This window comes from Phalangium opilio, unplaced genomic scaffold (genome assembly GCF_054372755.1).
Source record: "Phalangium opilio isolate 3A_F unplaced genomic scaffold, DU_Popi_V2 ptg000229l_1, whole genome shotgun sequence".
In the NCBI taxonomy this organism is placed as follows: Eukaryota; Metazoa; Arthropoda; class Arachnida; order Opiliones; family Phalangiidae; genus Phalangium; species Phalangium opilio.
In genome coordinates, this window is record NW_028324220.1 from 941,399 (window position 1) to 1,085,577 (window position 144,179).

Genomic DNA, 144,179 nt, shown 5'->3' on the forward strand with positions numbered 1-144,179 from the left:
AATTGCCACACAAAATCCAGTATTAAACTATTTAGGACTAATTTGCGTGAGAGGTCGTTTGGAAGAATCTTCTCTTTCTTACGCTGGAAAACACCCTATATTAATTCCCAAAGGGCAAAGGTTAGCCAAATGCTAATAGTTAGAAGCCACGCACAAGTTTATCACGGGGGGATAAATGACACAGTTACTCAATTAAGGGAAAGATACTGGGTTCCTAGCGCAAGGCAAATCGCTCGTAGTGTAGTAAAGGAATGTGTCACCTGCAAAAGAGTTAAGGTTTCACCTGGCAAAATTGCCACAGCGCCCCTGCCAAGGGACAGAATTGAGGAAGCGCCCCCGTTTTCCGTCGTTGGAATAGATTTTGCTGGTCCGCTATTGGTGAAAGCCAACACAAAAACCCAAAAAGCCTATATCTGCCTCGCCACCTGCGCCGTGACCCGAGCTATTCACATGGAATTGGTCCCTACGCTAAGTACGGATGAATTCTTAATGGCTTTTAGACGAATAATCGCCAGACGAGGGGTACCCAGCATAGTGTACTCAGACAATGCTAAGACTTTTAAAAGGGCAAGCACGGATCTCAAAACAATTTGGCAAAGCGTTAAGGCAGAGTCTTTCAAAGAATTTTTTGGGGTGCGCGGTATCCAGTGGAAATTCATAGTGGAACGCTCGGCATGGTATGGAGGATGGTGGGAGCGTCTGGTGAGATCAACTAAAACCACACTAAAAAAGATGATTGGCCACGCCTCCTTATCCTATACTGAATTAGAAACTCTTCTTATCGAAACTGAGGGGATAATAAACTCTAGACCCATCACATACACTTACAATGATGCAAACGAACCGGTCCCTTTGACCCCATCTGCATTGTTGCTTGGTCGTAGAGTCACTTCCTTACCCCCTCTAATGTTCAAGCGTGAGAAGATACCAAAGTTGAGAGTCGAACTTCTTAAGAGAAATCAGTATCGGGAAAGAATAATTCAAAATTTGTGGAAACGATGGCGGCACCATTACCTTATGGAATTAAGGTCCGCTCATTATTCCACAAATCTAACTTGCAAAGGCAATTTCAAAAATGAGGACGTAGTTGTCATCAAAGAGGACAATTTACCACGCCACATGTGGAGGTTAGGATTAATTGTAGAGGTAATTAAAGGTCGCGACAATCAAATTAGGTCATGCGTCCTTAGGACGACTAATGGCAACAAAATACGGCGTGACATTCAACACCTTTGCAATTTAGAAATATCCGAATAGTTTAACACGTTCTGCACCATCGGTGACTTAGTGTCACCTGGGGGGGAGTGTAAAAAAGGCGAACGTGTTACACTACGATTTATTTACTTCTAATCAATTTTATAAGCATGCACATTACTACTTTATGTTTATCAATTTCTGTTAAAATTTATGGCCATTCGAAGTAAAAGCAAACATAAAACCATTAAGCCTTCTCCTTGGCGTTCGAACCCCCAAATTGTTCACGGCCCTCTCCCACTCTGACCTTGGAAGCAAAAAGAAAAAGCAAACACAAACTGCCAACAAAAGACACGTTGAAACGTAAAAATTCATACATCGACGAAGGTGTAGCACTTTGGCCAATAGGGGGAGAACGCTCAAGGGAGAGATGGATGCTGTGGCCATGGGCCGTAAGCCCACGGGTAAAATGAATAATACAAAAAAAAGGCAGAGTTGGACAGACACTGAAGGAGAAAGGACCTCTTTTGCTCCACACTCTGAAACTTAAAATTTTAGCGAATGTTTTCAATTTTCAAAGTCAAATAAAATATAGTTCTGATTTGTTGATAAACCTGACCATTCATTAGAAAATCGCGACATCTCTGACTGCACTGTTTCAGTCCGGTACAGTCAGAGCAACCAAGCTCTCCCAAGCGAACCGAACACAAAGAGAAACAAAGGGTTGGACAACGCCCGCCACAAGTCAAGGCACACTAACCCCAACAACTTTTCTTTATGGTGCCGAAACCCGGGACCTTTTATCAAGTAAGTCCCGAACTTTCGTGAAAATCTGCAACTATGAATGCCACCGGAAATCAGAACATTACGCCAAATACATCACAAAATGGTGCACCAAACGCGTCTCAGAACGTCGCGCCAAATGCGCAACAGACTGCCACAGGAAGTGGAAACCAAAACAATTCGCAAAATACAGCGCAAAACGTGCAAAATGCCGCAATAAACTCTGCCGCCACTAACCCGATGCAACCACTGACGTCAGCAACTAAAACAAACGCGCTAAAATTAGCAAAAGTTGCGAGAGCCAGTGCGCGAAAAGCGGTGACGCGCAAAATAAACCAAATAAAAACCCTCATTGGCGCCAGCCAACCCCTGATTGACGACATTGAAGACGAGCTGTCGATTCTGATTGATTGTGAAAAAGACCCAAATATTATCGACGCTCAAATCGAAGGTCTTATAGAGGACGAAACAGAAATGGAAGCTGAAATGGACAGTGCCATAAAGTACCGCGAAGACATTGCCATAATAAAACTGGCAACAAAAAGGATTCTTCAACATCTCGGACAAACTTCAGCAACACCTGGATACGCAGGCTCCGTGACATCGACGATTACCAATGCCTCGGCAACAGTGAATCCAGTGAACACCCCAGCCGGCTCCGGTGGAGCACTAGCGGCCACGGGTCAAAACTTCATACCCATGCATACGTCGGCCAACACTGTGCCGACCAATCCGTCGCCAAGTACACCGTCGCTCCCACACCTCAAGAAATAGACCGGAAGTGCGACTACCCGAACTTTCCATCCCTACTGTCAGTGGGGACTTTTCCAATTGGAACAGTTTTTGGGGACGGTTTAAAGTAACGATTGATCGAAATTCGAGGCTCGAAAAGGTAGAAAAATTCTTTTATCTCACGTCATTCTTAGAGGGGGAAGCCCTTCAGACCATAAAGGGGTTGGAAGAGATGATGATTCGTACGACGAAGCAGTAGTGCTATTAAAAAGGAGGTATGATCATTCGGAAGTAACCGTGAATACCCACATCAAGCAGCTTTCAGAATTGCAGCCAATCCTTAGCTCACAAAATTTAAAAGAGTTGAGAAAAATGCTAGATTTGTGTAAGATTAGCCTTAGAAGTTTAAAAGCTTTAAGGGTCAACACCGCCGAAAGGGTTTCGTTTCTTAGCCCGACGCTGCTGCGTTGTTTGCCTGATGATTTGAGAACCGAATTCCGTCTTAAGCATAGGCCTTCCAACAACCAAACTTGGGATGCTGAAGAAATAATGGAATTCATGAGGGGACAAATTGAATGTCGCGAGTTGGCACGAATTCTTAGCGCTGCACCGGCAAAGTCGGTGCAGGCCAAAGCTTACGAAACTATGAGCAAAGATACCCCTTATCTCGATAGATATAAAAATAGGGGAAAAACTGAATGTAAGCAAACGTACAAAGACTCTGCCTCCGCCTACAAAGTACCCCTCAGAGAATATATATTGCATTTTGTGCAAGAATGAAACCCACAAAACTCTTTACTGCCCAAATTACACCTTAGAACAAAAGAAATCAATTGTAAGGGATAGTGGCAGGTGTGGTATATGCTTACGTTTGGGTCACGATGCTAGATATTGCAGAACGAGCTATAGAATTTGCAAGGGTTGCAAGAAAAAGCACAATTTTGCTTTGTGTGACAATAACCCTGTGCACAAAAAAACAGGATGCGCCTAATGAAAATAAGGAAAGCGAACCTTTAGTTTCAGCTGTAGCTCCAATTACACACATCGAGAAAGTGGTAATCATGCAAACTGCTTTAGCTATTGTAAGAGATCCAGAAAATCCCCAAACGTCGGGTCAAGCCCAATGCTTTTTTCATGGCGGAAGCCAAACTAGCTTTGTAAGGGAAAAGTTCTCTAGACAATTAAACCTGCCAATAGTGGGTAAATTCAAAAACCAGGAAGTTTACTCATTTGGCAGCAAAACCCCTTCTAGGAGCACGGTAAACTTAGTAAAAATAACTCTAGAAAACAGAAAATATCCCAATCAAAAGGCCGACATTATTGCGCTAGAGGTTCCATTTGTTTGTTATACATTCACAAGGCTTGATGATGAGGGAATAAAAAATATCATGCACGCCCGCAATTTGCAACTAGCCGACGAAACCAAAAGCTCAAATTCCGAGGACCCCGAGGTAGACATTTTAATTGGGTCCGACCATTATTGGGAATTGGTGACAGATAATAACGTCAGATTCACCCGTTCTTTAGTTGCCACAGAAACAATACTAGGGTGGTGTATTCAGGGACGAAAAAATAGCTCCCTCGACAAAACTAGCCGCGATCCCATATCGGCTATGGTAAAATCCCTTACCCAAAAAAAGGTTAATGACACCCTGAAATCATTCTTCGATTTAGAAATCATGGGGATTGACCATAGAGAGATTCAAGAAAATCTCAACGAGAAAACTGTCGAAACCTTTTATGAGGATATCACACACAATGGGGAAAGATATGTCATAAAACTTCCATGGCGAACAAATAAGGAGGCGCTCCCTGATAACTATGCAGTAGCGTCAAAAAGGTGGCACTCCCTTCAAAGAAATTCGAAAAGGACCCTAGCTTTTTCCTAGAATACCAGAAGGTCATCAATGAGCACATCAACAAAGGGATAGTGGAGTATGTATGTCCCGGAAGATGAAATTGACCTTCGAAATCCAGGCACCTACTATCTTCCCCACCAGGCGGTAGTTAGACAAAAGGCTAAAACGACAAAATTCAGGGTCGTGTTCGATGCATCCTCCCACGGGTACGGGGTTCCTTCGTTAAATGATTGTTTAGTAACGGGTCAAAACCTTAACCCAGATCTCCTGCTTCTGCTATTAAAATCTAGAAAAAATAAGGTAGCCATAGTTGCAGACATTGAAGCCGCCTTCCTTCAAATAGAACTGGATAGACCCGATAAGGATTCAGTAAGGTTCCTTTGGGTAAAAGAAAAAAATGGTCAAATTATCCCTGGCGAATTTAGCGTCCTCAGAATGACGCGAGTTACATTTGGTCTTGGACCAAGTCCGTTCGCTCTCCGCTGCACTATTAAGTATAACGTGGAACACGCGGAAAACACAGATGAGAGAGTTAGAGATACTCTCAACAACTGCCTCTATGTCGACGACTTAGTTGGTGGACAAAAAGGTGTTTCATCTGCCCTTGAAGTATCCAAAGGCACCGTGTTTTTGGTTAAAAAGGCGAGGATGAGATTCCGTAAATGGGGGACCAACTCAGCGGAATTGCGACAACTATGGTTAAGGGAAATAAACGTGAAGGGGTAGCAAATATTCGAGCAAGCTAAGTTCTCGGAAGAAACAAAAATTTTAGGCATAAGATGGAACCCCTTAGATGACACCTTTTCCTTCGACTTCACCGAATTGATTGAGACTAGTCAGAACGTGAAGTTAACAAAACGACATTTACTCAGCTACATCTCCAAAATTTTTGACCCAATGGGTCTGTTAGCACCGTTTACAATACGCGCGAAAATGTTGTTTCAAGTTTTATGGGGATACAAATCAGACTGGGATGAGATACTCCCAGCAGAGGTTAGTCAGCAATTTGAAAGTTGGTCCCAAGAACTGCCCCTACTGCACAATCTAAAGATCTGTAGGAACTCTTTTCACGAGGCTAAGGAAAAAATAATTGAGCAAGAGTTACACTGTTTCGTTGACGCTTGCTTGGGAGCCTTCGCCGCAGTGGTTTACATAAGGTACACCACCGAATAAAACCATGTAGGTATAGCCTTGATAACCTCCAAAACACGCGTAGCACCCTTAAAACAGTCACAAGAAGGGTTAACATTACCGAGACTAGAACTTATGGGTTGTTTATTAGGTGCGAGACTAGCTAATTACGTCAAACCCGCATTCCATGAGAATCTCAATAACGTCTATTTTTGGACGGATTCGACCATCGCTTTAGCTTGGATTAGGGATAACACAAAAAATTGGAAACCCTTTGTTAGCAACCGAGCCGCAGAAATTCAAAAACTCACAATGGAAGAAAATTGGAATCACTGCCCCGGAGCGCAAAACCCAGCTGACGATCCTAGCAGGGGTATGAAAGCGGGGGATTTAGTAAGAAATAAGCTATATTGGGAGGGGCCCCAATGGCTGAAGGAAGATAAAACCTCCTGGCCAACTAGCGAACCCCTAAGGACAAATCTTGACTCGGTCGCCAAAGAAAAAAGAAAAATAGCCCTAGCTATCACCTCAAAAGAACCGGTAGGAGTTCAATACATAATAGATCTAAGGAGATATTACCATCTCAACACAGCCCTTAGTATAACTGTCCTCTTGTTTTGGTTCAAAAAACTGCACAGGCAAAGGTCAATGGGACAGACAAAATTACTGGACCTATTAGTGCCGAAGAGTTAGCGTTCACAGAACGTTTCTGGGTTAAATCCGTGCAATCGGAAGAATTTGAGTCAGAATTGGCGTGTCTGCATAACAAAAAATGTGTTGAATCTAATTCAAAAATTGCCACACAAAATCCAGTATTAAACTATTTAGGACTAATTTGCGTGAGAGGTCGTTTGGAAGAATCTTCTCTTTCTTACGCTGGAAAACACCCTATATTAATTCCCAAAGGGCAAAGGTTAGCCAAATGCTAATAGTTAGAAGCCACGCACAAGTTTATCACGGGGGGATAAATGACACAGTTACTCAATTAAGGGAAAGATACTGGGTTCCTAGCGCAAGGCAAATCGCTCGTAGTGTAGTAAAGGAATGTGTCACCTGCAAAAGAGTTAAGGTTTCACCTGGCAAAATTGCCACAGCGCCCCTGCCAAGGGACAGAATTGAGGAAGCGCCCCCGTTTTCCGTCGTTGGAATAGATTTTGCTGGTCCGCTATTGGTGAAAGCCAACACAAAAACCCAAAAAGCCTATATCTGCCTCGCCACCTGCGCCGTGACCCGAGCTATTCACATGGAATTGGTCCCTACGCTAAGTACGGATGAATTCTTAATGGCTTTTAGACGAATAATCGCCAGACGAGGGGTACCCAGCATAGTGTACTCAGACAATGCTAAGACTTTTAAAAGGGCAAGCACGGATCTCAAAACAATTTGGCAAAGCGTTAAGGCAGAGTCTTTCAAAGAATTTTTTGGGGTGCGCGGTATCCAGTGGAAATTCATAGTGGAACGCTCGGCATGGTATGGAGGATGGTGGGAGCGTCTGGTGAGATCAACTAAAACCACACTAAAAAAGATGATTGGCCACGCCTCCTTATCCTATACTGAATTAGAAACTCTTCTTATCGAAACTGAGGGGATAATAAACTCTAGACCCATCACATACACTTACAATGATGCAAACGAACCGGTCCCTTTGACCCCATCTGCATTGTTGCTTGGTCGTAGAGTCACTTCCTTACCCCCTCTAATGTTCAAGCGTGAGAAGATACCAAAGTTGAGAGTCGAACTTCTTAAGAGAAATCAGTATCGGGAAAGAATAATTCAAAATTTGTGGAAACGATGGCGGCACCATTACCTTATGGAATTAAGGTCCGCTCATTATTCCACAAATCTAACTTGCAAAGGCAATTTCAAAAATGAGGACGTAGTTGTCATCAAAGAGGACAATTTACCACGCCACATGTGGAGGTTAGGATTAATTGTAGAGGTAATTAAAGGTCGCGACAATCAAATTAGGTCATGCGTCCTTAGGACGACTAATGGCAACAAAATACGGCGTGACATTCAACACCTTTGCAATTTAGAAATATCCGAATAGTTTAACACGTTCTGCACCATCGGTGACTTAGTGTCACCTGGGGGGGAGTGTAAAAAAGGCGAACGTGTTACACTACGATTTATTTACTTCTAATCAATTTTATAAGCATGCACATTACTACTTTATGTTTATCAATTTCTGTTAAAATTTATGGCCATTCGAAGTAAAAGCAAACATAAAACCATTAAGCCTTCTCCTTGGCGTTCGAACCCCCAAATTGTTCACGGCCCTCTCCCACTCTGACCTTGGAAGCAAAAAGAAAAAGCAAACACAAACTGCCAACAAAAGACACACGTTGAAACGTAAAAATTCATACATCGACGAAGGTGTAGCACTTTGGTCAATAGGGGGAGAACGCTCAAGGGAGAGATGGATGCTGTGGCCATGGGCCGTAAGCCCACGGGTAAAATGAATAATACAAAAAAAGGCAGAGTTGGACAGACACTGAAGGAGAAAGGACCTCTTTTGCTCCACACTCTGAAACTTAAAATTTTAGCGAATGTTTTCAATTTTCAAAGTCAAATAAAATATAGTTCTGATTTGTTGATAAACCTGACCATTCATTAGAAAATCGCGACATCTCTGACTGCACTGTTTCAGTCCGGTACAGTCAGAGCAACCAAGCTCTCCCAAGCGAACCGTACACAAAGAGAAACAAAGGGTTGGACAACGCCCGCCACAAGTCAAGGCACACTAACCCCAACAACTTTTCTTTAGAAGGATTCCATCACATTTCTTGCAACTCTTTCGGCATTTTTGTAGTATCTGTAAAAACCTGAACTTGTCAGTACAAAGATAAATAACTTTGGTTAAGCTAATAAGAAAATAAATTAAACGTTTTGGTAATTGGAAAACCTCATTTTACTGCAAAGTTGAAAAACCAAATTTTAGTTAGCCTAAAGTAATTATATAATAACAGAAACATTTTAGCGTCGTTGCTGCAAACAAACAGACAAACGTTTGGAAAAATTAATCAGACTGACTCGTGCACTCTAAAATAATGTAAGTTAACAATTACCCGAACTGAACTTAATCTGGTTTTAAGGCATTTTAAATGTTGCAGGTCTAATTACAATGATACAAATGAACTCCATGTCGGTATCTGCGCGGTGGGTTACTAAAAACATGATTGTCAGATCAGTTTTATAAAAAATTCAAATTTGTTATATACCTAACGTGTAAGGCGCTAGGGCAAGTGCTAACGTCTCTCTGTTGAAACGTTTTATCCATATTTTTGCCTACAGGAAATGCAGAACATAAAGTTCGCTGAAACCATGGTAGCTTTGTTATTTTCATATATTGCAAGAGTCCATAATGGATCGTAAGTATTAACAATGACAAACAGAAAAAAACATAAATTGAGGCTCTGGGGTTCCCAGTATGAGGTTTACAACGAAAACTCTGGCTTTCTATCTACCTTCTCTGGTTTACTAATCAACTATCTACTTTAGAACTCACTTAATATCTTTTAGTCTTAATAAAATATCGATAATAAATCAAAATGTTTTTATGAGTTTTAAAGTTTCTGACCTTTTGTATTCTTGTTCGTCTTGCTAAAATGAAATATTTCATTTGATTATGGGAGTTACTATGATAATTCTTTATCGATGACAGGCATTGGCTATACAAATTTTCCGAAAGCTACGGTCACCATAAATGTCTCCGAACAAAATTCGATTTAATATACATTCAGTCGTTCACTAACCTCTTCTTTATTTATTTTTATCAGAATGGTGTTATCCTCCTTCCTCCTTTATTGCTTTCTCAGTGGTTCTTACAAAATGACGACTCCCTTTTCAGTTAGTGGATTTATTTGTCGTTTTCGGCCTAAAAAGGATAAACCATTTTCAGCCAATATGTGCTAAAAAGAAGTTTTCATCACCAACACCAGGCCCATTTTAAAGAATTGTTCTTGGAAACTCCCTATACAATAAACGTCTGACTCAAACCCAGAAGTTTTCCCATAAACCAATCGACAGCCAATTTCCAATCTCGGAAAGTTGGAAATCTTTCTGGGTATCACTAGAGGGGGAGAGAAAGTACCTCACTCCTTCACACCTGCAACTTTAGCGCATTGAAGTCAGGCCAAGTTAGTCAATTACCGACTAAATCTTAGGTCAGCCTTTTTACTTTCTGTGCGCCATCTGGCGACAAAAAGTTATGCATTTATACCGAATATTTACTACCCCCCACTTTTACCCCTTTTGTAGAGCCTTTCCCCCCTATATTACCCCCTTTTTTCCCCCATTATAGCATTAACCCCACCCTATCCCCGCCCATTTTAGCGTTAATTTATTTAAATTTATTCATATAATGCTCTAAAACGCGAACAGATGGACCTAGGGTAGCTAAACTTTATATTACTTTATTTCGAAAATTTCCAAATCCTCAAGTGGACTCGAACGTACCAACGTTAACGCTACGGTTCGGAAACCCGGCACGCTAGGGCTGCGCCACCGAATTCTTACAGAGCGCATTCCTTTCATAACATAAATGCTGGGATAGACAAATCCATCTCGAGTCTAGGCGCGTTTGCGGCGTTTCGCGCTAAGAGAGAGAAATTAAATAATCGCCTACTACCACGTTAATATGACGTTAAGTCGGCCTCAAAGTCACGTCTGAAGCTTAGAGTTCTTTTCCTAAAACCTTATCAGTCTTGAATGTAGAGAGAAACGAATTAGCAGGCAAAGTTCACCATGAGTTAACCAATGATATCGTCTCTTGAAAACTCTTCTGTTACTCTGCTTAGTTAAGCGAGCAGTCCACGTTTACAAGTGAGATTAATGATAACTTTATAAATAATGATGTAGTTTAATTAAATTTAAAATTAACCGATTGAGGAAGTTACAATAGTTCAATATATATTATTCTGTATTTTAATTAAGATTAAAATAAATATATATTCACGAGTGAGATTGATGATAATTATAAATAATGATGTTTCAAGTAAGTTAATTGAGGAATTTACTTAATATTAATTAATATTATACTTTAATTTAATTAATATTATACTTTAATTTAATTAATATTATACTTTAATTTAATTAATATTATACTTTAATTTAATTAATATTATACTTTAATTTAATTAATATTATACTTTAATTTAATTAATATTATACTTTAATTTAATTAATATTATACTTTAATTTAATTAATAATATACTTTAATTTAATTTATAATATACTTTAATTTAATTAATAATATACTTTACTTCAATTAATATTATCATGATACTATAGTTTATGATAACTTTACAAATAATTATGTAGTTTAGTTAAGTTTAAAATTAACCGATTGAGGAAGTTACTATAGGGTTCGTACTGGTAATTGTGAACACTTTTTGCAAATCTTTGAATAACTTCCGTGGAGCTAAAGTTAGACACCAGAAACTTTCAGGATATGAAATATGATTCTTTAGACACAATTCGCTGTTTTCAGCTTTTTAACTCTCCTAAATTTTGCACAATATCCATATCCTATTTCCCAATTCCCTTAGAGGACCCCAAATGTGAACAATCGCTGCTAAATGTAAACACCCTGACCCTAAATACTGAAGGAGGTAGTGACTGAACACTGGACCCAAATGTGAACAACAATGATAATCAAATGGGAGGAATAAAAAAGGCCCTTGGAAAGGACAGGGTTACCACAGTACCTGGAAATCCTGGAAAAGTCTGGGAATTTAAAAATGGGCCGAAAAGGTCAGGGAACAGTCAGGGAATTTTAAAAATTTCAGCAAAGTCAGGGAAAAGTCAGCGAATTTGATTTTAGAGGGTAAAACTTCTGGGAATAAGTCTTTATTGAAAGAGTAATGAAAGTTTCTCCTCATGCTCTCTCAACACAGAAAACTCTATATTAATCCTTAAAAATGTCTAGAATTGTTTTTGTAAAAGTAAATGATCTCTTAGACTGTTATATATAGTCAAAATGTTTCTTATTTGTTTTGTGCAACAAATATATGGGAAAACTTAATGTAGAGAGTTTATTTAATTATAAGCACTTAAGAGTTTATTTAATTATAAGCACTTAAAACGTGCTGTAAACATTCACACTTTCGGCCTAAAAGGTCAGGGAAAACCTGGAAAAGTCAGGGAATTTGGTTCTGAAAATTCCGTGGCAACCCTAAAGGAGCTACCATTACGTAGGGCCTAAATTCATGCACCTAGATTAAAGTTTACGCAGATGTGATAAGTGATAAAAGGATAATATATATTTAAAACAATAGCCGAGTCAAAATGTTCAATAATTTGTTGAGAAGTCCTATTTATTTCGATACCTCGCATAACAGCTGTCTCGTTTTCTCGCCTTCCCGCCCAATAAGTAGGGGTAGCTACCGCCCTCTTACCGCTAAATTGATAAACTTACTAATGGCGCAAAATTTGAGTCTTTTTTGGGTCAATGATGTATTTTAAAGTTAATATTATCCGATCGTAGATTCCTTACACCACTGTTACTTTTTATTTTTTAGTAAAATTGCTTAAAAAGGATTCAAATTAACCTTGAAACATTTGCAATTTTTACTTGGTTTTTTCCAACTCTATTTATAAAATCGAATTCCGAATCGAAACCACAGATATTAATATCAATTTTCTAGCGAAAAACGTGATCTATCTAACGATTAAAGGTTTGTTATCGTGGGATTATTGTAACTCTTGCTAAAGCTTATTCCCCGATGGTATTGTATTAAGCAACACCTAAAATTGGCATCAACTTAAGTTGATTAGTCCGAGTTGGTGTGTATATAGGTTCGTATCTTTCATCCACATATTCCTACAATGTTCATACCATTTTTATCGTAATCCTCAATATTCAATCTACAAATAGAGCCCTTTTAAAAGGAATTTAAGCCGCCCAAAAATTAGCTGCAAAATTTTAAAGAAAAATAGAATCGTTCACATTTACCAGTACCAACCCTAGTTTAATAAATATTATTCTGTAATTTAATTAAGACAAAGTTCTGTAGGTTAAGTTTAAAATGAACCTAATGAGTAAGTTACTGTAGTTTATTACTAGATTGATTTTATTCATAATAGGAATGCTATTTTATAAACAATGAAAAAAAAACCCAAAATGCTAAATTAGCCGGGGTCATCTTATAATGTATATAGTAATACTAATTCTTGTCACTAGAAGCCGGTAAAAACTGTATGACTGGGTCATCTTGTCTATTTTACCAGACGCGTACACGATACGGAGAGAGAGAAGCTCGGAGAGAAACGAATTGAAAGGTATCGTTCCTTTCAACCGAATTCCCAATGGACCGAAATAACATTCGACCGAATATCCCGCAATGATTTTAGATTTCCAGCCCAATGGCTATATTCCCGATGGACCGAAATCCCAATCGTCCGAATATGCTCCTAAAAAATACATGAATATAACTTGAAACACTGTAGCCGTCAGCGATTCGGTGGTGTAGTGGATACGATGTTGGACTGCGAAGCGATAGGTTGTTGGTTCGAATCTCTGAAACGTATGTTAATAATATTAAAAGTAAATGTTTCGTGATACTAATTAAAACGCTCACTTTTATTCCTTTCAAGGCAAGAGATATATAGAATTAATAAACAAATTGTGCTTAAAATGAAGTACAGTCTTAATGGTAGTTCCATCAATGTCTTTAAATTTTAAATTAAAATTTTAATATTTTAGTTTCGGGTGGGGTTAGGTTAGGTTAGGTTAGCATAGGTTAGCATAGGTTAGGTTAGGTTAGGTTAGCATAGGTTAGCATAGGTTAGGTTAGCATAGGTTAGCATAGGTTAGGCTAGGTTAGGTTAGCATAGGTTAGCATAGGTTAGGTTAGGTTAGGTTAGGTTAGCATAGGTGAGGTTAGGTTAAGTTAGGTTAGGTTAGGTTAAGTTAGGTTAGGTTAGCATAGGTTAGGTTAGGTTAGGTTAGGTTAGGTTAGCTTAGCTTAGCTTAGCTTAGGTTAGTTTAGGTTTGGTTTGGTTTGGTTCCAATAATTCGTTGACACCTTTTCCAAAATATGCTCCTTTTAATTAGCTACCACCTTTTCCAAAACATTCTCCTATTAATTAGCTGCCACCTTTTCCAAAAGATTTTCCTATTAATTAGCTGACACCTTTTTCAAAATATTCTCCTTTTAAATAGCTGCAACCTTTTCCAAAACATTCTCCTACTAATTAGCTACCACATTTTCCAAAATATTCTCCTTTTAACTAGCTACCACCTTTTCCAAAATATTCTCCTTTTAATTAGCTACCACCTTTTCCAAAAACATTCTCCTATTAATTAGCTGCAACCTTTTCCAAAACATTCTCCTACTAATTAGCCGCCACATTTTCCAAAATATTCTCCTTTTAATTAGCTACCACCTTTTCTAAAATATTCTCCTATTAATTAGCTGCCACCTTTTCCAAAAGATTTTCCTATTAATTAGCTGCCACCTTTTCCAAAATATTCTCCCATTAATTAGCTGCCACCTTTTCCAAAATATTCTCCAATTAATTATCTGACATCTTTTGCAAAATATTTCTATTATTGCTAATAAATTTTTCGTGGTAAGAGGCGGGCTTTTAATACTCATATAAATAATCTTTTTATCTCCAAACAAGGTTGAGTTGGGTTAGGTTAGGTTAGGTTAGGCTAGGGTAGGTGAGGTTCGCCGTAATTAAAACGTAGTTAAAATAAGTGCAGTAATACATTTTCTACTCACATTTATTTTAACAATAATAAGTTGTGAAATTAAAAATATATTTAATGCAAAACCACACAGTATGTCTTCTTCCAGTTCAATAGAATTTCGGTCCAATGGGACTATAATAAAATCGCACCTTTGGCTACGTTCGGTCGAATGGGACCCCAAAAAAGAACCCCTTCTGTCGAATGGGAATTCGGTTCAATGGGACCAAAGCAATTGAAAGCGCGACGTAGAAAGAGAACTGCCTGCCTGCCTGCCGTGCCTGGTATATAGTGAGAGGGGGAGGAGGGAGACGGGCGTCTCGCCCGGAGAGTAGAGAGATGTAGTTTAAATTTCGCGGGCTTTTTGAATGCAGAGCAGAGGCATAGTGAATTGATAGAACCTACTTTCCCTTTCCTCTCTCCCGAGCGCGAAGGGTCTTTGGGAGGGAGGGAGGTTGGTAGGGGAAAAACATATTTATTGGGAGAGAGAGCTTTCAGCAAGGAGGATATAAAATAAGCCTTTTTAAAAAGTTCCCTGTACAAACGATGTAATGGGGGAGGAAAGCGGAGATGGATGGCATTTTTTCCCTCCCGCGTTTCTGCGCGCGCCCCATGTGAAACGTCATTTTTTTAAATCGCCTGTTATACAGGCTCCTTGGTCTCCGGCCTTCTATCACGGTCAGGGCCGGAAATAAGAAAAATTTCTTATAGGACATGTGTCCAGTGATCCCCTGTTTGACTGGAAAATTATAGGACATTGTCCACTGATCCCCAGTTTGACTGGAAAATTTATAGGACATTGTCCACTGATCCCCTGTTTGACTGGAAAATTTATAGGACATTGTCCACTGGAGTGTTCAAAAATAGTACCCATCTTCATAGTCAAGCTATCAAAACTTAGGAAAAATTTATTGGTCAAACAGTCCAGTGACCCCCTTAGTTTTTAACAAAATTATGGGACATTTTAAAATTTTATTGGACAATGTCCAGTGTCCTGTGTTTATTTCTGGCCCTGATTATTGACGGTAGTAATGGCATGCGCGTGAGGAAATTTGTTTTCACGCTATAGGATAGGCAACACCCTATCTCGGACGGCAGCTTATTCTGTATATACTTATACTCTGTTACAACATCGGTTGTCAGCACGCGCAAACCTAGGTCTCTATGCAACCTTGGTTTATGCGTCCTGACAATAGACAAAAAACTTGAGGATCTTCAGGATTTAAAATATCCGGGAGTTTTTTTAGCTCGGGTGCACGGACCTCTAGGCCTTAGTTTCTGTAAAAAGTAGGCATAAAAATAGACTCGGTCACAGGCTTATTCAGGTTAGTTTATATTCAGCCCTTAAGGGGCCTTTTCACATTCACCCGACCTGTAATGTAGTCTGTTCTAATGTCAACTAGTTTCAGTTCTCTGAAGTTGTCTAAGTGATAAGTTCGCTTATTATTATGTCATTATTACTATTTATATTTTGGAAATAAAATACACTGCACCGGACTAGTTTCGACTTGGTATTCATTGATAGAATTCAAGAACCTTAACATGGTAGCAGAGCGTGGTTCTTAGGCGGATTGCTATCAGGGTGGACCAAGGCTTAACACCACGGTGAAGTCAAGTAATTCAATATGGCGGAAGGCAACGAAGGTACGACAGCTTTTGAATTCAAGAAATTATCCGATGATAATTATACTTTATGGAAATTCAACATGAAAATGGCGTTACTGGACTTTGGCCTATGGGGCATTGTCAATGAGACTGAACAACCTCCTGCAGAATCAGCACGAGCAGAAGAAAGGGAAAGATATCGTCTACGACAGGAGCGAGCACTATCGAAGATTTCCATGGCAGTTGATGATGAACATAAGCATCTAATAGAATCCTGTAACACAGCTGTAGAAGCTTGGAAGCTTCTGGAAGAACAGCATGAGCCCATATCTCGTACACGAATATTGATGTTACGTACAGAACTGCAAAACCTGCGATATACTCCTCCAGAATCAATGGCTGTCTACTTAGCAAAGATGCAAGCGATAGCAACGAAGTTGAAGAAAGCCGGCGGCACTATTCCAGACGAAGAGATAGCATATCAGATGATACATATGTTACCAAAGGAATACGACAACGTGGGCTTTACAATTTGTGGGTTATCCAAGGAAGAATTCACGCCACAAAAGGTCAAGACGTTACTGATTGCGGAATATGAGCGATTAAAGCAGCAAGCGAAAGCGGCGGCATCGGAAGATGCGACATACCATATAGGGTTCTCATCAACGGTCACCGCAAGAACAAACGCTCGTTCTCAAGGACAACGTAACGAAACAAAGAAAGAGGTTGAATGTTTCACTTGTCATAAAATCGGCCATTTCTCAACTGGATGTCCGGATAAACAAAAGAAAGAAAGGCAAAAGAAGTCAACAAAGAAGAAACGTAAAGGGCAAGTCATGAATTTCTACGCTTCTGCGATGACTGCCACAACAGATGAAGATCAATGGGTGTTAGACAGTGGAGCCACTCACCACTTTTGCAAGCGCCTGGATTGGATGATCAATGTGAAGGAAATAACGATAAACATCGATACGGCAGAAAGTAAAACCCAAGCCATAGGAATCGGGGAAGTCCAGCTTGTATTAAAGAACGGAACGCCAGTTACCTTGCATGATGTCTATTACGTACCATCTTACAAGAGAAATCTATTATCTGTGCGACAAATAGATAAACAAGGATTCAAGCTCGTAGCATTTCAAGGACGCTTCACAATCATTAAACCAGACGATGATGAAATAGTCATAGAGGCACGGCTTCATAAGAACAACCTATATATGCTTGATGCTTCGGTATTACAAGAAGAAGAAATCAACCAAGAAAGTCATATCAGTTCAAAAGAAACAGAAACATGGCATAAGCGACTGGGACATCCGAATATTCGAAGAATGCAGCAACTAAGTAAAGGCAACACGGTAAAGGGACTGCCGCGGTTTAAGGACCAGCTTGACACCTGTATCCCCTGTCGACTCTCTAAGTCAACAAAAGAGCCATCTCGCGCCAGTGAAGGAATACAGTCCAAGGATGTCTTGGAACTTGTACACAGTGATCTATGGGGTCCAGCTCCCGTGGAATCACGGGCAGGGTTCAAATACTTTATCAGCTTCATTGATGATTTTTCAAGAAAAGTCACGGTATATATGATATCCTCCAAGGCAGAAGCGCTTAACTCCTTCCTGAAGTATAAAGTGTGGGCAGAACGACAAACCGGGCAAAAGATAAAGAAAATCAGAACCGATAATGGCCTGGAATACTGCAACAAAGCATTTACTGACGTTTGCCAGAAAGAAGGAATCCAAGTGGAACGAACGAATACGTACAGCCCAGAGATGAACGGTACGGCGGAGAGGTTCAATCGGACAGCGTTGGAGGGAGTGCGTACGCTACTGGAAGATGGAGGTCTTCCCCAACGGCTGTGGGGAGAGGCCTTAATGACATTTGTCTACCTGACTAACAGACTCCCGCACTCCAAGGTTGAGGGGAGTGTACCGGAAGAAAAATGGCTGCGACGACACATATCCGTGAAACATCTAAGACGATTTGGTTGTTTGGCTTTTGTTCATCAACCGAAAGTCAAGAGAAGTAAATTGGACATTAATGCCAAGATGGGCATTTTGATTGGTTATGCCGCTGCATCAAAGGGCTATCGAATATGGTTCCCCCAAGAGGACTACGTGGAGGAGACGAAGCACGTGAAATTTGATGAAAAGAAAAATGGCTATACCGAACTTGGAACACTGAAAGAAGATATGAACGTCAAATTCTATAATAGCCATTGGCAGCTGTTAGAACCACGAGACCATGATGACACTGAATCAGTAGATGACAGTGAAACGGACTCTGAATCATCTACGACATCAAATGAATCCTCCGAAAGTACGTCAGACGAACCTATAGACAATGAAATTAAAGGACAAGACCGATCAAAGAATGATGGAACAGATACGGAGAACAATAACGAAGATGATACGGAGAACAATATCCACTGGGAAAGACGAATCATAACAAGAACCAAAGGATCATCAAAGGGAAGAAAGGACGTCTATTATTATGACGTAGAAGCAAACAAACGCTTTCATTCGCAGAAACGAATAAAGGAATATTTGGAGCAAAAACGAAAACCTTACGATCCTAATCTCTTCAATTTCTCACCGAAAACGACTGATTCAGATACAAATGTTGAAGCCAACATAGTAGAAGCCCCAATAACATATGAAGAAGCCATGCAAAGGGACGATGTCGATACGTGGACAAACGCCATGGACATCGAAATGAGGACCATAACACAACGCCAAGTCTATGAGTTGATAGAACATCCGGCTGACAAGAAACTCATCGGAACGAAATGGATATACGTAATCAAACGGGACGACAAAGGAAAAATCGCCAAATATAAAGCAAGACTGGTTGCTCAAGGATACTCACAAATCTACGGCGTAGATAACGATGTGACGTATGCGCCAGTAATCAATTTCACCTTAGTCCGAGTATGCGTCTTCGTATTTATTGTCTGTCTCGGATGGTGCCATCAACAACTGGACATTAAAGGCGCCTATTTATATGGGAGCATCGATGAAGACGTGTATGTTAAACAACCCAAGGGTTACGTCTCACCAGGCAAGGAAACTCTCGTATGGCATCTCAAGAAAGGATTATATGGGCTAAAACAAAGCGGAAGAAAATGGTTTGAAGAATTGGACTCGACATTAAGAAAGCTAGGATACACGAAAATTCAGGGATGTAACTGCCTATATCGTTTTGGCACGCGAGCGATATTAATTGTCTACGTTGACGACATTATTCTCATAGCAAGACAGCACGATATCATGAAGGAGTTACTTCGCAAGTTACAGACGATTTTCGAGATTACCGATTTGGGGCAGCTTAGATACTTCCTCGGCGTTGAATTCGACTTCACAAGACCTGAAGAAGTCCGCATACATCAATCCCGATATATTACGAAAATAGCAAAGGAATTCAACATAGAAGCCTCTCGAAAGAAGCTTACCGTTAGAACAAGGAACGCGGCTGAGTCAGAATGGAATCAACTCATTGGATCAGGAGCAATATCCTTACAGGAAACTGGTTGGAATCCTCCTGTATCTATCAGAACGAACACGACCTGATATCACGTACATAATCTCGTGTCTCGCAAGATATTCGTCAAATCCTGGACAGGAACACTACAACTATCTCCTTCGAGTTTTAGCATACGTTGAATTTAATTTTTGTTAAAAGGAGTCTTTTCATGAACTCCTTCAGCGGAAGGGTAAGAACACCCTTCATCTGTACCCCACCGCAAAATATTCTCTTCGCGGGAGGGACGATCACCCTTCGGCCACGCTTTCCTCCCCAGCAACATAGGGATTTTATGTAGAGGCAATTTCAAAAAAGTACCTGCAGACTAAGCCCCCCCCCCCCATCATTTTTTGACGGCCACGCTTTTGATGGAATCTGAAGGGGTAGAACTACAATATTTTTGGTCTCAGGCTCTAAACGCAGTAACACACTGAGACATATCGTGAATTTCAAGGTCGTCCGCCAAACACCAATGTATCACTTGTGTCTAAAATGCATATGCTTTTTGACTTGAAAAGGCCAAATTTTCAGTCTGCAAGTGGCTTTACGAATTTATAGCGGATATTTATTTAGAATATATGTAATGTAGAAAACCACTATGTTCAAGATGCCTTTGCCTTTTACAAATGTAAAAGTGAAAAATAATTTTGAGATAACTTTAACATTTAACAATAATACTTTTATTTTAAATCGCTATATATGAAACATTTTTTTTCAAAATATTAAATTTTTTTTATCAAAATATCAAACTTTTTTTCAGAATATCAAACTTCTTTTTTAAAATATCAAATTTTTTAAAAATATCAACCGTTTTTTCAAAATATCAATTTCTTTTCAAAATATGAAACCATTTTTTAAAATTTGAAACAATTTTATCAAAATATGAACCCCTTTTTTTCAAAATATCAATTTCTTTTCAAAATATGAAACCATTTTTTAAAATTTGAAACATTTTTATCAAAATATGAACCCCTTTTTTTAAAAATATGAAACCCTTTTTTTTTAAACTATGGAACCCCTTTTTTTCAAAATAAGAAATTTTTTTTCAAAATAAGAATTTTTTTTTCAAAATATGAATTTTTTTTCAAAATATGAATTTTTTTTTCAAAATATGAAAAATTTTTCAAGAAACTTTTTTTCTAAATATGACGCACTTTTTAAATTTATTTTCTTATTAAAATTTATATTTTAATAAGAAAATAAATTTAAAGTGTTTCTAAATATGTTTTTTTCCAATATGAAACTAGTTTTTAATTTCCTTTCTCATTAAATGTAACCATGTTTTTGAATATGAAACATTTTTTAAATATGAAAAGGGTTAAATTTCACTTCTTACTCATTACGAAATGCAAAACGTCCTAAAAATAGTGTTTAGACAGGGATAAAGGAGGTGAGATGGAATGGAAATGATGAAGGACGACATGAGGCACCGTATCTCTCCCAGTGTACCTCGCGCACGCCCCTACCCTTCGGTAGGCGATTGCCAAGTGCTGCGGCGTAGCGCCATTTTATATGTACGAGAACTAGCTTCTAATTTTTAGATAGAGGGAGCGTCCTTTACATTTTCGTCCGATACGACCCTAACCGCTGAGGATGCTGGGAAGACAACGGTGCCGTAGGTGGGGCTACAGAGGCAACGCTATAGGTATGGGGGTTTCCACTCCCTTCCTCTCTCCTTCAAGGTTTAGAGACCTCTTTTACATCACCGTAATTAATACGTAATACTTGGCTTTAAATATTGCCTTTCAATTCCTCATTCTCATTGAGATGTTTGAAAAAGTTTGATAAATCACTTTCAATATTATAGAAAATCTGCGAGCCCTCGCTCTCAGATTTAGAAAAAAAAACACCAAATTGTTAAATACGTTTTTGGGATCGAGTTTGCGATCTACGTTGTAAGTCATATCCAGTAGGTTTTTACTAAAGTTTGATTGGGAATCGCGCAACCTTTCGATAGCTTTATCAACATTTTTAACCAATCCCGAGATTATTATTTCGAAATTAACTTCGTCCACGAGAATTTCAACTTGAAGCTTTTCTTTCAAAAGGCGTACATTTTTCTCATACTTTCCACAGACAAAGTAAAATGATTTGTTCGCGAGACTGTTTTTTTCCATAATTTGTTCGGGTTCAATAGAGGGGATTATAGCTCTAGTTGTCTGGTAGGTTTACGCCTTCGGCCACCTTTTTAAAAAAATGTCGTAATTAGATTTGAAGACACGGAGCTAAGACTAAAGCTCTAATTGTTAATAATAATAATAATTAAAGCTTTTTCTACGAAGGGATGTGCACACTAAGCCTAAGGCTTATTTACAGGTGGGTCCCTTTAAAATGTATAGAGGGGTGCTGGCTACCCCCTATGCCACAGCTAACTGACATCGCCCTACACTATTTATTAACATTAACCTCAAGAAGTTTCGATGGAATGGAGAAACCGGGTTAGGGAGCGGAGGAAAACTACTTTAATAAATGCGGAGAGAACTTGCAAACTCAACGCAGAAGGGCTTGTCCCCTGTGTTTTCACCCACTGCCACTGTCCGGGACCGAACCCAGGGGACCCTTTTGATGCGAGGTGCAAGCGCCAACCGCTACGCCATCCCACTATATGGGGATTAATGACGCTGAGCTTAGCCTAATGCTCTAATTGTTGGAGATTCAAGATGCTGAGCTATGCCTAACGCTCAATTTGTTGAAGATTAATGACGCTGAGTTAAGACTAACGCTCTATTTGTTGAAGATTGATACCTTACGCTCTAATTGTTGGTGATCAACAATGCGGAGCTAAGCCTAACGCTCGATTTCTTGGGGAATCACAAGTCTAAGGCTCGAGAACATTCATAAAGTATTTTCTAAGGTTGCTGTACAAATGATTAGAGGAAAAATCGTACTTTGTTTATAATGTGATCCACGAACGACGTTTGAGACGACGGATTTTGTCTTAAGTAAATATTCGAATTAATTCCCTCGAGGATGAGGTTGAGATATGAGGAAATAAATTCGATTTTAAAACGTAGACTTTCACCTTCTTTCGATCGGTCAAAATTGTTGGAAAAGTTAAGGGTTTCAGCCTTAACAACTAAATTTAGTTGGGACTCGATTAACGTTTTAGCGACTTCAAACTCTTCGCCACCGCCAGTTAGCGTCACACCGTTCTTTTAAAGTAAATTTTACATTGTCGACATTGGAATTAAGGTCGTCTAGTGAGAGATAATTTTGCAAGGACTCTTCGATTTCGATAAACGCCTCTTGAAAGGTGGAGACCTAAAATAAAGCCGTTTATTTAAGTGTTAAATTATAAATAAATGTTAAGGAAAAGCTTCAATACCAAGACGGAGAATTGTTTTGTGATTATGTTTTAAGCGTTGTATTTTAAAGCAACGAGGGTAGTAGAGAACAGTCGCTCTTTCTCTATCTCAACATAAACACCGTATTTCTTCCTTTTTGAATGACAAAGTTCAGGGTTCCGGATGGAGCCATGATTTGAAGGATTTTCTCGCTAAGTTAATATGGAATAGTCGCTAAATGGCCAGGCTGAAAAAACATGATTCGAGGTTATGAGAAAGTTGCGAAAAAAAAAGAAAAAATCAAACTTACGAAACCACAAAGCTGATTCCTTTCGTTACCATATCACTTTCTTCCTTAGGAACAACGGTGTATCGCGTGTAATAGCCTGAAATAATTTGTCCAGCCGCGACCCTTGTGTATATTAATATATTAATTAAATTGACATAATGAAATTTTGCGCAATTTAACACTCATTTTTTTAAAAACTTAAACGCAATATATTCTACCATTTCAAGAATGGATTCCACGAAAGACTTTTCAGGGGACGCACTTTGGTATTGTTTAGTGTTATGTTCTTCGAGAAAAAGGTTGTATTCTAATAAAAGGAAACGTTTCGAAGTTATAAACAAATTCATAGAGCTATAAAAGTTATACTTGCCCTAATTAAGGGTTTCATCCTTAACAATAATAACTTGAGATTCCATATACTTGGACGCGAAGTTGACTTATTCCGCGGGACCTTCCAGAACGACTCCGGTAGAATACTTGCAAATTTGATCTTTGACATTTTGAGTTTCAATTCATCCAAGCACAGATATTTTTGTAAAGATTCTTCGATTTCAACTTGGTACGTTGAAATCTAAATTAGACAGAAAAAAAGGAAACAAAGTTGAGAATGAGTAAATTACAATCTGGAAAAGTTAAATAATAAGCCAGTTTACCAAAGTGGAAAGTTCCTTAGTAATTGATTGGAACTGGTTGTACTTTGAAGCAAAAAGCTGCGTATTTTTCAACATTGATTCGTCAATTTTGACGTAAACGCCGTACTTTTTCCACATCTCCAAAACAAGGTCTAATGTAGATTTTTCAGTCAATACCTTAAATGATTTTTCGTTTAGCGGAAATGGACGTTTAGCAAGATTACCATCCTGGAAAGATTAATCGAAATAGTGAAATTATAGGCAATACGTGACGGGGAAAAATTATTTACCACGGCCAGTTTTGTTTCACAATGACTAATTCGATCTCTCGTGCCACAAATGCGATTAATGGGACTGGTAATTGTCAAGTCCGGAAATAATAACAATTGTAGTTATAACTGAGCTTTTTATTAACTGTTTCCCGTAGCGCGATAAGCATCTCTAATCGCCCGAGTTACTGATAACATCGGTTTAAATACATAAATTGGTGTTGCGCGCAGCCATAATAGTAAACTTTGAACCCATACATGACAGTAATAACGACTACATTAGAATCATTAACGTAACCCCAAGATACAGACTCAGATGATGCCTTCCTCTTGAACTTCTCTTTCGACGAATGGTTGAATATGTTTGTTCATTCTTACCGTCATGGAATTGACACAATTAATGTGCGGTGTCTCAACCTCGGATACTTCTTTTTCTTTTATCAAGCGCCTCGTTTCTGTGAAGACTAAAATGGACATTTAAAAAATAGTTAACTTAAATTATTTGGGAGTTAATACCAAACAATTGAGAACCACTTTTCATGGCTTTCGATAAAGAATATATTTGGGATGTATCGTAGCTAGGTTTTTCCAAAGTCTTGTCTGTATGAATGGATTTTATCAAATCTGAGCATTTTTGACGCATTTCGCGTAAATTTGAATAGGGCGGCATGTTCAAAGTAAGGTGTGGATCTTCGGTTCCGGTATATATAAGTAAACGTTTAATCTCATGTTGTCTGATTGGTGTTAATGATTAAAAAGTAATAAAAGTACGTTAAAGTAAGGGTTTCCACTTGGACGCGAAGCAAATAAATGAATAGTAGTATTTACATTAGTTTTGGCTTCGTCTCTGTCTCGACGTGCCCCTTTGAAGTAGATGGTTTACTAAACTTTAATTTTTTGTCCGTCTTTGTCCCTTCGTGCTCCTTTGAAGTAGATGGTTTAGAGACGTAATCTTCAATGTTGGTGTGTTTAGCAGTTGGAGCCTCACTTTCTGAAAATTAAATTTAATTGAAATCACTAATTCTCCAAAGAAACATAATTCCAAATAATAACAACCGTCTAAATTTATCAGAGTTAAATATAATAATTAAAAAATACTAGAGTACGTTCCTTTCCTGGATTTTTCTTTAAAACCCGCTAGTCCCTTTTCTTGGCTCATTTTCCCTTCGGGTATTGCAGCGCTTTCTGCACCTTAAAAATTGAAATTAATGTGCGCAAAAGAAGCTTTCTTTTGAAACGTGAAAATAATATAAACACATACTATAGGGCATTCCTTTCGTGGATCTTCCTTCTTTTTCGTCTTTTGGTGCGCCTTCCGCTTCTTGTAAAGATAAAAAAGAAATTTCTTAAATTATGGTAATAAAAAGACACACCCCTAACTTTCTGAAAAGAAACTGCTAAATCAAACTTAACGTAACGATACCAAAAAAAAAACAACTAACGAAAAGCAATATAAATAAACCGTAACTGGCGCTAACGTAAAACGCGTTAATACAGTTGGGGGTCTTTCCCTGGTCTCAAACGAAAAAATCAAAGGTAAATTCTAATTCATAAAAATGATAAGATAAAGAGACATACCTGCGGGGATTTGTTTTTCCAATTTTTCTATTGCTGCCAATATTTTTTTTTTAAACTGTTATCTTCCCCTCGTCCAAAGTGATAATTTCGTCCTATTACGGAATAACTTCTTAATACTGTCGTATACAGTTTGACCTAATAAAAAAAATTAAAATCCACAAATGTTTAAAACTATTACATTCTTTAGTAATTTTTCAATACACTTACAAAAACGTACTCATTACCTTCCTGGTATTTTTCAAAAAAGAAATTTTATTAATAGATCATCTTCGTCTTTAGAGTAAGCTTTTTTCGTTTTCTTTCGGGAAAATCTTCATCGGAACGAAACGTTTTTCGTTTTCGTTCGGGCAAATTTTCATCGGAAGGAAAAACGTTATTTCTACTTTTAGCAGAAATATATAACCTTACACGAAGTTCACTTCAATAATGGTTAGTACCGTGGACATCATCTATGAAGAGAAAACCCGAAAAAAAAACTTTGCAAGAGTGTAGAGGCGTGAATTTTTTCCCCCTCCCGACGCGCGCTAGTCGCGAAGAGAAAACTTTTTCCTCTCGAGAAAGAACTATGATAAATGGCCACTGCCAAGATAATCTGACGTTTCCTAGAAACGGCGGGATTCAACTGTATTTCGCGCAAGTGAGAAGCCGCTGCATAAGATACAACCATGATACGATTGTAAGAAAAGCACATTTTTCTCACTACGCGACGCTAGTGTTTTTATTTTCACCTCTCTGCCTCGCTGTTCGGGAGGAACGGACCGGTACCGTTTCTAGCCTGTAAAAATACTTCATAGATGATGGCCGGCGGGATGTAGGGAGAAGTGAACTTCGTGTAAAGTAATATATTTCTGCTTTTAGCAGATTCATCATCGTCATTGGCGCCTGATTTTATCAGCTTCTCAAAATCTTCGATTGTCAATTTCATATGTTGCGCCGCTTTTCGTTTATCACCATCAAAAATTTCTAAGCGTTTGGCCTCTTCTTTATCCATATCGATCCTATTTCATAAAAACATTTAACTGAGTTCAGAACAATTAAAAAAGTTAAAATAAAAAATAAACACATACCCTTAAATAAATGAAGCCAAACACCTTTTTTCACAAACGTAACGTAACAAAAAATCTACCATCAAAATGCGTATGAAGGCTACAAATTCCAAGGAAGATCAAAGGGCTGACCACGTGACCACGCGCGCTGACTGTCTGGTGTCGCGTAGAAGCCCGTAATAATATTCGTGACGTCATATCCCGTGCGCCGTACTGATTGGTTGAAATAAAAAGGCGCGAAATATGAAATAACTTTTCAAAGGCTTTTGCCACAAAAAGCTTACTTACGAAACTTCAAGCTATGTATATTTTGACGGTCCCACGGATTCTTTTGATATCGCAATTGGCCTTTGATTAGCAAAAGAGGAGTTTCGAATTCCTAAAGAATAGTATTATTTGAATTTTCTTAATAAAGTTACATATTCTATCAGTTTAAATTTGAATCAAAAGGTCCATTTAACAAATTAAAGTATATATATTATTTTGGACGTAAGTGGTAGTGTGATAAACTGCCGAAATGGGTGTATTTGCTTAATTCCGCCTAACTTTGATAAGCAATCAATTAATCGAATGCAAAATAGACGTCTATTTGCAAAGTCCAGTTAATGCAATGAGAAAATCTTTATCACTCGCGTTTCCTTTCACTTTTTTTGGTAATTTTTTCTTATTTTCATTCAAACGAAATTATATAAATTCCGCAAAAGGCTTACAAGGGGACGCAGTCTCTGATTGATATTTTTCCTTTTATGTTCACTTAGAAACGCGAATGAATTAAATAAAACCTTTAGTTTGATAGTGTTAAGCGTATTGCGTACGGCGATAGAAAATAGCGACCAAAAACCACTCGGAGTCTCTTGTTCCCTTTCCATAGCTTCATTATCGGTTAACTCAAGAACTTGCAGGACATTTTTTAAATGTCCATCAATCAATAAGTAAATGGGAAATAAATTGTCTCTGATGTGACTTTTAAAGGACAGACGTGGCGTTTGGAGCAAAGCATAGTGGACCACTTGCACCTCTAAAAACAATTTAGTCGCGAAACTGTACGATTCAGCTAAGTTTAATTTTCTGTTTGAAGAAACTACCAATTCCAAACGCGGCACATTGGAGTAACTTTCACTCAAAGAAAGCAGGACGTTCCATATTAAACGGTTGGCGGCCAATAACTGATTCGTTTTAACTTTATTTTGGCATAGTTTCCTGGGGTTCCGGAAGCAATTAATTGCGTTGCGAAATTAATCAAATGAAAACTAATGTCAGGGTGTTTAAAAGTGGGGGATTTACTCGAATGTACGAATTTAGCAAAGTTCATGTACATTCTCGCCATAGTTAAGGAAAATGGTTGCTCCTCCTCACAGTCACCAAAAACGTAATAATAATTGCCAAAACTTTGATAGCCCCAGTCGAGTAACACGAGGTCGGATAATTTCCCATCGATTTTCTTAAGCTCTTGAAACTCCAAAGTAATCATACGCGTAATGGAGTAAACTTTCAATCACCAAATCTTCGTTAATTGGTAAATAGTTTTTTAAAGAGTACTGCACATCTCGCGACTGTCCCGCGCACATTGAAACGAAACAGAACTTTTTACTTCGCGAAATCAAACCACCTCGCCTGATTCGAGCACTTACGTTTTCGCGAAATAAATCTCCAAAGTTGTGAAAGTCTGACAACGAAATAATTAAACGACTTTTTCTGGAATAGTCAGACCTATTGGAGCTTTGATTCTTACGGCAAAAGGTGGCCGTCGAGCGCATTGCTTGTACCGTAGAGCGATTGACCTCGGAGATTAATGTTCGAAGGCTGTCAAAACTTCTTCTTGGCCATAAAAACAAAAGTAACAGTTAAAGTCCGCTGCTTCGAAAAGCCTCACGCTCCAAACAAGTTCGTGTTTATTTGTTTTGACATTAGTGACATTAGTCAGAGTTTAGTTTTTACATACATTTAATACTCCTGTTATCGTTGAGTTGTTGATTTAATTTTGTAATTATCGTTGAGCAACTTGGAGCCTTAAATTTTTCATATTAAATTTACGTAAGGAGACCCAGCTTTAGACTCACCCAGTGAGTCAGGCCTCCTTGTGTAAGAATTGAAGCCCAGGAATCACTGTGTAAATGCAATGAATCCTCTTAGTCTGTAAACTAGGTATTATCCCTAATTATCTTAATGTTCATTTTATGGAAAAGCTTAAGTTAAAGATTTTTTATTTGATTTATTCATAGTAACGTTATTTTAACTTTCAATACCTTTTCAGATCAGAGTCCTGCACGGGCCGGGCTCAAGCCCGGTGCGGCCCGATCGGGTCGGGCCGAGCCGGGCTTTCCACTTTTGAAAATTTTATCGGGCCGGGCCGGGTCGGGCTTTCAAAATTTTGGAAATTAACGGGCCGGGCCGGGTCGGGCTTTTAAAATTTTGGAAGTTAACGGGCCGGGCCGGGTCGGGCCGAACTTGATTCTCATTTAATCCAAAGTTCAAATGAAAGATTATTTAAATGAGTATAAGCTTCTAAGAACAAATAAGACGAACAATTATCAAAAGAAATGAATAATAAACGACGCTAAAGCAAAAATGAATTCAAATCATTGATTTTATGTAAAAAAATATAAAAATTACAACTGAACTACGTGTAACGGGCCGGGCCTGTTCAATTCATTCAATGTGTCGGGCCGGGCCGGGCCGGGCCTGTTCAATTCATTCAATGTGTCGGGCCGGGCCGGGCCGGGCTTGGTTAATGCATGTAACGGGCCGGGCCGGACCGGGCCGAAAAACAAACTATGTACTCGGACTCGGGCCGGGTTTCGGGCTTATTCAAAATTCTAAAACCGGGCCGGGCTTGGGTCGGGCCTGAAAAACTCGGCCCGTGCAGGTCTCTGTTTCAGATATAGTTGAGTAGCATAGTTTTTAAAATGATAACTTAATTTAAGGATGATGCCAGTTTGTAAATCTCGTTAATTGAGTTCCTCATTAGAGAAGGTCTGAAATTTAAATCACTTGGTAGAGACTGGAGGTAGCAACGTTGATTGAAAGACTCTCAATCGGTATTTAAGAAACTGGGATACATTTAAGTTGAAATTCCAAATTAAAATTAAATACTTTTTCTTTGATACCTTGATATTAATCAACCCAGGTAGCAAAAACCCGTGATTTACACGTTTAAAAGCGGTGTACGGTAAACCTAATTATGAACGTGTAAAAAACCCATATCATGTCACCTCTAAACACCGTCTTATTCACGTTAACAAATAGTGAAGATCACGTTTTTGTTATTAAATGTGTAAACAATATTTGAATTCAAAATTAACGTGAAAATAATGTAAGGTAATTTAGTGTTCGTAACGTGGATAGCAAGCGTACCCAACGATTCTCAGGTACCCAAAACTGGTGATTTACACGTCTAAAAGCGGTGTACGGTATTACGATGTCCCCTCTAAGCACCGTCTTATTCACGTTTACCAACAGTGAAGATCACGTTGTTGTTACTAATAAATATCATAATATTATCTTTAAACGCGTGAAAATGAATGGCACATGATCATTTAACTTGATGTTATATGTTGAAATCCATAACACGTCCAGGTTAAATTAATAAAAACTGTCTTTGTACACAAAGACGCGAAAAAGTAAGAGATAAGTGTAGAAAATTAATTGTTTGAAGTAACAGATATTCAAATTTTCATTTTTGAAGACGTGATTATAAAACATCAATTATTTGAAAAAATTTCTTATCTTAGTTTTTTTCACCAAAATTCCTTAAGTAAAATATTTTATTCTTAAACATGTGCATCATTTTAAAAATAGAAAACGTATGCTTAACGTGTTCGTTTATTTTAAAGTTTTCAAGGTTTCAAAAATTGACTTCTTGTATATTTCTCAAAAGATCACGATCAAGCTACAGATCCTTTTGACTCTAATAACTACATCACAGTCAAAGGGCGAATGTAATTTTCGGTTCGCAATATTTTCAATTTTAAAATATAGAAATAAATACTTGTAGCTCTATTTTTCAGATATCCGAGTATTTGAACTTCCTCGAAGCAAATGTTTCTTGAAAATAAACAGTAGTATCAAAGTAGTTTCTCTGAAATTTTTGTGAAAAAAAACTAAGATAAGAAATTTTTTCAAATAATTGATGTTTTATAATCACGTCTTCAAAAATGAAAATTTGAATATCTGTTACTTCAAACAATTAATTTTCTACACTTATCTCTTACTTTTTCGCGTCTTTGTGTACAAAGACAGTTTTTATTAATATCTGTAACTTCAGTCTTAATATGAATTAAAACTGTTTAGAAACTAGTATTTTAAAACGTATACTGAAAAGCAGGTGCTCCATTTAAGTCTTGTGGTGTTGCGCTTTTATTAGTTACCTAACCATCTATTATAGAAGTATTAATCTTGATTGCTTCAACGCCCAGTCCAACTCAAATTGCCTTCCCGTCGTTTTCACGTGAAAAGCACAGTGGATGGAATAATACAAATAGATTCCGAAGACTTAGGCTAAAAAATTATTACGTAGACCTGTGAACAAAAACAATCTATACACCTGTGCACAAACATATTCCATAGACCTGCGCTGGGTGACCACATTTCCTAAATTTTATAATTTTTCCTATTTTCGGATGTCTTTCTATTAGTTCCTATAATTTCGATAATTTTCCAATATTTTCCTATTTTTTGAAATTGTAGATATTTTGTGCGCTCTCACTTTTGGTTTTGTTATATATCACCAAAGCTATGGAAGCCTCTAAAAATATTTGTCAGGGAAGTCTGTGATGTTTTAAAGTTATAGCATATGTTTCTAAGATTACGTTCCATAAGTATGACACTTCCTATATTTCGAAATGCTAAAGACTTAATGAGAGCTAGTTCGAGAACGACGCGAGAATTGACTACACACGATTCTCTACTCCATCTTCCTATTTAGTCTGTACTAAGCCTTTGACAGGGCCTCATCAGGCGTCGCTTTACGAGAATCTATGACGTTTCATTTACGTCACTTAGAGACAAGGTCTCAGTTTCCAGTGACAAATTTAAATAACATATCTTACGAACTTATTGTTATAATTAAACCAAAGCTCCTTTGTAAATCTTGTTTTATTACTTTCAAAGCATTTGCAACCTATATTTTGCTATTTTTTCAAGAGTAGTTCCCTTGTCTTTTCCTGTTTTTTTAATTATACATCTATATCTATATAAATCAAAGTCCTGACTGACTGACAGACTGACTGATAATCATCGCCCAGCCCAAACCGCTGGCCCCAGAAGGCTGAAAATTTGGAGGAACGTTACTCGTAAGTAGTAGGCGCGTACTAGGAAAGATTTTTCCAATCCGCCTGTACACAAAAAGATTCCATGAACCTGCACACAAAAAGATTCCATGGACCTCTGCACAAAAACATTCCATACCCCTATGCTCAAAAATATGCTCAAGAATATCTCGTACACCAGTGCATAAAAATACTGCATATCCATTTTCACAAAAATATCCCGAATCCATTTGCACAAAAATATCCCGAATCCATTTGCAGAAAAATGTTCTTTAGACCTGTGCACAAACAGATGCAGTGGCCTTTGCAAAGACAGATTCCTTAGGCCTCTGCACAAACCGATTCAGTACGCCTGTGCACAAAAATATTCCGTAGACCTGTGCACAAAAATATTCCATAGACCTGTGCACAAACAGATACCGTAGACATGTGCTCAAACAGATTTCGGATACTTGGACACAAACGGAAGTCACAGGGTTGTGCACAAACAGATGTCATAGACTTGCACAAAAAATACATCCTAGACTTGCGCAATAAGAGATGTCATGGATATGTGCACATCAGATTCCATGGACTAGTGCACAAACAGAAGTCTTAGACTTGTTTACAAACAGCAGTCTTAGACCTGTTTCCATAAATCCATACCCATTTGCACGAAACGATTCCATACCCATTTGCACAAAACGATTCTATAGACCTGTGAACAAAAATATTCCATAGACGTGTGCCCAAAGAGATTCCATAGACGTGTGCCCAAAGAGATTCCATAGACGTGTGCCCAAAGAGATTCCATAAAACTGTGCACAAAAGATTCCCTAGACCTGTGCTCAAAAAAATATGCCGTAGGCCTATGCACAAACAGATGCCGTGAACCTGTAAAGAAACAGATTCCATTAACCTGTGCACAAACAGATGCCGTAGGCCTGTGTACAAACAGATTCCGGAGATCTGGGCACAGATTCCGTAGCCATGTGCACAAACAAATTGCGTATATTTGTACACAAGTGGAAGTCACAGGCTTGTGCACAACAGATGTCATAGACATGTTCAAACCAGATTCCATAGTTTTGTGCACAAACAGAAGTCATAGACATGTGCACAAAAAACATTCTATAGACATGTGCATATCAAGTTTCCATAGACCTGTGCACAAACGATTTCATGGAGATGTGCACAAAAGATTTCATGGAACTGTGCACAAAACATTATATATGCTTGTGCACATAAAGATTCCTTAGACCTGCGCGCTAAAGATTCCATAGACCTGTGTACATAAATATTTCATACCCATAGCACAAAACTATTCCAAAACCATTTGCACAGAAATATTCCCTAGACCTGCGCACAAAATATTTCATAAAACTGTGCTGTGCACAAAAAGATTCCATTGACCTATGCACAAAATATTCTATTGGCTTTTGTATAAACATGTGGCATAGACCTGTGTACAAAAATATTCCATGGACCTGTGCACAAAAACATGCCTTGGACCTGTTCAGAAACATTCCATACCCCTATATGCTCAAACATATTCCACACCCATTTGCACAAACATTTTCCGTAGACCCGTGCACAAACAGATGCCGTAGACTAGCGCATAAACAGATTCCATAGATTTGCGCACAAATATATTACGTAGACTCGTGCACAAATAGATTTCACAGACTTGTACACAAACAGAAGTCACACGGTTTTACACAATCCGATGTTATAGACTTGTGCACAAACAGATGTTTTAGACTTGTGTACAAACAGATGTTTTAGACTTGTGCATAAACAAATATTATTGACTGGCGCAAAAAGAGATGTCATAGAAATGAGCAAATCAGATTCCATAGACCTGTGCACAAACAGAAGTCGTAGACCTGTGCACAAACAGAAGTTGTAGACCTGTGCAAATAAAGATTTTTCACTTGGGCACATAAAGATTCTTCAGACTTGTGTGCACATAATGATTCTTCAGACTTGTGTGCACATAATGATTCTTCAGACTTGTGTACGCATAAAGATTCTTCAGCCTTGTGTGCACATAAAGATTCTTCAGACTTGTGTGCACATAAAGATTCTTCAAACTTGTGCAAATAAAGATTCTTCAAACTTGTGCACATAAATATACCATAGACCCATGAACAAAAAATTCCATAGACCTGTGCACAGAAGATTCCATACTCCTATACTCAAAAGGGTTCCATGCAGATTTGCACAAAAACATTCCGTAGACCTGTGTAAAACAATATTTCATAGTCCTGTGCACGAAAAGATTGCATAGGCCTCTGCTCAAAGAGATTTTATACTCCTTTGCACAAAAATGTTCATATTCCGTAGACTTGTACACAAACAGATGTTAAGTTTAGACTCGTGTAAAAATTTAATTACCTATAATTGGTAATTATCTTTAATTGCTTATTTTGTTTAATTATCTTTAATTGCTTATTTTGTTTAATTATCTTTAATTGCTTATTTTGTTTAATAACCTTTAATTGCTTATTTTGTTTAATTATCTTTAATTGCTTATTTTGTTTAATTATCTTTAATTGCTTATTTTGTTTAATTATCTTCAATTGCTTATTTTGTTTAATTAAGTTTAATCTGTACTTCGCAACTAAATTAGTTGGACGCGCAAAAGTTATAATGACAATTAAGCTAGCTAATTGCCCTAACAATTTGATTATCCGCAGTAAAACGACGTAAGTCCTAGAATGACTTTCTTTATTACTTAACCCAAGCAAAAAAGTCTTAAGTTCCACAGTTTAAAGGTAAACCACGTAATTCGGAGCCAGTACTTAAATTAATTAAAAACCATACTTAAACCTTGTTTTTCTTAATGAAACAAAAATTGGCGCCCACTTTAAAAATGGGGCTTTCATTTAAGACCGTTTTCAAATCTATCAAACGTATAGTTATTTTTGTAAGGGTAGTTACAAAATGGGTAAGTTTGGAAAATTTCCCATGTTATTTCTATGGAGATTCTCTAGTTTTACGCCAAAATCTGTGATTAATTTTATGGAAATGAAAACCACCCTTAGCAACTTTATGCTTTATGAAATAAACTAGGGTTGTAAGTCGGAAAATTTTCCGGAAAATGACCAAGCTTTATTTTTCCCGAAAATTTTCCGTATTTTTCCGCTACCGGTTTCTTAATTAAAAAGTTAAAACTTTAAAATTTTTCAATTGCCTTTCTTTTCAAAACATTCATTATTTTGTTTTCGGTGAATTCGGAGGGGGAAAAATTGTTTGTTAACCCTGTTTAAAGTCACAAATTATAGGAAAATCAACCACTAATATTCGGCGGTACTTTTATAATAAATCTACTAAAGATGGCAAATTAACAGGAGAATGGGTGATTCTAAAATGGTGGTATAACCGAACTACTGCGGGTTCTATGAGCGATTTTAAGTCGAAAATGTTCTATGGCATTTTGTCATCCAAGCGACCGTTTAAAAGTTATGATAAAAATCATTTACGGATGACCCCTTAAAATTAATTAAATTAATCAAAAGCCCAGCGGGTTGAATACATTTTTTAAGGGGACTCACGTGTTTAGTAATCGCGCGCGCGCGATTTACTTCCCCGTGAACTTCATAAAGAAGTCCTCCACCAATGTAAGCTTGAAAATGGGTTCAAATGGGAAGATTCATGCCGAATTGAGAAAAACCTAACCCAATGGGGAAATGCATTGAAAATTGAATTAAAAAGGACCAAATGGGAAGATTCTTGCCGGATTGAGAAAAACCTAACAAACAATCAACAAAGGTTTAATGTTTTATTTCCACTCTCTTCTGAGAATCGCAAAAAGAAGTGAAGCTTATCAAGCAAAATTACACGTATTTTTGTTTAAAGCGGATCAAAACCTAATTTTAACAATTTGATCGTCAATGGAGTAAGAAGTTACGGAACACATGGGCAATGTAACGTAAAAATTGTAAAGTCAGAAGCCAAATTAAGAAATCAGCTAAATGTCAGTTTTTGGCGGTGTAGCGTGTTTTGCCTCATGGAATGAGAGTCTGACTAGATGTTCTCACATTCGATTCTCAAAACTTGATGAATCGCTGGCTTTTGTTTGCTTTCGTGGCCGGATCGCAACTAACTGTAAAGTCAGTTGGAATTTGGAAGGAATGAGAGTCTGACTAGATGTTCTCACATTCGATTCTCAAAACTTGATGAATCGCTGGCTTTTGTTTGCTTTCGTGGCCGGATCGCAACTAACTGTAAAGTCAGTTGGAATTTGGAAGGAATGAGAGTCTGACTAGATGTTCTCACATTAACTCAGTCTCCAGTAATGTATCCGCGGCAATCAGAAGTAATGCAGGAAGCTAGGAATGAACCAAAGCATTTCCCAGGCGAGGGCGAAGTGGTCGAGCATACCTCTCGCGGATTCTTATAGGAATTGCTGGAAATGTCCCCCTTCATGGTCTACGCATAGCCGTGATTGGCGGACTATGGAAAAGCATGCCCTCCTTGTCTCGCCACTTTGCCTGATGATGTCAAACGCACCAAAGATCCTCGCGCGAAGGGTTTCTTCGTCAGGGACTTCCGTTGCGTAAACTAAATCCTTCACGCGGCCCCAAATCGAGTATTTTCCCATTTATATTTATAGTACGGAAAGATTTAACCAAGAAGTGATATCTAGTATATTAGTGAGAAGCTATAAATTCGTCGCATTTATACCAGCTTTATCTCCAGTCCAAACGTATAGTAGGTCCGGAGTTAATCCCCGCCTCTAAATTACAATCAGTATCTCATTGGTTCTTGAAAATACGTATTTTACGACTGAGGAGAGGCGAAGTAGCCCGGCCTCCTTTTACGTACCCTCTTGTATTTTGAAAGGGGGGACTGGAACTATGGCGCGCGAATCCTTAGGCATCTTAAAACTTCTCCCTTATAAACTAGATATCACTTCTTGGTACAGAAAGATTTAACTGAACATAAGTTGAACTTCCCTTTAAGTTAGTATTAATATTTATGGATGTCATACGGAGATGTGACTCAAATTATTGCTTTGTCGGATATATATCTATACATACATTCATACAGGGTCAATAATATCTGTCGCTACAATAAAAGGTGATTGGCCCGCTATATTCTTTCTAAATAGATAACTTCCTGTTGTCGCTAGATTTGTTTAACATATATATTGAGCTAACCTATCCTATCGCATCGCGTTATATTATTTTTTTAAACCCTTAAATTCGTAGACGTTACTTGCATATCCATGATGACATTTTTTAAAATACGAAAAAACTTACATCCAATCAAAAAACCATCCTTACACATTAAATCCGTCATCAGGCATTATCTAAGGGAGCTTTATTAAATTAACTTAAATTCAATTAAATTTATATATATTTATGCATTATTACGAGGACCTAGATTGAAAAACTAAATTTAAAATTAAATATGATAGTTTAAAATCCGTGCTATTTCTGTGGTAATTTAGTTTAAAAAAAGTTCGTTTTTTTAAAAACAACAGATCGCATATTTTTTTGTAGAGATATATTATAAAATATATGTATTTTTTATATTACAGTTATTTATATGTATAAATATAGAAACTTGACAATTTTTTTTGGTTTTTGTTTTAGATTGGCAGTTGTTTTTATTATCCTTGTATTGAAAGTAACAGAGAGTATAACCCCCTAATTTTCGTTCCGATTCGTGTAATGTGGGTCAAGAAATAAGTGTTAAAGAAAACCTTGTTCGAATGAATTCTTTATTGTAGGAAGGAGATTGAAAGAAACCGCTTTTTTCTTAATATATATTTAATTAAAAACAATTTAACGCTATGCTAGATTAGATTCGTGAAAGTGTTTTATTTCGATTTCACACCAGATTTTTGTTTTTATTAGAGGGAGAATGACGCGGTCGGTTGTTGTACAGTCCTACGTTCAAGGATATTCTCGATGAATGTTAAAAATCATTTTTTTACCTTGGTTTTTTGGATTTTTTTAGGTCGAAAAATTTGGTTAAATATGCTATTAGTGATGCCCTAAACGATGGTCCGGAAATTTTATCTTTCATTAAATGTGTTTAGAAGGAATTAATTATTTTAGGTTGGTTGTACGCTAATGTTATTTCTATGGGCGTACACAAAAGTCAAAAAGTCATTTTTCTCGAAAATGGCTGGGTTTAAATATATATCAAAATTTGATAAAATATACTACAAATCATGCCCTAAACGGTGGTATAAATGACGTATCTATCAGAAATTTAGTTTGTGAGAAATTAATTATTTTAGGTTTGTTGTACGCTAATGTTATTTCTATGAGCGTACACAAAAGTCAAAAAGTCATTTTTCTCGAAAATGGCTCTGTTTAAATATATATCAAAATTTGATAAAATATACTACCAATAATGCCCTATACGGTGGTATAAATGATGTATCAATCAGATATTTAATTCCTGAGAAATTAATTAATTTAGATTTGTTATACGCCAATGTTATTTCAACGGGTGTAAAAAGAAATAATTTAACTATTTCGCATCTTCATTCTCCCTTTAATCAGAAGTAAATGAACCGAAGTTACTTAAGACTCTAAAAACTGTCCAACACATTTGACATAACGCGGGGCTTTAAAAAAGCAGAACCTTTCATCCCCCCCTCGTCCTTCGCAGATTTATTGCAGAGGATTCTGGGACCAAAGACTATAAGTGACTGTGCCATTTAAGCCCGACTATATAGTCTTTGTTCCGGTATTTCAGTTGTTTTGAAAAAGTCGTCTGCTTGATCAAATTGATCTTGACGTCCAAGGCTTAGGCCTAGTACCTGTTGATTACTTGCCGTTTCGGAACTGTATACTTTGCAAATGTCTTTCCCTATTGGTTTTAAAGGTAATCCGGCATTGTGCTTAGATGAATTTCCCTCGGAATCGTCATTATTAGAATTAGATTTCACCGTTTTTTTAGTCAAAGATAAATCTCTTAAGAAACATTGCGTGGCAACGGTGGCTGTGTTTACACTATGCAAAGGCTTATCTTGAACTTTGATTTTTTGGCGAGATTCGACTCTATTTGTTTCTATATGACACATTACCAATTTTTTTTTGTTGAACTTTCGCTTCTAAGTAAAAATTGCACTGGGTGCTAACATTTTTGAACAACAAAACCATATCTTATTTCAATTCTTCATCGATAAAGAATAAATCTTCTCCGAAGGAATCCGCCATTTTAAAATATACAAATTTCCGACAACCGACTTCCGTTTCCACACAGCGACCGTTTGGTGGCGTTTTTAGAATAACGGCGCTTGAGAATGGGGTGCAGGAATGGGGGTTAAATAAGGGGGATTATAAGTAACTTGTGTTTAACGAAGAAGCAATGGGACTCCAGTAACTTCGGTTCATTTACTTCTGCTTTAATTTAATTAAATTTGTCACTTTCCCTTAAAGGCATTAGGCGTATTTCTCTTTTGTTTTCAAGTGTGGGGTACGTTGAAGGTGTTTTTCACGTAATTTCAACGTGTACTTTGGCATCTGCCACAAAGACGCAAAAGATCATCCCTGGCGTGGTTCAAAAAAATGTTTAGCATCCTACAGAAGTTTTTGCGTAGTTATTTACTTTCTAATAACGTTTTGTCCCCATTTTTCACTTAAATTGTGTGGAATCCCACGATATTTTTAGTCATCCTGGTTAACTTTGGAACTCCCTTTTGGGTTAATCATTTATTGTAACTCCCTTCCAAAAAATTTCTTTTCGGCAATAAAATTGTCCCTGATATTGTCGTCATGCTTGAGAAAAATTGAATAGGATTTAAACAAAATCAAGAGAATTACAATGAATAAATATAATTATGTTATTTATTCTTCTAAAAATGTCTTAAGACTCTAGGCCACCTTGAAACTTTTCTCTCCCTCAATTTTAATCTAAAACACCCATAAAAAGTACGTGTATCAAAAAGGGAAATCATTTCTGACTTCGAGCTGTTTTACAAGCTAATTAGGGGAACTTGGTGTTAGAATTTTCAAGGACATCTTAACTCTATCTGATTTTCAATTAAACTGAAATAATTGATTGATTATGGCAGATAATTTCATTTCATTGCGAAATTGCGGTTATTAATACCCTTATTTTAAACCGAGACAGAAACAGACCAAGATAATAAATCATTAAATACTTCAAATAATCTTAAAAATTGATAATTATTGTACACGACTTATATATTTATTTATTTATTTATTTCTTTTTAAGATATACAAAGTTCAAGTGGAACATTCCACCACATGTAGACGTTGGTTTGTTTTCAGACGTTACACTGATTTTACAAGATTTAATAAAAAAGTACTTAGGCTTCTACTATCTATAAATATTTAAATTTCTAAGTTATAAATAATTAAAATATTTGCTTTATTTTTGAAACGTAGCTCAAAACTTTATTCCCTAATTTAAAATTCACAATACCACCGAAAAGGTGGTTTGTTGATAATTTTGACACAGCAATTCTTGAAGATCGTGTAAACGGACTTCAATCTTTTGTAAATAGTCTAATGATGAATGAAGAAGTAATGAAAAGGTATTACATATTAGTAATTTAAAAAAAATGTACTCTTTCATTTTAATTATGAGCTATTTTAATGTAGTTATTAATTTTATTTTAAATTTGTTTCGTATAGTCATCCTGTAAAGGAATTTTTTTGTATGGATGACCCACCTGGTCCTGATGATGGTTTCGAAGAAAGCAGGGTAATTAACCCTTATTTCTAATTATTTTTGCCAATTATATTTAATTGAACAATAGGCATTATGCGAAAGTTTAGAAGAAACCATAATTGAAATGCAGCGTATACGTAGGGAAAAAGATAAAGAGGTGGAACTTCTTAAAGGAGAAGTTTCCATGCTCAAAACTCAAATGAAAATGCTTGTGAAATCACTTAGGTATGTTCAATGTTCAGTTTTTATAATTTATAATTTTATTTATAGTTCTTTTTCTTCCGATGTTTTAGAATGGAATGTACAATTACGTCGTCCGTTTTGAGTCGACTTCAGAAAGCTCAAGATATAAGCGCCTCTAGAGAAAGTATTTGCAGCTCCGAAGCTTCAGGGTGTAAAGTTTTTGCGTTTATCATGTTAACGCGCCTGGGCAAGAAGAGGGTGCTCCACCTTTACCCGAAGGGTAACAAACAAAAATATTTTAATATTTAATAGCTCTATAGCTTTGCGCGTGCTGACAATTGATATTGTATTTCAGCACGCGCATTCTTAGGATTGGGCTTAGCTAGTTTTTTGTGTAAAATAACTATTCTGTGCATTTTACGGTTGCTGCTACCAAGCCTACCAGGTAAGTTCAATCTCTATTTAAATCAGTGTTTACTGTTATTGTCCAGTTTTGGCCACTTCATGACAAGCTCCAGTCATTTTTAGTCCTATATTTTCCTAAAAAAACACATTTTTTCTCCTATAAAATCCTATGTCTTTATTTCAAAATCTAGCCAACAAGATGGATAGACTAATCTCAATATCCGACAATTGTCCAGTTACACTACACTTTTACTACGAAGGAGGTGATTTAAGGAGGGGTGACAGAGACCACATAGAAAACAATTTAAACCGTCAAAGAGACGACCTACTGGAAGACCCTGACCCAGGAGAAGAGGACAATGAACCATTCGTGGAAAGGGAAGTATTAAACAATCCTCCGGCACGAGGAAGGGGGCCTGTGGGTAGAGCTAGGGCAGCTCATCAAAATGAACCATTCGTGGAAAGGGAAATATTAAACAATCCTCCGGCACGAGGAAGGCGGCCTGTGGGTAGAGCTAGAGCAGCTCATCAAAATGAACCATTCGTGGAAAGGGAAATATTAAACAATCCTCCGGCACGAGGAAGGCGGCCTGTGGGTAGAGCTAGGGCAGCTCGTCAAAATGAACCATTCGTGGAAAGGGAAGTATTGAACAATCCTCCAGCACGAGGAAGGCGGCCTGTGGGTAGAGCTAGGGCAGCTCATCAAAATGAACCATTCGTGGAAAGGGAATATTAAACAATCCTCCAGCACGAGGAAGGCGGCCTGTGGGTAGAGCTAGGGCAGCTCGTCAAAATGAACCATTCGTGGAAAGGGAAATATTAAACAATCCTCCGGCACGAGGAAGGCGGCCTGTGGGTAGAGCTAGGGCAGCTCGTCAAAATGAACCATTCGTGGAAAGGGAAATATTAAACAATCCTCCGGCACGAGGAAGGGGGCCTGTGGGTAGAGCTAGGGCAGCTCATCAAAATGAACCATTCGTGGAAAGGGAAATATTAAACAATCCTCCAGCACGAGGAAGGCGGCCTGTGGGTAGAGCTAGGGCAGCTCGTCAAAATGAACCATTCGTGGAAAGGGAAATATTAAACAATCCTCCGGCACGAGGAAGGCGGCCTGTGGGTAGAGCTAGGGCAGCTCGTCAAAATGAACCATTCGTGGAAAGGGAAATATTAAACAATCCTCCGGCACGAGGAAGGGGGCCTGTGGGTAGAGCTAGGGCAGCTCATCAAAATGAACCATTCGTGGAAAGGGAAATATTAAACAATCCTCCGGCACGAGGAAGGCGGCCTGTGGGTAGAGCTAGGGCAGCTCATCAAAATGAACCATTCGTGGAAAGGGAAATATTAAACAATCCTCCGGCACGAGGAAGGCGGCCTGTGGGTAGAGCTAGGGCAGCTCGTCAAAATGAACCATTCGTGGAAAGGGAAATATTAAACAATCCTCCGGCACGAGGAAGGGGCCCTGTGGGTAGAGCTAGGGCAGCTCATCAAAATGAACCATTCGTGGAAAGGGAATATTAAACAATCCTCCAGCACGAGGAAGGCGGCCTGTGGGTAGAGCTAGGGCAGCTCGTCAAAATGAACCATTCGTGGAAAGGGAAATATTAAACAATCCTCCGGCACGAGGAAGGCGGCCTGTGGGTAGAGCTAGGGCAGCTCGTCAAAATGAACCATTCGTGGAAAGGGAAATATTAAACAATCCTCCGGCACGAGGAAGGGGGCCTGTGGGTAGAGCTAGGGCAGCTCATCAAAATGAACCATTCGTGGAAAGGGAAATATTAAACAATCCTCCGGCACGAGGAAGGGGGCCTGTGGGTAGAGCTAGGGCAGCTCATCAAAATGAACCATTCGTGGAAAGGGAAGTATTGAACAATCCTCCAGCACGAGGAAGGCGGCCTGTGGGTAGAGCTAGGGCAGCTCATCAAAATGAACCATTCGTGGAAAGGGAAATATTAAACAATCCTCCAGCACGAGGAAGGCGGCCTGTGGGTAGAGCTAGGGCAGCTCGTCAAAATGAACCATTCGTGGAAAGGGAAATATTAAACAATCCTCCGGCACGAGGAAGGCGGCCTGTGGGTAGAGCTAGGGCAGCTCGTCAAAATGAACCATTCGTGGAAAGGGAAGTATTGAACAATCCTCCGGCACGAGGAAGGGGGCCTGTGGGTAGAGCTAGGGCAGCTCATCAAAATGAACCATTCGTGGAAAGGGAAATATTAAACAATCCTCCAGCACGAGGAAGGCGGCCTGTGGGTAGAGCTAGGGCAGCTCGTCAAAATGAACCATTCGTGGAAAGGGAAATATTAAACAATCCTCCGGCACGAGGAAGGCGGCCTGTGGGTAGAGCTAGGGCAGCTCGTCAAAATGAACCATTCGTGGAAAGGGAAATATTAAACAATCCTCCGGCACGAGGAAGGGGGCCTGTGGGTAGAGCTAGGGCAGCTCATCAAAATGAACCATTCGTGGAAAGAGAAATATTAAACAATCCTCCGGCACGAGGAAGGCGGCCTGTGGGTAGAGCTAGGGCAGCTCATCAAAATGAACCATTCGTGGAAAGGGAAGTATTGAACAATCCTCCAGCACGAGGAAGGCGGCCTGTGGGTAGAGCTAGGGCAGCTCATCAAAATGAACCATTCGTGGAAAGGGAAATATTAAACAATCCTCCAGCACGAGGAAGGCGGCCTGTGGGTAGAGCTAGGGCAGCTCGTCAAAATGAACCATTCGTGGAAAGGGAAATATTAAACAATCCTCCGGCACGAGGAAGGCGGCCTGTGGGTAGAGCTAGGGCAGCTCGTCAAAATGAACCATTCGTGGAAAGGGAAGTATTGAACAATCCTCCAGCACGAGGAAGGCGGCCTGTGGGTAGAGCTAGGGCAGCTCATCAAAATGAACCATTCGTGGAAAGGGAAATATTAAACAATCCTCCAGCACGAGGAAGGCGGCCTGTGGGTAGAGCTAGGGCAGCTCGTCAAAATGAACCATTCGTGGAAAGGGAAATATTAAACAATCCTCCGGCACGAGGAAGGCGGCCTGTGGGTAGAGCTAGGGCAGCTCGTCAAAATGAACCATTCGTGGAAAGGGAAATATTAAACAATCCTCCGGCACGAGGAAGGGGGCCTGTGGGTAGAGCTAGGGCAGCTCATCAAAATGAACCATTCGTGGAAAGGGAAATATTAAACAATCCTCCGGCACGAGGAAGGCGGCCTGTGGGTAGAGCTAGGGCAGCTCGTCAAAATGAACCATTCGTGGAAAGGGAAATATTAAACAATCCTCCGGCACGAGGAAGGCGGCCTGTGGGTAGAGCTAGGGCAGCTCGTCAAAATGAACCATTCGTGGAAAGGGAAATATTAAACAATCCTCCAGCACGAGGAAGGCGGCCTGTGGGTAGAGCTAGAGCAGCTCATCAAAATGAACCATTCGTGGAAAGGGAAATATTAAACAATCCTCCGGCACGAGGAAGGCGGCCTGTGGGTAGAGCTAGGGCAGCTCGTCAAAATGAACCATTCGTGGAAAGGGAAGTATTGAACAATCCTCCAGCACGAGGAAGGCGGCCTGTGGGTAGAGCTAGGGCAGCTCATCAAAATGAACCATTCGTGGAAAGGGAATATTAAACAATCCTCCAGCACGAGGAAGGCGGCCTGTGGGTAGAGCTAGGGCAGCTCGTCAAAATGAACCATTCGTGGAAAGGGAAATATTAAACAATCCTCCGGCACGAGGAAGGCGGCCTGTGGGTAGAGCTAGGGCAGCTCGTCAAAATGAACCATTCGTGGAAAGGGAAATATTAAACAATCCTCCGGCACGAGGAAGGGGGCCTGTGGGTAGAGCTAGGGCAGCTCATCAAAATGAACCATTCGTGGAAAGGGAAATATTAAACAATCCTCCAGCACGAGGAAGGCGGCCTGTGGGTAGAGCTAGGGCAGCTCGTCAAAATGAACCATTCGTGGAAAGGGAAATATTAAACAATCCTCCGGCACGAGGAAGGCGGCCTGTGGGTAGAGCTAGGGCAGCTCGTCAAAATGAACCATTCGTGGAAAGGGAAATATTAAACAATCCTCCGGCACGAGGAAGGGGGCCTGTGGGTAGAGCTAGGGCAGCTCATCAAAATGAACCATTCGTGGAAAGGGAAATATTAAACAATCCTCCGGCACGAGGAAGGCGGCCTGTGGGTAGAGCTAGGGCAGCTCATCAAAATGAACCATTCGTGGAAAGGGAAATATTAAACAATCCTCCGGCACGAGGAAGGCGGCCTGTGGGTAGAGCTAGGGCAGCTCGTCAAAATGAACCATTCGTGGAAAGGGAAATATTAAACAATCCTCCGGCACGAGGAAGGGGCCCTGTGGGTAGAGCTAGGGCAGCTCATCAAAATGAACCATTCGTGGAAAGGGAATATTAAACAATCCTCCAGCACGAGGAAGGCGGCCTGTGGGTAGAGCTAGGGCAGCTCGTCAAAATGAACCATTCGTGGAAAGGGAAATATTAAACAATCCTCCGGCACGAGGAAGGCGGCCTGTGGGTAGAGCTAGGGCAGCTCGTCAAAATGAACCATTCGTGGAAAGGGAAATATTAAACAATCCTCCGGCACGAGGAAGGGGGCCTGTGGGTAGAGCTAGGGCAGCTCATCAAAATGAACCATTCGTGGAAAGGGAAATATTAAACAATCCTCCGGCACGAGGAAGGGGGCCTGTGGGTAGAGCTAGGGCAGCTCATCAAAATGAACCATTCGTGGAAAGGGAAGTATTGAACAATCCTCCCGCACGAGGAAGGCGGCCTGTGGGTAGAGCTAGGGCAGCTCATCAAAATGAACCATTCGTGGAAAGGGAAATATTAAACAATCCTCCAGCACGAGGAAGGCGGCCTGTGGGTAGAGCTAGGGCAGCTCGTCAAAATGAACCATTCGTGGAAAGGGAAATATTAAACAATCCTCCGGCACGAGGAAGGCGGCCTGTGGGTAGAGCTAGGGCAGCTCGTCAAAATGAACCATTCGTGGAAAGGGAAGTATTGAACAATCCTCCGGCACGAGGAAGGGGGCCTGTGGGTAGAGCTAGGGCAGCTCATCAAAATGAACCATTCGTGGAAAGGGAAATATTAAACAATCCTCCAGCACGAGGAAGGCGGCCTGTGGGTAGAGCTAGGGCAGCTCGTCAAAATGAACCATTCGTGGAAAGGGAAATATTAAACAATCCTCCGGCACGAGGAAGGCGGCCTGTGGGTAGAGCTAGGGCAGCTCGTCAAAATGAACCATTCGTGGAAAGGGAAATATTAAACAATCCTCCGGCACGAGGAAGGGGGCCTGTGGGTAGAGCTAGGGCAGCTCATCAAAATGAACCATTCGTGGAAAGGGAAATATTAAACAATCCTCCGGCACGAGGAAGGCGGCCTGTGGGTAGAGCTAGGGCAGCTCATCAAAATGAACCATTCGTGGAAAGGGAAATATTAAACAATCCTCCGGCACGAGGAAGGCGGCCTGTGGGTAGAGCTAGGGCAGCTCGTCAAAATGAACCATTCGTGGAAAGGGAAATATTAAACAATCCTCCGGCACGAGGAAGGGGCCCTGTGGGTAGAGCTAGGGCAGCTCATCAAAATGAACCATTCGTGGAAAGGGAATATTAAACAATCCTCCAGCACGAGGAAGGCGGCCTGTGGGTAGAGCTAGGGCAGCTCGTCAAAATGAACCATTCGTGGAAAGGGAAATATTAAACAATCCTCCGGCACGAGGAAGGCGGCCTGTGGGTAGAGCTAGGGCAGCTCGTCAAAATGAACCATTCGTGGAAAGGGAAATATTAAACAATCCTCCGGCACGAGGAAGGGGGCCTGTGGGTAGAGCTAGGGCAGCTCATCAAAATGAACCATTCGTGGAAAGGGAAATATTAAACAATCCTCCGGCACGAGGAAGGGGGCCTGTGGGTAGAGCTAGGGCAGCTCATCAAAATGAACCATTCGTGGAAAGGGAAGTATTGAACAATCCTCCAGCACGAGGAAGGCGGCCTGTGGGTAGAGCTAGGGCAGCTCATCAAAATGAACCATTCGTGGAAAGGGAAATATTAAACAATCCTCCAGCACGAGGAAGGCGGCCTGTGGGTAGAGCTAGGGCAGCTCGTCAAAATGAACCATTCGTGGAAAGGGAAATATTAAACAATCCTCCGGCACGAGGAAGGCGGCCTGTGGGTAGAGCTAGGGCAGCTCGTCAAAATGAACCATTCGTGGAAAGGGAAGTATTGAACAATCCTCCGGCACGAGGAAGGGGGCCTGTGGGTAGAGCTAGGGCAGCTCATCAAAATGAACCATTCGTGGAAAGGGAAATATTAAACAATCCTCCAGCACGAGGAAGGCGGCCTGTGGGTAGAGCTAGGGCAGCTCGTCAAAATGAACCATTCGTGGAAAGGGAAATATTAAACAATCCTCCGGCACGAGGAAGGCGGCCTGTGGGTAGAGCTAGGGCAGCTCGTCAAAATGAACCATTCGTGGAAAGGGAAATATTAAACAATCCTCCGGCACGAGGAAGGGGGCCTGTGGGTAGAGCTAGGGCAGCTCATCAAAATGAACCATTCGTGGAAAGAGAAATATTAAACAATCCTCCAGCACGAGGAAGGCGGCCTGTGGGTAGAGCTAGGGCAGCTCATCAAAATGAACCATTCGTGGAAAGGGAATATTAAACAATCCTCCAGCACGAGGAAGGCGGCCTGTGGGTAGAGCTAGGGCAGCTCGTCAAAATGAACCATTCGTGGAAAGGGAAATATTAAACAATCCTCGGGCACGAGGAAGGCGGCCTGTGGGTAGAGCTAGGGCAGCTCGTCAAAATGAACCATTCGTGGAAAGGGAAATATTAAACAATCTTCCGGCACGAGGAAGGGGGCCTGTGGGTAGAGCTAGGGCAGCTCATCAAAATGAACCATTCGTGGAAAGGGAAATATTAAACAATCCTCCGGCACGAGGAAGGGGGCCTGTGGGTAGAGCTAGGGCAGCTCATCAAAATGAACCATTCGTGGAAAGGGAAGTATTGAACAATCCTCCAGCACGAGGAAGGCGGCCTGTGGGTAGAGCTAGGGCAGCTCATCAAAATGAACCATTCGTGGAAAGGGAAATATTAAACAATCCTCCAGCACGAGGAAGGCGGCCTGTGGGTAGAGCTAGGGCAGCTCGTCAAAATGAACCATTCGTGGAAAGGGAAATATTAAACAATCCTCCGGCACGAGGAAGGCGGCCTGTGGGTAGAGCTAGGGCAGCTCGTCAAAATGAACCATTCGTGGAAAGGGAAGTATTGAACAATCCTCCAGCACGAGGAAGGCGGCCTGTGGGTAGAGCTAGGGCAGCTCATCAAAATGAACCATTCGTGGAAAGGGAAATATTAAACAATCCTCCAGCACGAGGAAGGCGGCCTGTGGGTAGAGCTAGGGCAGCTCGTCAAAATGAACCATTCGTGGAAAGGGAAATATTAAACAATCCTCCGGCACGAGGAAGGCGGCCTGTGGGTAGAGCTAGGGCAGCTCGTCAAAATGAACCATTCGTGGAAAGGGAAATATTAAACAATCCTCCGGCACGAGGAAGGGGGCCTGTGGGTAGAGCTAGGGCAGCTCATCAAAATGAACCATTCGTGGAAAGGGAAATATTAAACAATCCTCCGGCACGAGGAAGGCGGCCTGTGGGTAGAGCTAGGGCAGCTCGTCAAAATGAACCATTCGTGGAAAGGGAAATATTAAACAATCCTCCGGCACGAGGAAGGCGGCCTGTGGGTAGAGCTAGGGCAGCTCGTCAAAATGAACCATTCGTGGAAAGGGAAATATTAAACAATCCTCCAGCACGAGGAAGGCGGCCTGTGGGTAGAGCTAGGGCAGCTCATCAAAATGAACCATTCGTGGAAAGGGAAATATTAAACAATCCTCCAGCACGAGGAAGGCGGCCTGTGGGTAGAGCTAGGGCAGCTCGTCAAAATGAACCATTCGTGGAAAGGGAAATATTAAACAATCCTCCGGCACGAGGAAGGGGGCCTGTGGGTAGAGCTAGGGCAGCTCATCAAAATGAACCATTCGTGGAAAGGGAAATATTAAACAATCCTCCGGCACGAGGAAGGGGGCCTGTGGGTAGAGCTAGTGCAGCTCATCAAAATGAACCATTCGTGGAAAGGGAAATATTAAACAATCCTCCAGCACGAGGAAGGCGGCCTGTGGGTAGAGCTAGGGCAGCTCGTCAAAATGAACCATTCGTGGAAAGGGAAATATTAAACAATCCTCCGGCACGAGGAAGGGGGCCTGTGGGTAGAGCTAGGGCAGCTCATCAAAATGAACCATTCGTGGAAAGGGAAATATTAAACAATCCTCCGGCACGAGGAAGGGGGCCTGTGGGTAGAGCTAGGGCAGCTCATCAAAATTAACCATTCGTGGAAAGGGAAATATTAAACAATCCTCCGGCACGAGGAAGGCGGCCTGTGGGTAGAGCTAGGGCAGCTCGTCAAAATGAACCATTCGTGGAAAGGGAAATATTAAACAATCCTCCAGCACGAGGAAGGCGGCCTGTGGGTAGAGCTAGGGCAGCTCGTCAAAATGAACCATTCGTGGAAAGGGAAATATTAAACAATAATCCGGCACGAGGAAGGGGGCCTGTGGGTAGAGCTAGGGCAGCTCATCAAAATGAACCATTCGTGGAAAGGGAAATATTAAACAATCCTCCGGCACGAGGAAGGGGGCCTGTGGGTAGAGCTAGGGCAGCTCATCAAAATGAACCATTCGTGGAAAGGGAAGTATTGAACAATCCTCCAGCACGAGGAAGGCGGCCTGTGGGTAGAGCTAGGGCAGCTCATCAAAATGAACCATTCGTGGAAAGGGAAATATTAAACAATCCTCCAGCACGAGGAAGGCGGCCTGTGGGTAGAGCTAGGGCAGCTCGTCAAAATGAACCATTCGTGGAAAGGGAAATATTAAACAATCCTCCGGCACGAGGAAGGCGGCCTGTGGGTAGAGCTAGGGCAGCTCGTCAAAATGAACCATTCGTGGAAAGGGAAGTATTGAACAATCCTCCGGCACGAGGAAGGGGGCCTGTGGGTAGAGCTAGGGCAGCTCATCAAAATGAACCATTCGTGGAAAGGGAAATATTAAACAATCCTCCAGCACGAGGAAGGCGGCCTGTGGGTAGAGCTAGGGCAGCTCGTCAAAATGAACCATTCGTGGAAAGGGAAATATTAAACAATCCTCCGGCACGAGGAAGGCGGCCTGTGGGTAGAGCTAGGGCAGCTCGTCAAAATGAACCATTCGTGGAAAGGGAAATATTAAACAATCCTCCGGCACGAGGAAGGGGGCCTGTGGGTAGAGCTAGGGCAGCTCATCAAAATGAACCATTCGTGGAAAGGGAAATATTAAACAATCCTCCGGCACGAGGAAGGCGGCCTGTGGGTAGAGCTAGGGCAGCTCATCAAAATGAACCATTCGTGGAAAGGGAAATATTAAACAATCCTCCGGCACGAGGAAGGCGGCCTGTGGGTAGAGCTAGGGCAGCTCGTCAAAATGAACCATTCGTGGAAAGGGAAATATTAAACAATCCTCCGGCACGAGGAAGGGGCCCTGTGGGTAGAGCTAGGGCAGCTCATCAAAATGAACCATTCGTGGAAAGGGAATATTAAACAATCCTCCAGCACGAGGAAGGCGGCCTGTGGGTAGAGCTAGGGCAGCTCGTCAAAATGAACCATTCGTGGAAAGGGAAATATTAAACAATCCTCCGGCACGAGGAAGGCGGCCTGTGGGTAGAGCTAGGGCAGCTCGTCAAAATGAACCATTCGTGGAAAGGGAAATATTAAACAATCCTCCGGCACGAGGAAGGGGGCCTGTGGGTAGAGCTAGGGCAGCTCATCAAAATGAACCATTCGTGGAAAGGGAAATATTAAACAATCCTCCGGCACGAGGAAGGGGGCCTGTGGGTAGAGCTAGGGCAGCTCATCAAAATGAACCATTCGTGGAAAGGGAAGTATTGAACAATCCTCCAGCACGAGGAAGGCGGCCTGTGGGTAGAGCTAGGGCAGCTCATCAAAATGAACCATTCGTGGAAAGGGAAATATTAAACAATCCTCCAGCACGAGGAAGGCGGCCTGTGGGTAGAGCTAGGGCAGCTCGTCAAAATGAACCATTCGTGGAAAGGGAAATATTAAACAATCCTCCGGCACGAGGAAGGCGGCCTGTGGGTAGAGCTAGGGCAGCTCGTCAAAATGAACCATTCGTGGAAAGGGAAGTATTGAACAATCCTCCGGCACGAGGAAGGGGGCCTGTGGGTAGAGCTAGGGCAGCTCATCAAAATGAACCATTCGTGGAAAGGGAAATATTAAACAATCCTCCAGCACGAGGAAGGCGGCCTGTGGGTAGAGCTAGGGCAGCTCGTCAAAATGAACCATTCGTGGAAAGGGAAATATTAAACAATCCTCCGGCACGAGGAAGGCGGCCTGTGGGTAGAGCTAGGGCAGCTCGTCAAAATGAACCATTCGTGGAAAGGGAAATATTAAACAATCCTCCGGCACGAGGAAGGGGGCCTGTGGGTAGAGCTAGGGCAGCTCATCAAAATGAACCATTCGTGGAAAGAGAAATATTAAACAATCCTCCAGCACGAGGAAGGCGGCCTGTGGGTAGAGCTAGGGCAGCTCATCAAAATGAACCATTCGTGGAAAGGGAATATTAAACAATCCTCCAGCACGAGGAAGGCGGCCTGTGGGTAGAGCTAGGGCAGCTCGTCAAAATGAACCATTCGTGGAAAGGGAAATATTAAACAATCCTCGGGCACGAGGAAGGCGGCCTGTGGGTAGAGCTAGGGCAGCTCGTCAAAATGAACCATTCGTGGAAAGGGAAATATTAAACAATCTTCCGGCACGAGGAAGGGGGCCTGTGGGTAGAGCTAGGGCAGCTCATCAAAATGAACCATTCGTGGAAAGGGAAATATTAAACAATCCTCCGGCACGAGGAAGGGGGCCTGTGGGTAGAGCTAGGGCAGCTCATCAAAATGAACCATTCGTGGAAAGGGAAGTATTGAACAATCCTCCAGCACGAGGAAGGCGGCCTGTGGGTAGAGCTAGGGCAGCTCATCAAAATGAACCATTCGTGGAAAGGGAAATATTAAACAATCCTCCAGCACGAGGAAGGCGGCCTGTGGGTAGAGCTAGGGCAGCTCGTCAAAATGAACCATTCGTGGAAAGGGAAATATTAAACAATCCTCCGGCACGAGGAAGGCGGCCTGTGGGTAGAGCTAGGGCAGCTCGTCAAAATGAACCATTCGTGGAAAGGGAAGTATTGAACAATCCTCCAGCACGAGGAAGGCGGCCTGTGGGTAGAGCTAGGGCAGCTCATCAAAATGAACCATTCGTGGAAAGGGAAATATTAAACAATCCTCCAGCACGAGGAAGGCGGCCTGTGGGTAGAGCTAGGGCAGCTCGTCAAAATGAACCATTCGTGGAAAGGGAAATATTAAACAATCCTCCGGCACGAGGAAGGCGGCCTGTGGGTAGAGCTAGGGCAGCTCGTCAAAATGAACCATTCGTGGAAAGGGAAATATTAAACAATCCTCCGGCACGAGGAAGGGGGCCTGTGGGTAGAGCTAGGGCAGCTCATCAAAATGAACCATTCGTGGAAAGGGAAATATTAAACAATCCTCCGGCACGAGGAAGGCGGCCTGTGGGTAGAGCTAGGGCAGCTCGTCAAAATGAACCATTCGTGGAAAGGGAAATATTAAACAATCCTCCGGCACGAGGAAGGCGGCCTGTGGGTAGAGCTAGGGCAGCTCGTCAAAATGAACCATTCGTGGAAAGGGAAATATTAAACAATCCTCCAGCACGAGGAAGGCGGCCTGTGGGTAGAGCTAGGGCAGCTCATCAAAATGAACCATTCGTGGAAAGGGAAATATTAAACAATCCTCCAGCACGAGGAAGGCGGCCTGTGGGTAGAGCTAGGGCAGCTCGTCAAAATGAACCATTCGTGGAAAGGGAAATATTAAACAATCCTCCGGCACGAGGAAGGGGGCCTGTGGGTAGAGCTAGGGCAGCTCATCAAAATGAACCATTCGTGGAAAGGGAAATATTAAACAATCCTCCGGCACGAGGAAGGGGGCCTGTGGGTAGAGCTAGTGCAGCTCATCAAAATGAACCATTCGTGGAAAGGGAAATATTAAACAATCCTCCAGCACGAGGAAGGCGGCCTGTGGGTAGAGCTAGGGCAGCTCGTCAAAATGAACCATTCGTGGAAAGGGAAATATTAAACAATCCTCCGGCACGAGGAAGGGGGCCTGTGGGTAGAGCTAGGGCAGCTCATCAAAATGAACCATTCGTGGAAAGGGAAATATTAAACAATCCTCCGGCACGAGGAAGGGGGCCTGTGGGTAGAGCTAGGGCAGCTCATCAAAATTAACCATTCGTGGAAAGGGAAATATTAAACAATCCTCCGGCACGAGGAAGGCGGCCTGTGGGTAGAGCTAGGGCAGCTCGTCAAAATGAACCATTCGTGGAAAGGGAAATATTAAACAATCCTCCAGCACGAGGAAGGCGGCCTGTGGGTAGAGCTAGGGCAGCTCGTCAAAATGAACCATTCGTGGAAAGGGAAATATTAAACAATAATCCGGCACGAGGAAGGGGGCCTGTGGGTAGAGCTAGGGCAGCTCATCAAAATGAACCATTCGTGGAAAGGGAAATATTAAACAATCCTCCGGCACGAGGAAGGGGGCCTGTGGGTAGAGCTAGGGCAGCTCATCAAAATGAACCATTCGTGGAAAGGGAAATATTAAACAATCCTCCGGCACGAGGAAGGCGGCCTGTGGGTAGAGCTAGGGCAGCTCGTCAAAATGAACCATTCGTGGAAAGGGAAATATTAAACAATCCTCCAGCACGAGGAAGGCTGCCTGTGGGTAGAGCTAGGGCAGCTCGTCAAAATGAACCATTCGTGGAAAGGGAAATATTAAACAATCCTCCAGCACGAGGAAGGCGGCCTGTGGGTAGAGCTAGGGCAGCTCGTCAAAATGAACCATTCGTGGAAAGGGAAATATTAAACAATCCTCCGGCACGAGGAAGGCGGCCTGTGGGTAGAGCTAGGGCAGCTCGTCAAAATGAACCATTCGTGGAAAGGGAAATATTAAACAATCCTCCGGCACGAGGAAGGGGGCCTGTGGGTAGAGCTAGGGCAGCTCATCAAAATGAACCATTCGTGGAAAGGGAAATATTAAACAATCCTCCGGCACGAGGAAGGGGGCCTGTGGGTAGAGCTAGTGCAGCTCATCAAAATGAACCATTCGTGGAAAGGGAAATATTAAACAATCCTCCGGCACGAGGAAGGCGGCCTGTGGGTAGAGCTAGGGCAGCTCGTCAAAATGAACCATTCGTGGAAAGGGAAATATTAAACAATCCTCCAGCACGAGGAAGGCGGCCTGTGGGTAGAGCTAGGGCAGCTCGTCAAAATGAACCATTCGTGGAAAGGGAAATATTAAACAATCCTCCGGCACGAGGAAGGGGGCCTGTGGGTAGAGCTAGGGCAGCTCATCAAAATGAACCATTCGTGGAAAGGGAAATATTAAACAATCCTCCGGCACGAGGAAGGGGGCCTGTGGGTAGAGCTAGGGCAGCTCATCAAAATTAACCATTCGTGGAAAGGGAAATATTAAACAATCCTCCGGCACGAGGAAGGCAGCCTGTGGGTAGAGCTAGGGCAGCTCGTCAAAATGAACCATTCGTGGAAAGGGAAATATTAAACAATCCTCCAGCACGAGGAAGGCGGCCTGTGGGTAGAGCTAGGGCAGCTCGTCAAAATGAACCATTCGTGGAAAGGGAAGTATTGAACAATTCTCCAGCACGAGGAAGGCGGCCTGTGAGTAGAGCTAGGGCAGCTCATCAAAATGAACCATTCGTGGAAAGGGAAATATTAAACAATCCTCCGGCACGAGGAAGGCGGCCAGTGGGTAGAGCTAGAGCAGCTCATCAAAATGAACCATTCGTGGAAAGGGAAATATTAAACAATCCTCCGGCACGAGGGAGGCGGCCTGTGGGTAGAGCTAGGGCAGCTCGTCAAAATGAACCATTCGTGGAAAGGGAAATATTAAACAATCCTCCGGCACGAGGAAGGCGGCCTGAGGGTAGAGCTAGGGCAGCTCGTCAAAATGAACCATTCGTGGAAAGGGAAGTATTGAACAATCCTCCAGCACGAGGAAGGCGTTCTGTGGGTAGAGCTAGGGCAGCTCATCAAAATGAACCATTCGTGGAAAGGGAAATATTAAACAATCCTCCGGCACGAGGAAGGCGGCCTGTGGGTAGAGCTAGGGCAGCTCATCAAAATGAACCATTCGTGGAAAGGGAAATATTAAACAATCCTCCGGCACGAGGAAGGCGGCCTGTGGGTAGAGCTAGGGCAGCTCATCAAAATGAACCATTCGTGGAAAGGGAAGTATTAAACAATCCTCCGGCACGAGGAAGGCGGCCTGTGGGTAGAGCTAGGGCAGCTCGTCAAAATGAACCATTCGTGGAAAGGGAAATATTAAACAATCCTCCAGCACGAGGAAGGCGGCCTGTGGGTAGAGCTAGGGCAGCTCGTCAAAATGAACCATTCGTGGAAAGGGAAATATTAAACAATCCTCCGGCACGAGGAAGGGGGCCTGTGGGTAGAGCTAGGGCAGCTCATCAAAATGAACCATTCGTGGAAAGGGAAATATTAAACAATCCTCCGGCACGAGGAAGGGGGCCTGTGGGTAGAGCTAGGGCAGCTCATCAAAATGAACCATTCGTGGAAAGGGAAATATTAAACAATCCTCCGGCACGAGGAAGGCGGCCTGTGGGTAGAGCTAGGGCAGCTCGTCAAAATGAACCATTCGTGGAAAGGGAAGTATTGAACAATCCTCCAGCACGAGGAAGGCGGCCTGTGAGTAGAGCTAGGACAGCTCATCAAAATGAACCATTCGTGGAAAGGGAAGTATTGAACAATCCTCCAGCACGAGGAAGGCGGCCTGTGAGTAGAGCTAAGGCAGCTCATCAAAATGAACCATTCGTGGAAAGGGAAATATTAAACAATCCTCCGGCACGAGGAAGGCGGCCTGTGGGTAGAGCTAGAGCAGCTCATCAAAATGAACCATTCGTGGAAAGGGAAATATTAAACAATCCTCCGGCACGAGGAAGGCGGCCTGTGGGTAGAGCTAGGGCAGCTCGTCAAAATGAACCATTCGTGGAAAGGGAAATATTAAACAATCCTCCGGCACGAGGAAGGCGGCCTGAGGGTAGAGCTAGGGCAGCTCATCAAAATGAACCATTCGTGGAAAGGGAAGTATTGAACAATCCTCCAGCACGAGGAAGGCGTTCTGTGGGTAGAGCTAGGGCAGCTCATCAAAATGAACCATTCGTTTAAAGGGAAATATTAAACAATCCTCCAGCACGAGGAAGGCGGCCTGTGGGTAGAGCTAGGGCAGCTCATCAAAATGAACCATTCGTGGAAAGGGAAATATTAAACAATCCTCCGGCACGAGGAAGGCGGCCTGTAGGTAGAGCTAGGGCAGCTCATCAAAATGAACCATTCGTGGAAAGGGAAATATTAAACAATCCTCCGGCACGAGGAAGGCGGCCTGTGGGTAGAGCTAGGGCAGCTCGTCAAAATGAACCATTCGTGGAAAGGGAAATATTAAACAATCCTCCAGCACGAGGAAGGCGGCCTGTGGGTAGAGCTAGGGCAGCTCGTCAAAATGAACCATTCGTGGAAAGGGAAATATTAAACAATCCTCCGGCACGAGGAAGGGGGCCTGTGGGTAGAGCTAGGGCAGCTCATCAAAATGAACCATTCGTGGAAAGGGAAATATTAAACAATCCTCCGGCACGAGGAGGGGACCTGTGGGTAGAGCTAGGGCAGCTCATCAAAATGAACCATTCGTGGAAAGGGAAATATTAAACAATCCTCCGGCACGAGGAAGGCGGCCTGTGGGTAGAGCTAGGGCAGCTCGTCAAAATGAGACATTCGTGGAAAGGGAAATATTAAACAATCCTCCAGCACGAGGAAGGCGGCCTGTGGGTAGAGCTAGGGCAGCTCGTCAAAATGAACCATTCGTGGAAAGGGAAGTATTGAACAATCCTCCAGCACGAGGAAGGCGGCCTGTGAGTAGAGCTAGGGCAGCTCATCAAAATGAACCATTCGTGGAAAGGGAAATATTAAACAATCCTCCGGCACGAGGAAGGCGGCCTGTGGGTAGAGCTAGAGCAGCTCATCAAAATGAACCATTCGTGGAAAGGGAAATATTAAACAATCCTCCAGCACGAGGAAGGCGGCCTGAGGGTAGAGCTAGGGCAGCTCGTCAAAATGAACCATTCGTGGAAAGGGAAGTATTGAACAATCCTCCAGCACGAGGAAGGCGTTCTGTGGGTAGAGCTAGGGCAGCTCATCAAAATGAACCATTCGTTTAAAGGGAAATATTAAACAATCCTCCAGCACGAGGAAGGCGGCCTGTGGGTAGAGCTAGGGCAGCTCATCAAAATGAACCATTCGTGGAAAGGGAAATATTAAACAATCCTCCGGCACGAGGAAGGCGGCCTGTGGGTAGAGCTAGGGCAGCTCATCAAAATGAACCATTCGTGGAAAGGGAAATATTAAACAATCCTCCGGCACGAGGAAGGCGGCCTGTGGGTAGAGCTAGGGCAGCTCATCAAAATGAACCATTCGTGGAAAGGGAAGTATTAAACAATCCTCCGGCACCAGGAAGGCGGCCTGTGGGTAGAGCTAGGGCAGCTCGTCAAAATGAACCATTCGTGGAAAGGGAAATATTAAACAATCCTCCGGCACGAGGAAGGGGGCCTGTGGGTAGAGCTAGGGCAGCTCATCAAAATGAACCATTCGTGGAAAGGGAAATATTAAACAATCCTCCGGCACGAGGAAGGGGGCCTGTGGGTAGAGCTAGGGCAGCTCATCAAAATGAACCATTCGTGGAAAGGGAAATATTAATCAATCCTCCAGCACGAGGAAGGCGGCCTGTGGGTAGAGCTAGGGCAGCTCGTCAAAATGAACCATTCGTGGATAGGGAAATATTAAACAATCCTCCGGCACGAGGAAGGCGGCCTGTGGGTAGAGCTAGGGCAGCTCGTCAAAATGAACCATTCGTGGAAAGGGAAATATTAAACAATCCTCCAGCACGAGGAAGGGGGCCTGTGGGTAGAGCTAGGGCAGCTCGTCAAAATGAACCATTCGTGGAAAGGGAAATATTAAACAATCCTCCGGCACGAGGAAGGGGGCCTGTGGGTAGAGCTAGGGCAGCTCCTCAAAATGAACCATTCGTGGAAAGGGAAATATTAAACAATCCTCCGGCACGAGGAAGGGGGCCTGTGGGTAGAGCTAGGGCAGCTCATCAAAATGAACCATTCGTGGAAAGGGAAATATTAAACAATCCTCCGGCACGAGAAAGGGGGCCTGTGGGTAGAGCTAGGGCAGCTCGTCAAAATGAACCATTCGTGGAAAGGGAAATATTAAACAATCCTCCGGCACGAGGAAGGCGGCCTGTGGGTAGAGCTAGGGCAGCTCGTCAAAATGAACCATTCGTGGAAAGGGAAATATTAAACAATCCTCCGGCACGAGGAAGGCGGCCTGTGGGTAGAGCTAGAGCAGCTCATCAAAATGAACCATTCGTGGAAAGGGAAATATTAAACAATCCTCCAGCACGAGGAAGGCGGCCTGAGGGTAGAGCTAGGGCAGCTCGTCAAAATGAACCATTCGTGGAAAGGGAAGTATTGAACAATCCTCCAGCACGAGGAAGGCGTTCTGTGGGTAGAGCTAGGGCAGCTCATCAAAATGAACCATTCGTTTAAAGGGAAATATTAAACAATCCTCCAGCACGAGGAAGGCGGCCTGTGGGTAGAGCTAGGGCAGCTCATCAAAATGAACCATTCGTGGAAAGGGAAATATTAAACAATCCTCCGGCACGAGGAAGGCGGCCTGTGGGTAGAGCTAGGGCAGCTCATCAAAATGAACCATTCGTGGAAAGGGAAATATTAAACAATCCTCCGGCACGAGGAAGGCGGCCTGTGGGTAGAGCTAGGGCAGCTCATCAAAATGAACCATTCGTGGAAAGGGAAGTATTAAACAATCCTCCGGCACGAGGAAGGCGGCCTGTGGGTAGAGCTAGGGCAGCTCGTCAAAATGAACCATTCGTGGAAAGGGAAATATTAAACAATCCTCCGGCACGAGGAAGGGGGCCTGTGGGTAGAGCTAGGGCAGCTCATCAAAATGAACCATTCGTGGAAAGGGAAATATTAAACAATCCTCCGGCACGAGGAAGGGGGCCTGTGGGTAGAGCTAGGGCAGCTCATCAAAATGAACCATTCGTGGAAAGGGAAATATTAATCAATCCTCCAGCACGAGGAAGGCGGCCTGTGGGTAGAGCTAGGGCAGCTCGTCAAAATGAACAATCGTGGAAAGGGAAATATTAAACAATCCTCCGGCACGAGGAAGGCGGCCTGTGGGTAGAGCTAGGGCAGCTCGTCAAAATGAACCATTCGTGGAAAGGGAAATATTAAACAATCCTCCAGCACGAGGAAGGGGGCCTGTGGGTAGAGCTAGGGCAGCTCGTCAAAATGAACCATTCGTGGAAAGGGAAATATTAAACAATCCTCCGGCACGAGGAAGGGGGCCTGTGGGTAGAGCTAGGGCAGCTCCTCAAAATGAACCATTCGTGGAAAGGGAAATATTAAACAATCCTCCGGCACGAGGAAGGGGGCCTGTGGGTAGAGCTAGGGCAGCTCATCAAAATGAACCATTCGTGGAAAGGGAAATATTAAACAATCCTCCGGCACGAGAAAGGGGGCCTGTGGGTAGAGCTAGGGCAGCTCGTCAAAATGAACCATTCGTGGAAAGGGAAATATTAAACAATCCTCCGGCACGAGGAAGGCGGCCTGTGGGTAGAGCTAGGGCAGCTCGTCAAAATGAACCATTCGTGGAAAGGGAAATATTAAACAATCCTCCGGCACGAGGAAGGCGGCCTGTGGGTAGAGCTAGGGCAGCTCGTCAAAATGAACCATTCGTGGAATGGGAAATATTAAACAATCCTCCGGCACGAGGAAGGGGGCCTGTGGGTAGAGCTAGGGCAGCTCATCAAAATGAACCATTCGTGGAAAGGGAAATATTAAACAATCCTCCGGCACGAGGAAGGCGGCCTGTGGGTAGAGCTAGGGCAGCTCGTCAAAATGAACCATTCGTGGAAAGGGAAATATTAAACAATCCTCCAGCACGAGGAAGGCGGCCTGTGGGTAGAGCTAGGGCAGCTCGTCAAAATGAACCATTCGTGGAAAGGGAAATATTAAACAATCCTCCGGCACGAGGAAGGCGGCCTGTGGGTAGAGCTAGGGCAGCTCGTCAAAATGAACCATTCGTGGAAAGGGAAATATTAAACAATCCTCCGGCACGAGGAAGGGGGCCTGTGGGTAGAGCTAGGGCAGCTCATCAAAATGAACCATTCGTGGAAAGGGAAATATTAAACAATCCTCCGGCACGAGAAAGGGGGCCTGTGGGTAGAGCTAGGGCAGCTCGTCAAAATGAACCATTCGTGGAAAGGGAAATATTAAACAATCCTCCGGCACGAGGAAGGCGGCCTGTGGGTAGAGCTAAGGCAGCTCGTCAAAATGAACCATTCGTGGAAAGGGAAATATTAAACAATCCTCCGGCACGAGGAAGGCGGCCTGTGGGTAGAGCTAAAGCAGCTCGTCAAAATGAACCATTCGTGGAAAGGGAAATATTAAACAATCCTCCGGCACGAGGAAGGGGGCCTGTGGGTAGAGCTAGGGCAGCTCATCAAAATGAACCATTCGTGGAAAGGGAAATATTAAACAATCCTCCGGCACGAGGAAGGCGGCCTGTGGGTAGAGCTAGGGCAGCTCGTCAAAATGAACCATTCGTGGAAAGGGAAATATTAAACAATCCTCCAGCACGAGGAAGGCGGCCTGTGGGTAGAGCTAGGGCAGCTCGTCAAAATGAACCATTCGTGGAAAGGGAAATATTAAACAATCCTCCGGCACGAGGAAGGCGGCCTGTGGGTAGAGCTAGGGCAGCTCGTCAAAATGAACCATTCGTGGAAAGGGAAATATTAAACAATCCTCCGGCACGAGGAAGGGGGCCTGTGGGTAGAGCTAGGGCAGCTCATCAAAATGAACCATTCGTGGAAAGGGAAATATTAAACAATCCTCCGGCACGAGGAAGGGGGCCTGTGGGTAGAGCTAGGGCAGCTCATCAAAATGAACCATTCGTGGAAAGGGAAATATTAAACAATCCTCCGGCACGAGGAAGGGGGCCTGTGGGTAGAGCTAGGGCAGCTCGTCAAAATGAACCATTCGTGGAAAGGGAAATATTAATCAATCCTCCAGCACGAGGAAGGCGGCCTGTGGGTAGAGCTAGGGCAGCTCGTCAAAATGAACCATTCGTGGAAAGGGAAATATTAAACAATCCTCCGGCACGAGGAAGGCGGCCTGTGGGTAGAGCTAGGGCAGCTCGTCAAAATGAACCATTCGTGGAAAGGGAAATATTAAACAATCCTCCGGCACGAGGAAGGGGGCCTGTGGGTAGAGCTAGGGCAGCTCATCAAAATGAACCATTCGTGGAAAGAGAAATATTAAACAATCCTCCGGCACGAGGAAGGGGGCCTGTGGGTCGAGCTAGGGCAGCTCATCAAAATGAACCATTCGTGGAAAGGGAAATATTAAACAATCCTCCGGCACGAGGAAGGCGGCCTGTGGGTAGAGCTAGGGCAGCTCGTCAAAATGAACCATTCGTGGAAAGGGAAATATTAAACAATCCTCCAGCACGAGGAAGGCAGCCTGTGGGTAGAGCTAGGGCAGCTCGTCAAAATGAACCATTCGTGGAAAGGGAAATATTAAACAATCCTCCGGCACGAGGAAGGCGGCCTGTGGGTAGAGCTAGGGCAGCTCGTCAAAATGAACCATTCGTGGAAAGGGAAATATTAAACAATCCTCCGGCACGAGGAAGGGGGCCTGTGGGTAGAGCTAGGGCAGCTCATCAAAATGAACCATTCGTGGAAAGGGAAATATTAAACAATCCTCCAGCACGAGGAAGGCGGCCTGTGGGTAGAGCTAGGGCAGCTCGTCAAAATGAACCATTCGTGGAAAGGGAAATATTAAACAATCCTCCAGCACGAGGAAGGCGGCCTGTGGGTAGAGCTAGGGCAGCTCGTCAAAATGAACCATTCGTGGAAAGGGAAGTATTGAACAATCCTCCAGCACGAGGAAGGCGGCCTGTGAGTAGAGCTAGGGCAGCTCATCAAAATGAACCATTCGTGGAAAGGGAAATATTAAACAATCCTCCGGCACGAGGAAGGCGGCCTGTGGGTAGAGCTAGAGCAGCTCATCAAAATGAACCATTCGTGGAAAGGGAAATATTAAACAATCCTCCGGCACGAGGAAGGCGGCCTGTGGGTAGAGCTAGGGCAGCTCGTCAAAATGAACCATTCGTGGAAAGGGAAATATTAAACAATCCTCCGGCACGAGGAAGGCGGCCTGAGGGTAGAGCTAGGGCAGCTCGTCAAAATGAACCATTCGTGGAAAGGGAAGTATTGAACAATCCTCCAGCACGAGGAAGGCGTTCTGTGGGTAGAGCTAGGGCAGCTCATCAAAATGAACCATTCGTTTAAAGGGAAATATTAAACAATCCTCCAGCACGAGGAAGGCGGCCTGTGGGTAGAGCTAGGGCAGCTCATCAAAATGAACCATTCGTGGAAAGGGAAATATTAAACAATCCTCCGGCACGAGGAAGGCGGCCTGTGGGTAGAGCTAGGGCAGCTCATCAAAATGAACCATTCGTGGAAAGGGAAATATTAAACAATCCTCCGGCACGAGGAAGGCGGCCTGTGGGTAGAGCTAGGGCAGCTCATCAAAATGAACCATTCGTGGAAAGGGAAGTATTAAACAATCCTCCGGCACGAGGAAGGCGGCCTGTGGGTAGAGCTAGGGCAGCTCGTCAAAATGAACCATTCGTGGAAAGGGAAATATTAAACAATCCTCCAGCACGAGGAAGGCGGCCTGTGGGTAGAGCTAGGGCAGCTCGTCAAAATGAACCATTCGTGGAAAGGGAAATATTAAACAATCCTCCGGCACGAGGAAGGGGGCCTGTGGGTAGAGCTAGGGCAGCTCATCAAAATGAACCATTCGTGGAAAGGGAAATATTAAACAATCCTCCGGCACGAGGAAGGGGGCCTGTGGGTAGAGCTAGGGCAGCTCATCAAAATGAACCATTCGTGGAAAGGGAAATATTAAACAATCCTCCAGCACGAGGAAGGCGGCCTGTGGGTAGAGCTAGGGCAGCTCGTCAAAATGAACCATTCGTGGAAAGGGAAATATTAAACAATCCTCCGGCACGAGGAAGGCGGCCTGTGGGTAGAGCTAGGGCAGCTCGTCAAAATGAACCATTCGTGGAAAGGGAAATATTAAACAATCCTCCGGCACGAGGAAGGGGGCCTGTGGGTAGAGCTAGGGCAGCTCATCAAAATGAACCATTCGTGGAAAGGGAAATATTAAACAATCCTCCGGCACGAGGAAGGGGGCCTGTGGGTAGAGCTAGGGCAGCTCATCAAAATGAACCATTCGTGGAAAGGGAAATATTAAACAATCCTCCGGCACGAGGAAGGGGGTCTGTGGGTAGAGCTAGGGCAGCTCATCAAAATGAACCATTCGTGGAAAGGGAAATATTAATCAATCCTCCAGCACGAGGAAGGCGGCCTGTGGGTAGAGCTAGGGCAGCTCGTCAAAATGAACCATTCGTGGAAAGGGAAATATTAAACAATCCTCCGGCACGAGGAAGGCGGCCTGTGGGTAGAGCTAGGGCAGCTCGTCAAAATGAACCATTCGTGGAAAGGGAAATATTAAACAATCCTCCGGCACGAGGAAGGGGGCCTGTGGGTAGAGCTAGGGCAGCTCATCAAAATGAACCATTCGTGGAAAGGGAAATATTAAACAATCCTCCGGCACGAGGAAGGCGGCCTGTGGGTAGAGCTAGGGCAGCTCGTCAAAATGAACCATTCGTGGAAAGGGAAATATTAAACAATCCTCCAGCACGAGGAAGGCGGCCTGTGGGTAGAGCTAGGGCAGCTCGTCAAAATGAACCATTCGTGGAAAGGGAAATATTAAACAATCCTCCAGCACGAGGAAGGCGGCCTGTGGGTAGAGCTAGGGCAGCTCGTCAAAATGAACCATTCGTGGAAAGGGAAGTATTGAACAATCCTCCAGCACGAGGAAGGCGGCCTGTGAGTAGAGCTAGGGCAGCTCATCAAAATGAACCATTCGTGGAAAGGGAAATATTAAACAATCCTCCGGCACGAGGAAGGCGGCCTGTGGGTAGAGCTAGAGCAGCTCATCAAAATGAACCATTCGTGGAAAGGGAAATATTAAACAATCCTCCGGCACGAGGAAGGCGGCCTGTGGGTAGAGCTAGGGCAGCTCGTCAAAATGAACCATTCGTGGAAAGGGAAATATTAAACAATCCTCCGGCACGAGGAAGGCGGCCTGAGGGTAGAGCTAGGGCAGCTCGTCAAAATGAACCATTCGTGGAAAGGGAAGTATTGAACAATCCTCCAGCACGAGGAAGGCGTTCTGTGGGTAGAGCTAGGGCAGCTCATCAAAATGAACCATTCGTTTAAAGGGAAATATTAAACAATCCTCCAGCACGAGGAAGGCGGCCTGTGGGTAGAGCTAGGGCAGCTCATCAAAATGAACCATTCGTGGAAAGGGAAATATTAAACAATCCTCCGGCACGAGGAAGGCGGCCTGTGGGTAGAGCTAGGGCAGCTCATCAAAATGAACCATTCGTGGAAAGGGAAATATTAAACAATCCTCCGGCACGAGGAAGGCGGCCTGTGGGTAGAGCTAGGGCAGCTCATCAAAATGAACCATTCGTGGAAAGGGAAGTATTAAACAATCCTCCGGCACGAGGAAGGCGGCCTGTGGGTAGAGCTAGGGCAGCTCGTCAAAATGAACCATTCGTGGAAAGGGAAATATTAAACAATCCTCCAGCACGAGGAAGGCGGCCTGTGGGTAGAGCTAGGGCAGCTCGTCAAAATGAACCATTCGTGGAAAGGGAAATATTAAACAATCCTCCGGCACGAGGAAGGGGGCCTGTGGGTAGAGCTAGGGCAGCTCATCAAAATGAACCATTCGTGGAAAGGGAAATATTAAACAATCCTCCGGCACGAGGAAGGGGGCCTGTGGGTAGAGCTAGGGCAGCTCATCAAAATGAACCATTCGTGGAAAGGGAAATATTAAACAATCCTCCAGCACGAGGAAGGCGGCCTGTGGGTAGAGCTAGGGCAGCTCGTCAAAATGAACCATTCGTGGAAAGGGAAATATTAAACAATCCTCCGGCACGAGGAAGGCGGCCTGTGGGTAGAGCTAGGGCAGCTCGTCAAAATGAACCATTCGTGGAAAGGGAAATATTAAACAATCCTCCGGCACGATGAAGGGGGCCTGTGGGTAGAGCTAGGGCAGCTCATCAAAATGAACCATTCGTGGAAAGGGAAATATTAAACAATCCTCCGGCACGAGGAAGGGGGCCTGTGGGTAGAGCTAGGGCAGCTCATCAAAATGAACCATTCGTGGAAAGGGAAATATTAAACAATCCTCCGGCACGAGGAAGGGGGCCTGTGGGTAGAGCTAGGGCAGCTCATCAAAATGAACCATTCGTGGAAAGGGAAATATTAATCAATCCTCCGGCACGAGGAAGGGGGCCTGTGGGTAGAGCTAGGGCAGCTCATCAAAATGAACCATTCGTGGAAAGGGAAATATTAATCAATCCTCCAGCACGAGGAAGGCGGCCTGTGGGTAGAGCTAGGGCAGCTCGTCAAAATGAACCATTCGTGGAAAGGGAAATATTAAACAATCCTCCGGCACGAGGAAGGCGGCCTGTGGGTAGAGCTAGGGCAGCTCGTCAAAATGAACCATTCGTGGAAAGGGAAATATTAAACAATCCTCCGGCACGAGGAAGGGGGCCTGTGGGTAGAGCTAGGGCAGCTCATCAAAATGAACCATTCGTGGAAAGGGAAATATTAAACAATCCTCCGGCACGAGGAAGGCGGCCTGTGGGTAGAGCTAGGGCAGCTCGTCAAAATGAACCATTCGTGGAAAGGGAAATATTAAACAATCCTCCAGCACGAGGAAGGCGGCCTGTGGGTAGAGCTAGGGCAGCTCGTCAAAATGAACCATTCGTGGAAAGGGAAATATTAAACAAACCTCCGGCACGAGGAAGGCGGCCTGTGGGTAGAGCTAGGGCAGCTCGTCAAAATGAACCATTCGTGGAAAGGGAAATATTAAACAATCCTCCGGCACGAGGAAGGGGGCCTGTGGGTAGAGCTAGGGCAGCTCATCAAAATGAACCATTCGTGGAAAGGGAAATATTAAACAATCCTCCGGCACGAGAAAGGGGGCCTGTGGGTAGAGCTAGGGCAGCTCGTCAAAATGAACCATTCGTGGAAAGGGAAATATTAAACAATCCTCCGGCACGAGGAAGGCGGCCTGTGGGTAGAGCTAGGGCAGCTCGTCAAAATGAACCATTCGTGGAAAGGGAAATATTAAACAATCCTCCGGCACGAGGAAGGGGGCCTGTGGGTAGAGCTAGGGCAGCTCATCAAAATGAACCATTCGTGGAAAGGGAAATATTAAACAATCCTCCGGCACGAGGAAGGCGGCCTGTGGGTAGAGCTAGGGCAGCTCGTCAAAATGAACCATTCGTGGAAAGGGAAATATTAAACAATCCTCCAGCACGAGGAAGGCGGCCTGTGGGTAGAGCTAGGGCAGCTCGTCAAAATGAACCATTCGTGGAAAGGGAAATATTAAACAATCCTCCGGCACGAGGAAGGCGGCCTGTGGGTAGAGCTAGGGCAGCTCGTCAAAATGAACCATTCGTGGAAAGGGAAATATTAAACAATCCTCCGGCACGAGGAAGGGGGCCTGTGGGTAGAGCTAGGGCAGCTCATCAAAATGAACCATTCGTGGAAAGGGAAATATTAAACAATCCTCCGGCACGAGGAAGGGGGCCTGTGGGTAGAGCTAGGGCAGCTCATCAAAATGAACCATTCGTGGAAAGGGAAATATTAAACAATCCTCCGGCACGAGGAAGGGGGCCTGTGGGTAGAGCTAGGGCAGCTCGTCAAAATGAACCATTCGTGGAAAGGGAAATATTAATCAATCCTCCAGCACGAGGAAGGCGGCCTGTGGGTAGAGCTAGGGCAGCTCGTCAAAATGAACCATTCGTGGAAAGGGAAATATTAAACAATCCTCCGGCACGAGGAAGGCGGCCTGTGGGTAGAGCTAGGGCAGCTCGTCAAAATGAACCATTCGTGGAAAGGGAAATATTAAACAATCCTCCGGCACGAGGAAGGGGGCCTGTGGGTAGAGCTAGGGCAGCTCATCAAAATGAACCATTCGTGGAAAGGGAAATATTAAACAATCCTCCAGCACGAGGAAGGCGGCCTGTGGGTAGAGCTAGGGCAGCTCGTCAAAATGAACCATTCGTGGAAAGGGAAATATTAAACAATCCTCCAGCACGAGGAAGGCGGCCTGTGGGTAGAGCTAGGGCAGCTCGTCAAAATGAACCATTCGTGGAAAGGGAAGTATTGAACAATCCTCCAGCACGAGGAAGGCGGCCTGTGAGTAGAGCTAGGGCAGCTCATCAAAATGAACCATTCGTGGAAAGGGAAATATTAAACAATCCTCCGGCACGAGGAAGGCGGCCTGTGGGTAGAGCTAGAGCAGCTCATCAAAATGAACCATTCGTGGAAAGGGAAATATTAAACAATCCTCCGGCACGAGGAAGGCGGCCTGTGGGTAGAGCTAGGGCAGCTCGTCAAAATGAACCATTCGTGGAAAGGGAAATATTAAACAATCCTCCGGCACGAGGAAGGCGGCCTGAGGGTAGAGCTAGGGCAGCTCGTCAAAATGAACCATTCGTGGAAAGGGAAGTATTGAACAATCCTCCAGCACGAGGAAGGCGTTCTGTGGGTAGAGCTAGGGCAGCTCATCAAAATGAACCATTCGTTTAAAGGGAAATATTAAACAATCCTCCAGCACGAGGAAGGCGGCCTGTGGGTAGAGCTAGGGCAGCTCATCAAAATGAACCATTCGTGGAAAGGGAAATATTAAACAATCCTCCGGCACGAGGAAGGCGGCCTGTGGGTAGAGCTAGGGCAGCTCATCAAAATGAACCATTCGTGGAAAGGGAAATATTAAACAATCCTCCGGCACGAGGAAGGCGGCCTGTGGGTAGAGCTAGGGCAGCTCATCAAAATGAACCATTCGTGGAAAGGGAAGTATTAAACAATCCTCCGGCACGAGGAAGGCGGCCTGTGGGTAGAGCTAGGGCAGCTCGTCAAAATGAACCATTCGTGGAAAGGGAAATATTAAACAATCCTCCAGCACGAGGAAGGCGGCCTGTGGGTAGAGCTAGGGCAGCTCGTCAAAATGAACCATTCGTGGAAAGGGAAATATTAAACAATCCTCCGGCACGAGGAAGGGGGCCTGTGGGTAGAGCTAGGGCAGCTCATCAAAATGAACCATTCGTGGAAAGGGAAATATTAAACAATCCTCCGGCACGAGGAAGGGGGCCTGTGGGTAGAGCTAGGGCAGCTCATCAAAATGAACCATTCGTGGAAAGGGAAATATTAAACAATCCTCCAGCACGAGGAAGGCGGCCTGTGGGTAGAGCTAGGGCAGCTCGTCAAAATGAACCATTCGTGGAAAGGGAAATATTAAACAATCCTCCGGCACGAGGAAGGCGGCCTGTGGGTAGAGCTAGGGCAGCTCGTCAAAATGAACCATTCGTGGAAAGGGAAATATTAAACAATCCTCCGGCACGAGGAAGGGGGCCTGTGGGTAGAGCTAGGGCAGCTCATCAAAATGAACCATTCGTGGAAAGGGAAATATTAAACAATCCTCCGGCACGAGGAAGGGGGCCTGTGGGTAGAGCTAGGGCAGCTCATCAAAATGAACCATTCGTGGAAAGGGAAATATTAAACAATCCTCCGGCACGAGGAAGGCGGCCTGTGGGTAGAGCTAGGGCAGCTCGTCAAAATGAACCATTCGTGGAAAGGGAAATATTAAACAATCCTCCAGCACGAGGAAGGCGGCCTGTGGGTAGAGCTAGGGCAGCTCGTCAAAATGAACCATTCGTGGAAAGGGAAATATTAAACAATCCTCCGGCACGAGGAAGGCGGCCTGTGGGTAGAGCTAGGGCAGCTCGTCAAAATGAACCATTCGTGGAAAGGGAAATATTAAACAATCCTCCGGCACGAGGAAGGGGGCCTGTGGGTAGAGCTAGGGCAGCTCATCAAAATGAACCATTCGTGGAAAGGGAAATATTAAACAATCCTCCGGCACGAGAAAGGGGGCCTGTGGGTAGAGCTAGGGCAGCTCGTCAAAATGAACCATTCGTGGAAAGGGAAATATTAAACAATCCTCCGGCACGAGGAAGGCGGCCTGTGGGTAGAGCTAGGGCAGCTCGTCAAAATGAACCATTCGTGGAAAGGGAAATATTAAACAATCCTCCGGCACGAGGAAGGGGGCCTGTGGGTAGAGCTAGGGCAGCTCATCAAAATGAACCATTCGTGGAAAGGGAAATATTAAACAATCCTCCGGCACGAGGAAGGCGGCCTGTGGGTAGAGCTAGGGCAGCTCGTCAAAATGAACCATTCGTGGAAAGGGAAATATTAAACAATCCTCCAGCACGAGGAAGGCGGCCTGTGGGTAGAGCTAGGGCAGCTCGTCAAAATGAACCATTCGTGGAAAGGGAAATATTAAACAATCCTCCGGCACGAGGAAGGCGGCCTGTGGGTAGAGCTAGGGCAGCTCGTCAAAATGAACCATTCGTGGAAAGGGAAATATTAAACAATCCTCCGGCACGAGGAAGGGGGCCTGTGGGTAGAGCTAGGGCAGCTCATCAAAATGAACCATTCGTGGAAAGGGAAATATTAAACAATCCTCCGGCACGAGGAAGGGGGCCTGTGGGTAGAGCTAGGGCAGCTCATCAAAATGAACCATTCGTGGAAAGGGAAATATTAAACAATCCTCCGGCACGAGGAAGGGGGCCTGTGGGTAGAGCTAGGGCAGCTCGTCAAAATGAACCATTCGTGGAAAGGGAAATATTAATCAATCCTCCAGCACGAGGAAGGCGGCCTGTGGGTAGAGCTAGGGCAGCTCGTCAAAATGAACCATTCGTGGAAAGGGAAATATTAAACAATCCTCCGGCACGAGGAAGGCGGCCTGTGGGTAGAGCTAGGGCAGCTCGTCAAAATGAACCATTCGTGGAAAGGGAAATATTAAACAATCCTCCGGCACGAGGAAGGGGGCCTGTGGGTAGAGCTAGGGCAGCTCATCAAAATGAACCATTCGTGGAAAGGGAAATATTAAACAATCCTCCAGCACGAGGAAGGCGGCCTGTGGGTAGAGCTAGGGCAGCTCGTCAAAATGAACCATTCGTGGAAAGGGAAATATTAAACAATCCTCCAGCACGAGGAAGGCGGCCTGTGGGTAGAGCTAGGGCAGCTCGTCAAAATGAACCATTCGTGGAAAGGGAAGTATTGAACAATCCTCCAGCACGAGGAAGGCGGCCTGTGAGTAGAGCTAGGGCAGCTCATCAAAATGAACCATTCGTGGAAAGGGAAATATTAAACAATCCTCCGGCACGAGGAAGGCGGCCTGTGGGTAGAGCTAGAGCAGCTCATCAAAATGAACCATTCGTGGAAAGGGAAATATTAAACAATCCTCCGGCACGAGGAAGGCGGCCTGTGGGTAGAGCTAGGGCAGCTCGTCAAAATGAACCATTCGTGGAAAGGGAAATATTAAACAATCCTCCGGCACGAGGAAGGCGGCCTGTGGGTAGAGCTAGGGCAGCTCATCAAAATGAACCATTCGTGGAAAGGGAAATATTAAACAATCCTCCGGCACGAGGAAGGCGGCCTGTGGGTAGAGCTAGGGCAGCTCGTCAAAATGAACCATTCGTGGAAAGGGAAATATTAAACAATCCTCCAGCACGAGGAAGGCGGCCTGTGGGTAGAGCTAGGGCAGCTCGTCAAAATGAACCATTCGTGGAAAGGGAAATATTAAACAATCCTCCGGCACGAGGAAGGCGGCCTGTGGGTAGAGCTAGGGCAGCTCGTCAAAATGAACCATTCGTGGAAAGGGAAATATTAAACAATCCTCCGGCACGAGGAAGGGGGCCTGTGGGTAGAGCTAGGGCAGCTCATCAAAATGAACCATTCGTGGAAAGGGAAATATTAAACAATCCTCCGGCACGAGGAAGGGGGCCTGTGGGTAGAGCTAGGGCAGCTCATCAAAATGAACCATTCGTGGAAAGGGAAATATTAAACAATCCTCCGGCACGAGGAAGGGGGCCTGTGGGTAGAGCTAGGGCAGCTCGTCAAAATGAACCATTCGTGGAAAGGGAAATATTAATCAATCCTCCAGCACGAGGAAGGCGGCCTGTGGGTAGAGCTAGGGCAGCTCGTCAAAATGAACCATTCGTGGAAAGGGAAATATTAAACAATCCTCCGGCACGAGGAAGGCGGCCTGTGGGTAGAGCTAGGGCAGCTCGTCAAAATGAACCATTCGTGGAAAGGGAAATATTAAACAATCCTCCGGCACGAGGAAGGGGGCCTGTGGGTAGAGCTAGGGCAGCTCATCAAAATGAACCATTCGTGGAAAGGGAAATATTAAACAATCCTCCAGCACGAGGAAGGCGGCCTGTGGGTAGAGCTAGGGCAGCTCGTCAAAATGAACCATTCGTGGAAAGGGAAATATTAAACAATCCTCCAGCACGAGGAAGGCGGCCTGTGGGTAGAGCTAGGGCAGCTCGTCAAAATGAACCATTCGTGGAAAGGGAAGTATTGAACAATCCTCCAGCACGAGGAAGGCGGCCTGTGAGTAGAGCTAGGGCAGCTCATCAAAATGAACCATTCGTGGAAAGGGAAATATTAAACAATCCTCCGGCACGAGGAAGGCGGCCTGTGGGTAGAGCTAGAGCAGCTCATCAAAATGAACCATTCGTGGAAAGGGAAATATTAAACAATCCTCCGGCACGAGGAAGGCGGCCTGTGGGTAGAGCTAGGGCAGCTCGTCAAAATGAACCATTCGTGGAAAGGGAAATATTAAACAATCCTCCGGCACGAGGAAGGCGGCCTGAGGGTAGAGCTAGGGCAGCTCGTCAAAATGAACCATTCGTGGAAAGGGAAGTATTGAACAATCCTCCAGCACGAGGAAGGCGTTCTGTGGGTAGAGCTAGGGCAGCTCATCAAAATGAACCATTCGTTTAAAGGGAAATATTAAACAATCCTCCAGCACGAGGAAGGCGGCCTGTGGGTAGATCTAGGGCAGCTCATCAAAATGAACCATTCGTGGAAAGGGAAATATTAAACAATCCTCCGGCACGAGGAAGGCGGCCTGTGGGTAGAGCTAGGGCAGCTCATCAAAATGAACCATTCGTGGAAAGGGAAATATTAAACAATCCTCCGGCACGAGGAAGGCGGCCTGTGGGTAGAGCTAGGGCAGCTCATCAAAATGAACCATTCGTGGAAAGGGAAGTATTAAACAATCCTCCGGCACGAGGAAGGCGGCCTGTGGGTAGAGCTAGGGCAGCTCGTCAAAATGAACCATTCGTGGAAAGGGAAATATTAAACAATCCTCCAGCACGAGGAAGGCGGCCTGTGGGTAGAGCTAGGGCAGCTCGTCAAAATGAACCATTCGTGGAAAGGGAAATATTAAACAATCCTCCGGCACGAGGAAGGGGGCCTGTGGGTAGAGCTAGGGCAGCTCATCAAAATGAACCATTCGTGGAAAGGGAAATATTAAACAATCCTCCGGCACGAGGAAGGGGGCCTGTGGGTAGAGCTAGGGCAGCTCATCAAAATGAACCATTCGTGGAAAGGGAAATATTAAACAATCCTCCAGCACGAGGAAGGCGGCCTGTGGGTAGAGCTAGGGCAGCTCGTCAAAATGAACCATTCGTGGAAAGGGAAATATTAAACAATCCTCCGGCACGAGGAAGGCGGCCTGTGGGTAGAGCTAGGGCAGCTCGTCAAAATGAACCATTCGTGGAAAGGGAAATATTAAACAATCCTCCGGCACGAGGAAGGGGGCCTGTGGGTAGAGCTAGGGCAGCTCATCAAAATGAACCATTCGTGGAAAGGGAAATATTAAACAATCCTCCGGCACGAGGAAGGGGGCCTGTGGGTAGAGCTAGGGCAGCTCATCAAAATGAACCATTCGTGGAAAGGGAAATATTAAACAATCCTCCGGCACGAGGAAGGGGGCCTGTGGGTAGAGCTAGGGCAGCTCGTCAAAATGAACCATTCGTGGAAAGGGAAATATTAATCAATCCTCCAGCACGAGGAAGGCGGCCTGTGGGTAGAGCTAGGGCAGCTCGTCAAAATGAACCATTCGTGGAAAGGGAAGTATTGAACAATCCTCCAGCACGAGGAAGGCGGCCTGTGAGTAGAGCTAGGGCAGCTCATCAAAATGAACCATTCGTGGAAAGGGAAATATTAAACAATCCTCCGGCACGAGGAAGGCGGCCTGTGGGTAGAGCTAGAGCAGCTCATCAAAATGAACCATTCGTGGAAAGGGAAATATTAAACAATCCTCCGGCACGAGGAAGGCGGCCTGTGGGTAGAGCTAGGGCAGCTCGTCAAAATGAACCATTCGTGGAAAGGGAAATATTAAACAATCCTCCGGCACGAGGAAGGCGGCCTGAGGGTAGAGCTAGGGCAGCTCGTCAAAATGAACCATTCGTGGAAAGGGAAGTATTGAACAATCCTCCAGCACGAGGAAGGCGTTCTGTGGGTAGAGCTAGGGCAGCTCATCAAAATGAACCATTCGTTTAAAGGGAAATATTAAACAATCCTCCAGCACGAGGAAGGCGGCCTGTGGGTAGATCTAGGGCAGCTCATCAAAATGAACCATTCGTGGAAAGGGAAATATTAAACAATCCTCCGGCACGAGGAAGGCGGCCTGTGGGTAGAGCTAGGGCAGCTCATCAAAATGAACCATTCGTGGAAAGGGAAATATTAAACAATCCTCCGGCACGAGGAAGGCGGCCTGTGGGTAGAGCTAGGGCAGCTCATCAAAATGAACCATTCGTGGAAAGGGAAGTATTAAACAATCCTCCGGCACGAGGAAGGCGGCCTGTGGGTAGAGCTAGGGCAGCTCGTCAAAATGAACCATTCGTGGAAAGGGAAATATTAAACAATCCTCCAGCACGAGGAAGGCGGCCTGTGGGTAGAGCTAGGGCAGCTCGTCAAAATGAACCATTCGTGGAAAGGGAAATATTAAACAATCCTCCGGCACGAGGAAGGGGGCCTGTGGGTAGAGCTAGGGCAGCTCATCAAAATGAACCATTCGTGGAAAGGGAAATATTAAACAATCCTCCGGCACGAGGAAGGGGGCCTGTGGGTAGAGCTAGGGCAGCTCATCAAAATGAACCATTCGTGGAAAGGGAAATATTAAACAATCCTCCAGCACGAGGAAGGCGGCCTGTGGGTAGAGCTAGGGCAGCTCGTCAAAATGAACCATTCGTGGAAAGGGAAATATTAAACAATCCTCCGGCACGAGGAAGGCGGCCTGTGGGTAGAGCTAGGGCAGCTCGTCAAAATGAACCATTCGTGGAAAGGGAAATATTAAACAATCCTCCGGCACGAGGAAGGGGGCCTGTGGGTAGAGCTAGGGCAGCTCATCAAAATGAACCATTCGTGGAAAGGGAAATATTAAACAATCCTCCGGCACGAGGAAGGGGGCCTGTGGGTAGAGCTAGGGCAGCTCATCAAAATGAACCATTCGTGGAAAGGGAAATATTAAACAATCCTCCGGCACGAGGAAGGGGGCCTGTGGGTAGAGCTAGGGCAGCTCGTCAAAATGAACCATTCGTGGAAAGGGAAATATTAATCAATCCTCCAGCACGAGGAAGGCGGCCTGTGGGTAGAGCTAGGGCAGCTCGTCAAAATGAACCATTCGTGGAAAGGGAAATATTAAACAATCCTCCGGCACGAGGAAGGCGGCCTGTGGGTAGAGCTAGGGCAGCTCGTCAAAATGAACCATTCGTGGAAAGGGAAATATTAAACAATCCTCCGGCACGAGGAAGGGGGCCTGTGGGTAGAGCTAGGGCAGCTCATCAAAATGAACCATTCGTGGAAAGGGAAATATTAAACAATCCTCCAGCACGAGGAAGGCGGCCTGTGGGTAGAGCTAGGGCAGCTCGTCAAAATGAACCATTCGTGGAAAGGGAAATATTAAACAATCCTCCAGCACGAGGAAGGCGGCCTGTGGGTAGAGCTAGGGCAGCTCGTCAAAATGAACCATTCGTGGAAAGGGAAGTATTGAACAATCCTCCAGCACGAGGAAGGCGGCCTGTGAGTAGAGCTAGGGCAGCTCATCAAAATGAACCATTCGTGGAAAGGGAAATATTAAACAATCCTCCGGCACGAGGAAGGCGGCCTGTGGGTAGAGCTAGAGCAGCTCATCAAAATGAACCATTCGTGGAAAGGGAAATATTAAACAATCCTCCGGCACGAGGAAGGCGGCCTGTGGGTAGAGCTAGGGCAGCTCGTCAAAATGAACCATTCGTGGAAAGGGAAATATTAAACAATCCTCCGGCACGAGGAAGGCGGCCTGAGGGTAGAGCTAGGGCAGCTCGTCAAAATGAACCATTCGTGGAAAGGGAAGTATTGAACAATCCTCCAGCACGAGGAAGGCGTTCTGTGGGTAGAGCTAGGGCAGCTCATCAAAATGAACCATTCGTTTAAAGGGAAATATTAAACAATCCTCCAGCACGAGGAAGGCGGCCTGTGGGTAGAGCTAGGGCAGCTCATCAAAATGAACCATTCGTGGAAAGGGAAATATTAAACAATCCTCCGGCACGAGGAAGGCGGCCTGTGGGTAGAGCTAGGGCAGCTCATCAAAATGAACCATTCGTGGAAAGGGAAATATTAAACAATCCTCCGGCACGAGGAAGGGGGCCTGTGGGTAGAGCTAGGGCAGCTCATCAAAATGAACCATTCGTGGAAAGGGAAATATTAAACAATCCTCCAGCACGAGGAAGGCGGCCTGTGGGTAGAGCTAGGGCAGCTCGTCAAAATGAACCATTCGTGGAAAGGGAAATATTAAACAATCCTCCGGCACGAGGAAGGCGGCCTGTGGGTAGAGCTAGGGCAGCTCGTCAAAATGAACCATTCGTGGAAAGGGAAATATTAAACAATACTCCGGCACGAGGAAGGGGGCCTGTGGGTAGAGCTAGGGCAGCTCATCAAAATGAACCATTCGTGGAAAGGGAAATATTAAACAATCCTCCGGCACGAGGAAGGCGGCCTGTGGGTAGAGCTAGGGCAGCTCGTCAAAATGAACCATTCGTGGAAAGGGAAATATTAAACAATCCTCCAGCACGAGGAAGGCGGCCTGTGGGTAGAGCTAGGGCAGCTCGTCAAAATGAACCATTCGTGGAAAGGGAAATATTAAACAATCCTCCGGCACGACGAAGGCGGCCTGGGTAGAGCTAGGGCAGCTCGTCAAAATGAACCATTCGTGGAAAGGGAAATATTAAACAATCCTCCGGCACGAGGAAGGGGGCCTGTGGGTAGAGTTAGGGCAGCTCATCAAAATGAACCATTCGTGGAAAGGGAAATATTAAACAATCCTCCAGCACGAGGAAGGCGGCCTGTGGGTAGAGCTAGGGCAGCTCATCAAAATGAACCATTCGTGGAAAGGGAAATATTAAACAATCCTCCGGCACGAGGAAGGCGGCCTGTGGGTAGAGCTAGGGCAGCTCGTCAAAATGAACCATTCGTGGAAAGGGAAATATTAAACAATCCTCCGGCACGAGGAAGGCGGCCTGTGGGTAGAGCTAGGGCAGCTCGTCAAAATGAACCATTCGTGGAAAGGGAAATATTAAACAATCCTCCGGCACGAGGAAGGCGGCCTGTGGGTAGAGCTAGGGCAGCTCGTCAAAATGAACCATTCGTGGAAAGGGAAATATTAAACAATCCTCCGGCACGAGGAAGGGGGCCTGTGGGTAGAGCTAGGGCAGCTGATCAAAATGAACCATTCGTGGAAAGGGAAATATTAAACAATCCTCCGGCACGAGGAAGGCGGCCTGTGGGTAGAGCTAGGGCAGCTCGTCAAAAGGAACCATTCGTGGAAAGGGAAATATTAAACAATCCTCCGGCACGAGGAAGGCGGCCTGTGGGTAGAGCTAGGGCAGCTCATCAAAATGAACCATTCGTGGAAAGGGAAGTATTAAACAATCCTCCGGCACGAGGAAGGCGGCCTGTGGGTAGAGCTAGGGCAGCTCATCAAAATGAACCATTCGTGGAAAGGGAAATATTAAACAATCCTCCGGCACGAGGAAGGCGGCCTGTGGGTAGAGCTAGGGCAGCTCATCAAAATGAACCATTCGTGGAAAGGGAAATATTAAACAATCCTCCGGCAAGAGGAAGGCGGCCTGAGGGTAGAGCTAGGGCAGCTCGTCAAAATGAACCATTCGTGGAAAGGGAAATATTAAACAATCCTCCGGCACGAGGAAGGGGGCCTGTGGGTAGAGCTAGGGCAGCTCGTCAAAATGAACCATTCGTGGAAAGGGAAATATTAAACAATCCTCCGGCACGAGGAAGGCGGCCTGTGGGTAGAGCTAGGGCAGCTCGTCAAAATGAACCATTCGTGGAAAGGGAAATATTAAACAATCCTCCAGCACGAGGAAGGCAGCCTGTGGGTAGAGCTAGGGCAGCTCGTCAAAATGAACCATTCGTGGAAAGGGAAGTATTGAACAATCCTCCAGCACGAGGAAGGCGGCCTGTGAGTAGAGCTAGGGGAGCTCATCAAAATGAACCATTCGTGGAAAGGGAAATATTAAACAATCCTCCGGCACGAGGAAGGCGGCCTGTGGGTAGAGCTAGAGCAGCTCATCAAAATGAACCCTTCGTGGAAAGGGAAATATTAAACAATCCTCCGGCACGAGGAAGGCGGCCTGTGGGTAGAGCTAGGGCAGCTCGTCAAAATGAACCATTCGTGGAAAGGGAAATATTAAACAATCCTCCGGCACGAGGAAGGCGGCCTGTGGGTAGAGCTAGGGCAGCTCGTCAAAATGAACCATTCGTGGAAAGGGAAATATTAAACAATCCTCCGGCACGAGGAAGGCGGCCTGTGGGTAGAGCTAGGGCAGCTCGTCAAAATGAACCATTCGTGGAAAGGGAAATATTAAACAATCCTCCGGCACGAGGAAGGCGGCCTGTGGGTAGAGCTAGGGCAGCTCATCAAAATGAACCATTCGTGGAAAGGGAAATATTAAACAATCCTCCGGCACGAGGAAGGGGGCCTGTGGGTAGAGCTAGGGCAGCTCATCAAAATGAACCATTCGTGGAAAGGGAAATATTAAACAATCCTCCGGCACGAGGAAGGGGGCCTGTGGGTAGAGCTAGGGCAGCTCATCAAAATGAACCATTCGTGGAAAGGGAAATATTAAACAATCCTCCAGCACGAGGAAGGCGGCCTGTGGGTAGAGCTAGGGCAGCTCGTCAAAATGAACCATTCGTGGAAAGGGAAATATTAAACAATCCTCCAGCACGAGGAAGGCGGCCTGTGGGTAGAGCTAGGGCAGCTCGTCAAAATGAACCATTCGTGGAAAGGGAAGTATTGAACAATCCTCCAGCACGAGGAAGGCGGCCTGTGAGTAGAGCTAGGGCAGCTCATCAAAATGAACCATTCGTGGAAAGGGAAATATTAAACAATCCTCCGGCACGAGGAAGGCGGCCTGTGGGTAGAGCTAGAGCAGCTCATCAAAATGAACCATTCGTGGAAAGGGAAATATTAAACAATCCTCCGGCACGAGGAAGGCGGCCTGTGGGTAGAGCTAGGGCAGCTCGTCAAAATGAACCATTCGTGGAAAGGGAAATATTAAACAATCCTCCGGCACGAGGAAGGCGGCCTGAGGGTAGAGCTAGGGCAGCTCGTCAAAATGAACCATTCGTGGAAAGGGAAGTATTGAACAATCCTCCAGCACGAGGAAGGCGTTCTGTGGGTAGAGCTAGGGCAGCTCATCAAAATGAACCATTCGTTTAAAGGGAAATATTAAACAATCCTCCAGCACGAGGAAGGCGGCCTGTGGGTAGAGCTAGGGCAGCTCATCAAAATGAACCATTCGTGGAAAGGGAAATATTAAACAATCCTCCGGCACGAGGAAGGCGGCCTGTGGGTAGAGCTAGGGCAGCTCATCAAAATGAACCATTCGTGGAAAGGGAAATATTAAACAATCCTCCGGCACGAGGAAGGCGGCCTGTGGGTAGAGCTAGGGCAGCTCATCAAAATGAACCATTCGTGGAAAGGGAAGTATTAAACAATCCTCCGGCACGAGGAAGGCGGCCTGTGGGTAGAGCTAGGGCAGCTCGTCAAAATGAACCATTCGTGGAAAGGGAAATATTAAACAATCCTCCAGCACGAGGAAGGCGGCCTGTGGGTAGAGCTAGGGCAGCTCGTCAAAATGAACCATTCGTGGAAAGGGAAATATTAAACAATCCTCCGGCACGAGGAAGGGGGCCTGTGGGTAGAGCTAGGGCAGCTCATCAAAATGAACCATTCGTGGAAAGGGAAATATTAAACAATCCTCCGGCACGAGGAAGGGGGCCTGTGGGTAGAGCTAGGGCAGCTCATCAAAATGAACCATTCGTGGAAAGGGAAATATTAAACAATCCTCCAGCACGAGGAAGGCGGCCTGTGGGTAGAGCTAGGGCAGCTCGTCAAAATGAACCATTCGTGGAAAGGGAAATATTAAACAATCCTCCGGCACGAGGAAGGCGGCCTGTGGGTAGAGCTAGGGCAGCTCGTCAAAATGAACCATTCGTGGAAAGGGAAATATTAAACAATCCTCCGGCACGAGGAAGGGGGCCTGTGGGTAGAGCTAGGGCAGCTCATCAAAATGAACCATTCGTGGAAAGGGAAATATTAAACAATCCTCCGGCACGAGGAAGGGGGCCTGTGGGTAGAGCTAGGGCAGCTCATCAAAATGAACCATTCGTGGAAAGGGAAATATTAAACAATCCTCCGGCACGAGGAAGGCGGCCTGTGGGTAGAGCTAGGGCAGCTCATCAAAATGAACCATTCGTGGAAAGGGAAATATTAAACAATCCTCCGGCACGAGGAAGGCGGCCTGTGGGTAGAGCTAGGGCAGCTCATCAAAATGAACCATTCGTGGAAAGGGAAGTATTAAACAATCCTCCGGCACGAGGAAGGCGGCCTGTGGGTAGAGCTAGGGCAGCTCGTCAAAATGAACCATTCGTGGAAAGGGAAATATTAAACAATCCTCCAGCACGAGGAAGGCGGCCTGTGGGTAGAGCTAGGGCAGCTCGTCAAAATGAACCATTCGTGGAAAGGGAAATATTAAACAATCCTCCGGCACGAGGAAGGGGGCCTGTGGGTAGAGCTAGGGCAGCTCATCAAAATGAACCATTCGTGGAAAGGGAAATATTAAACAATCCTCCGGCACGAGGAAGGGGGCCTGTGGGTAGAGCTAGGGCAGCTCATCAAAATGAACCATTCGTGGAAAGGGAAATATTAAACAATCCTCCAGCACGAGGAAGGCGGCCTGTGGGTAGAGCTAGGGCAGCTCGTCAAAATGAACCATTCGTGGAAAGGGAAATATTAAACAATCCTCCGGCACGAGGAAGGCGGCCTGTGGGTAGAGCTAGGGCAGCTCGTCAAAATGAACCATTCGTGGAAAGGGAAATATTAAACAATCCTCCGGCACGAGGAAGGGGGCCTGTGGGTAGAGCTAGGGCAGCTCATCAAAATGAACCATTCGTGGAAAGGGAAATATTAAACAATCCTCCGGCACGAGGAAGGGGGCCTGTGGGTAGAGCTAGGGCAGCTCATCAAAATGAACCATTCGTGGAAAGGGAAATATTAAACAATCCTCCGGCACGAGGAAGGGGGCCTGTGGGTAGAGCTAGGGCAGCTCGTCAAAATGAACCATTCGTGGAAAGGGAAATATTAATCAATCCTCCAGCACGAGGAAGGCGGCCTGTGGGTAGAGCTAGGGCAGCTCGTCAAAATGAACCATTCGTGGAAAGGGAAATATTAAACAATCCTCCGGCACGAGGAAGGCGGCCTGTGGGTAGAGCTAGGGCAGCTCGTCAAAATGAACCATTCGTGGAAAGGGAAATATTAAACAATCCTCCGGCACGAGGAAGGGGGCCTGTGGGTAGAGCTAGGGCAGCTCATCAAAATGAACCATTCGTGGAAAGGGAAATATTAAACAATCCTCCAGCACGAGGAAGGCGGCCTGTGGGTAGAGCTAGGGCAGCTCGTCAAAATGAACCATTCGTGGAAAGGGAAATATTAAACAATCCTCCAGCACGAGGAAGGCGGCCTGTGGGTAGAGCTAGGGCAGCTCGTCAAAATGAACCATTCGTGGAAAGGGAAGTATTGAACAATCCTCCAGCACGAGGAAGGCGGCCTGTGAGTAGAGCTAGGGCAGCTCATCAAAATGAACCATTCGTGGAAAGGGAAATATTAAACAATCCTCCGGCACGAGGAAGGCGGCCTGTGGGTAGAGCTAGAGCAGCTCATCAAAATGAACCATTCGTGGAAAGGGAAATATTAAACAATCCTCCGGCACGAGGAAGGCGGCCTGTGGGTAGAGCTAGGGCAGCTCGTCAAAATGAACCATTCGTGGAAAGGGAAATATTAAACAATCCTCCGGCACGAGGAAGGCGGCCTGAGGGTAGAGCTAGGGCAGCTCGTCAAAATGAACCATTCGTGGAAAGGGAAGTATTGAACAATCCTCCAGCACGAGGAAGGCGTTCTGTGGGTAGAGCTAGGGCAGCTCATCAAAATGAACCATTCGTTTAAAGGGAAATATTAAACAATCCTCCAGCACGAGGAAGGCGGCCTGTGGGTAGAGCTAGGGCAGCTCATCAAAATGAACCATTCGTGGAAAGGGAAATATTAAACAATCCTCCGGCACGAGGAAGGCGGCCTGTGGGTAGAGCTAGGGCAGCTCATCAAAATGAACCATTCGTGGAAAGGGAAATATTAAACAATCCTCCGGCACGAGGAAGGGGGCCTGTGGGTAGAGCTAGGGCAGCTCATCAAAATGAACCATTCGTGGAAAGGGAAATATTAAACAATCCTCCAGCACGAGGAAGGCGGCCTGTGGGTAGAGCTAGGGCAGCTCGTCAAAATGAACCATTCGTGGAAAGGGAAATATTAAACAATCCTCCGGCACGAGGAAGGCGGCCTGTGGGTAGAGCTAGGGCAGCTCGTCAAAATGAACCATTCGTGGAAAGGGAAATATTAAACAATACTCCGGCACGAGGAAGGGGGCCTGTGGGTAGAGCTAGGGCAGCTCATCAAAATGAACCATTCGTGGAAAGGGAAATATTAAACAATCCTCCGGCACGAGGAAGGCGGCCTGTGGGTAGAGCTAGGGCAGCTCGTCAAAATGAACCATTCGTGGAAAGGGAAATATTAAACAATCCTCCAGCACGAGGAAGGCGGCCTGTGGGTAGAGCTAGGGCAGCTCGTCAAAATGAACCATTCGTGGAAAGGGAAATATTAAACAATCCTCCGGCACGACGAAGGCGGCCTGGGTAGAGCTAGGGCAGCTCGTCAAAATGAACCATTCGTGGAAAGGGAAATATTAAACAATCCTCCGGCACGAGGAAGGGGGCCTGTGGGTAGAGTTAGGGCAGCTCATCAAAATGAACCATTCGTGGAAAGGGAAATATTAAACAATCCTCCAGCACGAGGAAGGCGGCCTGTGGGTAGAGCTAGGGCAGCTCATCAAAATGAACCATTCGTGGAAAGGGAAATATTAAACAATCCTCCGGCACGAGGAAGGCGGCCTGTGGGTAGAGCTAGGGCAGCTCGTCAAAATGAACCATTCGTGGAAAGGGAAATATTAAACAATCCTCCGGCACGAGGAAGGCGGCCTGTGGGTAGAGCTAGGGCAGCTCGTCAAAATGAACCATTCGTGGAAAGGGAAATATTAAACAATCCTCCGGCACGAGGAAGGCGGCCTGTGGGTAGAGCTAGGGCAGCTCGTCAAAATGAACCATTCGTGGAAAGGGAAATATTAAACAATCCTCCGGCACGAGGAAGGGGGCCTGTGGGTAGAGCTAGGGCAGCTGATCAAAATGAACCATTCGTGGAAAGGGAAATATTAAACAATCCTCCGGCACGAGGAAGGCGGCCTGTGGGTAGAGCTAGGGCAGCTCGTCAAAAGGAACCATTCGTGGAAAGGGAAATATTAAACAATCCTCCGGCACGAGGAAGGCGGCCTGTGGGTAGAGCTAGGGCAGCTCATCAAAATGAACCATTCGTGGAAAGGGAAGTATTAAACAATCCTCCGGCACGAGGAAGGCGGCCTGTGGGTAGAGCTAGGGCAGCTCATCAAAATGAACCATTCGTGGAAAGGGAAATATTAAACAATCCTCCGGCACGAGGAAGGCGGCCTGTGGGTAGAGCTAGGGCAGCTCATCAAAATGAACCATTCGTGGAAAGGGAAATATTAAACAATCCTCCGGCAAGAGGAAGGCGGCCTGAGGGTAGAGCTAGGGCAGCTCGTCAAAATGAACCATTCGTGGAAAGGGAAATATTAAACAATCCTCCGGCACGAGGAAGGGGGCCTGTGGGTAGAGCTAGGGCAGCTCGTCAAAATGAACCATTCGTGGAAAGGGAAATATTAAACAATCCTCCGGCACGAGGAAGGCGGCCTGTGGGTAGAGCTAGGGCAGCTCGTCAAAATGAACCATTCGTGGAAAGGGAAATATTAAACAATCCTCCAGCACGAGGAAGGCGGCCTGTGGGTAGAGCTAGGGCAGCTCGTCAAAATGAACCATTCGTGGAAAGGGAAATATTAAACAATCCTCCGGCACGACGAAGGCGGCCTGGGTAGAGCTAGGGCAGCTCGTCAAAATGAACCATTCGTGGAAAGGGAAATATTAAACAATCCTCCGGCACGAGGAAGGGGGCCTGTGGGTAGAGTTAGGGCAGCTCATCAAAATGAACCATTCGTGGAAAGGGAAATATTAAACAATCCTCCAGCACGAGGAAGGCGGCCTGTGGGTAGAGCTAGGGCAGCTCATCAAAATGAACCATTCGTGGAAAGGGAAATATTAAACAATCCTCCGGCACGAGGAAGGCGGCCTGTGGGTAGAGCTAGGGCAGCTCGTCAAAATGAACCATTCGTGGAAAGGGAAATATTAAACAATCCTCCGGCACGAGGAAGGCGGCCTGTGGGTAGAGCTAGGGCAGCTCGTCAAAATGAACCATTCGTGGAAAGGGAAATATTAAACAATCCTCCGGCACGAGGAAGGCGGCCTGTGGGTAGAGCTAGGGCAGCTCGTCAAAATGAACCATTCGTGGAAAGGGAAATATTAAACAATCCTCCGGCACGAGGAAGGGGGCCTGTGGGTAGAGCTAGGGCAGCTGATCAAAATGAACCATTCGTGGAAAGGGAAATATTAAACAATCCTCCGGCACGAGGAAGGCGGCCTGTGGGTAGAGCTAGGGCAGCTCGTCAAAAGAAACCATTCGTGGAAAGGGAAATATTAAACAATCCTCCGGCACGAGGAAGGCGGCCTGTGGGTAGAGCTAGGGCAGCTCATCAAAATGAACCATTCGTGGAAAGGGAAGTATTAAACAATCCTCCGGCACGAGGAAGGCGGCCTGTGGGTAGAGCTAGGGCAGCTCATCAAAATGAACCATTCGTGGAAAGGGAAATATTAAACAATCCTCCGGCACGAGGAAGGCGGCCTGTGGGTAGAGCTAGGGCAGCTCATCAAAATGAACCATTCGTGGAAAGGGAAATATTAAACAATCCTCCAGCACGAGGAAGGCGGCCTGTGGGTAGAGCTAGGGCAGCTCGTCAAAATGAACCATTCGTGGAAAGGGAAGTATTGAACAATCCTCCAGCACGAGGAAGGCGGCCTGTGAGTAGAGCTAGGGCAGCTCATCAAAATGAACCATTCGTGGAAAGGGAAATATTAAACAATCCTCCGGCACGAGGAAGGAGGCCTGTGGGTAGAGCTAGAGCAGCTCATCAAAATGAACCATTCGTGGAAAGGGAAATATTAAACAATCCTCCGGCACGAGGAAGGCGGCCTGTGGGTAGAGCTAGGGCAGCTCGTCAAAATGAACCATTCGTGGAAAGGGAAATATTAAACAATCCTCCGGCACGAGGAAGGCGGCCTGAGGGTAGAGCTAGGGCAGCTCGTCAAAATGAACCATTCGTGGAAAGGGAAATATTAAACAATCCTCCGGCACGAGGAAGGCGGCCTGAGGGTAGAGCTAGGGCAGCTCGTCAAAATGAACCATTCGTGGAAAGGGAAGTATTGAACAATCCTCCAGTACGAGGAAGGCGTTCTGTGGGTAGAGCTAGGGCAGCTCATCAAAATGAACCATTCGTTTAAAGGGAAATATTAAACAATCCTACGGCACGAGGAAGGCGGCCTGTGGGTAGAGCTAGGGCAGCTCATCAAAATGAACCATTCGTGGAAAGGGAAATATTAAACAATCCTCCGGCACGAGGAAGGCGGCCTGTGGGTAGAGCTAGGGCAGCTCGTCAAAATGAACCATTCGTGGAAAGGGAAATATTAAACAATCCTCCAGCACGAGGAAGGCGGCCTGTGGGTAGAGATAGGGCAGCTCGTCAAAATGAACCATTCGTGGAAAGGGAAATATTAAACAATCCTCCGGCACGAGGAAGGGGGCCTGTGGGTAGAGCTAGGGCAGCTCATCAAAATGAACCATTCGTCGAAAGGGAAATATTAAACAATCCTCCGGCACGAGGAAGGCGGCCTGTGGGTAGAGCTAGGGCAGCTCGTCAAAATGAACCATTCGTGGAAAGGGAAATATTAAACAATCCTCCGGCACGAGGAAGGCGGCCTGTGGGTAGAGCTAAGGCAGCTCATCAAAATGAACCATTCGTGGAAAGGGAAGTATTAAACAATCCTCCGGCACGAGGAAGGCGGCCTGTGGGTAGAGCTAGGGCAGCTCATCAAAATGAACCATTCGTGGAAAGGGAAATATTAAACAATCCTCCGGCACGAGGAAGGCGGCCTGTGGGTAGAGCTAGGGCAGCTCATCAAAATGAACCATTCGTGGAAAGGGAAATATTAAACAATCCTCCGGCAAGAGGAAGGCGGCCTGAGGGTAGAGCTAGGGCAGCTCGTCAAAATGAACCATTCGTGGAAAGGGAAATATTAAACAATCCTCCGGCACGAGGAAGGCGGCCTGTGGGTAGAGCTAGGGCAGCTCGTCAAAATGAACCATTCGTGGAAAGGGAAATATTAAACAATCCTCCGGCACGAGGAAGGCGGCCTGTGGGTAGAGCTAGGGCAGCTCGTCAAAATGAACCATTCGTGGAAAGGGAAATATTAAACAATCCTCCGGCACGAGGAAGGCGGCCTGTGGGTAGAGCTAGGGCAGCTCGTCAAAATGAACCATTCGTGGAAAGGGAAATATTAAACAATCCTCCAGCACGAGGAAGGCGGCCTGTGGGTAGAGCTAGGGCAGCTCGTCAAAATGAACCATTCGTGGAAAGGGAAGTATTGAACAATCCTCCAGCACGAGGAAGGCGGCCTGTGAGTAGAGCTAGGGCAGCTCATCAAAATGAACCATTCGTGGAAAGGGAAATATTAAACAATCCTCCGGCACGAGGAAGGCGGCCTGTGGGTAGAGCTAGAGCAGCTCATCAAAATGAACCATTCGTGGAAAGGGAAATATTAAACAATCCTCCGGCACGAGGAAGGCGGCCTGTGGGTAGAGCTAGGGCAGCTCGTCAAAATGAACCATTCGTGGAAAGGGAAATATTAAACAATCCTCCGGCACGAGGAAGGCGGCCTGAGGGTAGAGCTAGGGCAGCTCGTCAAAATGAACCATTCGTGGAAAGGGAAATATTAAACAATCCTCCGGCACGAGGAAGGCGGCCTGAGGGTAGAGCTAGGGCAGCTCGTCAAAATGAACCATTCGTGGAAAGGGAAGTATTGAACAATCCTCCAGTACGAGGAAGGCGTTCTGTGGGTAGAGCTAGGGCAGCTCATCAAAATGAACCATTCGTTTAAAGGGAAATATTAAACAATCCTACGGCACGAGGAAGGCGGCCTGAGGGTAGAGCTAGGGCAGCTCGTCAAAATGAACCATTCGTGGAAAGGGAAGTATTGAACAATCCTCCAGTACGAGGAAGGCGTTCTGTGGGTAGAGCTAGGGCAGCTCATCAAAATGAACCATTCGTTTAAAGGGAAATATTAAACAATCCTACGGCACGAGGAAGGCGGCCTGTGGGTAGAGCAAGGGCAGCTCATCAAAATGAACCATTCGTGGAAAGGGAAATATTAAACAATCCTACGGCACGAGGAAGGCGGCCTGTGGGTAGAGCAAGGGCAGCTCATCAAAATGAACCATTCGAGGAAAGGGAAATATTAAACAATCCTCCGGCACGAGGAAGGCGGCCTGTGGGTAGAGCTAGAGCAGCTCATCAAAATGAACCATTCGTGGAAAGGGAAATATTAAACAATCCTCCGGCACGAGGAAGGCGGCCTGTGGGTAGAGCTAGGGCAGCTCGTCAAAATGAACCATTCGTGGAAAGGGAAATATTAAACAATCCTCCGGCACGAGGAAGGCGGCCTGAGGGTAGAGCTAGGGCAGCTCGTCAAAATGAACCATTCGTGGAAAGGGAAATATTAAACAATCCTCCGGCACGAGGAAGGGGGCCTGTGGGTAGAGCTAGGGCAGCTGATCAAAATGAACCATTCGTGGAAAGGGAAATATTAAACAATCCTCCGGCACGAGGAAGGCGGCCTGTGGGTAGAGCTAGGGCAGCTCGTCAAAAGGAACCATTCGTGGAAAGGGAAATATTAAACAATCCTCCGGCACGAGGAAGGCGGCCTGTGGGTAGAGCTAGGGCAGCTCGTCAAAATGAACCATTCGTGGAAAGGGAAATATTAAACAATCCTCCAGCACGAGGAAGGCGGCCTGTGGGTAGAGATAGGGCAGCTCGTCAAAATGAACCATTCGTGGAAAGGGAAATATTAAACAATCCTCCGGCACGAGGAAGGCGGCCTGTGGGTAGAGCTAGGGCAGCTCGTCAAAATGAACCATTCGTGGAAAGGGAAATATTAAACAATCCTCCAGCACGAGGAAGGCGGCCTGTGGGTAGAGATAGGGCAGCTCGTCAAAATGAACCATTCGTGGAAAGGGAAATATTAAACAATCCTCCGGCACGAGGAAGGGGGCCTGTGGGTAGAGCTAGGGCAGCTCATCAAAATGAACCATTCGTCGAAAGGGAAATATTAAACAATCCTCCGGCACGAGGAAGGCGGCCTGTGGGTAGAGCTAGGGCAGCTCGTCAAAATGAACCATTCGTGGAAAGGGAAATATTAAACAATCCTCCGGCACGAGGAAGGCGGCCTGTGGGTAGAGCTAAGGCAGCTCATCAAAATGAACCATTCGTGGAAAGGGAAGTATTAAACAATCCTCCGGCACGAGGAAGGCGGCCTGTGGGTAGAGCTAGGGCAGCTCATCAAAATGAACCATTCGTGGAAAGGGAAATATTAAACAATCCTCCGGCACGAGGAAGGCGGCCTGTGGGTAGAGCTAGGGCAGCTCATCAAAATGAACCATTCGTGGAAAGGGAAATATTAAACAATCCTCCGGCAAGAGGAAGGCGGCCTGAGGGTAGAGCTAGGGCAGCTCGTCAAAATGAACCATTCGTGGAAAGGGAAATATTAAACAATCCTCCGGCACGAGGAAGGCGGCCTGTGGGTAGAGCTAGGGCAGCTCGTCAAAATGAACCATTCGTGGAAAGGGAAATATTAAACAATCCTCCGGCACGAGGAAGGCGGCCTGTGGGTAGAGCTAGGGCAGCTCGTCAAAATGAACCATTCGTGGAAAGGGAAATATTAAACAATCCTCCGGCACGAGGAAGGCGGCCTGTGGGTAGAGCTAGGGCAGCTCGTCAAAATGAACCATTCGTGGAAAGGGAAATATTAAACAATCCTCCAGCACGAGGAAGGCGGCCTGTGGGTAGAGCTAGGGCAGCTCGTCAAAATGAACCATTCGTGGAAAGGGAAGTATTGAACAATCCTCCAGCACGAGGAAGGCGGCCTGTGAGTAGAGCTAGGGCAGCTCATCAAAATGAACCATTCGTGGAAAGGGAAATATTAAACAATCCTCCGGCACGAGGAAGGCGGCCTGTGGGTAGAGCTAGAGCAGCTCATCAAAATGAACCATTCGTGGAAAGGGAAATATTAAACAATCCTCCGGCACGAGGAAGGCGGCCTGTGGGTAGAGCTAGGGCAGCTCGTCAAAATGAACCATTCGTGGAAAGGGAAATATTAAACAATCCTCCGGCACGAGGAAGGCGGCCTGAGGGTAGAGCTAGGGCAGCTCGTCAAAATGAACCATTCGTGGAAAGGGAAATATTAAACAATCCTCCGGCACGAGGAAGGCGGCCTGAGGGTAGAGCTAGGGCAGCTCGTCAAAATGAACCATTCGTGGAAAGGGAAGTATTGAACAATCCTCCAGTACGAGGAAGGCGTTCTGTGGGTAGAGCTAGGGCAGCTCATCAAAATGAACCATTCGTTTAAAGGGAAATATTAAACAATCCTACGGCACGAGGAAGGCGGCCTGTGGGTAGAGCAAGGGCAGCTCATCAAAATGAACCATTCGAGGAAAGGGAAATATTAAACAATCCTCCGGCACGAGGAAGGCGGCCTGTGGGTAGAGCTAGGGCAGCTCGTCAAAATGAACCATTCGTGGAAAGGGAAGTATTAAACAATCCTCCGGCACGAGGAAGGCGGCCTGTGGGTAGAGCTAGGGCAGCTTGTCAAAATGAACCATTCGTTTAAAGGGAAATATTAAACAATCCTACGGCACGAGGAAGGCGGCCTGTGGGTAGAGCTAGGGCAGCTCATCAAAATGAACCATTCGAGGAAAGGGAAATATTAAACAATCCTCCGGCACGAGGAAGGCGGCCTGTGGGTAGAGCTAGGGCAGCTCATCGAAATGAACCATTCGTGGAAAGGGAAATATTAAACAATCCTCCGGCACGAGGAAGGCGGCCTGTGGGTAGAGCTAGGGCAGCTCATCAAAATGAACCATTCGTGGAAAGGGAAATATTAAACAATCCTCCGGCACGAGGAAGGTGGCCTGTGGGTAGAGCTAGGGCAGCTCATCAAAATGAACCATTCGTGGAAAGGGAAATATTAAACAATCCTCCGGCAAGAGGAAGGCGGCCTGAGGGTAGAGCTAGGGCAGCTCGTCAAAATGAACCATTCGTGGAAAGGGAAGTATTGAACAATCCTCCGGCACGAGGAAGGCGGCCTGTGGGTAGAGCTAGGGCAGCTCATCAAAATGAACCATTCGTGGAAAGGGAAATATTAAACAATCCTCCGTCACGAGGAAGGCGGCCTGTGGGTAGAGCTAGGGCAGCTCATCAAAATGAACCATTCGTGGAAAGGGAAATATTAAACAATCCTCCGGCACGAGGAAGGCAGCCTGTGGGTAGAGCTAGGGCAGCTCATCAAAATGAACCATTCGTGGAAAGGGAAGTATTGAACAATCCTCCAGCACGAGGAAGGGGGCCTGTGGGTAGAGCTAGTGCAGCTCATCAAAATGAACCATTCGTGGAAAGTAAATATTAAACAATCCTCCGGCACGAGGAAGGGGGCCTGTGGGTAGAGCTAGGGCAGCTCATCAAAATGAACCATTCGTGGAAAGGGAAATATTAAACAATCCTCCGGCACGAGGAAGGCGGCCTGTGGGTAAAGCTAGGGCAGCTCGTCAAAATGAACCATTCGTGGAAAGGGAAATATTAAACAATCCTCCAGCACGAGGAAGGCGGCCTGTGGGTAGAGCTAGGATAGCTCATCAAAATGAACCATTCGTGGAAAGGGAAATATTAAACAATCCTCCGGCACGAGGAAGGCGGCCTGTGAGTATAGCTGGGGCAGCTCATCAAAATGAACCATTCGTGGAAAGGGAAATATTAAACAATCCTCCGGCACGAGGAAGGCGGCCTGTGGGTAGAGCTAGGGCAGCTCGTCAAAATGAACCATTCGTGGAAAGGGAAATATTAAACAATCCTCCGGCACGAGGAAGGCGGCCTGTGGGTAGAGCTAAGGCAGCTCATCAAAATGAACCATTCGTGGAAAGGGAAGTATTAAACAATCCTCCGGCACGAGGAAGGCGGCCTGTGGGTAGAGCTAGGGCAGCTCATCAAAATGAACCATTCGTGGAAAGGGAAATATTAAACAATCCTCCGGCACGAGGAAGGCGGCCTGTGGGTAGAGCTAGGGCAGCTCATCAAAATGAACCATTCGTGGAAAGGGAAATATTAAACAATCCTCCGGCAAGAGGAAGGCGGCCTGAGGGTAGAGCTAGGGCAGCTCGTCAAAATGAACCATTCGTGGAAAGGGAAATATTAAACAATCCTCCGGCACGAGGAAGGCGGCCTGTGGGTAGAGCTAGGGCAGCTCGTCAAAATGAACCATTCGTGGAAAGGGAGATATTAAACAATCCTCCGGCACGAGGAAGGCGGCCTGTGGGTAGAGCTAGGGCAGCTCGTCAAAATGAACCATTCGTGGAAAGGGAAATATTAAACAATCCTCCGGCACGAGGAAGGCGGCCTGTGGGTAGAGCTAGGGCAGCTCGTCAAAATGAACCATTCGTGGAAAGGGAAATATTAAACAATCCTCCAGCACGAGGAAGGCGGCCTGTGGGTAGAGCTAGGGCAGCTCGTCAAAATGAACCATTCGTGGAAAGGGAAGTATTGAACAATCCTCCAGCACGAGGAAGGCGGCCTGTGAGTAGAGCTAGGGCAGCTCATCAAAATGAACCATTCGTGGAAAGGGAAATATTAAACAATCCTCCGGCACGAGGAAGGCGGCCTGTGGGTAGAGCTAGAGCAGCTCATCAAAATGAACCATTCGTGGAAAGGGAAATATTAAACAATCCTCCGGCACGAGGAAGGCGGCCTATGGGTAGAGCTAGGGCAGCTCGTCAAAATGAACCATTCGTGGAAAGGGAAATATTAAACAATCCTCCGGCACGAGGAAGGCGGCCTGAGGGTAGAGCTAGGGCAGCTCGTCAAAATGAACCATTCGTGGAAAGGGAAATATTAAACAATCCTCCGGCACGAGGAAGGCGGCCTGAGGGTAGAGCTAGGGCAGCTCGTCAAAATGAACCATTCGTGGAAAGGGAAGTATTGAACAATCCTCCAGTACGAGGAAGGCGTTCTGTGGGTAGAGCTAGGGCAGCTCATCAAAATGAACCATTCGTTTAAAGGGAAATATTAAACAATCCTACGGCACGAGGAAGGCGGCCTGTGGGTAGAGCTAGGGCAGCTCATCAAAATGAACCATTCGAGGAAAGGGAAATATTAAACAATCCTCCGGCACGAGGAAGGCGGCCTGTGGGTAGAGCTAGGGCAGCTCATCGAAATGAACCATTCGTGGAAAGGGAAATATTAAACAATCCTCCGGCACGAGGAAGGCGGCCTGTGGGTAGAGCTAGGGCAGCTCATCAAAATGAACCATTCGTGGAAAGGGAAATATTAAACAATCCTCCGGCACGAGGAAGGCGGCCTGTGGGTAGAGCTAGGGCAGCTCATCAAAATGAACCATTCGTGGAAAGGGAAATATTAAACAATCCTCCGGCAAGAGGAAGGCGGCCTGAGGGTAGAGCTAGGGCAGCTCGTCAAAATGAACCATTCGTGGAAAGAGAAGTATTGAACAATCCTCCGGCACGAGGAAGGCGGCCTGTGGGTAGAGCTAGGGCAGCTCATCAAAATGAACCATTCGTGGAAAGGGAAATATTAAACAATCCTCCGTCACGAGGAAGGCGGCCTGTGGGTAGAGCTAGGGCAGCTCATCAAAATGAACCATTCGTGGAAAGGGAAATATTAAACAATCCTCCGGCACGAGGAAGGCAGCCTGTGGGTAGAGCTAGGGCAGCTCATCAAAATGAACCATTCGTGGAAAGGGAAGTATTGAACAATCCTCCAGCACGAGGAAGGCGGCCTGTGAGTAGAGCTAGGACAGCTCATCAAAATGAACCATTCGTGGAAAGGGAAATATTAAACAATCCTCCGGCACGAGGAAGGGGGCCTGTGGGTAGAGCTAGTGCAGCTCATCAAAATGAACCATTCGTGGAAAGTAAATATTAAACAATCCTCCGGCACGAGGAAGGGGGCCTGTGGGTAGAGCTAGGGCAGCTCATCAAAATGAACCATTCGTGGAAAGGGAAATATTAAACAATCCTCCGGCACGAGGAAGGCGGCCTGTGGGTAAAGCTAGGGCAGCTCGTCAAAATGAACCATTCGTGGAAAGGGAAATATTAAACAATCCTCCAGCACGAGGAAGGCGGCCTGTGGGTAGAGCTAGGGCAGCTCATCAAAATGAACCATTCGTGGAAAGGGAAATATTAAACAATCCTCCGGCACGAGGAAGGCGGCCTGTGAGTATAGCTGGGGCAGCTCATCAAAATGAACCATTCGTGGAAAGGGAAATATTAAACAATCCTCCGGCACGAGGAAGGCGGCCTGTGGGTAGAGCTAGGGCAGCTCGTCAAAATGAACCATTCGTGGAAAGGGAAATATTAAACAATCCTCCGGCACGAGGAAGGCGGCCTGTGGGTAGAGCTAAGGCAGCTCATCAAAATGAACCATTCGTGGAAAGGGAAGTATTAAACAATCCTCCGGCACGAGGAAGGCGGCCTGTGGGTAGAGCTAGGGCAGCTCATCAAAATGAACCATTCGTGGAAAGGGAAATATTAAACAATCCTCCGGCACGAGGAAGGCGGCCTGTGGGTAGAGCTAGGGCAGCTCATCAAAATGAACCATTCGTGGAAAGGGAAATATTAAACAATCCTCCGGCAAGAGGAAGGCGGCCTGAGGGTAGAGCTAGGGCAGCTCGTCAAAATGAACCATTCGTGGAAAGGGAAGTATTGAACAATCCTCCGGCACGAGGAAGGCGGCCTGTGGGTAGAGCTAGGGCAGGTCATCAAAATGAACCATTCGTGGAAAGGGAAATATTAAACAATCCTCCGTCACGAGGAAGGCGGCCTGTGGGTAGAGCTAGGGCAGCTCATCAAAATGAACCATTCGTGGAAAGGGAAATATTAAACAATCCTCCGGCACGAGGAAGGCAGCCTGTGGGTAGAGCTAGGGCAGCTCATCAAAATGAACCATTCGTGGAAAGGGAAGTATTGAACAATCCTCCAGCACGAGGAAGGCGGCCTGTGAGTAGAGCTAGGGCAGCTCATCAAAATGAACCATTCGTGGAAAGGGAAATATTAAACAATCCTCCGGCACGAGGAAGGGGGCCTGTGGGTAGAGCTAGTGCAGCTCATCAAAATGAACCATTCGTGGAAAGTAAATATTAAACAATCCTCCGGCACGAGGAAGGGGGCCTGTGGGTAGAGCTAGGGCAGCTCATCAAAATGAACCATTCGTGGAAAGGGAAATATTAAACAATCCTCCGGCACGAGGAAGGCGGCCTGTGGGTAAAGCTAGGGCAGCTCGTCAAAATGAACCATTCGTGGAAAGGGAAATATTAAACAATCCTCCAGCACGAGGAAGGCGGCCTGTGGGTAGAGCTAGGGCAGCTCATCAAAATGAACCATTCGTGGAAAGGGAAATATTAAACAATCCTCCGGCACGAGGAAGGCGGCCTGTGAGTATAGCTGGGGCAGCTCATCAAAATGAACCATTCGTGGAAAGGGAAATATTAAACAATCCTCCGGCACGAGGAAGGCGGCCTGTGGGTAGAGCTAGGGCAGCTCGTCAAAATGAACCATTCGTGGAAAGGGAAATATTAAACAATCCTCCGGCACGAGGAAGGCGGCCTGTGGGTAGAGCTAAGGCAGCTCATCAAAATGAACCATTCGTGGAAAGGGAAGTATTGAACAATCCTCCGGCACGAGGAAGGCGGCCTGTGGGTAGAGCTAGGGCAGCTCATCAAAATGAACCATTCGTGGAAAGGGAAATATTAAACAATCCTCCGGCACGAGGAAGGCGGCCTGTGGGTAGAGCTAGGGCAGCTCATCAAAATGAACCATTCGTGGAAAGGGAAATATTAAACAATCCTCCGGCAAGAGGAAGGCGGCCTGAGGGTAGAGCTAGGGCAGCTCGTCAAAATGAACCATTCGTGGAAAGGGAAATATTAAACAATCCTCCGGCACGAGGAAGGCGGCCTGTGGGTAGAGCTAGGGCAGCTCGTCAAAATGAACCATTCGTGGAAAGGGAAATATTAAACAATCCTCCGGCACGAGGAAGGCGGCCTGTGGGTAGAGCTAGGGCAGCTCGTCAAAATGAACCATTCGTGGAAAGGGAAATATTAAACAATCCTCCGGCACGAGGAAGGCGGCCTGTGGGTAGAGCTAGGGCAGATCGTCAAAATGAACCATTCGTGGAAAGGGAAATATTAAACAATCCTCCAGCACGAGGAAGGCGGCCTGTGGGTAGAGCTAGGGCAGCTCGTCAAAATGAACCATTCGTGGAAAGGGAAGTATTGAACAATCCTCCAGCACGAGGAAGGCGGCCTGTGAGTAGAGCTAGGGCAGCTCATCAAAATGAACCATTCGTGGAAAGGGAAATATTAAACAATCCTCCGGCACGAGGAAGGCGGCCTGTGGGTAGAGCTAGAGCAGCTCATCAAAATGAACCATTCGTGGAAAGGGAAATATTAAACAATCCTCCGGCACGAGGAAGGCGGCCTGTGGGTAGAGCTAGGGCAGCTCGTCAAAATGAACCATTCGTGGAAAGGGAAATATTAAACAATCCTCCGGCACGAGGAAGGCGGCCTGAGGTTAGAGCTAGGGCAGCTCGTCAAAATGAACCATTCGTGGAAAGGGAAATATTAAACAATCCTCCGGCACGAGGAAGGCGGCCTGAGGGTAGAGCTAGGGCAGCTCGTCAAAATGAACCATTCGTGGAAAGGGAAGTATTGAACAATCCTCCAGTACGAGGAAGGCGTTCTGTGGGTAGAGCTAGGGCAGCTCATCAAAATGAACCATTCGTTTAAAGGGAAATATTAAACAATCCTACGGCACGAGGAAGGCGGCCTGTGGGTAGAGCTAGGGCAGCTCATCAAAATGAACCATTCGAGGAAAGGGAAATATTAAACAATCCTCCGGCACGAGGAAGGCGGCCTGTGGGTAGAGCTAGGGCAGCTCATCGAAATGAACCATTCGTGGAAAGGGAAATATTAAACAATCCTCCGGCACGAGGAAGGCGGCCTGTGGGTAGAGCTAGGGCAGCTCATCGAAATGAACCATTCGTGGAAAGGGAAATATTAAACAATCCTCCGGCACGAGGAAGGCGGCCTGTGGGTAGAGCTAGGGCAGCTCATCAAAATGAACCATTCGTTTAAAGGGAAATATTAAACAATCCTACGGCACGAGGAAGGCGGCCTGTGGGTAGAGCTAGGGCAGCTCATCAAAATGAACCATTCGAGGAAAGGGAAATATTAAACAATCCTCCGGCACGAGGAAGGCGGCCTGTGGGTAGAGCTAGGGCAGCTCGTCAAAATGAACCATTCGTGGAAAGGGAAGTATTAAACAATCCTCCGGCACGAGGAAGGCGGCCTGTGGGTAGAGCTAGGGCAGCTTGTCAAAATGAACCATTCGTGGAAAGGGAAATATTAAACAATCCTCCGTCACGAGGAAGGCGGCCTGTGGGTAGAGCTAGGGCAGCTCATCAAAATGAACCATTCGTGGAAAGGGAAATATTAAACAATCCTCCGGCACGAGGAAGGCAGCCTGTGGGTAGAGCTAGGGCAGCTCATCAAAATGAATCATTCGTGGAAAGGGAAGTATTGAACAATCCTCCAGCACGAGGAAGGCGGCCTGTGAGTAGAGCTAGGGCAGCTCATCAAAATGAACCATTCGTGGAAAGGGAAATATTAAACAATCCTCCGGAACGAGGAAGGGGGCCTGTGGGTAGAGCTAGTGCAGCTCATCAAAATGAACCATTCGTGGAAAGTAAATATTAAACAATCCTCCGGCACGAGGAAGGGGGCCTGTGGGTAGAGCTAGGGCAGCTCATTAAAATGAACCATTCGTGGAAAGGGAAATATTAAACAATCCTCCGGCACGAGGAAGGCGGCCTGTGGGTAAAGCTAGGGCAGCTCGTCAAAATGAACCATTCGTGGAAAGGGAAATATTAAACAATCCTCCAGCACGAGGAAGGCGGCCTGTGGGTAGAGCTAGGGCAGCTCATCAAAATGAACCATTCGTGGAAAGGGAAATATTAAACAATCCTCCGGCACGAGGAAGGCGGCCTGTGGGTAGAGCTAGGGCAGCTCATCAAAATGAACCATTCGTGGAAAGGGAAATATTAAACAATCCTCCGTCACGAGGAAGGCGGCCTGTGGGTAGAGCTAGGGCAGCTCATCAAAATGAACCATTCGTGGAAAGGGAAATATTAAACAATCCTCCGGCACGAGGAAGGCAGCCTGTGGGTAGAGCTAGGGCAGCTCATCAAAATGAATCATTCGTGGAAAGGGAAGTATTGAACAATCCTCCAGCACGAGGAAGGCGGCCTGTGAGTAGAGCTAGGGCAGCTCATCAAAATGAACCATTCGTGGAAAGGGAAATATTAAACAATCCTCCGGAACGAGGAAGGGGGCCTGTGGGTAGAGCTAGTGCAGCTCATCAAAATGAACCATTCGTGGAAAGTAAATATTAAACAATCCTCCGGCACGAGGAAGGGGGCCTGTGGGTAGAGCTAGGGCAGCTCATTAAAATGAACCATTCGTGGAAAGGGAAATATTAAACAATCCTCCGGCACGAGGAAGGCGGCCTGTGGGTAAAGCTAGGGCAGCTCGTCAAAATGAACCATTCGTGGAAAGGGAAATATTAAACAATCCTCCAGCACGAGGAAGGCGGCCTGTGGGTAGAGCTAGGGCAGCTCATCAAAATGAACCATTCGTGGAAAGGGAAATATTAAACAATCCTCCGGCACGAGGAAGGCGGCCTGTGGGTAGAGCTAGGGCAGCTCATCGAAATGAACCATTCGTGGAAAGGGAAATATTAAACAATCCTCCGGCACGAGGAAGGCGGCCTGTGGGTAGAGCTAGGGCAGCTCATCAAAATGAACCATTCGTGGAAAGGGAAATATTAAACAATCCTCCGGCACGAGGAAGGCGGCCTGTGGGTAGAGCTAGGGCAGCTCATCAAAATGAACCATTCGTGGAAAGAGAAATATTAAACAATCCTGCGGCACGAGGAAGGCGGCCTGTGGGTAGAGCTAGGGCAGCTCATCAAAATGAACCATTCGTGGAAAGGGAAATATTAAACAATCCTGCGGCAAGAGGAAGGCGGCCTGAGGGTAGAGCTAGGGCAGCTCGTCAAAATGAACCATTCGTGGAAAAAGGGAAGTATTGAACAATCCTCCGGCACGAGGAAGGCGGCCTGTGGGTAGAGCTAGGGCAGCTCATCAAAATGAACCATTCGTGGAAAGGGAAATATTAAACAATCCTCCGTCACGAGGAAGGCGGCCTGTGGGTAGAGCTAGGGCAGCTCATCAAAATGAACCATTCGTGGAAAGGGAAATATTAAACAATCCTCCGGCACGAGGAAGGCAGCCTGTGGGTAGAGCTAGGGCAGCTCATCAAAATGAATCATTCGTGGAAAGGGAAGTATTGAACAATCCTCCAGCACGAGGAAGGCGGCCTGTGAGTAGAGCTAGGGCAGCTCATCAAAATGAACCATTCGTGGAAAGGGAAATATTAAACAATCCTCCGGAACGAGGAAGGGGGCCTGTGGGTAGAGCTAGTGCAGCTCATCAAAATGAACCATTCGTGGAAAGTAAATATTAAACAATACTCCGGCACGAGGAAGGGGGCCTGTGAGTAGAGCTAGGGCAGCTCATCAAAATGAACCATTCGTGGAAAGGGAAATATTAAACAATCCTCCGGCACGAGGAAGGCGGCCTGTGGGTAAAGCTAGGGCAGCTCGTCAAAATGAACCATTCGTGGAAAGGGAAATATTAAACAATCCTCCAGCACGAGGAAGGCGGCCTGTGGGTAGAGCTAGGGCAGCTCATCAAAATGAACCATTCGTGGAAAGGGAAATATTAAACAATCCTCCGGCACGAGGAAGGCGGCCTGTGAGTATAGCTGGGGCAGCTCATCAAAATGAACCATTCGTGGAAAGGGAAATATTAAACAATCCTCCGGCACGAGGAAGGCGGCCTGTGGGTAGAGCTAGGGCAGCTCGTCAAAATGAACCATTCGTGGAAAGGGAAATATTAAACAATCCTCCAGCACGAGGAAGGCGGCCTGTGGGTAGAGCTAGGGCAGCTCGTCAAAATGAACCATTCGTGGAAAGGGAAGTATTGAACAATCCTCCAGCACGAGGAAGGCGGCCTGTGAGTAGAGCTAGGGCAGCTCATCAAAATGAACCATTCGTGGAAAGGGAAATATTAAACAATCCTCCGGCACGAGGAAGGCGGCCTGTGGGTAGAGCTAGAGCAGCTCATCAAAATGAACCATTCGTGGAAATGGAAATATTAAACAATCCTCCGGCACGAGGAAGGCGGCCTGTGGGTAGAGCTAGGGCAGCTCGTCAAAATGAACCATTCGTGGAAAGGGAAATATTAAACAATCCTCCGGCACGAGGAAGGCGGCCTGAGGGTAGAGCTAGGGCAGCTCGTCAAAATGAACCATTCGTGGAAAGGGAAATATTAAACAATCCTCCGGCACGAGGAAGGCGGCCTGAGGGTAGAGCTAGGGCAGCTCGTCAAAATGAACCATTCGTGGAAAGGGAAGTATTGAACAATCCTCCAGTACGAGGAAGGCGTTCTGTGGGTAGAGCTAGGGCAGCTCATCAAAATGAACCATTCGTTTAAAGGGAAATATTAAACAATCCTACGGCACGAGGAAGGCGGCCTGTGGGTAGAGCTAGGGCAGCTCATCAAAATGAACCATTCGAGGAAAGGGAAATATTAAACAATCCTCCGGCACGAGGAAGGCGGCCTGTGGGTAGAGCTAGGGCAGCTCATCGAAATGAACCATTCGTGGAAAGGGAAATATTAAACAATCCTCCGGCACGAGGAAGGCGGCCTGTGGGTAGAGCTAGGGCAGCTCATCAAAATGAACCATTCGTGGAAAGGGAAATATTAAACAATCCTCCGGCACGAGGAAGGCGGCCTGTGGGTAAAGCTAGGGCAGCTCGTCAAAATGAACCATTCGTGGAAAGGGAAATATTAAACAATCCTCCAGCACGAGGAAGGCGGCCTGTGGGTAGAGCTAGGGCAGCTCATCAAAATGAACCATTCGTGGAAAGGGAAATATTAAACAATCCTCCGGCACGAGGAAGGCGGCCTGTGAGTATAGCTGGGGCAGCTCATCAAAATGAACCATTCGTGGAAAGGGAAATATTAAACAATCCTCCGGCACGAGGAAGGCGGCCTGTGGGTAGAGCTAGGGCAGCTCGTCAAAATGAACCATTCGTGGAAAGGGAAATATTAAACAATCCTCCAGCACGAGGAAGGGGGCCTGTGGGTAGAGCTAGGGCAGCTCATTAAAATGAACCATTCGTGGAAAGGGAAATATTAAACAATCCTCCGGCACGAGGAAGGCGGCCTGTGGGTAAAGCTAGGGCAGCTCGTCAAAATGAACCATTCGTGGAAAGGGAAATATTAAACAATCCTCCAGCACGAGGAAGGCGGCCTGTGGGTAGAGCTAGGGCAGCTCATCAAAATGAACCATTCGTGGAAAGGGAAATATTAAACAATCCTCCGGCACGAGGAAGGCGGCCTGTGGGTAGAGCTAGGGCAGCTCATCGAAATGAACCATTCGTGGAAAGGGAAATATTAAACAATCCTCCGGCACGAGGAAGGCGGCCTGTGGGTAGAGCTAGGGCAGCTCATCAAAATGAACCATTCGTGGAAAGGGAAATATTAAACAATCCTCCGGCACGAGGAAGGCGGCCTGTGGGTAGAGCTAGGGCAGCTCATCAAAATGAACCATTCGTGGAAAGAGAAATATTAAACAATCCTGCGGCACGAGGAAGGCGGCCTGTGGGTAGAGCTAGGGCAGCTCATCAAAATGAACCATTCGTGGAAAGGGAAATATTAAACAATCCTGCGGCAAGAGGAAGGCGGCCTGAGGGTAGAGCTAGGGCAGCTCGTCAAAATGAACCATTCGTGGAAAAAGGGAAGTATTGAACAATCCTCCGGCACGAGGAAGGCGGCCTGTGGGTAGCTAGGGCAGCTCATCAAAATGAACCATTCGTGGAAAGGGAAATATTAAACAATCCTCCGTCACGAGGAAGGCGGCCTGTGGGTAGAGCTAGGGCAGCTCATCAAAATGAACCATTCGTGGAAAGGGAAATATTAAACAATCCTCCGGCACGAGGAAGGCAGCCTGTGGGTAGAGCTAGGGCAGCTCATCAAAATGAATCATTCGTGGAAAGGGAAGTATTGAACAATCCTCCAGCACGAGGAAGGCGGCCTGTGAGTAGAGCTAGGGCAGCTCATCAAAATGAACCATTCGTGGAAAGGGAAATATTAAACAATCCTCCGGAACGAGGAAGGGGGCCTGTGGGTAGAGCTAGTGCAGCTCATCAAAATGAACCATTCGTGGAAAGTAAATATTAAACAATCCTCCGGCACGAGGAAGGGGGCCTGTGAGTAGAGCTAGGGCAGCTCATCAAAATGAACCATTCGTGGAAAAGGAAATATTAAACAATCCTCCGGCACGAGGAAGGCGGCCTGTGGGTAAAGCTAGGGCAGCTCGTCAAAATGAACCATTCGTGGAAAGGGAAATATTAAACAATCCTCCAGCACGAGGAAGGCGGCCTGTGGGTAGAGCTAGGGCAGCTCATCAAAATGAACCATTCGTGGAAAGGGAAATATTAAACAATCCTCCGGCACGAGGAAGGCGGCCTGTGAGTATAGCTGGGGCAGCTCATCAAAATGAACCATTCGTGGAAAGGGAAATATTAAACAATCCTCCGGCACGAGGAAGGCGGCCTGTGGGTAGAGCTAGGGCAGCTCGTCAAAATGAACCATTCGTGGAAAGGGAAATATTAAACAATCCTCCAGCACGAGGAAGGCGGCCTGTGGGTAGAGCTAGGGCAGCTCGTCAAAATGAACCATTCGTGGAAAGGGAAGTATTGAACAATCCTCCAGCACGAGGAAGGCGGCCTGTGAGTAGAGCTAGGGCAGCTCATCAAAATGAACCATTCGTGGAAAGGGAAATATTAAACAATCCTCCGGCACGAGGAAGGCGGCCTGTGGGTAGAGCTAGAGCAGCTCATCAAAATGAACCATTCGTGGAAAGGGAAATATTAAACAATCCTCCGGCACGAGGAAGGCGGCCTGTGGGTAGAGCTAGGGCAGCTCGTCAAAATGAACCATTCGTGGAAAGGGAAATATTAAACAATCCTCCGGCACGAGGAAGGCGGCCTGAGGGTAGAGCTAGGGCAGCTCGTCAAAATGAACCATTCGTGGAAAGGGAAATATTAAACAATCCTCCGGCACGAGGAAGGCGGCCTGTGGGTAGAGCTAGGGCAGCTCATCAAAATGAACCATTCGTGGAAAGGGAAATATTAAACAATCCTGCGGCAAGAGGAAGGCGGCCTGAGGGTAGAGCTAGGGCAGCTCGTCAAAATGAACCATTCGTGGAAAAAGGGAAGTATTGAACAATCCTCCGGCACGAGGAAGGCGGCCTGTGGGTAGCTAGGGCAGCTCATCAAAATGAACCATTCGTGGAACGGGAAATATTAAACAATCCTCCGTCACGAGGAAGGCGGCCTGTGGGTAGAGCTAGGGCAGCTCATCAAAATGAACCATTCGTGGAAAGGGAAATATTAAACAATCCTCCGGCACGAGGAAGGCAGCCTGTGGGTAGAGCTAGGGCAGCTCATCAAAATGAATCATTCGTGGAAAGGGAAGTATTGAACAATCCTCCAGCACGAGGAAGGCGGCCTGTGAGTAGAGCTAGGGCAGCTCATCAAAATGAACCATTCGTGGAAAGGGAAATATTAAACAATCCTCCGGAACGAGGAAGGGGGCCTGTGGGTAGAGCTAGTGCAGCTCATCAAAATGAACCATTCGTGGAAAGTAAATATTAAACAATCCTCCGGCACGAGGAAGGGGGCCTGTGAGTAGAGCTAGGGCAGCTCATCAAAATGAACCATTCGTGGAAAAGGAAATATTAAACAATCCTCCGGCACGAGGAAGGCGGCCTGTGGGTAAAGCTAGGGCAGCTCGTCAAAATGAACCATTCGTGGAAAGGGAAATATTAAACAATCCTCCAGCACGAGGAAGGCGGCCTGTGGGTAGAGCTAGGGCAGCTCATCAAAATGAACCATTCGTGGAAAGGGAAATATTAAACAATCCTCCGGCACGAGGAAGGCGGCCTGTGAGTATAGCTGGGGCAGCTCATCAAAATGAACCATTCGTGGAAAGGGAAATATTAAACAATCCTCCGGCACGAGGAAGGCGGCCTGTGGGTAGAGCTAGGGCAGCTCGTCAAAATGAACCATTCGTGGAAAGGGAAATATTAAACAATCCTCCAGCACGAGGAAGGCGGCCTGTGGGTAGAGCTAGGGCAGCTCGTCAAAATGAACCATTCGTGGAAAGGGAAGTATTCAACAATCCTCCAGCACGAGGAAGGCGGCCTGTGAGTAGAGCTAGGGCAGCTCATCAAAATGAACCATTCGTGGAAAGGGAAATATTAAACAATCCTCCGGCACGAGGAAGGCGGCCTGTGGGTAGAGCTAGAGCAGCTCATCAAAATGAACCATTCGTGGAAAGGGAAATATTAAACAATCCTCCGGCACGAGGAAGGCGGCCTGTGGGTAGAGCTAGGGCAGCTCGTCAAAATGAACCATTCGTGGAAAGGGAAATATTAAACAATCCTCCGGCACGAGGAAGGCGGCCTGAGGGTAGAGCTAGGGCAGCTCGTCAAAATGAACCATTCGTGGAAAGGGAAATATTAAACAATCCTCCGGCACGAGGAAGGCGGCCTGAGGGTAGAGCTAGGGCAGCTCGTCAAAATGAACCATTCGTGGAAAGGGAAGTATTGAACAATCCTCCAGTACGAGGAAGGCGTTCTGTGGGTAGAGCTAGGGCAGCTCATCAAAATGAACCATTCGTTTAAAGGGAAATATTAAACAATCCTACGGCACGAGGAAGGCGGCCTGTGGGTAGAGCTAGGGCAGCTCATCAAAATGAACCATTCGAGGAAAGGGAAATATTAAACAATCCTCCGGAACGAGGAAGGGGGCCTGTGGGTAGAGCTAGTGCAGCTCATCAAAATGAACCATTCGTGGAAAGTAAATATTAAACAATCCTCCGGCACGAGGAAGGGGGCCTGTGAGTAGAGCTAGGGCAGCTCATCAAAATGAACCATTCGTGGAAAAGGAAATATTAAACAATCCTCCGGCACGAGGAAGGCGGCCTGTGGGTAAAGCTAGGGCAGCTCGTCAAAATGAACCATTCGTGGAAAGGGAAATATTAAACAATCCTCCAGCACGAGGAAGGCGGCCTGTGGGTAGAGCTAGGGCAGCTCATCAAAATGAACCATTCGTGGAAAGGGAAATATTAAACAATCCTCCGGCACGAGGAAGGCGGCCTGTGAGTATAGCTGGGGCAGCTCATCAAAATGAACCATTCGTGGAAAGGGAAATATTAAACAATCCTCCGGCACGAGGAAGGCGGCCTGTGGGTAGAGCTAGGGCAGCTCGTCAAAATGAACCATTCGTGGAAAGGGAAATATTAAACAATCCTCCAGCACGAGGAAGGCGGCCTGTGGGTAGAGCTAGGGCAGCTCGTCAAAATGAACCATTCGTGGAAAGGGAAGTATTGAACAATCCTCCAGCACGAGGAAGGCGGCCTGTGAGTAGAGCTAGGGCAGCTCATCAAAATGAACCATTCGTGGAAAGGGAAATATTAAACAATCCTCCGGCACGAGGAAGGCGGCCTGTGGGTAGAGCTAGAGCAGCTCATCAAAATGAACCATTCGTGGAAAGGGAAATATTAAACAATCCTCCGGCACGAGGAAGGCGGCCTGTGGGTAGAGCTAGGGCAGCTCGTCAAAATGAACCATTCGTGGAAAGGGAAATATTAAACAATCCTCCGGCACGAGGAAGGCGGCCTGAGGGTAGAGCTAGGGCAGCTCGTCAAAATGAACCATTCGTGGAAAGGGAAATATTAAACAATCCTCCGGCACGAGGAAGGCGGCCTGAGGGTAGAGCTAGGGCAGCTCGTCAAAATGAACCATTCGTGGAAAGGGAAGTATTGAACAATCCTCCAGTACGAGGAAGGCGTTCTGTGGGTAGAGCTAGGGCAGCTCATCAAAATGAACCATTCGTTTAAAGGGAAATATTAAACAATCCTACGGCACGAGGAAGGCGGCCTGTGGGTAGAGCTAGGGCAGCTCATCAAAATGAACCATTCGAGGAAAGGGAAATATTAAACAATCCTCCGGCACGAGGAAGGCGGCCTGTGGGTAGAGCTAGGGCAGCTCATCGAAATGAACCATTCGTGGAAAGGGAAATATTAAACAATCCTCCGGCACGAGGAAGGCGGCCTGTGGGTAGAGCTAGGGCAGCTCATCAAAATGAACCATTCGTGGAAAGGGAAATATTAAACAATCCTCCGGCACGAGGAAGGCGGCCTGTGGGTAAAGCTAGGGCAGCTCGTCAAAATGAACCATTCGTGGAAAGGGAAATATTAAACAATCCTCCAGCACGAGGAAGGCGGCCTGTGGGTAGAGCTAGGGCAGCTCATCAAAATGAACCATTCGTGGAAAGGGAAATATTAAACAATCCTCCGGCACGAGGAAGGCGGCCTGTGAGTATAGCTGGGGCAGCTCATCAAAATGAACCATTCGTGGAAAGGGAAATATTAAACAATCCTCCGGCACGAGGAAGGCGGCCTGTGGGTAGAGCTAGGGCAGCTCGTCAAAATGAACCATTCGTGGAAAGGGAAATATTAAACAATCCTCCAGCACGAGGAAGGCGGCCTGTGGGTAGAGCTAGGGCAGCTCGTCAAAATGAACCATTCGTGGAAAGGGAAGTATTGAACAATCCTCCAGCACGAGGAAGGCGGCCTGTGAGTAGAGCTAGGGCAGCTCATCAAAATGAACCATTCGTGGAAAGGGAAATATTAAACAATCCTCCGGCACGAGGAAGGCGGCCTGTGGGTAGAGCTAGAGCAGCTCATCAAAATGAACCATTCGTGGAAAGGGAAATATTAAACAATCCTCCGGCACGAGGAAGGCGGCCTGTGGGTAGAGCTAGGGCAGCTCGTCAAAATGAACCATTCGTGGAAAGGGAAATATTAAACAATCCTCCGGCACGAGGAAGGCGGCCTGAGGGTAGAGCTAGGGCAGCTCGTCAAAATGAACCATTCGTGGAAAGGGAAATATTAAACAATCCTCCGGCACGAGGAAGGCGGCCTGAGGGTAGAGCTAGGGCAGCTCGTCAAAATGAACCATTCGTGGAAAGGGAAGTATTGAACAATCCTCCAGTACGAGGAAGGCGTTCTGTGGGTAGAGCTAGGGCAGCTCATCAAAATGAACCATTCGTTTAAAGGGAAATATTAAACAATCCTACGGCACGAGGAAGGCGGCCTGTGGGTAGAGCTAGGGCAGCTCATCAAAATGAACCATTCGAGGAAAGGGAAATATTAAACAATCCTCCGGCACGAGGAAGGCGGCCTGTGGGTAGAGCTAGGGCAGCTCATCGAAATGAACCATTCGTGGAAAGGGAAATATTAAACAATCCTCCGGCACGAGGAAGGCGGCCTGTGGGTAGAGCTATGGCAGCTCATCAAAATGAACCATTCGTGGAAAGGGAAATATTAAACAATCCTCCGGCACGAGGAAGGCGGCCTGAGGGTAGAGCTAGGGCAGCTCGTCAAAATGAACCATTCGTGGAAAGGGAAGTATTGAACAATCCTCCAGTACGAGGAAGGCGTTCTGTGGGTAGAGCTAGGGCAGCTCATCAAAATGAACCATTCGTTTAAATTGAAATATTAAACAATCCTACGGCACGAGGAAGGCGGCCTGTGGGTAGAGCTAGGGCAGCTCATCAAAATGAACCATTCGAGGAAAGGGAAATATTAAACAATCCTCCGGCACGAGGAAGACGGCCTGTGGGTAGAGCTAGGGCAGCTCGTCAAAATGAACCATTCGTGGAAAGGGAAGTATTAAACAATCCTCCGGCACGAGGAAGGCGGCCTGTGGGTAGAGCTAGGGCAGCTTGTCAAAATGAACCATTCGTTTAAAGGGAAATATTAAACAATCCTACGGCACGAGGAAGGCGGCCTGTGGGTAGAGCTAGGGCAGCTCATCAAAATGAACCATTCGAGGAAAGGGAAATATTAAACAATCCTCCGGCACGAGGAAGGCGGCCTGTGGGTAGAGCTAGGGCAGCTCATCGAAATGAACCATTCGTGGAAAGGGAAATATTAAACAATCCTCCGGCACGAGGAAGGCGGCCTGTGGGTAGAGCTAGGGCAGCTCATCAAAATGAACCATTCGTGGAAAGGGAAATATTAAACAATCCTCCGGCACGAGGAAGGCGGCCTGTGGGTAGAGCTAGGGCAGCTCATCAAAATGAACCATTCGTGGAAAGGGAAGTATTGAACAATCCTCCAGCACGAGGAAGGCGGCCTGTGAGTAGAGCTAGGGCAGCTCATCAAAATGAACCATTCGTGGAAAGGGAAATATTAAACAATCCTCTGGCACGAGGAAGGGGGCCTGTGGGTAGAGCTAGTGCAGCTTGTCAAAATGAACCATTCGTGGAAAGGGAAGTATTGAACAATCCTCCAGCACGAGGAAGGCGGCCTGTGAGTAGAGCTAGGGCAGCTCATCAAAATGAACCATTCGTGGAAAGAGAAATATTAAACAATCCTCCGGCACGAGGAAGGGGGCCTGTGGGTAGAGCTAGTGCAGCTCATCAAAATGAACCATTCGCGGAAAGGGAAATATTAAACAATCCTCCGGCACGAGGAAGGGGGCCTGTGGGTAGAGCTAGGGCAGCTCATCAAAATGAGACATTCGTGGAAAGGGAAATATTAAACAATCCTCCGGCACGAGGAAGGCGGCCTGTGGGTAAAGCTGGGGCAGCTCATCAAAATGAACCATTCGTGGAAAGGGAAATATTAAACAATCCTCCGGCACGAGGAAGGCGGCCTGTGGGTAAAGCTAGGGCAGCTCGTCAAAATGAACCATTCGTGGAAAGGGAAGTATTGAACAATCCTCCGGCACGAGGAAGGCGGCCTGTGGGTAGAGCTAGGGCAGCTCATCAAAATGAACCATTCGTGGAAAGGGAAATATTAAACAATCCTCCGGCACGAGGAAGGCGGCCTGTGGGTAGAGCTAGGGCAGCTCGTCAAAATGAACCATTCGTGGAAAGGGAAGAATTGAACAATCCTCCAGCACGAGGAAGGCGGCCTGTGAGTAGAGCTAGGGCAGCTCATCAAAATGAACCATTCGTGGAAAGGGAAATATTAAACAATCCTCCGGCACGAGGAAGGCGGCCTGTGGGTAGAGCTAGAGCAGCTCATCAAAATGAACCATTCGTGGAAAGGGAATTATTTAACAATCCTCCGGCACGAGGAAGGCAGCCTGTGGGTAGAGCTAGGGCAGCTCATCAAAATGAACCATTCGTGGAAAGGGAAGTATTAAACAATCCTCCGGCACGAGGAAGGCGGCCTGTGGGTAGAGCTAGGGCAGCTCGTCAAAATTAACCATTCGTGGAAAGGGAAGAATTGAACAATCCTCCAGCACGAGGAAGGCGGCCTGTGAGTAGAGCTAGGGCAGCTCATCAAAATGAACCATTCGTGGAAAGGGAAGTATTAAACAATCCTCCGGCACGAGGAAGGCGGCCTGTGGGTAGAGCTAGGGCAGCTCGTCAAAATGAACCATTCGTGGAAAGGGAAGTATTAAACAATCCTCCGGCACGAGGAAGGCGGCCTGTGGGTAGAGCTAGGGCAGCTTGTCAAAATGAACCATTCGTTTAAAGGGAAATATTAAACAATCCTACGGCACGAGGAAGGCGGCCTGTGGGTAGAGCTAGGGCAGCTCATCAAAATGAACCATTCGAGGAAAGGGAAATATTAAACAATCCTCCGGCACGAGGAAGGCGGCCTGTGGGTAGAGCTAGGGCAGCTCATCGAAATGAACCATTCGTGGAAAGGGAAATATTAAACAATCCTCCGGCACGAGGAAGGCGGCCTGTGGGTAGAGCTAGGGCAGCTCATCAAAATGAACCATTCGTGGAAAGGGAAATATTAAACAATCCTCCGGCACGAGGAAGGCGGCCTGTGGGTAGAGCTAGGGCAGCTCATCAAAATGAACCATTCGTGGAAAGGGAAATATTAAACAATCCTCCGGCAAGAGGAAGGCGGCCTGAGGGTAGAGCTAGGGCAGCTCGTCAAAATGAACCATTCGTGGAAAGGGAAGTATTGAACAATCCTCCGGCACGAGGAAGGCGGCCTGTGGGTAGAGCTAGGGCAGCTCATCAAAATGAACCATTCGTGGAAAGGGAAATATTAAACAATCCTCCGTCACGAGGAAGGCGGCCTGTGGGTAGAGCTAGGGCAGCTCATCAAAATGAACCATTCGTGGAAAGGGAAATATTAAACAATCCTCCGGCACGAGGAAGGCAGCCTGTGGGTAGAGCTAGGGCAGCTCATCAAAATGAACCATTCGTGGAAAGGGAAGTATTGAACAATCCTCCAGCACGAGGAAGGCGGCCTGTGAGTAGAGCTAGGGCAGCTCATCAAAATGAACCATTCGTGGAAAGGGAAATATTAAACAATCCTCTGGCACGAGGAAGGGGGCCTGTGGGTAGAGCTAGTGCAGCTCATCAAAATGAACCATTCGTGGAAAGTAAATATTAAACAATCCTCCGGCACGAGGAAGGGGGCCTGTGGGTAGAGCTAGGGCAGCTCATCAAAATGAACCATTCGTGGAAAGGGAAATATTAAACAATCCTCCGGCACGAGGAAGGCGGCCTGTGGGTAAAGCTAGGGCAGCTCGTCAAAATGAACCATTCGTGGAAAGGGAAATATTAAACAATCCTCCAGCACGAGGAAGGCGGCCTGTGGGTAGAGCTAGGGCAGCTCATCAAAATGAACCATTCGTGGAAAGGGAAATATTAAACAATCCTCCGGCACGAGGAAGGCGGCCTGTGGGTAGAGCTAGAGCAGCTCATCAAAATGAACCATTCGTGGAAAGGGAAATATTTAACAATCCTCCGGCACGAGGAAGGCAGCCTGTGGGTAGAGCTAGGGCAGCTCATCAAAATGAACCATTCGTGGAAAGGGAAATACTAAACAATCCTCCAGCACGAGGAAGGCGGCCTGTGGGTAGAGCTAGGGCAGCTCATCAAAATGAACCATTCGTGGAAAGGGAAATATTAAACAATCCTCCGGCACGAGGAAGGCGGCCTGTGGGTAGAGCTAGGGCAGCTCATCAAAATGAACCATTCGTGGAAAGGGAAATATTAAACAATCCTCCGGCACGAGGAAGGCGGCCTGAGGGTAGAGCTAGGGCAGCTCGTCAAAATGAACCATTCGTGGAAAGGGAAGTATTGAACAATCCTCCAGTACGAGGAAGGCGTTCTGTGGGTAGAGCTAGGGCAGCTCATCAAAATGAACCATTCGTTTAAAGGGAAATATTAAACAATCCTCCGGCACGAGGAAGGCGGCCTGTGGGTAGAGCTAGGGCAGCTCATCAAAATGAACCATTCGAGGAAAGGGAAATATTAAACAATCCTCCGGCACGAGGAAGGCGGCCTGTGGGTAGAGCTAGTGCAGCTCATCAAAATGAACCATTCGTGGAAAGGGAAATATTAAACAATCCTCCGGCACGAGGAAGGGGGCCTGTGGGTAGAGCTAGGGCAGCTCATCAAAATGAACCATTCGTGGAAAGGGAAATATTAAACAATCCTCCGGCACGAGGAAGGCGGCCTGTGGGTAAAGCTAGGGCAGCTCGTCAAAATGAACCATTCGTGGAAAGGGAAATACTAAACAATCCTCCAGCACGAGGAAGGCGGCCTGTGGGTAGAGCTAGGGCAGCTCATCAAAATGAACCATTCGTGGAAAGGGAAATATTAAACAATCCTCCGGCAGGAGGAAGGCGGCCTGTGGGTAGAGCTAGGGCAGCTCATCAAAATGAACCATTCGTGGAAAGGGAAGTATTAAACAATCCTCCGGCACGAGGAAGGCGGCCTGTGAGTAGAGCTAGGGCAGCTCATCAAAATGAACCATTCGTGGAAAGGGAAATATTAAACAATCCTCCGGCACGAGGAAGGCGGCCTGTGGGTAGAGCTAGAGCAGCTCATCAAAATGAACCATTCGTGGAAAGGGAAGAATTGAACAATCCTCCAGCACGAGGAAGGCGGCCTGTGAGTAGAGCTAGGGCAGCTCATCAAAATGAACCATTCGTGGAAAGGGAAGTATTAAACAATCCTCCGGCACGAGGAAGGCGGCCTGTGGGTAGAGCTAGGGCAGCTTGTCAAAATGAACCATTCGTGGAAAGGGAAGTATTGAACAATCCTCCAGCACGAGGAAGGCGGCCTGTGAGTAGAGCTAGGGCAGCTCATCAAAATGAACCATTCGTGGAAAGAGAAATATTAAACAATCCTCCGGCACGAGGAAGGGGGCCTGTGGGTAGAGCTAGTGCAGCTCATCAAAATGAACCATTCGCGGAAAGGGAAATATTAAACAATCCTCCGGCACGAGGAAGGGGGCCTGTGGGTAGAGCTAGGGCAGCTCATCAAAATGAGACATTCGTGGAAAGGGAAATATTAAACAATCCTCCGGCACGAGGAAGGCGGCCTGTGGGTAAAGCTAGGGCAGCTCGTCAAAATGAACCATTCGTGGAAAGGGAAATATTAAACAATCCTCCAGCACGAGGAAGGCGGCCTGTGGGTAGAGCTAGGGCAGCTCATCAAAATGAACCATTCGTGGAAAGGGAAATATTAAACAATCCTCCGGCACGAGGAAGGCGGCCTGTGGGTAGAGCTAGGGCAGCTCATCAAAATGAACCATTCGTGGAAAGGGAAATATTAAACAATCCTCCGGCACGAGGAAGGCGGCCTGTGGGTAGAGCTAGGGCAGCTCGTCAAAATGAACCATTCGTGGAAAGGGAAGAATTGAACAATCCTCCAGCACGAGGAAGGCGGCCTGTGAGTAGAGCTAGGGCAGCTCTTCAAAATGAACCATTCGTGGAAAGGGAAATATTAAACAATCCTCCGGCACGAGGAAGGCGGCCTGTGGGTAGAGCTAGAGCAGCTCATCAAAATGAACCATTCGTGGAAAGGGAAATATTTAACAATCCTCCGGCACGAGGAAGGCAGCCTGTGGGTAGAGCTAGGGCAGCTCATCAAAATGAACCATTCGTGGAAAGGGAAGTATTAAACAATCCTCCGGCACGAGGAAGGCGGCCTGTGGGTAGAGCTAGGGCAGCTCGTCAAAATTAACCATTCGTGGAAAGGGAAGAATTGAACAATCCTCCAGCACGAGGAAGGCGGCCTGTGAGTAGAGCTAGGGCAGCTCATCAAAATGAACCATTCGTGGAAAGGGAAGTATTAAACAATCCTCCGGCACGAGGAAGGCGGCCTGTGGGTAGAGCTAGGGCAGCTTGTCAAAATGAACCATTCGTGGAAAGGGAAGTATTGAACAATCCTCCAGCACGAGGAAGGCGGCCTGTGAGTAGAGCTAGGGCAGCTCATCAAAATGAACCATTCGTGGAAAGGGAAATATTAAACAATCCTCCGGCACGAGGAAGGGGGCCTGTGGGTAGAGCTAGTGCAGCTCATCAAAATGAACCATTCGTGGAAAGGGAAATATTAAACAATCCTCCGGCACGAGGAAGGCGGCCTGTGGGTAGAGCTAGGGCAGCTCGTCAAAATGAACCATTCGTGGAAAGGGAAGAATTGAACAATCCTCCAGCACGAGGAAGGCGGCCTGTGAGTAGAGCTAGGGCAGCTCATCAAAATGAACCATTCGTGGAAAGGGAAATATTAAACAATCCTCCGGCACGAGGAAGGCGGCCTGTGGGTAGAGCTAGAGCAGCTCATCAAAATGAACCATTCGTGGAAAGGGAAATATTAAACAATCCTCCGGCACGAGGAAGGCGGCCTGTGGGTAGAGCTAGGGCAGCTCATCAAAATGAACCATTCGTGGAAAGGGAAGTATTAAACAATCCTCCGGCACGAGGAAGGCGGCCTGTGGGTAGAGCTAGGGCAGCTCGTCAAAATGAACCATTCGTGGAAAGGGAAGAATTGAACAATCCTCCAGCACGAGGAAGGCGGCCTGTGAGTAGAGCTAGGGCAGCTCATCAAAATGAACCATTCGTGGAAAGGGAAGTATTAAACAATCCTCCGGCACGAGGAAGGCGGCCTGTGGGTAGAGCTAGGGCAGCTTGTCAAAATGAACCATTCGTGGAAAGGGAAGTATTGAACAATCCTCCAGCACGAGGAAATCGGCCTGTGAGTAGAGCTAGGGCAGCTCATCAAAATGAACCATTCGTGGAAAGGGAAGTATTAAACAATCCTCCGGCACGAGGAAGGGGGCCTGTGGGTAGAGCTAGTGCAGCTCATCAAAATGAACCATTCGTGAAAAGGGAAATATTAAACAATCCTCCGGCACGAGGAAGGGGGCCTGTGGGTAGAGCTAGGGCAGCTCATCAAAATGAACCATTCGTGGAAAGGGAAATATTAAACAATCCTCCGGCACGAGGTAGGCGGCCTGTGGGTAAAGCTAGGGCAGCTCGTCAAAAAGAACCATTCGTGGAAAGGGAAATACTAAACAATCCTCCAGCACGAGGAAGGCGGCCTGTGGGTAGAGCTAGGGCAGCTCATCAAAATGAACCATTCGTGGAAAGGGAAATATTAAACAATCCTCCGGCACGAGGAAGGCGGCCTGTGGGTAGAGCTAGGGCAGCTCATCAAAATGAACCATTCGTGGAAAGGGAAGTATTAAACAATCCTCCGGCACGAGGAAGGCGGCCTGTGAGTAGAGCTAGGGCAGCTCATCAAAATGAACCATTCGTGGAAAGGGAAATATTAAACAATCCTCCGGCACGAGGAAGGCGGCCTGTGGGTAGAGCTAGAGCAGCTCATCAAAATGAACCATTCGTGGAAAGGGAAGTATTGAACAATCCTCCAGCACGAGGAAGGCGGCCTGTGAGTAGAGCTAGGGCAGCTCATCAAAATGAACCATTCGTGGAAAGGGAAATATTAAACAATCCTCCGGCACGAGGAAGGGGGCCTGTGGGTAGAGCTAGTGCAGCTCATCAAAATGAACCATTCGCGGAAAGGGAAATATTAAACAATCCTCCGGCACGAGGAAGGGGGCCTGTGGGTAGAGCTAGGGCAGCTCATCAAAATGAACCATTCGTGGAAAGGGAAATATTAAACAATCCTCCGGCACGAGGAAGGCGGCCTGTGGGTAAAGCTAAGGCAGCTCGTCAAAATGAACCATTCGTGGAAAGGGAAATATGAAACAATCCTCCAGCACGAGGAAGGCGGCCTGTGGGTAGAGCTAGGGCAGCTCATCAAAATGAACCATTCGTGGAAAGGGAAATATTAAACAATCCTCCGGCACGAGGAAGGCGGCCTGTGGGTAGAGCTAGGGCAGCTCATCAAAATGAACCATTCGTGGAAAGGGAAGTATTAAACAATCCTCCGGCACGAGGAAGGCGGCCTGTGGGTAGAGCTAGGGCAGCTCGTCAAAATGAACCATTCGTGGAAAGGGAAGAATTGAACAATCCTCCAGCACGAGGAAGGCGGCCTGTGAGTAGAGCTAGGGCAGCTCATCAAAATGAACCATTCGTGGAAAGGGAAATATTAAACAATCCTCCGGCACGAGGAAGGCGGCCTGTGGGTAGAGCTAGAGCAGCTCATCAAAATGAACCATTCGTGGAAAGGGAAGTATTAAACAATCCTCCGGCACGAGGAAGGCGGCCTGTGGGTAGAGCTAGGGCAGCTCGTCAAAATGAACCATTCGTGGAAAGGGAAGAATTGAACAATCCTCCAGCACGAGGAAGGCGGCCTGTGAGTAGAGCTAGGGCAGCTCATCAAAATGAACCATTCGTGGAAAGGGAAGTATTAAACAATCCTCCGGCACGAGGAAGGCGGCCTGTGGGTAGAGTTAGGGCAGCTCATCAAAATGAACCATTCGTGGAAAGGGAAATATTAAACAATCCTCCGGCACGAGGAAGGGGGCCTGTGGGTAGAGCTAGGGCAGCTCATCAAAATGAACCATTCGTGGAAAGGGAAGTATTAAACAATCCTCCGGCACGAGGAAGGCGGCCTGTGGGTAGAGCTAGGGCAGCTCGTCAAAATGAACCATTCGTGGAAAGGGAAGAATTGAACAATCCTCCAGCACGAGGAAGGCGGCCTGTGAGTAGAGCTAGGGCAGCTCATCAAAATGAACCATTCGTGGAAAGGGAAATATTAAACAGTCCTCCGGCACGAGGAAGGCGGCCTGTGGGTAGAGCTAGAGCAGCTCATCAAAATGAACCATTCGTGGAAAGGGAAGTATTAAACAATCCTCCGGCACGAGGAAGGCGGCCTGTGGGTAGAGCTAGGGCAGCTCATCAAAATGAATCATTCGTGGAAAGGGAAGTATTAAACAATCCTCCGGCACGAGGAAGGCGGCCTGTGGGTAGAGCTAGGGCAGCTCGTCAAAATGAACCATTCGTGGAAAGGGAAGAATTGAACAATCCTCCAGCACGAGGAAGGCGGCCTGTGAGTAGAGCTAGGGCAGCTCATCAAAATGAACCATTCGTGGAAAGGGAAGTATTAAAAAATCCTCCGGCACGAGGAAGGCGGCCTGTGGGTAGAGCTAGGGCAGCTTGTCAAAATGAACCATTCGTGGAAAGGGAAGTATTGAACAATCCTCCAGCACGAGGAAGGCGGCCTGTGAGTAGAGCTAGGGCAGCTCATCAAAATGAACCATTCGTGGAAAGGGAAATATTAAACAATCCTCCGGCACGAGGAAGGGGGCCTGTGGGTAGAGCTAGTGCAGCTCATCAAAATGAACCATTCGTGGAAAGGGAAATATTAAACAATCCTCCGGCACGAGGAAGGGGGCCTGTGGGTAGAGCTAGGGCAGCTCATCAAAATGAACCATTCGTGGAAAGGGAAGTATTAAACAATCCTCCGGCACGAGGAAGGCGGCCTGTGGGTAGAGCTAGGGCAGCTCGTCAAAATGAACCATTCGTGGAAAGGGAAGAATTGAACAATCCTCCAGCACGAGGAAGGCGGCCTGTGAGTAGAGCTAGGGCAGCTCATCAAAATGAACCATTCGTGGAAAGGGAAATATTAAACAATCCTCCGGCACGAGGAAGGCGGCCTGTGGGTAGAGCTAGAGCAGCTCATCAAAATGAACCATTCGTGGAAAGGGAAGTATTAAACAATCCTCCGGCACGAGGAAGGCGGCCTGTGGGTAGAGCTAGGGCAGCTCATCAAAATGAACCATTCGTGGAAAGGGAAGTATTAAACAATCCTCCGGCACGAGGAAGGCGGCCTGTGGGTAGAGCTAGGGCAGCTCGTCAAAATGAACCATTCGTGGAAAGGGAAGAATTGAACAATCCTCCAGCACGAGGAAGGCGGCCTGTGAGTAGAGCTAGGGCAGCTCATCAAAATGAACCATTCGTGGAAAGGGAAGTATTAAACAATCCTCCGGCACGAGGAAGGCGGCCTGTGGGTAGAGCTAGGGCAGCTTGTCAAAATGAACCATTCGTGGAAAGGGAAGTATTGAACAATCCTCCAGCACGAGGAAATCGGCCTGTGAGTAGAGCTAGGGCAGCTCATCAAAATGAACCATTCGTGGAAAGGGAAGTATTAAACAATCCTCCGGCACGAGGAAGGGGGCCTGTGGGTAGAGCTAGTGCAGCTCATCAAAATGAACCATTCGTGAAAAGGGAAATATTAAACAATCCTCCGGCACGAGGAAGGGGGCCTGTGGGTAGAGCTAGGGCAGCTCCTCAAAATGAACCATTCGTGGAAAGGGAAATATTAAACAATCCTCCGGCACGAGGTAGGCGGCCTGTGGGTAAAGCTAGGGCAGCTCGTCAAAAAGAACCATTCGTGGAAAGGGAAATACTAAACAATCCTCCAGCACGAGGAAGGCGGCCTGTGGGTAGAGCTAGGGCAGCTCATCAAAATGAACCATTCGTGGAAAGGGAAATATTAAACAATCCTCCGGCACGAGGAAGGCGGCCTGTGGGTAGAGCTAGGGCAGCTCATCAAAATGAACCATTCGTGGAAAGGGAAGTATTAAACAATCCTCCGGCACGAGGAAGGCGGCCTGTGAGTAGAGCTAGGGCAGCTCATCAAAATGAACCATTCGTGGAAAGGGAAATATTAAACAATCCTCCGGCACGAGGAAGGCGGCCTGTGGGTAGAGCTAGAGCAGCTCATCAAAATGAACCATTCGTGGAAAGGGAAGTATTGAACAATCCTCCAGCACGAGGAAGGCGGCCTGTGAGTAGAGCTAGGGCAGCTCATCAAAATGAACCATTCGTGGAAAGGGAAATATTAAACAATCCTCCGGCACGAGGAAGGGGGCCTGTGGGTAGAGCTAGTGCAGCTCATCAAAATGAACCATTCGCGGAAAGGGAAATATTAAACAATCCTCCGGCACGAGGAAGGGGGCCTGTGGGTAGAGCTAGGGCAGCTCATCAAAATGAACCATTCGTGGAAAGGGAAATATTAAACAATCCTCCGGCACGAGGAAGGCGGCCTGTGGGTAAAGCTAAGGCAGCTCGTCAAAATGAACCATTCGTGGAAAGGGAAATATGAAACAATCCTCCAGCACGAGGAAGGCGGCCTGTGGGTAGAGCTAGGGCAGCTCATCAAAATGAACCATTCGTGGAAAGGGAAATATTAAACAATCCTCCGGCACGAGGAAGGCGGCCTGTGGGTAGAGCTAGGGCAGCTCATCAAAATGAACCATTCGTGGAAAGGGAAGTATTAAACAATCCTCCGGCACGAGGAAGGCGGCCTGTGGGTAGAGCTAGGGCAGCTCGTCAAAATGAACCATTCGTGGAAAGGGAAGAATTGAACAATCCTCCAGCACGAGGAAGGCGGCCTGTGAGTAGAGCTAGGGCAGCTCATCAAAATGAACCATTCGTGGAAAGGGAAATATTAAACAATCCTCCGGCACGAGGAAGGCGGCCTGTGGGTAGAGCTAGAGCAGCTCATCAAAATGAACCATTCGTGGAAAGGGAAGTATTAAACAATCCTCCGGCACGAGGAAGGCGGCCTGTGGGTAGAGCTAGGGCAGCTCGTCAAAATGAACCATTCGTGGAAAGGGAAGAATTGAACAATCCTCCAGCACGAGGAAGGCGGCCTGTGAGTAGAGCTAGGGCAGCTCATCAAAATGAACCATTCGTGGAAAGGGAAGTATTAAACAATCCTCCGGCACGAGGAAGGCGGCCTGTGGGTAGAGTTAGGGCAGCTCATCAAAATGAACCATTCGTGGAAAGGGAAATATTAAACAATCCTCCGGCACGAGGAAGGGGGCCTGTGGGTAGAGCTAGGGCAGCTCATCAAAATGAACCATTCGTGGAAAGGGAAGTATTAAACAATCCTCCGGCACGAGGAAGGCGGCCTGTGGGTAGAGCTAGGGCAGCTCGTCAAAATGAACCATTCGTGGAAAGGGAAGAATTGAACAATCCTCCAGCACGAGGAAGGCGGCCTGTGAGTAGAGCTAGGGCAGCTCATCAAAATGAACCATTCGTGGAAAGGGAAATATTAAACAATCCTCCGGCACGAGGAAGGCGGCCTGTGGGTAGAGCTAGGGCAGCTCATCAAAATGAATCATTCGTGGAAAGGGAAGTATTAAACAATCCTCCGGCACGAGGAAGGCGGCCTGTGGGTAGAGCTAGGGCAGCTCGTCAAAATGAACCATTCGTGGAAAGGGAAGAATTGAACAATCCTCCAGCACGAGGAAGGCGGCCTGTTAGTAGAGCTAGGGCAGCTCATCAAAATGAACCATTCGTGGAAAGGGAAGTATTAAACAATCCTCCGGCACGAGGAAGGCGGCCTGTGGGTAGAGCTAGGGCAGCTTGTCAAAATGAACCATTCGTGGAAAGGGAAGTATTGAACAATCCTCCAGCACGAGGAAGGCGGCCTGTGAGTAGAGCTAGGGCAGCTCATCAAAATGAACCATTCGTGGAAAGGGAAATATTAAACAATCCTCCGGCACGAGGAAGGGGGCCTGTGGGTAGAGCTAGTGCAGCTCATCAAAATGAACCATTCGTGGAAAGGGAAATATTAAACAATCCTCCGGCACGAGGAAGGGGGCCTGTGGGTAGAGCTAGGGCAGCTCATCAAAATGAACCATTCGTGGAAAGGGAAATATTAAACAATCCTCCGGCACGAGGAAGGGGGCCTGTGGGTAGAGCTAGGGCAGCTCATCAAAATGAACCATTCGTGGAAAGGGAAATATTAAATATTAAATATTAGGGACAAAACCAGTGATGATGGAAGAAGTTGGAGGCACGGACAAAGATTTGAAATGTAAGCCGAAATTTTCTTCGGAACCCCGGCGGCTTTAAGTCTAACATAAAGATTACTTTAGAATATTTCCCATGCGCAAACGAAGTTAGCAGCGAAAATAGCAGTCCGTATCGTAGTGAAGAGAGTAGCAGCGAAGAAATCACTGGTGAAGAAAGTAGCTGAGGCAGCGGGGACGAGAGCAATGGTAGGTAGCGAGTCCGGAAGTAGCAAAATGGAATAATTTAACCATTAAAAAATTATAAATCGTAATATTTAATGTATTAAAGGTTTTATAAATTTTTAAAAATCTTTTTATTTAATTTCATAAAACGTCCTAAAAAGCTTTGATGAACGCTTTTAAAACAAATGAAAATCTTCCAAATATCTTTGTAAGTTTAATTTTATATTTACATTCATTATAACTGAATTTAAAATCAGACTTAATCTCAACTATATGACTTTGTTAAATGGTGTTGTCAAAAAACACCTAATTTTATGAAACTAGAGGTTATAAATTATTTCATTAAGATAAAAAAATGCAACATTCAATACAATTGTTAAATGTATTTGTAAACATCAGTTTAAATTAACTTAAACGTTTTACTAAAATATTTTAGTGTAATGTTTTTCAACAATTATCTTAACTTAAATCAACGGAATTTTTAGCTTCTATGAGCATACCGTTGAAAATCAAATTTTCAAAATTTTTAAGATTTAAAATGCTCATATGAAGACACATCAATTTTACATTACCAACTAACAAAGCCTTACTCTTTAAAAATCGTTTCACTTAATCGTTGAGTAGAACAGATAGCTCTAACTGCGTAAGATATACTAAATCATGGTTTTCACTTGACCGAATAAAATACTACTTTGCAGCTAGACGTCAAACGTCACATTTTTTTACATTGTCACCCAGCGCTATAGTGTTTTCACTTAGCGTTGTTCACGCAAATAATGGGACCAAGGCTTAACTGATAAACTGAACATTGCACAAATTGTAGCTCCCATCCATTGTCTTTCTTTTTTGGTCTTTGCAATCTTTGCGTCTAATATTATAAAGATATTAGACACAATCTCTTCCAGAAATTCTTCAGCATTGACCTTCGAAATTCTCAGGGATTTGTACTTAAGTAACTGGCGGATCGCGGACGTCCGTTTTCCGAACACGCGTGCTCGAAAATGACGTCACGACTCAAGCTTATCGCTGATTGGCACGCGCAGAGCGTTAACGTTGAACGCGACCGAAAAATAGAAAGCTAATATCGCCACACTCAACGTAATTTCTATACAGCGTAACTATGTTTTTTCCGGGTGTCGCTTGACGTAGGGCGAAAAGTCGTGATTTACGCCAAGTGAAAATCATACTTAAGGGTTTATGGGAAGAATTCGCATTTCTTTTGCTTGTATAGTTCGGTTTCAAGTGTCATACAAACCTGTGATTCAATATAGAAAATTAAAATGGTAATGCATGACAGTGGTGCACATGCCTTCAGCGAGAGTCAGCATAAGCGGTCTTGATTTCTCTATTTAACTGCAAAAATAAATAGTCACGATTAGTCCATTATTTTTATAAATGGACGACGCTAAGATGTGAAATTTGAGGGTTAAAACATCGAATCTTCTGGAAGAGTGGCATAGTTAACTCTCCAGCAAACTATAATCGAGCCGCCTAATTTTAGTGGCGAGATTAAAAATTACATCTTTTTTAACGCGAATCAGTTATTCTAAGAACCATGACTTTCGTGTTAATCGGCACACAAATCATTTGTCAGATTGTTATGGTCAAGACCGATAAATAGGAAAAGTAATATGTAACCTTCCAAGAACAAAACAATAAATCCAACCTATTGTTTCCACGTCAACCCAAGAGGTACAATAGAATCGAATTAATTAAGTCTGGAGCACATCATGGCGGTGTTATTTTCAAAACTAAATTTATTCGATGTATGATTTGTATGACGCTTGTCTCCCTCATAGTAAATACCCTGGATTTTGAGTTTCACATATAAATGTGAACCCTGAGGATGAATCATTTTTCGTTGTAAGTCATTTTAGTGGTGAAATTATTAACAGAATCATGCTTAAGCTATTGTAATTGAACTTTTAGGGTCAAAAGTGAGACCATGTCGATTATTTTGTAACCCGAATTCAAAAATTTCTTGATTGTCGTAGCCCTTTCTATTGGCAATTTTTCAAGCCCAGATGAAAAACTTCTTGAAAAAACTTTCCAAGCAATATTTCCTAACTCTGGGAATCGTTCTTTGCCCCTCCAGTAGTCTACAGCAAAGTTGTTGTTTTGTTGCGATTCTTTAGTGGACACTATAGGTGCTCTTTTAAATATTCATCGTAGGTTTTTTTCTGAAGATGAAATAGAGAACATTTATCGTGGGCTTTCCAAGCCTTCAAATAGGGAGCAGCTAGTCTCCTCCAACTCATTTCCTGAATTTTGAACCATGTTGGTCAAGAGCGTTTTGGCCCATTTTTCAGCAATTTGAAGGAACTTTATCCAGGAATCAACCAATCCTAAGACTGAAACCGCATCCTCCGATACTAAAATTTTTTCGCAAAAGGCTCTAAAAACCTCTGACGATAGGCAAGGTGAGACGTTTCAAACATGTTTCCATTCGGTGTCGTAATAGCCTAGAATAAATAAACTTTGCATGGTTTGTATTCCTATGAAATTGGAATGTCAAAGTTAATTGACAGAGACAGTAGGCTCATAAAGTTCATATGCATTTACCATGTTCGGCTAAAAAATCACCAAAACATAGCCACGGTCTATTTAAGTTAAAACGGCGCGATGCATCTAATGCGTCGAAATCCAGTGCTGCAAAAACGTGTGAACGCTTGAAAATAATTGTTTGCAAAAATATTTTGCTCAAGTTGAAACTCAAAGTAAGACCCGTAACAGTAAGCAAGAAGTATTTAAATATTAATGTTTCCATTATTATCAAATCAATAATATTGCGTGCGATATTTCAATTCAAAAATTGTAGATTTTCCTGAATATCATCGAAAACAAGAGATGTAAGGTATCTTCCATAAAGTGAATAAGCCAGTTATCTTTTTTACCAACCTGCTATGGTTAGCTCCACGAGGAAGATCATCTTTTGTCCCACAGTTTGAATTGCCTCTTCAATAATAGGTGCCATAGATGTCAAACAATTCTACAGGCATTTTGAAATTTTTATCTTCTGAGATTATTCATTTTAATCAACGTAATTTCAACCTACAATTCCTAAATTCTAGGAGAGCGGTCGCTCTCGTAGATAAGACTTGATACTGCCTCTAATGCTAAAGGAAGGGTTCTTTGATTGGCCGTAACGTTTTTCATATTGTGTTTGCTGCTTTGAAATTCTGCCAGTGAACTAAAATTTGGACCCTAATTTGTGGTTAAAATTTCAAAGAGATCCAACTAATAGTTAATTCTATAAAGAAAAAAGTTGTTAAGGGTGGTTTTAGTATCCATAAAATGAATCCGACATTTGGTGAAAAATACAATATTCTTCCATAGACATAACTTGGGAATTTTATAAAAAAGAGGATTATGTCAGCAGGCATATAAGGAAAACTATTCATTCGATACGTTTGGGAACCATCTTAAATGAAAGAGAACAGTTCAATGTATCGCCTTTTCTTAGTTTCATTAAGATCAATTAAGTTTAAGTATTGATTTTTATCATTATTAACACATACTTTGACTTACGTTGTTTTGGGTATTGGAATTACGGCGTTTTACCACTGTTAGAGACACGCATTTTAGCCCTAATTTTTACCTCTCCGTGTGACGTAGTCCAGGAGAGGTTCTGTAACGGCCGCGTCTGCATACGATTGGCAAGTGGGGATTCTGACAATCTTTTCACCCACATAGTGGGGACCCGACTTACATGTGGGGACATTTTAAAGTCCTCACATGTAAGTAATTAGATAAATGATATAATTAGACAAATTAGAGCCCAAATTAATTTTTTTAAAAAAGTCCCCACTTGTAAGGTACTTGGTCTTTTCACATTACAAGTGGGGACCATGGAAATTAACACATATCCGAGAGATGTCGCCAGAGGTTTTCACACACCCGGGTACCCAGTTGTACGAAATGAGGACCATATGGTCTCTTCGGCGTACATGTGGGGGCACAAAAATGGGTTTTCATTACAATAAGCACAGATAGATGTCGCTACTTTAGAAATACAAAATATACATTATTCAGCGATAACAATATAAAATCTTGTATCTCACAGACCGAACGGTGATTTTTTCATAATTTAATTACACTTGACGTACGAAAACTACTTTTCCTAATTCTTTAGGCGTCATTAAATTAACTTCGTTTAAAACATTAATTCGATTTAAAAAACTGTATGTCCCCAGATGTACATTAAAAAGATGGCCAAGTTCCCCACATTTTAAAATGGGACTAACGTTACATATAATGTAAATTTCATCATAATTATCAATATTTTAATTAAAAAAAAATTAAAATGAATTTTGAAAACATGTATTTTAACGACCCCACTTGTCCGTTGAAATGACAGCGAAGGTACCCACTTGTAAAATTTTCGAGTTTAAAAAAATATCTTCAAATATTTGAAGGAACCGTAAAGATCCTATTTCTAAAATTTCATCATAATAATCTATATTTTAATTACAAAAGTGTAATATACATGTAATTAGAAAATGTGTGTATAAAAGACCCCACTTGTCTGTCGAAATGACAGCCAAGGTCCCCACTTGTAAATTTATCGAGTGAGAAAAATAAAATTAAAATACTTGATGGAACCATATAGGCTTCGACCCTAATTCAAAATATAAAAATTTATACACAAATGTCCCCAGATATAAGGTAGGAAGACGGTTTAGGTCCCCACTTGTAAACCTGAAATTAGCTCAATACTTAAGTGTTAAGCTAGAAACAGGACTGATTACTTAAATTTCATTCTGATAATCAATATTTTAACTATAAAATTATAATATACATGAAATTTGAAAATGTGTGTTTAAAAGACCCCACTTGTCAGTTGAAATGACAGTGAAGGTCCCCACTTGTAAATTTATCGAGTGTGAAAAATGAAATTAAAATACTTGATGGAACCATATAGGTTTTGACACTAATTCAAAATCTAATAATTTATACACATGTCCCCAGATATAAGGTAGGAAGACGGTTAAGGTCCCCACTTGTAAACCTGAAATTAGCTCAACACTTAAGTGTTAAGCTAGAGATAGGTCAAATACCTAAATTTCATTATAATAATCAATATTTTAACTATGAAATTATAATATACATGAAATTAGAAAAAGTGTGTTTAATAGACCCCACTCGTCTGTTGAAATACCTAAAACAATCTTATAGGGTTTGACACAAATTCAAAATCGAAGTGTTTGTTAAGAATTCTCCTCAAATATATGGGGAGGAATTCATAGATTTCATCTGCTTGGAATCTTTAACAGCCGTGTTCTGGGTCTTTCTGCGTCAATTAATGAGGGCAGGTGTAGAAGTCGTCACTCGTGACGTCATGCATAATGTATATTGACATTAACCTGATATTGACATGGCTAGAATCCTGCTCTGAGATTCCCTATTAGCACCGAACCCTCATGTAAACAAATTCACTTTTCGTGTGCTGAACGAGTAAACCTTGGGTTGTATATACTTTTTAAGTTTTAATTTATGGAGTTTAAGTTGAGGAAGCTCGATTTTCACCATTTTTAATATTTTTATTTTTTTGTTTTAATGGCTAAACATTTGTTGATAACAGAAGAAGTTTTTTGTGTAAGAGTATGAGTTAGTAAGTCTTTGCGAGAGGAGAATTTATTTTGTTGTTTGATAGATTAGATTCATTTTTCCTGTGGTTTTATTGATTTGAATGGCGAGGAAGGTTTTTTGTAAATAAATTTTTAAACCGTTCGATGGCAACTTATTATTATTATTCGATATATACTCTGTTCCAGCATTGGTTTTCAGCACTAGCCAAACTAGGTCTCTATGTAACGACGAACAAATATTTATTTCAGTATAGATAGTTTTCACACATGGAGAATTCATACCATTTACACCAGGAGACCGGGCTATCTGGCGGACAAAAACCCGTCTGCTTTTGTCCTCCAGATAGCCCGTGTTCCTTGTGTAAATGGTATGAATCCTCCATGTGTGAAAACTATCTATACAGAATATCGCGTTTTAAAATCCTAAATATCAGTATTGCTTTCTTCTGTTGGCAGTACGCAAAAACCTACCTCACATAGAGACCTAGCATTGCGCGTACTGACAACCGAAGCTGGAACAGTGTATATATCCTGTGATTTCCATGGATTCTGAGACTTTTTCTTGGATTTCGTGAATTTTGTAATGGATTTCGCGAATTCTTTACTGATTTTGTGATTTATTTACTAATTTTTTTATGCTGTTATTTCGTTACCGATTTTGTGATTTCGTTATTTCGTTACTGATTTCGGTTTTCTTGTGAGATTTCGAAATCAGCGAAATAAGTTTGAATTGTTGCCGGATTTGTGATTTTGTTATTGTTTTCGGATTTCTTAAGTTGGATTTCGTGAATGACCGACCCCCTCGGAGTCGACTATCCCATAGCGAGAAAACAATTTTTCTCACGCGTTTATGATTTCCCAACAAAACGAGAGGAGAGAGTCTTGTCTGGTTGCCATCCATTATGACAGTGCAGATAATGTAGGGGAGAATTATACACCTTCTGTTTTGTTCTGCCAACTACTGTTGGTTCTTTACATGTACATGAAGGAAACAGATGGAAATCGGGTTCGGGGTAGGAGTGTTGTTCAAAGACTTGAAAAAAGGAGACAGAAGTAGATTACCGTGGCGCGAAAACTTTATTTTTGAATTTCGGCTCTAATTTCCAGAAAATTTATGGTTGAAATGTATTTATTATTATCTAAGAGAGTTTCTTATTGTGTTTGATAAGGCTAAATATGTTTAAAATTACATTATCGGCTTGTTGAAAAAAAATTTAACATATAGTCATAGCTTTAAGTTCATTTACATCTGAGGAGAAAATCTGCGTGATGAATTGTAGGCGGATTTATATATAATGATAATACATGAAAGGGACAAAATAGTTCCGATAACAGAGACAGATAGCAACACTTGACGTGGGGCCTTTGGGACTTGGGCTAAATATATTTTTGAAAGTGGACAAGCAAGTTTCACTCTTCGGTTCTCTTTGGGTACATTTTGGGTTTCTCAACCGAAGGTTTACGAATAACTAAACACGTGGACACTGCAGGCTTGTGTTATGTGACTTCAAGGCCGTCGAGAGAGGGGGGCAATTCGGCCATTTTCCCGGGGCCCGCACCTCTTGGGGGCCCTGCCGGGTCTCGACCTTTGTTAATTCTAGTGGATAATGGTTGTAAAAGTATAAATATAGAACTTATAAAAAATGTTTTTTTTTTCAACTGAGTTTAAAGGGCCTGTAAAGTTGTCAGCGGACCGCTGAATTTGATTTGAATAAGCACCCTCCCTAAAAATCATTTACATCAACAGCTGATGTAAAACGCGTCAAAGAGGAATTATTTCGTAAATGTAAAGCGGTTCCTAACGTCAGGTTAATTTTTTTTGTGATTGGTTGTGAGCCGCCCCAAACAGCGTTTCTCCAATTCCCACTTCCGAGAGTCCGAAATTCCACTGCGTTTGCTAGAAGCAGCGATCGTACCAATAGAAAAGGAGCTGGGATTCAGGGTGAGCCAACATGAGCCAAGATTTTCTACAGGTGCGGGGGCAAAATGGCTGCCTATTATTAAAGTCCCATAGAGCCTTCGCCCCCTCTGCCCCTCTAGTTGCTACGCCCCTGCTGGGATTGGCTCAATTGTATCATCTGCCGGATAAGGCTCAATAACACAAAAAAAGGAAAATTCCTTAACATGGGGCGGGGGGGGGGGTGACGACAATAATGACTTTTCAAAAATAAAAATTCAACGGTCTGCTGGCCTTTTTACAGACCCTTTAAACATTGAAAGGCCAAAAAGAGAATAAAGAGTGCTAGTTTTAAAACTTGAGAATTCTCTTAAATTCTTCTCATTCCATTACTCGCCCGTTTTCTCAAAAAGCATGAATCACTTAAAGTAAAATATAAACGGAGGTTCAAGTTTTGTTTCTCTCGAGAAAAACCCTACACGGAAAAACGTCAACATTTTTACAGTGGTTTCTTTACTGCGGACAATCGGGCAGGCATAAATATTATTTAATATTTCATAAGCCAATAAGTCATATACCAACAGCTTTCAAATTTTTTTTCGCACATATTTCACTATATTTCAAAAACTATTCAAGCTAGCGCTCTGGAATATAGTGGGTTATAAAAGTTTTGCATTTCTCTTTCATATTTTACCCGTTCCACAGTTGTCCTTTGCATACTTATACCGGAAACCGGAAATGTCAAAATTATCAACTTTGAAAATATTGGATTCTCGAGGATATAAGTGCGATTTTCGGATTCCTTGGGGTCGATTCATATTTGAAAAGTTTTCACCAAATTCAATTCGGATGAATGGGTCACGAGTAATCAGCCTTTATTCAAAATCTGGCAACTTCGATTTAAATGGCGATAATTCATAATCGAGTATCGAATCTTTGTCGTAATAATGCTTGTTAGATGTTATGGCACTTTATGCATATATATATGATTGGTCTTGTGGTGTAATACTTTGAAACAATTCAGACGCTCATAAAAGGGATGGTGAAGTGGAAAATAATGTAACTTTTAATTGATACTTCTATAAGACCAATCTGCTATAAATGGCAAATTAGCGTCGTCTGCTGTAGAATTATCTTTTGAGGTACTTACATTTTTAATTAAATTATCATACTTAGACTTAATTAATTTTGATGAAACCGGAAAAATGCACACCTTGAATAGTAACACTTTAATTTGAAAGTAATTCAAAACGTAAGTTCGCTTTAGTTTTTAAATGGTTCGAAGTGCTGGAGAACCAAAAACCCCATGTTATTCCTATGGGAAAATCAGCGAAAAACTGTGACTTTCTTTTAACATTACGGGAGGGTGTAGGTTCCTATCTAGAAGGGCCTACCGCCACTCTAGAATTCCACAGGGATGCCATTCTATGATCATTGGATTCTAACGCTACCATCGTAAAATCCAAACTTCGCTGTTTTACACCGCTTGTTATATACAAGTTACAAAAAATAACATCTCATTTTTTTACAGTTAAATATTCCTAATCTAGTTTTTCATTAGTAAATTTCTATTGTGGTTTTATCTCGTTTTTTGGTTCGTGACGTAGAGTTCCGACATTAACGGTTCAGAGTTGGCCGAAAGCTAAAACCACAATGATATGAAAAAGTTTTAGGTTCTTTAATAGAACAGACTGTCATGACGACAACAATTTCGCGGAAGTTAAAGGGTATGATCGTAATCGGGTTATGGCTTCGATGCTTTCTTTTAATTACGATTAATTCCGCGAAAATGATCACATTCAAGTCAAAAAATCAAAAAATAAACTAATAATTTTGACCATGTTGGTATCATAAATAATCGGTTAAACATTAAACAATCCCAATAATTGCACAGATAATAAGTCTTTTAAAATTTGAAAAATAATGCTAACGTATTGTTATTTATCGGTAACTGGTGTTTAAAGTTTTTTTTCAAAAACTACCCACGCGTATATTTGAAATATTTAACGCTATTTCTTCAACATTGTTTCTATTTAGTAAGGAGTGCAAAGTGTGAGAAGAGGTTTTCAACATGCCTCTCTGTTTTGATATATTATAACGTGAATATATGAACAAATACATTGCAGTTTCAAGGATATCAAAGGCCGTGATTTAACTGAAGTATATATCCAGTTCCATATCTCTGAGAGCTTGCTCTACCCTTGAATTCTTTCGCGCATACCAGATTTCGACGAAAAAGACCAATATGGACAGCATGTTCAAAGCCGCGAATAGTATGAACATGATACTGACATCATGGAAGGACGTCTTCGAGAATTGCATGCTTTGTTTTTGCTTCATGTACTTTGAGCACGCATCTCCATGCTCTAGGTATTTCCTTCGGATTTGATGTCCAGTTTCCCAATAATTCATCACTCTGCAATTAGAATGCAATCAATTCGTGGAAAATGAAAAGACACGTTTATTATATCCAATTGAGGGGGCTGGCCAACCATGGCCTGATTTCTTCGAGAGGGTGACTACTTTATGCAAAATGACAGTAAATGTTCTAGCTCTTTCAAATTTAAATAAAATTAATTTATTTTCGTTTTCTTTTTGGCTTGGTTTTGAGAGCCCAACGAAATGAATCGTTCTCATTGTCTCTATTTACGGTTGGGACAAATGGGTCTCGAGACAATTGGGTCTTGGGGCAAATGGGTCTCAAGACACTTTGATCTCGGGACAAATTGGTCCCGATACAATTGGATCTCAAGACACTTTGGTCTCGGGACAAATTGGTCCCGATACAATTGGGTCTCGGGACAAATTGGTCCCGATACAATTGGGTACTCGGGACAAATTGGTCTCTGGACTGAAAAATTATCACCCCTTCAGCATTTTTTAACGAGCCAAATTTAACCGAACCAAAACAAACCTTACCTTACCCAACCAAACCAAACTTAACCCATTCAAATCAAATCAAACCTATGCTATCCTAACCCAACCTAATATAAACCTAATATAACCAAACCTAAGAAGATTATTTATATTATGATTCTGAAAAGCCCCCTCTTAGCACGAACAATTTATTACCAATAATAGAAATATTTGGGAAAAGGTGGCAGCTAATTTATAGGAGAATATTTTGGAAAAGATGGCAGCTATTTAATAGGAGAATATTTTAGAAAAGGTGGCAGCTAATTAATAGGAGAATATTTTGAAAAGTTGCCAGCTAATTAATAGGAGAATATTTCGGAAAAGGTGGCGCGCTAATTAATAGGAGAATATTTTGGAAAAAGTGGCAGCTAATTAATGGGAGAATATTTTGGAAAAGGTGGCAGCTAATTAATAGGAGAATATTTTGGAAAAGGTGGCAGCTAATTAATAGGAGAATGTCTTGGAAAAGGTGGCAGCTAATTAATAGGAGAATATTTTGGAAATTGTGGCAACGAATTATTGGGACCATTGTTATGGAAAAGGTGGAAACGAATTATTGGGACCGCTGTTTTGGAAAAGGTGACAACTAATTAGGTAGCAAAATTATCACGAGACCAAATAGTCCCGAGACCGTAAAATCACGAGACCAAATGAGTGAGACCATATTTTCTTGTTCCGTCTCTATTAAACTAACAGAATACGTTACCTTATGTTTATGACGTTTTTGATGAAAGTTGTTGCGTTAGGTGACATCAAAAAATGATTAAAGGACGGTAAGAAAGCGTCTTTTCCGTATTTTAATGGCTTTCCCGAAGTGAAGGACCAACGACAAAAAGTTTCCAGATTATTAAGCAAGCCGATATAGACCGCGTTTCTTGTGTTGAAAACTGTATGTGAATCATCTTCTCGTTTCAGCTGGAACTTTTCTAATCTTCGAACGTATTCTTCAAAAAGCCGTTCATTAGTGCCCTGATGAAAGGTGAGTTTCAATTGTAGTCCTAACAATTATATAATCAACTGTAAACTAGAAGTGTTTCCCTATTTGTTTAAAACAAATAGGGAATTTTTACCTAAATAAACCAATAGACTTCTTTGTCAATATTATCAAAAACAATGGGCATGTCAGGGTATTTAAAGATGTCGTTTAAGTTATTTATATTGCGATCAATGTCCACCGTCAATTTGGTCGACAGGTTGGCTTTAAAGTTTTCCACCAAAATGAAACAACCCAAAAAATAGATGGCCAATAAACAGTTCTTGACAAATTCGCATTTGTTCTGCAAAACATTAGATACACCAAGGAAAACCCGGGGTAGTTGCGGCACGAAATGTTTTGCAATCGCAAAGATGAGTTTCCATAATGTGAAATTGAACAGAGCAACAAAAATCCACACCTATAAAGTCAAAATAAGCTATTAAAATGTAAGAATGGTAGCTTCTGAATATTGTGTGGGAGCCTAGGCTTTTCAGTTTCGAGGCGAGTTCCAGCATTGAAAAATTCTGGATTCGACTATCGAGCCGAGTCTTAAACGTGATGTCTCATACTTGAGCCTTTTCACAAGACAAAAATCTTTATTCCAGCCATAAATAATACATATCAGAACTTTCTTATATTAAAATATTTGATGTTTAAAATTTAGTTTCCTTATTATTGTTAACAGGAGACTTGTTCAGAAGTAAGAACTATTTACGGGAGAAAACATTAGCATTTGTCATAAACTGCCATGCCAGTAACTAATCCCTTGTAGCGCAACAGCAGTTTGCTAACTTTGCTCTACTTTCCAACGACTGGTATAAATTAAGTCTTGTTGCTAGTTAAGCTTGATATCAAACAGACGTTCATTTTTACTACAAAAAAATTTGAAATTGACAATCTCGGATCGTCTTTATGAAGTTTTAAGGATATCCGAATTTCATATTGGGCTTATGACAATTTTGAGCTAAATGTTAAACGGACATAAATCAGCATTTTTAAAAATTTTGTAAAATTGACAATTTGGTCCTATTTCTGGAATTTTTAGGGGGGTGCCTCTTGTTTCAATAAATGATTGTAAAAAATTGTTTTATGTTAATTACAATAAGAATACAAACTTTTAATGATTTACGTTTTTTTTTGAAGTATCATTATAAATAAATGTCTGATTGAGCTAAAGTTATGGTCCCCTTTATATATGTTTCTGCTTAGTGCAGATTTTGAAAATGTAAAACAGTTTCTTAACACTCAAATTAAAATGAAGACTGAAGGAACAGATATTAATCAAAAATGTCTTGATTAGAATCAAAACCTAAAAAGTATCGATAAGACTGAGGTTATCACTTGACTGAAGGTTCAGATATTAATTTTTCTTTTTAATTGAAACTTAAAGGCATGCTTAAGAAAAAACAACGTTCCATTACCGTTTTCCGTTGAAATAAATTATTTTACTAGTAATCAATTTCAAAAATTTACTTATCTCGGCTTTTCGACCACAATTCCATTCCCCGAAAACATTTTATCATTACATTAATTACTTTTGGGAGATAACGTGTCAAAATAACCTACAAAACAATAAAAAAACTGTAATAGCGGTCTGTTTAGCCATGACAAGAACCTTTTAAAAGTTTCAAGCACTATATAACCCTTTCGAGACTAACAGGACCTAAGCAAACTATAGCTTAACCTGCTACTAGTACGACCAGGGAGAATTGATGTAAACTGGAGTTGAAATTTCATCATGTGCGACCTGCGGCCCTGAATCTCTCCCATAGTCCCAGTGTGTGTAGAACATAATTTTTTCGCTGTTATCTGCCAAAATCAATCTTTTTAGGTAGTGTCGCCTCCTCACTTGAATTTTTCATGATATATTAAGGTTTGAAGGAACAAAATTCTAGAATAACTATTTTAACTACCATGTCCCTCTGCTAACTTGAAGCAAACTTTCCTCTCTTTGTGCTGCTCATTACCAGTGCCATTCACTTGACTTTCTGTCCGTTATAACTACTATCACGAGTTTATTTATTTCAAACCAAACCCCAGTAGCAAAATCGACGTTGGGCCAACGGAGTCGGCTCGAGATTCAACCGACACTGCCCTATACTGCCGCAAAATGGTCGGTAGACTTTCCTTTTGACAGTCGAAATGTCCTACCTGAAAATGGGTCGGTCCGGCGGTTTTCCAACCTTTTCAAACGTGCACGGAAAAGTTTCGGGATTTCCAAAATGAGGTCGGAATAGAAATTTTGCCAGCACTTTAACCAACTCTAAAAGTAAGCGTGGCCAGCTCTTACATTATCAAACAAGAAGTCGGCTTTGTTATCGGGTTATGGTCGGATTATTAATCTAATTGCGGTCGGCTTTATGGCTTGTTTGTGGTCGGCTTTATGGCTTGTTTATGGTAGGCATTACGATTTGTTTATGGTTAGCTTTACGACTTGTTTATGGTCGGCTTTACGACTTGTTTATGGTCGGCTTTACGACTTGTTTATGGTCGGCTTTACGACTTGTTTATGGTCGGCTTTACGACTTGTTTATGGTCGGCTTTACGACTTGTTTATGGTCGGCTTTACGACTTGTTTATGGTCGGCTTTACGACTTGTTTATGGTCGGCTTTACGACTTGTTTATGGTCGGCTGTAGAATTTTTTAAGGGTCGGTTTAGAGATTTTTAACTGTAGGTATTGCGAAGTATCTCTGGTGATTCCCTCCCATTGGACCGAAATCCCATTCAACCGAAACCAAAGAAGGGAGGTCCCATTGGACCGAATTCCGCACCTTTGGCGGTTTACGCAAAGTGGAGATATCCATGAATGACTGCACTTAACGTTAGTGTACACTGCAGTTATCTCCGATAAAAACGAAGTAGCAATGAGTTGACCGTGGAAACGGTTTTAAAGCCTTATGAAAATTTAAGGGAAAGCTAAAATAGGCCGTAAACCGTAACATTTTCTTTAATGTTACTTTAAAATGATACTTAAAACGAGGGATTTATATTTATATCAAGGTGAATAAACATATTACACTATATTGTTGATTCTAAAATTTTATTTAATGTTTTGTTTGTAATACAAATCCAAGTATCTTTGATTTGTCTTAAAACATAAGAAAACAATAAATAGCTCCCTATAAGTATGAAACGTAGTACATTTTCATACTACAGCATTTGCTCCCAAATTTGGCGCGCTTACGCTTTTACGCCCCGTGGGAGAAGTTTCGGTACTACGAGTAAAAGGGGGGCGAAACTATCGCCGCCACCCAAGGTGCCCGCGAAAGGCACGATGGGCCGGGGAAATATCGCCTAGCAAGTAGAGACACAAGATACTCATTACCTCGTACCAATGTCAAAATCTCGCGCCATCAATTAATTTATTATGATAATTTTGCAATGTACTTAATCAGTTATAATTATCATTATAATAATTTCAAGACCTTTAACTATTTAATTACGATAAAAAATTTGAAAATTTTCCAAACAAATATTTCAACTTTTTAACGCCAAAAGCTCTTAACAGGCGGCATTAGAAACTTTTTACAAATTGCAATGGAAGAAAATGCTGTTTACATGGCTTAAATGGAGAGTTTCATACTTATAGGGAGCTATATATTATTTTCTTATGCTTAAAATAACTAAATCTGAAATCTTTAGTATGATCGGTAGGTAGTCGGATATGCCGACCTCTCGTCCCTTGTTATTTTGATAAAAACCAATGTTAGTTGGTAAGGAGTTGAGCAGCCGACCTAATCCTTTCTTACACCAACCGACATAAAATGTAACTATCAGCCAACTCTATTTGTTTGTTTTCTCGTCCGACTTCAAAGCGAAGCTGGTATCTGAAGTTGGATAAGAGTCGGACTTTAGTCGTAGGTGCTGACTAGGCCATAAAGCGAAGAATCTACCTCGAACCGACTCAAACGCGTAAGAAGCTTCATTATAACTATTCTTTAGAGATCGGTAGGTATTCGAATATGCCGACCTCCAGTCCCTTGTTGTTATTTTGATAAAAACCCATGTTAGTTGGTAAGGAGTTGAGCAGCCGACCTAATCCTTTCTTACACCAACCGAAATAAAATGTAACTATCAGCCAACTCTATTTGTTTGTTCTCACGGCCGGCTTCAAAGCGGAGCTGGTATCTGAAGTTGGATAAGAGTCGGTCTTTAGTCGTAAGTGCTGACTAGGCCATAAAGCGAAGAATCTACCTCGAACCGACTGAAAAGCGGAAGAATCTTCATTACAACTAAATCTGAAATTTTCAGTGTGATCGGTATGCCGTCGGAAATGTCGACCTCTAGACCCATATTGTTATTTTTTATTTGATAGAAACGCGTGATAGTTGGTAAGGAGTCGAGCAGCCGACCTAATCCTTCATTACATTAACCGACTTAAAATACAACTATCAGCCAACTCTATTTTATTGTTCTCACGGCCGACTGCAAAGCGGAGTTGGCAACTGAAGTTGGATAAGAGTCCGGTTTTAGTCGTAACTACCGACTAGACCATAAACCGACGAATCTACCTCGAACCGACTCGAACGCGGAACACTCGTGTTACTGGGGAAATATAAAAAAATGGATTCTTTTTCCTTTTGTGCTACTTTGAATTTACAAATGTATATAACGTTGTGCCGTGCCATATCAAATAGTCCCTAACCATTGTTAGAAACTAGAGAGAGAAATTGGGCAGTAACACTGATCATGCCCTGAACTATGAGAAAGAACAATACGACGGTTGACTAAAGTACACTTGATATTACAACATTTTGCTAAACCGCGAGTAAAAATCTTACTGTCCCTATTAAATTTGGCGCCATTGGTTTTAGAATAATTAAAATGTTCCACTGCGAAGCGTGCCGGTCTCGAATGGGGATGTAACGTCTTTAGGAACCTTTTAACACGCAAAACCATACACGTACTCTCCCAAAAGTAATTAATGTAATGATAAAATGTTTTCGGGGAATGGAATTGTGGTCGAAAAGCCGAGATAAGTAAATTTTTGAAATTAATTACCAGTAGAATAATTTATTTCAACGGAAAACGGTAATGGAACGTTGTTTTTTCTTAAGCATGCATTTTAGTTTCAATTAAAAAAATTAATATCTGATCCTTCAGACAAATGATAACCTCAGTCTTATCGAAACTTTTTAAGTCTTGATTCTAATGAAGACATTTTTGATTAATATGGAACAAGTCTTTAGATCGAGATTTAGGCATGTGCTGACACGTAAATAAAATACAGCGACGACGCGAAGTGACATACCAGAGGATGGAAGATTTCAACGAGTCCAGTCAATGATATTTGGTATTCATCTTCGCGACAATATGATAGAAAGTTTCGTTCGTAGAGCTCAAATGGGTGAGTGAGAGTTCTGTTCGCCGTTGTCGGAATATTAAGGTAGTTAGAATGAACCCAAGGTGTAGAGTCTAAATCGCCGTACTTAAAAAAACGTAAAGTTAATATACTATTCCGAAGGTAAATAAAGTAGCTATATTGTAATTTTCCGTGTGTCATGTAGAAAAACAATACTTGCCACTAAGTCTTGTCTATTGAAAATCGGAAAGTACGTTATGTTAACCCTGAAAAACCAATTAATTTATCTCTTATGATAACATTATTTTGTAAAACCCTGGAAACATTTACCGGCCTGTCGGATACAAAAGGAATTCATGAATAAGGGATGAACTTCTGAAATCGTGTGTTTTCGTAATAAAGTTGAAGTCACTCTAGAAAAAAAAACGAGAAACCAAAATTTTAGTTCTCTCAGTCGAGTCAAATTCTATCTTCACAATAATTTTACCTCAATATGCAACACTTTTTGCTACATAATAATATGCCACTGCCGTTAAAATTTTTCTAATGAATTATGCAAGCGTTATAATATGTGGGTCTCTTTAGAACTAGGTGAGTATTTGCACACCGTTAACTCGCCATATTTAAAACAAGATGGCCAAGGGGTGGGCTCATTATTGTATCCACATCGTACCGTTCTTAACAGGCGTAAATAAAATTTGTTTAAAAGCTCCTCGATGAGCTACCTTTATCTATGCTAATATGATTATACGCAATCCTGACTTTGTTTTAATTGTAATAGAGCGACACAAACTGAAAACCTGGTTGAGTAGCCCCATGATGAGTAGCCCCATGATGAGTAGACCTTTACTGTGCTAAAACAATTACCCGTACCATATGTCTAACCCTTAAAATACATAGAGAACATCTGAGTGATTAGCCCCACTATGCGCTATCTCTAACTGTGCTGAAATTATTACCCGTACAGAAAATCTGAGTGAATAGACCCTCGATGCCCTAGCCTACAAAATGAATACCCGTAATCCTTACTTCAATAAATACATTTTTATTTTAATTGTAATATCCCAGGGACACAAGTTAGTATATAGTTTATTTTGCTTTTAAAACTCGTCACGAGTTCTGGAGATATACGCGTAACCAAAGAGGAGAGAGAGAGAGGGAGGTAGAAACGCGCTTTATAGAATCTGCCGAAAATGGGAAAATAGGGGGGGGGGGGTAGTAAAAACAATTTTCGGTACGATTAGTTTTAGGACGCGCATCCTTTGCGCAAGGGAGGATTGACCTCCTCGCCTTATCTCTGTCATCCCCTACGTGAACTGTGCGAGAAAGCTGCGCTCAGGCACCACGGTGCACCGTAGATTTACCCCCGTTTTCACCACGCATGGATCCCGGCTGCCTATACTGATTTTTTCTCAGTCTTTATCTCCTCTTTGACGGAACTTCTGGGATCGTAATAAACACCGTCTTAAGACCACTCGAAAAATAATGTCAGTATAAACTCCGTTTTGCTTTTAAAATTCCCCTCGATTTCTTTGAATGTCGAAATAGGGGAGCGGGATTTTAAGCGTGAAATTCACATTGGCTGCGTTCAGTAACTGGCATCAAAAACATCGATGAATAAAAGATGACATCGATGTCTTAATGAACGGTTTCTCGCGTCTTTGAACGTGACGTCATGATGCTCATCGGATGCCCATCAGAAAAAATCAGCTGTGAGAGGAGGTTTCTTTTATTAGCATCGCATTCATGACGAAAATTTTTTCATTTTACGTCGCAACAAAAAAATGGGGGGAACTACATCCCAATCTCCACCAATGTAACATAACGAAGAATTGACAAATATTTTCATTATGGCTAATAATTCTAAAAAGCTATATATTATTGCGGTAAAAAAATGGATTCTGACAGAATTTTGATTTAATTGATAAATTGAATTACAATATCTTCGTAAATAGTTCGGATTTATTATTTAAGCCTCTGCCGTAACGTTATCATAATATCGTCGCCATTAAGAAAAGCATCGATTACACAAAATTGTGCCGTTCAACAACTGCAACGTCATCATGGCGTCAAAACAACACCGATTTCATTTTCCCAAACCTTCATGTTTTTCCTGATAAGTGTTACTGAACGCAGCCCTTGTCGACGGGTGACAGAAATTTTAAAGGGAGTAGGAAACCTCCCATTTGTTTTAAGGCAATACCATAATCCTCTCTCTCGCATTAAATACATCGAGAAAACCAGAAGTCCATTAAATTAGCCTAGGAAGTAACCAAAAGCGGGGTTTGGGACTCCCCTCTCTTGTGTAGTAGTACTGAAGAAGGGCGACATATTCGCCACCTCGCGATAATTTTTCTCAGATATCCGGTTTAAGCGCGACTCGTACTCCAAAATTTGCCCTATTGAGAGAGAAAAAACTATTGGCTGAAAATGAGCACTGTATCTCTAAAGGGACCGGAAAACGCCCCTTTACACTGTAACACCGAGCCCACTTTAGCATAGAATCAGAAGTAGGGACGCGGTGTGAATTTTGTAACAGTCAAGGTAGTTCAGTTTTTTATGACTCTTCATAAACCTATTGAAAAAACTATTTAACGACCGTGGCCATTCCTTTTTTTATTTTTTTATAAAGCAAACAATTTACCCTTTATAGATCCAGCGTTCATGGCCTGAAGAAGTCACGCCCCGCTCACGTCAAGGAAGACTTCCTAGAGAAGAGCTCGAGATTTTAAACAGAAAGGGGGAAAACTTAGGCCCCTATCCATGGAGTTAAAAGGAGTTCTTTCCCCATCAGAGACGTACGCTATGCCAGCTATTGTAATTGTTTACTTCCTAGGCTAATTCTAGAGGGCCGGTAGGCCCTTCTAGATAAGATCCCACACCCTCCCGTAATGTTAAATGAAAATTCACAGATTTTCGCCGATTTTCCCATAGGAATAACATGGGGTTTTTGGTGCTCCTGTACATCGAATCATTTAAAAACTAAAGCGAAGTTACGTTTCGGAATACTTTCAAATTAACAAGTAACTATTCAAGGTGTGCCTTTTTCAAGTTTCATCAAAATTAATTAAGTCTAAGTATGTTAATTTAATTAAAAATGTAAGTACCTCAAAAGATTATTCTACAGCAGACGACGCTAATTGTTCATTACTCTACAGTAGACGACGCTAATTTGCCATTTCACCGCCTTGAAACTTTAACTTGATATTTGTCAATAAATATAACACTATATTTATTAAAAATATCTCTGGCGGGTCTATTTTTCGTTTAATTATGTGTCTCGGTTGAAATTCTATACTTAAGATACCTTTTTAATTTATATTTTAGATGTTAGTTTCGACCAAGGCTTAAGTTGCCTTACTTAGGCCATGGATTTATAATAGAAGCTTACGCTTCATGGATATTTCACTGTAGCCTTCAGTAAGGCATAAGGATAGATGGATCAGTGTTGGAAATAAGGATTTTTTTAAAACTGGACCTGTGGCCTAGGTATTTTAATTAAAATAACTGGCCACGGTGCCACTCACTGTAAACGTACAAGGGCAGTGAACGCAATGTCATGGATAATTGCAATCGTAAAGTGGACTGTAAAAGATACAGATTTGATAGTTTAAAAATCGTGGCAGGATGTTGGTTTTGAAGTTGACTATTAAGCTCGGGTTCTAAAACGAATTGTGAGCCGTATCTTATAAGAATTAGTAGAAGTGTAGAACCATTTTTAACCTCGTTCTAGAAGTGAAAAATTTCGCATTTCAGGCAAAAAATTGTTTTATAATAGATTAATACAAATGCAGACTGAAGGAACAGATATTATATAAAAAAGGACTGGTTTGCCCAAGCCTGAAAAACAAAACGATAAGAGTTTTTTCCAGTTGACTGAAGCGAGGATATTTTATTTTTCTATATAATTTTAAAGACAATCCGTATTTTACTACTCTTTAGAATTTAATTCAATCTCCTGATTTTACTGCTAATGGATTTATTTCCTATAAATTAATTGAAATAAAAAATTACTTATCTCAGATTTTTCAACAATTCCATTTTCGTAAAATTTTATCATGAAAAATCTGAGATAAGTAATTTTTTATTTCAATTAATTTATAGGAAATAAATCCATTAGCAGTAAAATCAGGAGATTCAATTAAATTCTAAAGAGTAGTAAAATACGGATTGTCTTTAAAATTATATAGAAAAATAAAATATCCTCGCTTCAGTCAACTGGAAAAAACTCTTATCGTTTTGTTTTTCAGGCTTGGGCAAACCAGTCCTTTTTTATATAATTTAATTAGAGCTTGGCATTTTCGATCAATTATCCACTTTATTTTATCTTTATCCATACCCGAAAATTATCCACAGAACTTACATGTTAAATCGTATTATAATCCACAAATTTGTTTATAAATAATCGGTTATCCACCAATTTGTGGATAATTGATCGAAAATGCCGAGCTCTAAATTTATTGGACTTCAGAGAAAACTTTAAACAGAATTCAACATGCTTAACCTTACTAGTAAAAAAATGTTATGCTTAACCTTTCTATTTTAATCCCTTTCACTTTAAAATACACGAATCAAAAAATATCACCTCAACACAATCCTCTCCAATTCACTTTCCCTTCAATGATGATCGAAAAATTGTATTCTCCCAAAGGCGGAAGTCTTTCACTACGCCAACAACAACAGGGCAGGTGGATCTAAGACCCTCATCGTAGATGTACATGTACATCATAGGATATGGGTAAAAAAGGTTTTCCAGCATGATTCCTTATTTTTGGGGCCGCGAGGGTATGTTAATTTGGTATATGTTAACTTAGTACAAAACCCTTTTTCTAACTCGTTACTTTAATATAAGAAATGAAAAAGAAAATTTATTGAAGTAGGTATAACGAGAGTACGTTAACGATGTGGCTTAATTATGGGCTAGACAATCTTATTTAAAATCATTATTTTCAGGTTTATTTTCGAAGTCACACGACTTGTTTTATAAATATTAAGATTTTTACCTCTCCGAGTGACGATGACGTCATGGAGAGGTATTACACTGGACGTGTCTATGTGTGCGCGCGTATACGTCACCGCGATCGCAGTTGTTACCTATCTGAGTGACGAGGACGTCACGGAGAGGTTATTCACTTGATGTGGCTCCGTGTGTGTCTGTCACTGCGTTCGCAGTTGGCAAATCGGAGAAAACGTGTTCGCAGAAAGCAATTTTGGGCTTCTACTCCCATCGTTTGGATTGAGAAGTACGCGGCGATCGACGTCTAGCTTCCTAATTGCAGGCCATCCACCAAAGTTTTACGTAATTGCGGGTTTTCTCTTAACTTACTCTTAATCAATCGCCTTCTATACCCTAAATTTCCAGAAATTGTTAAAGAGGCATACGCTAGAATTCAAACGTCAACAATAGCCAAATGATTTTAGAAACAAAGTTTTTTAAAACGATTTAACAAGAATTAAGGTATATTAATAACGATTAAATTAATTATTATCAATTATATTTATTTAATTATATAAGAAAAACCTCATAATTTCGTCTCGACTCGGAGAGGTTAACTTTGGTTTCCCAACTTATTAAATATAAGTTTATATGTATATAAGACACCAAACCCAAAACTAACCCAACCTAGCCCAACTAAACCAAACCTTACCTGACCTGACCTATGAAACAAGCAATATTTTGGAAAAAGCAGATGATTATTACTCAAGTATCTTTTATATATATATATATATATATATATATATATATATAATTTCAGTGCTTATTACAAGACCATTTTTTGACTTCGTAATTTTTCTCCTTCATTGTAATTTCAAACAATTTTTCTAAAGAAATGACCGACTGTAAATGACATTATAAGTAATAAATCGAATAAATTTTATATATTACCATAACCCCTCGTAGATTCAAACCAGGAACCTTTCACACCTTAGTTTAATACCATGTCCATTACCCTACCAAGTTGATGCACCTTTTCCATTAAAAAGGAAAAAAAAATGAAATGAAACCCGCCAACTGACTATTTTTAATAAAACTTGTCTATTTCTTGGTTCGGTCGAATGGGAATTCGGTCCTACGGGAAAGTACCATATTATCCGGGAAAATGATTTTATTATTTTCACTTATATCCAAAGATTTGGTGAGTGAACGCCGAAAAAGAAGACCATCAGTGCTATTTGTCCAACTTTGTTTTACAAATATATAGATTTCTCATTAAAAACATGTTTTTTTATGAAAAATATATATATTCAGAGATAGTGAAGCTTTTAATTAATGAAACGAATTTTAAGAATCGATTCAGTAGCTCCGGAGATTACCCTCTAAGTAGAAACAAGCAATCAATATTACGGACGTATTTGTATATAAATTAATTATACTCAAAATGAGCGCCTTTATTAAAACAAATTTTTCTGAACAAAATTTAGATTGAATGGGTATATATTAATAAAAACTTTCATTGTATCCAAAGCTGAGAAAAATATGGCTTAAAAGCACAAACTTAATTGACTGAAGTAACAGACTGAAACTTACAGCTTTAAAAACATGAATATAAAACATGAATTATTTGGAAAATTATTTACTCTCCTTTGTTCACCGTGTTTCATTTGCCGAAAATTTTATTTTTATTATTATAATTAGGTTTTATTAGCCTTAAATCATTGGATCTGTGAAACATTTTGCTTCATAAGGTACATTTCGTAATTTGAAAATTTTAAACATTTTGAGAACCGCAAGGTTAAAAAGGCCCTTTAATTCTGATGACGTTATAGAAATCGAAAATATCTGTAGCTCGGTCGTAATCGTGGACGTTTGAAATAAAACGTTAACTTAGAACTGAAGATTTTTGTTAGGTGTGGTTACGTAGTCGACTCTTGGTAGTATTGGGAAAGAATTAAGATTGTCATTGTGGGATTCTGGGATCTGGGAGGCTATTCTCTAAGGTCCTTTTGGAGGAATTTCGATCCGAATCTTTTCATTCGGAGTCAATTTCTCCGAATGAAAATAAAACGTATTCTGTAAGCACCTTATCCAATTCGGTGAAAACCTCTCCGAATCATTCGGCGGCCGTAAGAGACGGCCGAATCGGGCATTCGGAGTTTTTACCGCCTCTCTTCCCTCCATAAATCTTAGATTCGCGGAACTTCCGCCGGAGTTTTCTAGTTTTTTTTCCCATACCTCTTTGTTGGCACCTTGGCTGCGGTTCATATTTTGTTAGTATGGCTGCTTTGTTTTTTCAACTCGAGCTTCATCGCTTGCGATTTGAACGTGGTAATCGCCTTGCCCGTCGCGACTTACGAGTTCAAAGGGTTTTTCGAGACTTAAATCAAGCGTGGGAGTTAGATGATCTTCGGTTCAGGCAAAATTTTAGGTTAACGCGGGACATGGCTTTAGGCCTTTGCGAAACGTTGACCGAGCCTCTACAAGGTATTAGATCGACGGCTTTGCCAGTAGATTTAAAGGTAAGAAAACGTTAAATTTATCATACATTTAAGGGATCATTTCGCTAGATGCAATTACATTAATTAACACAGATTTAATTGTCAATTGTAATAATTTTTGTAACGGGGCTGGGTTGGTTAGAACCACCTATTCTTGACCAATTGCATAAATTATTAGGAATTACTAGATTAAATTAGGTTGTTTCGTTTAGCTTCTATTAAAATTATTGATAGAGGGCTAATGATCTACATTAATGAATGTATAATAATCTCACGAGTTCCACACAATTGGATTATAATTTACGATTAATCGACGT

At 44.2% G+C, this 144,179-nt stretch overlaps 5 protein-coding genes across 5 annotated transcripts in view; all 5 read left to right on the plus strand.

Annotated features, from left to right (window-relative positions):
• The window catches only part of LOC149614052 (uncharacterized), a 3,103-nt gene extending 1,846 nt beyond the window's left edge, over positions 1-1,257 (plus strand). Inside the window, exons 3-4 of the mRNA XM_089858003.1 lie at positions 1-120; positions 198-1,257. The exon at positions 1-120 is cut by the window's left edge and continues 155 nt beyond it. Coding sequence (XP_089714129.1) covers positions 1-120; positions 198-1,257 — 1,180 coding nt within the window. The remainder of the gene's footprint in view (positions 121-197) is intronic.
• Positions 1,258-3,590: 2,333 nt separating this feature from the next.
• LOC149614053 (uncharacterized) lies at positions 3,591-4,598 on the plus strand. The gene has a single exon (XM_089858004.1). It carries the CDS (start codon positions 3,591-3,593, stop codon positions 4,596-4,598), a length of 1,008 nt encoding a protein of 335 aa, XP_089714130.1.
• A 48-nt stretch (positions 4,599-4,646) lies between these two features.
• On the plus strand, positions 4,647-5,741 carry LOC149614054 (uncharacterized). Its single transcript, XM_089858006.1, has 2 exons — positions 4,647-5,226; positions 5,341-5,741. Exons 1-2 carry the CDS (start codon positions 4,647-4,649, stop codon positions 5,739-5,741), a joined length of 981 nt encoding a protein of 326 aa, XP_089714132.1.
• A 93-nt stretch (positions 5,742-5,834) lies between these two features.
• On the plus strand, positions 5,835-7,749 carry LOC149614055 (uncharacterized). Its single transcript, XM_089858007.1, has 3 exons — positions 5,835-6,239; positions 6,338-6,612; positions 6,690-7,749. Exons 1-3 carry the CDS (start codon positions 5,835-5,837, stop codon positions 7,747-7,749), a joined length of 1,740 nt encoding a protein of 579 aa, XP_089714133.1.
• Positions 7,750-40,244: 32,495 nt separating this feature from the next.
• Positions 40,245-119,746, plus strand: LOC149614056 (uncharacterized). Its single transcript, XM_089858008.1, has 6 exons — positions 40,245-40,387; positions 40,488-40,557; positions 40,613-40,749; positions 40,818-40,987; positions 41,063-41,152; positions 119,646-119,746. Exons 1-6 carry the CDS (start codon positions 40,362-40,364, stop codon positions 119,744-119,746), a joined length of 594 nt encoding a protein of 197 aa, XP_089714134.1. The 5' UTR covers positions 40,245-40,361.
• Positions 119,747-144,179: the final 24,433 nt, after the last annotated feature.

What these genes read in the sequence shown, in the direction of transcription:
- LOC149614055 (XM_089858007.1), top strand. Translation starts at nt 5,835, where the DNA reads ATGGGTTGTTTATTAGGTGCGAGACTAGCTAATTACGTCAAACCCGCA. An exon ending in CTATCACCTCAAAAGAACCG is followed by an intron (nt 6,240 to 6,337) that starts GTAGGAGTTCAA and finishes AAAACTGCACAG; the next exon opens with GCAAAGGTCAATGGGACAGA. An exon ending in TTAATTCCCAAAGGGCAAAG is followed by an intron (nt 6,613 to 6,689) that starts GTTAGCCAAATG and finishes TACTCAATTAAG; the next exon opens with GGAAAGATACTGGGTTCCTA.
- LOC149614054 (XM_089858006.1), top strand. Translation starts at nt 4,647, where the DNA reads ATGTATGTCCCGGAAGATGAAATTGACCTTCGAAATCCAGGCACCTAC. An exon ending in AAAGGCGAGGATGAGATTCC is followed by an intron (nt 5,227 to 5,340) that starts GTAAATGGGGGA and finishes CAAAAATTTTAG; the next exon opens with GCATAAGATGGAACCCCTTA.
- LOC149614056 (XM_089858008.1), top strand. Translation starts at nt 40,362, where the DNA reads ATGATGAATGAAGAAGTAATGAAAAG. An exon ending in AATGAAGAAGTAATGAAAAG is followed by an intron (nt 40,388 to 40,487) that starts GTATTACATATT and finishes TGTTTCGTATAG; the next exon opens with TCATCCTGTAAAGGAATTTT. An exon ending in ATGGTTTCGAAGAAAGCAGG is followed by an intron (nt 40,558 to 40,612) that starts GTAATTAACCCT and finishes ATTGAACAATAG; the next exon opens with GCATTATGCGAAAGTTTAGA.
- LOC149614053 (XM_089858004.1), top strand. Translation starts at nt 3,591, where the DNA reads ATGCTAGATATTGCAGAACGAGCTATAGAATTTGCAAGGGTTGCAAGA.